This window comes from Balaenoptera borealis (genome assembly GCF_965194805.1).
Source record: "Balaenoptera borealis genome assembly, chromosome: 2".
Lineage (NCBI taxonomy): Eukaryota > Metazoa > Chordata > Mammalia > Artiodactyla > Balaenopteridae > Balaenoptera > Balaenoptera borealis.
Genome location: NC_138867.1, coordinates 118,793,961 through 118,902,130, shown reverse-complemented (window position 1 = coordinate 118,902,130; position 108,170 = coordinate 118,793,961). Strand labels below are relative to the sequence as shown.

Genomic DNA, 108,170 nt, shown 5'->3' with positions numbered 1-108,170 from the left:
CTGGATGGTGGAAATACTGCATAGCAGTGCACTCCTGCCCTTGTCTTCCCAACTCCATGTTCAGGATATCACGTTGGTAGCTTGAAATCAGCTACGGTGGGACCTACCATTTACTCCACAGAAATCAGGTGATGCTACAAAATCTTGGCTTTTTGTTTGTTTTTAAAGAGAGAGAGCTGGTAGTTATTTATCAGCACCTGGCTGATTCAGAGGGAAAGTGGGCAGGCGAGGTTAGGCAAGGACCTGTCAACTGTGCCTCTCAGGGCTGGCCAGCTGAAGAAGGAAAATTAGACTTGCTGCTATGGTGGCTCAGCGCCACCCTGCGGCCAAAACTGAGATGGATGGCCTGGCTGACTAGTTTGTATTATGACAGCTCTCTTCTTCGTGTGTCAGTGGACGGGGGTTGGGTTCTGGGAGGGGATAGCAGGAAGAGAAAGCCTCAGGTCTGGCCCTGAGCCCCAGCTGTGGCTTCTCCTTCCAGAGCAGGCCCTGGGGCAGCCACCACAGTTACATGCCCTTTCCTAGGCTCTGGGTAAAAGCCAGTGTGGCTCCTTGGTGAGTCCATATCTCAGTGGGACTAGGGAGAGAATGCTAGCTCGGTGAGGACTCCTTGACCTGGCTGAAGGAACCTGGCCTTGGACCCTGCCTCCCTAGTAGCAGCCAGAATGAAAAGGTAGATCGGCTCCTCATCATATACTGGACAGTGGCTGAGAAACCCAGGGCTTAGATTGTATCTGGAATAACTGAGACAGTTGAGGTTTAGACAAATTTATTGAAACATACAGGGTGTCAGCAGAGAAATCATTCAGTGGTATGTTACATCATGCCACTACCTTGAATGTATAATTTTAAAATTATATATATTTTGTCACTAAGCCTTTGGCCAAAAAAATGAAAGTCATTTAGCACATTTGTGAAGGACCAATAAGAAATGGATTTGAACATTAAAAAGATCAAGTCACTGAATTAAACAGCAGCAGCCCCTGCTAATCTAGAATCCCACTGCGTTGAAGGTAGACGTGTCTGTGCAGAGCTAGTCATTGATTTCAGCAATCAGAAGAGATGGGGGCAGGCACACTTGTTGGCGGTGGCGGCAGAGCTGGCAGGACAGGAGAGCCGGGGTGGTCAGGTGAGCATATCCCAGAGACAGCAGCAACAGAGGGCAGTCCAGCAGGCTGTGAGGCAGGTAGATGGGCCCAGGTCATCCCTTCTTTGGTCTTCCACCACATACACTGGATGGGGAAGGGGAGAGAGGGTGAGAATGAACCGGCACAAACCCCAGGCTCTACAGGGCCAACACCTCAGACCAAGGGAGAGCTACGTACAGCAGCTGAAAGCCACTGAGCAGACTTTGTGCAGCCTTTCCACTTATGCAGTCTTGGGTGATGAATGGAGGAAGGGTGGCTCAACTACTTTCCCTCCTCCTCTTAAGGACATTCATCCCTGCAGGAGGGCAAGCACTAGGGAACCTACCCAATGGACTCACACCAAGGCAGCCAGTTAAGTAAGAAATGTCCATTGCTCTCTGGCCAGAGTTGGCTAACCCTACTTGGTTTATAACCAGGCAGCACTCTGTCCCGAATCCTACAGGGGAACTGGGGGGCATTTCTTCAGATACAGCTAAGCCATCTCCCAAGAGCAAGAGAGTAACTAAAATCTCCTAAAAAGGGGCTTTAGGCTTTAAAAGATTAACCAAGAATCTTGGTTTTCATACCTGGCCAATGCAGAATGTGCTCCAGCCTCTAAACTTTTGCACAAAGCAATGGTAGGCAGGATGAAAACCTAGGCAAGTGGGAGGCTATGGCTGGAGCCTGGAACTCTTGCGTTTCCTCAGAATGGAGTAGGAAATCTGAGCCCTGTCAGGGCTAAGCGCTGTATTAAGAGATCTGAGTGCCAAACAAATCCCCAGATCAAGAAGGACCCCCAATCACCCTTTACTCGTGAGCTCTGGCTCACGTCAGCCTCGCTTCCCATTAGAATGTCTGACGGTTGACCTTGGCCTCGGAGGATCTGCAGCCACTTTTAAGAAAATCTCAAAACAACCATCATCAAACTCAGTAATAAGCAGTAAGGATCTTAAACTTTTTGAAAGTTCATGAATACATGAATCTTATAAATTAAACCAGTCCTTTGGCAATCATCTTTTAGTTCTATTTTTGTGTATCTATTTTTATACCTCCTCTCTCGGCAACTCTTCTCTCTGGAGCCTGGTATAGTAGCTAGAACACGCTGGGTTAGTGTGAGCTTGTCCAGGTTCTGTTGTATCAGCCGCCCTCCACAGAGACATCCCTTTCCCTTCTCTCACAGCACGGGTCTAATCTCAGCCTGTTTTCATTTGGCCCCTCTCAACACAGACAAAGTTGTTCAGGGTCTGGGAGACAGGACCCACCACCAGGCAAACCTAGTCAAAGAGGAGGCGACAACCCATTTATTTTTCTGAGGTCTGGTAAGGCACATGACCTGATTTAGTCTTAAGAGTAACTTTGAGATAGATGTTACCATCATTCCCATTTCACAGGTAAGGAACTCAAGACTTAAGAGAGGTCAAGTCTCTTGTTCAGCACAGGACCAGCCAGAGGCAGGATGTGAATTCAGGCCCCAACTGGGATAGCACAGGGACCAGGAGGAGCACAGGAGTGAATGGGCTCCAGGACAGTCCTCTCTCACTCCAGCCAGAGCCCACCCCACCCACTGAAGGCCCGGGCACTCCAAACTCTGGGGTCACCACAGCAGGGTGTCACCTGCCCAAGTTCCCAGCCTCCCCTGATCCTGCATGGGTAGTGTTGGACAGGGAAACTGAGAACACATTTGGCTGTGGACCCCCTTGAATAATCTCTTGCTGTATTCTCCTTGCCACTCTGCTGCCCCTGGGACATAAAGTCCCCCTCCTCTGCCAGCTCTGGAAACAGCCTGTTTAACCCAGGCCTGAGACCCAGCCCGAGGTTGGGTTGCTATGTGCCAGATCCTGCAGGCTCTCTTAAACTGGCGTTTACAGAGGTGCTCACGATGTGCCTGGACCTGTGCTGAGGGCACCACTTGATCTTCACAACCCTGCGGGACACCTGTCTCCTCACTGCTTCCCCTGCTCCCAGCCCTTCTTCCTCTCAAAACCACTGAACCTCAGGTAGCTTAGTCAGGGAAACAAAAATGTCCCAGTCTTGCTTCCTCTATCACCTTTCTCCATTAGTCAAGTTTGTCCTTGCCAGGGCTTATTTCACCTGCCATACTCCACAACCTGGGGCAGTAGAGACTGAGCTGATTACTCCCAGACAGTGCTTACACAGAGGTTAGAAATAATCAGTCTGGCTACAAAACAGAGGACTTCAAGCCAGAGGGCTGCATCAACCTTGATAGGGGTAGTTAGTGCTGTACATACCTTAGAAACCCGAGTCACTTATTTCCTGGAGCACCGAGTCTTCCAAAGCCCTTATGACTTTTTTCCTTGCATTAGCTGAGGACAGGACCTATGCTTCCAGACTGTTGAGAAGATGGGAGTGGAAGAGTGCGTGTGTGGGAGGGTAGGTGCGGAGGTAGGAGTGACTTGTGTTTTCCTTGCTTTTCTTTCCATCACCAAAAGCAGGGATGATTGGCCCAGGAGGAAGGCCTCACGGTTCCTCACAGCACCCGCGGTGGGACCCAGAAATTGCATATCTTACAACTGTATCTGCCTAGATGCCCTGCTTAACCTGCAGAGTCTGAGGTACTGCACCTTTAGAGGGTGCCCGCTGCACTAAGCTGCAGGCCTAGTCTGCCCCAGGACACCACCCAGCCCTGGGGCTTCTGCTCCTCACACCTTCTAATCTGCCACGTGTCCCCATCCCTGCCACCCAGTGGGTGAATCTGCCTGAGAGCTCCCATACTGCCCTGGCTGAGCCATTAGGATGCAGCCCATGCTACCTGAGTCCTGGGCCATGACAGCCTCCCTGGGTACTTGAAGCCAGGGGACTGTGTACACCACAGCTTTTCTGGTGGTACTGGTTACCCAGTAGGAGCTGGGGCAGAGATGATTCTAATACAGGTGTTTCCACACCCAGGCCACATGGGCCTTCCTGGCAACTGGCCTATACTGGCAAGCTGGGCATAAAAAGGGGGGGCAGGACCATGGTTATGTAAGATGTTAATCATTAAGGGAAGCTGGATCAAGAGTATACAGAAATGGTACTACCTGACTTTTCTGTAAATCTAGAATTACTCCAAAATAAAAAATTTTTTTTTCTTTTAAAGGAGGAAAAAATCGAGAGGGATCAGAAGTGCAATGGGTGGAGTTGGGAGCAGTCAGTGCCCAGTGGGGAGCAGAGGGTCTGGTGTCTGCAGAGGCTACTCACATTGAGTGCCTACTTAGGGATTAAGTGCCCCCTTGTGGCCAGCCTGGGGACAGGCTGGGCTCCAGCTCCTCCTGACGCAGGCAGGGCTTTACAGATTGGCTCACACACATATCAGCCAAAAGGCTAACCATCCCATTTCCTATCTAGTGTCTCAGGAGCCAAGACCACCCTATTCAAACCAGTGCTGGGAGCCTGTGCCCTGGTCCCAGGCAAGGGACTGAAGGGACTCTCCATTTCCAGAAAACTGGTTGAGTTGGAGATCAGGTCCAGGGGTTCCTTCACCAGCTTGTCTTTCTTGCCTCACACAGTCCTTTGGTACCAACCTTCAATGTTCTCAGCCCCAGCCCAGGGGTGGGGCCTGCAGAGGGCCAGGTACTCAGAGCTTTGCCATGTGAATGCAAGTGCAAAGGTGGTGGTGGTGGTGAAGGGGGTTGGGGGAATGTGCAGGGAGGGGTGTATGAGCATATAGGTGTAACTCAGATGCCCAGACTAGGTCATAAAGACCCAGGTAAGTCTTGGGTGCAGAACCTGTGGGGAGCTGAGCAGATTCTGGAAGAGGCTCCCCATCTGCCTTCTTGCCTCTCTGCTGGAAGCAGAGAAGACAGATGCAAGATGCTTGGAGGCATGCATCCCCCTGTGCCCAACTGCCCACCAAGCCCTGGGGTCTTCTCCAGGGCCACCAGCCACACCAACCAGCAGTCCCAAATTCTAGGACAACCATATTGTACAACCTCAGGGGGGCCATTCACATGAGCTACTGGTTCTGGGCAGGCAGTGGGCAAGTGGGGCTCCAGACCACACAGGGACCTGGGCAGGAACGTGAGCAGAGGCTTACTCTGCTAAAGGCTCCAGTTCCTCAGTCAGCCCCATCCTGGAATCTGAAACCTTTTCTTGCTCAGCTCAGACATTTTAAATGATTAATCAAGGGCTTTGAAGTGGTAATTGAGCCTTATTAGGCCATTCTTACTTGTCTCTGCATCTGTGCACAGTCCCAACCCAGAGAGCTAGTAAGGAGAAGCAAACAAAAAGACGGGCTTCCCAGAGAGTTCTGACGTCTGGGGCCTTCTTGCTCCGGGAGCTAATTAAGGAAGCTATACCTTGGCCTCTTGTGACTAAGACCAGTGATGGGCACCCAAGCTGCTTTTCTACTAAGACTACCACAGCCAGAGCACCTCCCCGGAAGTGCCCCCAGTGGAGATGACAGCTTTGCCAGAGGCAGGAGGCCTGTAGTCACCCCACCTTCTAAACCAGCATCCAAACCAACAGAAGAAGGCCAGCCTTCCAGGAGGTATCAGAGGATGCCGAACAGCCCTCCTACTGCTCGGACCAGAGGTAGAAGAGAGGGAAAAATCTTTCCACATCTTAAGAGTAAGTAAAATCTCAGGACAGCCATAGGATGGTTCCTGCCCCTTCCATGCAGGGGCAGAGAGGAGAACACACAGCTCGCTGAGGATGCACTTCAGCTTTCCTTGGGTGTGCACGTGCAGTGGGATCATTTATTACTCAAGCACAAGGGGGTTGCACTGGTGAGAAAAGGTGCCCTAAAGGCAGTGCCACTGTGCCACCTGCTCTGAAGGCCATGAGCACCAGGTAAATATACAGAGGGGGGGACAGTGAGGGGGTGACGGTTGGCCGGGAATAGTAGAGGCAATCAAGGGCGTGTAGTTTTCACGAGTCTAGAGGTTAAGAGCAGGAGAGGTGAGGAATATCTTCCACTTTCCTGTTCCTCCACAGGTAGAGGAGGGATACGGGGCTGGCAGCACTGGCACAGCCTTGGCCCAGGCTCTGTGACAGCAGCTGCCTAAGGCCTGCTCAGTTCGGGACCTTCCCCAGGCCACCTGGGCCTCACTGCCCTCACTACCACCTCCTCCTGCAGCTTCAGCCATGTCTCCCAAGTCTCTGTCCCTCTCCCTGCTTCCGTGTCCCAAGATACCCACTGTGAGGCAGAACAGTCAGGGAGCTGGCCAGCCAATTCATTCACCCATCCATGTATCTACTGCCTGCCACCCGACTGAGCAATCATTCAGCCCACCGTCACTGTCCAGACACAATGCCAAGTGTTGTTGTGGATTGGTCTGGAAAGGGTGAGAGTTTGCTGACCTCTGTGTGGGTCACTGTTCCGAGATCTCCAGAAATACAGCTACCGCCATCCTCTGAGGAGGCAGCTGCTGGACAAAACCAAGCGGCCATCTTGGCCAAAGCCCAGCCTTTTCAGGGGTTGTTGAGGGTCTAGGGAACCCTGGCATATCGCACCCAGAGCATCCAGAGGAGAGTGGGCCCAAGCCTCTCCCTTCCCAGGCTCAGTCTCAGGCCAGCTTGTACCTTAGCCCTCTCCAACCCTATCAGTTTTATGAACAGTAGACCTGATAGTAAAATTGTTTCATAAACAACAAAAACAGTTAAGTGCGTTTGGACATGTCATACCCGTCTGGTAAGTATGACTGGACTGCCACCACCTCCTGTGGCCCTATCCTTGGGCTAGACCTGCTGGGGCCACTGGGACAGAGTTGGTTGTAGATGCTGGGACAATTGAGAACATCCTAGATGCTAGAACTGCAAATGAAACTGCCTTGGAGATCATGTGGCCCGTCATTTTTTGGTAAGAAAAGAATGCTGAGCCCAAAGAAGGGAGGTGGTAACTGAGGTCGCATAGTGAATTAAAGGTATGTCCTGACCTATCACCCAGCCCTCTTGCCTCCTGGCCCAGTGCTCTCTGCACATCAAGATCAGGCTCACTAGTAAGTCAGAAAGAGAAAAACAAACACTGTATGCTAACACATATATATGGAATCTAAAAGAAAAAAAAAATGGTTCTGAAGAACCTAGGGGCAGGACAGGAATAAAGATGCAGACGTAGAGAGTGGACTTGAGGACACGGGGAGGGGGAAGGGTAAGCTGGGACGAAGTGAGAGAGATGCACTGACTTACGTACACTACCAAACGTAAAATAGATAGCTAGTGGGAAGCAGCCACATAGCACAGGGAGATCAGCTCCGTGTGACCACCTAGAGGGGTGGGATAGGGAGGGAGATGCAAGAGGAAGGGGATATGGGCATATAAGTATAGGTATAGCTGATTTCACTTTGTTATACTGCAGAAACTAACACACCATTGTAAAGCAATTATACTCCAATAAAGATGTTAAAAAAGATTAGGCTCACTTCAAATCAGCAGCCTGGCTGCAAGTGACCTGAAATGTGGATGTGTGTGGACAGGTGAAAGGCCTCGCCTCTGTTGCCTGGTTCTCCCTTAAAATCCACTGTCTTTGTGGGAGAGCAAGATCCAGTCCTCACCCTACTCCACAGTGTGTCCGAAAGAGAGGGCAGAATGGACCTGGTCCAGCAGTCAACTGGGAGACGGAGTGAATTTCAGGGTCCCTCCTGGCAACCACCCGGTGGGTGTGTTGGCCCAGAACAAGGCACCTCCTGGGGGTGGGGTGTAGCTGGACCGTCCCCCTCAAGAAATCTACTTCAGACTTTCCTTGGGCACCCCACCGCTTGAATTGCTCTCTAAGGACAAGAGCTATGTACATGGGCTCTGGAGGGGCACTGCCCAAGTGACGGTCACAGCTTCCCCATGCCCCAGCCTTCACACTTGTGAAGCGGTGGGCGGAAGTAGTGCCTAAGAGCCTATGTTTTGTGACAAAAACATAAGAATGTAAAGTGCTTGGCCCAGGGCCTGGCATGGAGTGAAGGAGGGAAGACTTAATGGGAACCACAATGTGATGACATCCTACAGAAAAAAAATCACCAGAAATCTGTTTTCTTATTCTGAGTCTGTGCGGGGAGGGGCTCCTCCAACCAATCCATATTCGGATTGGTATTCATATGTGTGGCGCCAACTCATCACAGGATGACAGAAGCAGAGGAACTGGCAGTCCACATGAAGCACAGCTGCTCAGAAATGGGAAAGGAGACAACCCAGGGGAGAAGCAAGGGGCTGTGTGTGTGTGTACTGGGGGCTAGGAAGGCGGAATACAAACAACTTTGGCTGTTGAGGCCCCTCAAGAGAATAGGGTGAAATATTTGGAAACATCCCATTTCCTTAGGTAAGGGAGTAAAGAAACCCTCACACATACACACGTGAGCATTTGCTTGGACGTGATGAGTCTATGGCTAGCATTAAGACAATGCAGACACTAAGGCCAGTAGAAGAACATAATATGAAAGAGAACAGTCAACAAGGGATGTACACATTAAAAAGACTTAAAACTGAAGAAGTAGGGTGTTTCTCCTTACACCTTAAAATTAAAGCCAGTCAAATGTGATCAGTTCACAACTCAAAACCTCGAAAATTCCAGCAGGACGGGTGGCCTTGTTCATTGAATCTCAGGAAAAGGACTAAATTCTCTGGGGATAAAAGAGTGTCTTTCGAGAAACAGTTCCCTCCAATGTGTTTTTTAGTCTAGGAAATGTGCAGAAATGGGGTAAAGGAGCTGATAGCGTTTTCTGTCCACTGTCACAAAACATTAAAGTGAAAGGACCATCCTCCCACCTCCCAAATGGAGATGCCGCAGAAGCCAAGAAGGTTGCTGAGGAGCTTGAACAGGGCGTGTGACAGCACACGAGTGCTGCCTCTTCGTCACGCGGAACTCAATGCAATGCTGGAAGTTGCCAGTTTGGTTGTGCGTGGCTGGAGATCCAGCAGTGCTTGGTACTTTCCAGTAAAGGCCATGCTGTTTCTACAAGCGGGAGACTGGAACTCACTCACCCCACTTACATAACACAAAAAATAAAGGCTTGCTTTTTTACCCTGTACTGACAGAAGAGGTCAAGACCAGGGCCTGCAGACCTGAGCTGAGAGGTCCTGGCTCTATTCTGCCATAGCTGGGTGACTTCGGGTTAAGTCACTTGACTTCTTAGAGCCCCTGTGTCCTCCTCCATAGGAAGGAAAGACAGTTTTGGAAGCTACTGCCTTAGATGACATGGGAAAATGGGATGAGGACAAAGGTGAATATCATTATTAAGATGGGACAAAAAAAAAAATCTCAATTTACAAACAGCCAAGTTTCACCATGGGGTGAGATCATATAGTACATTTCAAACATTATCTTTCATAATTTGATAGACATTCCACTGTTAATGTTCATAGAGCTAAAGACCTAAGAGGTGCCAGGCATTCCAGTGCAGCCTCTACAACCGTGTTTGCTGGCCCAGCAGCACGCACAGAGCTTGGTCTTGACCACACAGCCACAGGGAGCAGCCCAGGCCCAGGAGCGGGCAGGGCCGGCACATCCACAGAAATGCCACAGGCTGACACGAGGGCCCAGCAGCTTGGGGGTGGGGTGCTCTATCCAGATGAGCTTACACAACGAAAAACTTAGATAATTTTAGGTTTTGTGGGTTTTTTTGGTAAATCTGAGGAGATAACCAAGAACTGCTGCTTCCGCTGATGAGAGAAGAAAGTAAGTGACCAAAAGGGAAACTCAAATGTTTGGCTAGGGTGACGGCAGAAGACTCAGCAAGTAATCTCATATACCCTGAGGCGAAGAGACAGAACAGCCGGTGTTAGTTTGGAGAATAGAAAGCAGTTTTTCTTTTATCCTTAAGTCAGCCAAGAGACTGGGGAGGGGACTGAAGAACAATGACGGGAGGACACAGGGTGAGGACGTGTGCAGCGCTCCCTCAGCACCCACTCTTCCTCTCCAAGTCTGCCTGTGCCATTGCCTCAGACCACAGGAACCATGGGTGTGAGCTGGGGAAGGTCAAACAGATGAGCATGGGAAGCCCTGATGTCATGGGTAGTGTTACTACAGCAGAAAGGAGGAAGCAGTTCATTATCTCATGACATATCATGAATATACTTCTAATGTGTCTGTCTGTTTGAGAAATAAATACGAGTGAGGCTGTTATGCCAGGCAGAAGAAATTAAGGAAAATCTAGAGAAAAAATCAGATCATGCACAGTACAGGACAGTTCTATGACCCTGTGGCAGAGGTGTAAATAGCCCGAGGCAGGGAGATTCCTCTAATGACTGGCAAGTCTTGCTCTACCTGCTCAGGAGGGAGACAGATGGAGACCAAGGTTGTGAATGATGGTGGCTGACCTGCCCTAGAGCATGACCTGGCCCACAAGCCCCTCAACATACTGGTCATCCTTTCATGGCTGTTCCTGCCCAATCCGATGTAGACATACCTCATTACCGCCAAACTTCAAAAGATACCAGTATAATCAATCATAAGCTGGAATAATCACAACACAGCAAATGAAGGAGCAGGCTGCCTTTCTTCTTTAGAGGTTATGGCACATAAGAGGGAGCAAGTCATGCCATTTAGATACCCACCAGCCCTTCTAATCATAACCCCAGCAGTATTTTTTGTAGATAAGCTGATTCTGAAATTTATGGAAAGGCAAGAGAACTAGAATAACAAATAATTTTGAAAAAGAATAAAGTTGGAGGACTCATACTACCTTATTTTAAGGTTAATATAAGCTACAATAGTCAAGACGGTTATGGTATTGGTGAAGGAACTGACAGATCAAAGGAGCGGAATAGAGAGGACGGTAATAAACCCACATAAACATGGCCAACTGACGTTTGACAAACATGCAAAAGCAATTCTATGGAGAAATGATAGTCTTTTCAAACAAATGTTGAAAAAATTGGCACACAAAAACCCAAAAACCTCAACCATTTTATGCCTCACATTTTATGTAAAAAGTTACCCAAAATGGATCATAGATCTAAATGTAAAACACAAAACTGTAAAGCTTTCAGAAGAAGACATGGAAGAGAATCTTCATGACCTGGAATTAGGCAGAGAGTTCTGAGACCTAACAACAAAAGCATGATAATTTGGACTTAATCAAAATTTAAAACTTTTGCTCCATAGAAGAATCTGTTAAGGAGATGAAAAGACAAGCTACAGACGGGGAGACAATATATGCAAATAATATCCAACACAGGCCTTTATCTAGAACATATAAAGACTCTCAAAACTCCACAATAAGAAAACAACTCAACTTATAAGTGGGTAAAAGACTCGAACAGACTCTTCACCAAATAGGATAGTATAAGAAGGGCAAATACGTACACGACAACATCGTTAGCCATTTTAAAAATGCAAATTAAAACTACAAGGATTAAAATGTAGATAATGGGGCTTCCCTGGTGGCGCAGTGGTTGAGAATCTGCCTGCCAATGCAGGGGACACGGGTTTGAGCCCTGGTCTGGGAAGATCCCACATGCCGCGGAGCAACTAGGCCCGTGAGCCACAACTACTGAGCCTGCGCGTCTGGAGCCTGTGCTCCGCAACAAGAGAGGCCGCGATAGTGAGAGGCCCACGGCACCGTGATGAAGAGTGGCCCCCGCTTGCCACAACTAGAGAAAGCCCTTGCATAGAAACGAAGACCCAACACAGCCAAAAAAAAAAAAAAAAAAATGTAGGTAATGGAAAATTAAATTACATTTGAGGGCAGCTTGAGTATGATATGTAATTTTAAAATAAATACAATCCTTGTTTAATTAAGAAAAAAAAACCTACAAGGAGATACCACTCCACACCTATCAGAATGGCTAAAATTAAAATCAGTGACAATATGTGCTGGCAAGGATACAGAGCAACTGGAACCCTCATTCATTGCTGATGGGGATGCATAATGGTACAGCCACTCTGAAAAACAGTAGCAGTTTCTTAAAGTTAAATATACACTTAATCATTTAAGCCAGAAATTTCACTCCTTAGAGAAATGAAAACTTACGTTCAAAAACCTGTACATAAATTTATAATCACCAAAAAGTGAAAACAACCCAAATGTCCTTCAACAGGTGAATGAATAAACTGTTACCTCCAGACAATGGACTACTACTCAGCAATAAAGTACCCCCCAGATCTTCAGAAAATACACCAGCAGTTACACTCTGATAATTCTGCTTATAAGGCAGTATCCCAGAGGCAAAACCCATCCAGCCTAAATCTCCCTTGGCCAAATGTACTGGAAAATCCAGAACGACCTAAGGCTTTCAGATGCATTCCTCAGGTCCCTGGGATTCTATAAAAAGGTAGGGGATGGCCCGTCCTTGCCTCAACTGCAATTCCGTAGTATCTATTCCACACTGGAGTTGCATGGAGAGTTTCTTATAGAACAATTTATATTAGAAAAATCTGAAAACTATCAGAAAGGCTGAAATGGTGGTCATGACGGATCTATACTTGCTGCTGTTCAGAAGGGCCTCCCCAGCAAGGATAGTCACATGCTTGATAATCTACGTGCTGGACCCTCCAACAGCCACCCCAGGGGACACAGTCTGCTTGAGGAGCAGTGTCTTCTCTGCCCAGGCTCAAAGCTGAGTGACAATAACCTGACTCCCTTACTTGGTGTCTGATCCTTCTGGAACTTGTTTTTTTGCATGGTTCTCTCCAGTTTAGCAGAGGCTTTGAGCCTTCATGGTGCCCAGCTGGTTCTTTGCACTCTGAGCTTGTCTCTTCCACGCCTACACAAATGCCTGCCTTCCTCCAATCCTGTATTCTGGTCCTAGCAATCCTGTCTTTCCCTCTGTTGGTGTCCTTCACAGAATAGGAACTGGAGGGAAGTCCACCCCTCAGTGACAATAGTGTGGCTAAGTCCAATGCACATTTTTGAGTTCTGACCTCCCAGCAATATTTGATGCTACTGATCACTCCCTTAATACAAATTCTCCTACTTTCAGGACATCCCATTCTCCTGGTTTTCCATCTCTGACTTCTTTGCAGGTTCATCATCTACAGGTCCAAGTCAGTTTTCCTTAAAGCTCAGCCCTACACTGCCACCTTCTCTTTTCCCTCCACATTTCTACCTAATGTGATCTCATTCACTCCCACAGTTCTAGTTACTACCAATATGCCAGTGCCTTCCACATTTAAATCTCCAGCCCAACCTCTCCTCCAAGCTCCAGGTGTATATACAACTGCTTACCTGACATCTCTACTTGAATGTCTCATAAACACCTCAATCTAACCCAACACATTCAGAGCCCAACATGATTTTCTTCCTCCTGAGCAAATATACTCCTTTACTTTGTTTCCAACCTCCACAAACACCACCACTAGGCATCTAGTTCCAGTCAGAATCTCAGGAGTCATCCCCACTCCCCGTTTCTTCAATCCCCATATCCAATCCATCTACAAGTCCTGTGATTTTACTTCCAAATTTCTCAAGTACGTTCATGTCTTTCCATCATCACCATGTGAACTTGTGCCTCAAACCATTCTCTACATGGAAGCCAAAGGGGGCTCTTAAAAATGCAAATGTGATCATGTCATCCCTTTGCTTAAAATCCTTCAATGGCTTCCCACTGCTCACAGGACAAAAACCAAAATCCCTAAGTGGGGCTGTGAGCCCCCCATCTTGCTTCTGCCTGCTCTTCATCTGTTCCCAACATCCCATTGTTCTTTGCCACATCAGTTTCCTCTTCTAGTTTCTCAAATGAGGCATGTTCTCTCCTGCCATTGGGCCTATGCACCTGCTTTTCCTACAATTGTTTTGCCTATTAACAGCTATTCGTCTTTCAGCACCCTTCCAGACTGTGCAGACTGTCCCCTTTTCATATGTTTTCATAGCAATACATATCTTCTTTTCATAGGAAAGCAGAATGTCAATAATACCTGTGGGATTATTTAATGTCTTGTTCCCTCCCTAGAGTGTAAGCCCCATGGTGGCAGGGATGGGGTCTGTTCTCTGTGGTCCATCGCCTACCACACTGGAGATATTCAGCAGCTACTGAATGTCGGTCGGAGGGTGATTCCCTGGGAGTACACTTGGGGCAGATTGAAGAACTGCTCCTCCGACAGTTTAAAGTGTCCCAAGGCAATGTTGTGATAAAACTGGGTTAAAAATCTAATCTGTGACCCCACTGGAATGAAGAAATTATTTTCACGAAAAAATGTAATATTAAAAAAAAAAAAGAGTCCATTTACAATAGCATTAAGACTGCAAGGTACCTGAGAAGACATCCAATTTTAAAGACCAACAAAGGATATGTGAAAGCTACGTGAAGAAATTATAAGATTTTATCTAAGGACATAAAAGAAGTCCAAAAAAATGAAGGGACACCATGTTCCAGATAGGAAGACAACACTCTTAAATACATCAACTCTTCCCCCCAATTACTCTATGAATTACATGCTGTTCCGATTAAAGCCAAACATCGTAGTTTTCCATAGAAACTGACAGACTCATCCTAAAATCCAGATTACAGTAAAAGGCCAAGAATATCCAAGAAAATTCTAAAGAAGAGAAAGGAGTATGTGTGTATGCATGTCCTGGGGGCAGGGAAGATGCCTGTCACACCAGACTTCTGATTCTAGCCCATTTATATGTAGGAACTTGTTATATGACAAATCTCATTTCAAATCAGTGGGGAAAGGGTGACCTAATCAATAAATGGTGCTGGAACTATCAAAATGGAAAAAGAAAACCAGAACCCTATCCTACACCATGATCAAACACAAATTTAGGTGGACTAAAGACTATGTGAAAGGGCTTCCCTGGTGGCGCAGTGGTTAAGAATCCGCCTGCCAATGCAGGGGACATGGGTTCGGGCCCTGGTCCGGGAAGATCCCACATGCCGCGGAGCAACTAAACCTGCACTCTAGAGCCCGCAAGCCACAACTACTGAAGCCCGCGTGCCTAGAGCCTGCGCTCTGCAACAAGAGAAGCCACCACAATGAGAAGCCCGCGCACTGCAATGAAGAGTAGCCCCTGCTCGCCACAACTAGAGAAAGCCCGTGTGCAGCAATGGAGACCAAATGCAGCCAAAAAAAAAAAAAAAAAAAGACTGTGAAAAAGTTTTAGAAGAAAATATAGGCTTATCTTTGCAATCTTGGAATAGAAAATGATTTTTCAAAGATTAAAACACACAAAGCATGAGGGAAAGATTGATAAACATGACATTTAGAAACTTTCGGGACTTCCCTGGTGGCACAGTGGTTAACATCCTCCTGCTAATGTGGGGCACACTAGTTCGATCCCTGGTCCGGGAAGATCCCACATGCCATGGAGCAGCTAAGCCTGTGCGCCACAACTACTGAGCCTGTGCTCTAGAGCCCGTGCAGCCTAGAACCCACACACAGCAATTACTGAAGCCCATGCGCTGCAACTACTGAGTCCACGTGCTGCAACTACTGAAGACCGTGCACCGCAACAAGAGAAGCCACCACAATGAGAAGCCTGCGCACCGCAACGAAGAGTAGACCCTGCTCGCCACAACTAGAGAAAGCCCACGTGCAGCAACGAAGACGCAACGAAGACCCAACGCAGCCAAAAATAATAAAATAGAAAATAAACAAACAAAACTTTCATACTAGAAAATACACTATAAAAAGGTTAAGAGACAGACAAGAAGAAGGTATTTCCAAGCCTATAAAAGTGACAAATATTAGTGTGTGGAATATTTAAAGATTCCCTACAAATCAGTAAGAGAAGACAAACGAATAGAAAAAACGAGCTAAGGATATGTAACAAGCAATTCACAAGATTTGTAAAGGCAAATCAAAAACATCTGTTTATGTTCAAGGTTACTAGTAAGCAGGAAGGTAGTTAAAACAGTGAGATACCATTTCACACCTATCATAGATGCTAAAATTTTGAAGTCTGTAGATTAGTTAATTTTTAAAGAAAGAAAAAATGTAAACTGTGCAGCACTAGTTGTTTATTCCAGTAACAGAAGGTAGCAGGCCTGCAGGGAGCACTTGGGTCTCGGCTACTCAGTCCAAGTTGTCCAGGAGGCAGCAGCAGCAGAGAGCAGCCCAGCACGCGGCCAGGGCCGCCTGACACCCGGTGTCGTCAGTCTTCCTTTCCCGCTCCATCACGTACACTGGGGGGCAGGGGAGGGGCGGGGGTGGGGAGAGAGAGACCCAATCAGAGGGGACTGAGCAGCGGTGTCCTATGCTGCTCGAGCACTTAGCACAACCTGTGGAGACCTGTTCGAGGTCTCCCTCTCTCCCCAGACTGTCAGCTCCGTGAAGGCGGAGCCACGCTACCTGGTTCCCTGCTCCATCCCCGCTCCAGTGTCTGGCCCACATCAGGTAGTTTCCTGGATGTGTGAATGAAGGTGACATCTGCTCAGCAGCTGTCAGAGCACTGTTTCCTGCCACCTCCCCTTCCCCAAGCTGACTATGAAACCCAACCCAGCACTTTACTTGACTCATCAAAGTGATCCAGTTTGCAGTGAGGCCTGCCCTACAGCCTGATGTGGCAGGGACTGGCTGAAAGCTTTACACATTATCTCATTTAATCCTCACAACAGCTCTGTTACTATCATTTGTAACTCTCAAACTCTGTTTGCAGGAGTGTGAATTGGTAGAAACCCCTTTGGGGGAGCGGTGGCAGGGAGGGGCGGTGCATAGAACTTTGACCCAGAAAATCTGTATCTAGGGTTTTTCTACAGAAATAATTGTCCCGTTGTTCAAAAATGTGTGTACATTGTGACTGCTGCTGTATCAAAATAACCCCAAACTAGCAACAACCTTGATGTCTGTCACCTGCAGACTGATTAGGCAAGCTAATGCATACCATAGGATGGAATACTAAATGGCCATTAAAAAGAACGAGATGGTTCTTCCATGTTGCCAGTGAATTAAGCAAGGGATAAAAGGTATATTGTACATTGTGCATTGTTATTTTTGTACAATTAAAAGGATATATATACACACACATACACATACAGATTTCTGAAAGAATGCAAGAAACAAAGGTCAGAGTGTGGGAGGGGTGGGGGCTTTTACTCTGCTCTGCATTTTATATTTTTCTCAAATCCAGGCTTGTCCGGTTCCAAAGCCACACTCAAAGCCACTCCTCCACTGTCACTGCCAGGGTCCTGTAGGCAGGAGGGAGGGCTGTCCAGTTTCAGCAGAGCTCAGACCTCTTCTAGCCTCTGCCACAGTGCTAGCTCCAGGGGCTTTCTTTGGGGGCAGCTGGCAACCACTGATCTGGGCTCCCTGGCGGCACTGGCCTCAGTCCTGGATGCCTTCCCCAATGTCACAGTTACCTACTGACCCCCCTCGGCCCAGCTTCCCTAACCTGTGCTCCCAGTTATGTCGCTCCCTTCACGGCCTGGCCTGGCCCCTGTGACCTTCAGTTTCACCCATCAGATTTGCCTTCAATGCAGTTCTGACTCCCCTCAGGCCTTGCTGACTCAGCCCTGGGCACACGCTGGGATTCCTACTGGGCAAACCTGGCAAGCAGTAGCTGTATCAAATCACCACTCCTCCCCGCAAGGAGCTCGGAGACCAGAGGGTCCTCGCGCTGGTGCAATTCCTAAGACTGAGCCCCATGAGCCAGAAACACTCCCACGCCAGGTCCCCAACAGCCCCACTTGCCAGGGTTCCTTCTGCACTCCTTCCCTCTCCAGCGACACGAGCTGGTGGCATTTCCCAAACCAACCCCAGCCTCTTCTCTTCCTCCCCTTTGGGTTTGAGCAGGTAGTCAGAAGCCCAACGGAGCCTGGTCCTGCAGAAAGAGGGCACCAAGGAGCAGGTACAGTGAGTCTAGCCTTTGCAAACCCCTGGGGAGTCCATGGTCCGCCAGGGGCCACCTTCAGGTCCCTCACCACCCCCCACCCCGGCTCCCCTCTCTCCCTCACCTGTGTGAGCGCCAGCATCATGCCCTTCTTTCTCCTCCCACTTCCTCAGCAGAGCCCCACGCCGCTGCCGTCCGCCCTACCAGCCTGTTCCCTCAGCAGTGCTGTCGGCAACTTCAGTGCCTTCGCACCTGACCCTGAAAGCAGCGCCCGCCCCAGCCCTTGGCTTTCTCTTGACCCCAGCAACACAGTCACTGGGCTCATCCTCCACTCCTTCGTCCTGGAAGTATCCCCTCCACATTTCTGCTCTGCCTCTGGGGCCCTCCAGCAGCACCCCAGAGTGCTGGGACGTGGGATAGATGCCTTCTCACCAAGGCACCTGCCTGCTGCTCCCAGACTCAGCCCTCATCACCCTTTTCCTCACCATCATTGGACTGAAGTCTATAGATATCCCTGCACATTCACAGGCAGAGAACACACTATGGTCCCATTTCATAGAAGAGGCAACTGCATGAGGGAAGGCTACGTGGTCCGTCCAGAATCAACTAGAAGGTAGCACCGACACGTCAGTTTCCTGGCTCCTCACGCGGCACACTCCCACTGTTCTACACCTACCTGCCCATCGAGTCACTCCTTTGCTCAAAGACATCCAGGCTCCTCCTTCCTACAGCGCTTTCTCCGTGGCCACCTAGACTGTTCAGCCACGCTGCACGGATCCCATGGGTCTGTATCCGGCCACGTTCAGCAACCCCGCTACCGAGCCCTACCTATAAGGGCCTCGGGCACCTCACAGCCAAATTCCCTTGCTTTTGCAAGACTCAGAGCGGATCTACCTGCCCCCACGAGGAAGGCTGCTTGTCAGCAGGCACAGCCCAGCCATGGCTCAGCGAGCGTCATACCGCACTAGAGCACCGGAAGGTCTCCTGAAAGGGAGTGGGGCCAATGCCTCCCCTTCACGAGTCAGGAAACCCAATTCCAGGCACGTGCACAGTGTGAAGGCTGGTACTTGGCTAACTAATAATCCAAAGAAAAGTATTCATTCTATGGGCTGAAATTCCTCTGGGCTTCAAACACGGAGGCCTGTATTTGGTGGCCACAGAACTCTGGTCTCTGTGGAAAGCAGGGTGAGGACAGCTTTGCCGTGAGGAGGCAGGAGCCCACTTAGGGCCGTATTCACGGAGCAGAGAGACAACCGCCTTGAACCCCAGCGATGCTGACGGCTGCAGCGGGCAAGGTGTGCACCAGCACATCCCTCCCGCAGGCAGAGACCGCCTAGCACAGACCCAGCCCGCGCCCTGCGCCCTACCCGACGGCACACAAAAAGACAACCCAGGGCTTCCCTGGTGGCGCAGCGGTTGAGAATCTGCCTGCCAATGCAGGGGACATGGGTTCGAGCCCTGGTCTCGGAAGATCCCACATGCCGCAGAGCAACTAGGCCCGTGAGCCACAATTACTGAGCCTGCGCGTCTGTAGCCTGTGCTCCGCAACAAGAGAGGCCGCGATAGTGAGAGGCCCGTGCACCGCGATGAAGAGTGGCCCCCGCTTGCCGCAACTAGAGAAAGCCCTTGCACAGAAACGAAGACCCAACACAGCCAAAAATAAATATAAATAAATAAAAATTAAAAAAAAAAAAAGACAACCCAGTGCAGGGGGCACTGGCTGTGTTCTCAGAAAAGCTCGTCCCCATCTCCCCAGCCCTCCCTCCTCCTTGCTAAAGCGGCCCCAGAGGCTCCAACAACTCTTCCCAGGAACCCAAGATTCAACAGGAGGGGCGGTGGGATGGGTAGGCAGTGGGTTGTCAGCAGAGTCTGGAGATGGGAAGTTCGGAGAGAAGCAGGGAAGAAACCCTTCCCTACCTGATACTGCTGCCCCAATCCAGGTCACAATTCCCAAAGACACACTGCTCCAATCTAGTGGGAGGCACCATAATTAGAATTTAGGAACAGAGATTTTAATAAGCCATACCAAATTGGATTTAAATATAGGCTCATCTAACTCATTGGCCATGTAACCTTGGGCAGGTAACAACCTCTCTTAGCCTCAGCTTCCTGTGCTGTAAAATACGAGTAACGTCAGTAATCTGTACCCCACAGGCTTGCTGGGAAAATGAAGAGATCAGGCATGCAAAACGCTAACAGCACAGTGTCTAGCACATTGTCAAGCGTTCAATAAATGCTCACTGGTGTTATTACTGTTATTCAAATGAGTGACTCTCAGGCAGACCCCTCCCAGGACTGACTAAAGAGCTGGCCTAAACCGGCAGAGAGAAGGGGTGGGGGGCTCACCCGGACTCAGGGGAGAAGCCTCAGAAATAAACAAGAGGCCAGGAGGCAGAGTCATAGGCTGTTCTGGAAGCAAAGGACCTGCAAGGTCATCTAGCCCTTCACTGGGCAGAGGCTAACAGGTCCAGCGCAAGGGAGGGGTGTGCCCAAAGCCACTATGAGGGGAGGGGGCAGATGAAGAGAGCCAGGCCACCTCCAGTAGCGCCACAGCAGGAGGACGGACGACTGCTGGAGGGAGAACTGCCAGCAACTCCGGGCCGTGCTCTCACCCCAACTGCCCATGCACACGCGTGTGCGTACACACATACACACACACACAGTCCCTGTCAATTTTCCTTTGGCCTCAACCAACCACATGGTATCAGAGCCCAGGTTCAGGGTCGGGGAGACATGGTTACGTCTTTGGGAAGTGTGACTCTGGAAACCTCAGGCAGAGCCCAGGACAGGGGACGGGGAGCTGATATACTGAGCCTGGGACAGAAGAGGGAGCCGGTTAGCATGGGAACAAACAGGACAACAGCACAAGGGCTATAACCCGAGGACCAGAGACAGACCTGCATCCTGACTGCCAGGCCCATGCCTAGTGACAACCCACCCACCCGCTAAAGACCTGAAGGCTCTGTGGCACCGACCCCAGCAGGAAAGCCCAACGTGGGTTTCACAGTCCCTCCCAGACCACCTGCTAGTCCTCAGCCTTCCCATGCAGAATGTGACACGTGAGCGGAGATGCCTGCCTGCCTCCCAGATCCGGCTGTGCACCCTTAACAGCCTCTTTCTTCTCTCCCTGCCAGAGAAATGGCTCACCTGCCCCAGGGCAGAGAAGTGTGCCCTCTCCTCCAGGTCAGCTCCAGAAATAGCTGCCTGATTCATTAGCTCCCAGGGTTTAGGCCAGAGATCTTGCTCCAGGTTGGGTTACTATGTGAAAGGCTCTTCTTCCACACCTCACACAGATCTTTCAGATCCTCTGAGAAGCATCTAATCCGCTGTCTGGCAAACTCCTCCCTTCATCCTCCAGCATCTAAAACCAAGCCCAATAAGGCGACCATCAGGGGACTAAAACGGAGGCACAGTACTAAGCGTGTACTAATGCCACGTGCCAGAGCAGGAGAAAGCAACAGTCAGCCCCGAGAACAGCAGAAGAGAAAAGCAGCAGAGGCCGCCCTCCTCCTCCTCTGCATCGCTGACAGGACAGGACCCACCACCTGGGGCTCAGCGCATCTCCTCTGAGAAGCCTTCCTGACCTGGCCCAGCCCATCAAGGATCTTTCTGACTCTGAATTGCTGCTATCACACTATCATTACAATCATTCAAAACCCTTAGTCTTAGAAATACCAAGCAGTCCTTAAGAAGAATGCAGCACCGAGACAGAGATGGGCCCGAGGGAAGTCCTTAGATGAAAAGGGGAGGCTACGTGTACAGTACATGTGGTACAGGGCCCAAAACAGAGCCTGGGGGTAAGAGCAGGAGCCTTTGCCTTTGTAGGCCGGCAATGCTTTCTTTTTACTTGCGGCATTGGAAAAGATAAGACAACAGGACTGCCTCAGAAATGGCTAGTTTATCCTCAGGGTTTCTAAATGCTGTAACTAGACTATGAGGTCCTCAAGTGCAGGGTGCAGGTCTTCTCCCTGTACTCCCATCTCTACTTCCTAACTCGTCTGACAAATACAGACGGGTGCTGGCCAAAGGAAGTCTCGTCCAGAGGTAGAGAGACCCATGCATGACAGGACAGGTGAATCCATCGAAAGCCCATCGTCCCCCAGATGTGTCCACCTCACCAACTACCGAGGGCCCTAGGGCTGGTTCTAAGCTGGTGCAGGGAACACCAGTTCTTGCAGCAACTCCAAATGCCAAGGTATTTCAGAAAAGTATTTTACTTTCCTAGGAAAGAAATGATGTATAATTCTAATAACGTTAAATGTTGTGTAAGAACTGGATGAAACGAAAACAGATGACAAGAATCAGCAGACCTGGGGGGGTAACACCACACCTGACCAAAGCTGCTGCAAGTAGAAGACAAGTGACCTCAACATCCTCAGTTGTCAGTGGGCTCAGGGTTTCGGGTCCCAGGACGGAGCCAGGTCTGGGGACGAGACCAAAAGACCAGCCCAACTTGGGTTAGGAGGGGCAAAGTCATCAAGAGCCTGCACCCCTGGGAGCAAGCCGGGTGTAATGAGGTGCACTGCCTAGTGGCAGTGCCCACCACCGAGTGACAAGGGTGCCTCCACAATCACAAGGAAGTGGCCAGCTAAGTGTAGTCAGTGACAGGTAATACATAAAACTGGAATTTTAACATGCTGTGAAAGCCTATCAAATATCAAAATGAAGCCTGATGTTACGAGTGACCAGTGGTGGTTATGTTGGAGTCTAAAATTAGGCGGTGAGTAAAGCTACCTTTTGGCCTGTGAGTCTAGCCCTCAGTGGAGAAGGGTGAGTCATCAGAAACTGACCTTCAAAAGACATCCTGCTCCTGTGCTTTACAACTCGTACCCAAAAGAATTGAAAGCAGGTGCTTGAACAGGTATTTGCACACCCATGTTCACAGCAGCATATTCACAACAGCCAAAAGGTGGAAGCCACCAAGTGGATGAAAGGATAAATAAAACACGGTTTATACATACGATGGAATATTCTTCAGCCTAAGAAAGAAATTTTGACATTTGCTACAACATGGGTGTACCTTAAAGACATTTTGCTAAGTGAAGTAAGCCAGTCACACAAGGACAAATACCGTATGACTCCTGTTACATGAAGTACCCAGAGCTGCCAAATTCATAGAGACAGAAAGTAGAAAGGTGGTTGCCAGGGACTGGAGAGTGGATTTATTTTTTAGTGGGTAAGGAGTTCTAGTTTGGGATGATGAACAACGTTGTGGAGATGGATGGTGGTGATGGTTGCACAGCAATGTGAATGGACTTAATGCCACCAAACTGTACACTTAAAAGTGGTTAAGGGCTTCCCCTGGTGGCGCAGTGGTTGAGAATCTGCCTGCCAGTGCAGGGGACACGGGTTCGAGCCCTGGTCTGGGAAGATCCCACATGCCGCGGAGCAACTGGGCCCGTGAGCCACAATTGCTGAGCCTGCGCGTCTGAAGCCTGTGCTCCGCAACAAGAGAGGCCGCGATAGTGAGAGGCCCGAGCACCGCGATGAAGAGTGGCCCCCACTCGCTGCAACTAGAGAAAGCCCTCGCACAGAAACGAAGACCCAACACAGCCAAAAATAAATAAATAAATTAATTAAAAAAAAAAAAAAGCCAAGAAGTTTACAGTGAAAATATGAAAGATGCCCAGGGGACAGGACATGAAGTAGAAAGACTCAGACAAATTTGAGCTGTATGATAATATATAATAAAAGTTAAAAAAAAAAAAAGTGGTTAAAATGATAAACCCTACGTTCTTTCATCCTCCGCTTATTCATGAGGATTCCAGACATATCAACACCCTGCGGGGAAAGAGATATGGGAGCTTTGCAGGAGGCAAAGCTCCATAGGCTGGTGGCTCAGGGACGTTCTGTCCCAGCAGCTGTTTCAGTTCTCCTGGGTTGGTGATGCGATTGATCCCACCGTCCCCGGGTCCCCCGGGCTGCCCTGGAGGCCAGACAGCTAGACGCCCATCACAGCCATCCAAAAAAGGAGGTCCGCTCTGTCTGCCAGGTGCCCATCTGCCCTCCAGTCCGAAGACCCCTCCAGACCTCTCCAGCCAGACCTCACAGAGGATGTGCTGGAGGAGAGAGAAGCTGCTGTGGTGGCGGGTACTCTGCTCAGGCTCCATCCCACCCCACATGCTCACTTCTCATTTCCCTGACACAGCCAGCCCCGCAGGGGAGTCCGGGATGAAAGACACGGTCCCTGACTCAGGCAGCTCACAAGACACCTTGGAAAGAAGAGCCAACGACATATCTGAGGAAGTGCATGGTGACATGCCATACTGGGGGGCGGGGGGACCAATATTCAACAACTAGAATTCAGAATCAGGACAGGGCCTTTCAGAATGAGCTAAGGAGAGAGGAATGTCAATCCTACTACTGCCCTGTCCTTGTTTTCCTTCCTTTATAAGAAAATTTAAAGAAACGCTGGCTAGTGAGCAGCTCACCCAGAAACAGGCAGCATTTTAGGTTGGCCCAGGCTGTGCTACAGCCCTGGCTTCTCCTGACTGACAGAGTCATCATGGCCTGACTCCCCCTGCCCCAAGGAGGGAGCGGTGGTGATGGTGATGAACTGCACGATCTATTATTTCATACCCTGCTAAGCAGCAGGAAAGACGCTTGGAACCAGGGAATCACGGAAACAAAGCAAGGAGAGAAAAGGTAGGAGTAGAACAGAAATAGACTCAGAAGCCTCAAACTCCCACTGTCAGCGGCCCCTGGATATAAGACAACAACTGCTATGATTTTGGATGCTAAACAGACACCAGGAAAATTATTTTTCTGGTTTCAGGCACTGGGTTACAGAAAAAGGTGGAGAGGCTCCTTTGAGGGGAGCTGGCTCTTTGGAATGGGCCCAGATGGGCAGAGATCACCACGGAAGTGGCTGCTGGGTTCTTACAATTAGTGCCCCGGCACAGACAGGCACAGGCTGCCCTGCCATCGGCAATATGAGCCTGACTCACATTGAGTGCGGGCCTCAGGAGCCTCATCCAAATAGGTCTTGCTGCATTTTCTAACAAGGCAAACACCACCATATCGCTTTTATTGAACACAAAATGTGTCTTTATCTTAGGTATACAGACCACAACTGGCTTCTTTCTGCACGTACCAGGTTCCTGAGTTACTGATTAACAGTCCTAGCAGACACATTTATGTAAAACGCCTGAGGTTGTTTTCTTCCTCCTTGGTCAAGCTTAATTTGGCAGACAGTAAAAATAGCTGTATTTTCACCTGAAGGCACCCCAGTTTAGAGCCCTGGTACACGGTGAGAGTGTACACGGGACGGGACAGGAGAGCCACTCTCAGTGAGCGTGGTGGGCAGGTGATTCGAGCAAGGCACACCTGACTTGTAACGAGTGCGCCCCACCCCACCCTCTGCCCCCTGAAGCACACCACCCACCACTTCACTGCGCCAAAGGTCATCCTTGTAGATCTGGAAAGACCTGTGGTGGGGGCGGGGGGGGCCTGGGCTCCGCCAAGCAGTCCCCAACAGTCCCTGCTGTTCTGTAACACCGCCGCAAGCCACCCAAAAGTCAACCACCAAGGGTCCTGAAAACTACCACCACATCCACTGAGAATGGCCATTGGCAAACGTGAGGCCAGAGACTTCCCCAGGGGAGAAGGGGAGGCAGGGGCCTGGCCTGCAGGGCTGTGACTAGAGCTCTGTTAGGCAGGCAGGGCTGGAGTTCAGGAAGACAACCTCCTTCCATGGTCAACTCTACTAGTTCCAGCCAGCTTGTCACTGAAGCTGAATCCAAAAACAAGTCTCCAACAGCAGGACCAACCACCTTTCCAGTGAAACAGGAAGAGACAGGCTAATCCTTGCTATGAAAGGCTGAGGTGGGAAACTAGGTGAGATTAGCCTTGGAGGTGGAAAGGGTACACAGGGAGCCTCCAACATGTCAGGAAGGACGGAAGGCAGCTGATTGCTCCCCATCCACTGAGCAGGGTTCAGCTGCCCAAAGCGGTGGGTTTATTTACAGCCCCGCCAGTTTGGAGAACGGAAGGGCTCTCAGCAAACTCTGAAAGCCCGGCACACTTGGCCTAGGGCTCACTCCTGCCTCCCTGCTGTTGTCCTCCATCAGGAGCGCCCCTGAGATCACAGCACAAACAGACCCCAGCCTCCTAGCAGCTCGCCAAGGAACACCGTGGAGATGAGGAGAGGTGGCTGTAGGGTCGTATCCCCCGGGGTCCACTCTCAGTGCCGCTTTGAAGGGTGACAACCTCTCCTAGCTTCAGTTTCCTCACTTGTAAGATGGGGATAATAATAGCACCTCTTCCGTCATTGGATTTTTGGGGACTTAATGAGTTAAGCCACATAGGCCAGTGCCCAGTATACAGCAGGCTCTTGGTTTTTGTTAGCTGCCGTTGTTACTCCCAAGACAGAGACCTGAAGGGCAGAAGGCAGGACTCCCTAACTGCTGAGACACCTGGAAGCAACATGGGCATTATGTAAGGCTGCTAGCAGAGTCTATAGACAGTTTTTCCTTCTACACAATGAACTGAGGTCTTTTTGAAGAACCAACAAGTGACAGGGAAATAGGGTAGAAGAAGTGTCTGTTTCCCTTAGGTACTGCCGGGCCGCCTCCTGTGGACGCCAGGCTGCTGGGCGATGACCCAGGAGGGCCGGGGGCACTGCCTCCTAATGAGGCACAACCTCACAGCCATCCCAGTGACCCGCCCCACCACGACAGCAGCTGGAGCTGGCGACCACCAAGAATCCTTCTGCCAACCCCTCACCCTCCCTACCCTTCTCCCAGGCCTGCACAGGGGAAAGGTCTTGCTCAGGAATTCCTTTTGCTCTCCAAGATGAATTCTGGTGACCCTTAGCTCCTGATTCTACCTGGATAAAAATGCTGAACACGCCAGCGTCACTCACCACGCCATGCCCCTAGTCTGGCACAGGGCACTTGGTAGGCCTGGCATATAAGGGACATGGAATGAATGAGTGAATGAATGAATGAGTGAATGAACGATTTGTCTTGCACCTTTTACCTCAGTTGGAAAAGCTGTTTCCAGCCTACCTTGTGAGCAAGCTGCAGATACAGGCTTAGCTGGCTATTCTCTGAAGCAATGGCAAAGCACTATTAAGAAAAAATAAGAAGACCCTGTCAGTCTTAAGTTCTTAAGGAAGGTGTCACTCCCACTTCTGTCAGTTTAAGTCCTTCAAGAGATCTTGGCTCATCCAGAACTTTCCTGAAATGGTTGAGGGCAGTCCCTGGTATCAGGGCCATCACTCTATCCCAGAAGGGATCCATGTGACTAGGAGATCATCTTGGGAAAGAGTGAAGCAAGCAAAAGCTCAGGGGCCCGAGCCTGGCTGGGCCAGGGAGAGTCGGCCCCGCAGCCCCAGAAGATACTTTCTCCAGAGGGCCCTCCTGAGAGCTCTTCCTTCAGATCTGTAGGCCTAGGGTACTGTGCCCGCAGCCTTGAGGAACTCATGGTTACCCATGGCTGCCCAAGGGTACTTGGACAGGGCTTTTTTGGGGGGAGGGGGCGGGGCCGGAGAATATTGATCCTTTATGAACTACCCATGATACACCTATTCTCAGAAGCGAAAGTCCATTTTTACCCATTAAGAACAACTCGAAAAGAATCTTGCATGCTCCAAAATCCTCCAGGCCGACAAGGTATCCCAGGCTACCAAATGGACTCATTTCAGGGTTAAATGGAAAAGTTCAGAGGGAACCAAGACACTACCAAAAAGTAAGGCTAATGGAAATTTTTTTTTCCCCTAAGGAAAATGCAATTGAAAAGCACTGAAATCTTTCCTAGGCTATTCTCAATTTATGGTCTTTAAGCCGGTTGTGTCCCTGGGAAAAGGTTCTGATGCCTGGGACACCAAGAACAAAGCTCTCCATATCACCACACACACCCAGGTGCAAGCTCTAGGGGAAACGTGTGTGCATGTGCATGCACTTGCGCGTGTGTGGGGCGGCGGTGGGGATGCCCTTCTCCAGCTTCAGAAAGCCTCTAAGGTCTAGGAGGCTGAGGATGCGTAAGGGCACCCTAGGGAGTGAGCCACCTTTTCCAACCAGGATCCTAGCTTGGACACGCAGCACGCCACTGATATAATGAGAAAAAAGCCACTGAGGCCAGCAGGGGAACAAGGAGGGAAGCAGTACTGGCCTCTCAAAACTAAGAGTTACAGCCCTGACGGCACACAGCAGCAAGCTTCCTGGCTGCGAGCTGATAAGGCTTTCCAGAAGAGTGGGTAGGAAAGTCGGTATTTCCTGGAGGAGGAAGCCACTCCCTCAGGGAGCCAAGGCAAGTGTCCAACAGCAGAAGGGCAGGGCAGGCTACAAATACTGTCATGGTCCACTCACTGGCCAGTCCCAGTGGGTCTCTCAGCCCCTGCCAGAGCAGCTCTCAGGGCAGAAGCTGGGTCCTCTTCATCCCTGTAGCCCCCAAGGTCCAGCCGCTGCGGATGCAGGTTCACTGGGCTCGGGGGCTGAGCTTGCTACACCTGGCATAGTCCACTTCGGTAAAATACATTTCCCTCAAGCTGTCTGTGGCTCGGCTTCCTCACCTGAAAAACGGAGACATAACACCACCGACCTCTTGGGATTGTTATAAAGATTAGATGATTTAACGCCTTGAAAAGCAGCACAGTGCCAGGCACAAAGTAAACAGATAATACATTATAAGTATTATTGCTGCTGTAAAAAAAAATAAATGGCTAGAAGAAAAGCACTGTGTATTGTAGAGCGGGGGGGAGGGGGTGGGGGGGGGGTGCTGGGGGCGCCCAGCATGAAGTCAGCTGCGTGAGACTGACATCTGCAATGGAGACTTCACCGGAAACCACTGATTGCCACTCGCAAGACTCACATTCTACGGGACCAAGATGCAGCTGAGGGTACACAGATTGATGAATTTAAGATGAAGAAAAAAACCCCAAACACCCAACAACACTTTTATGTAGCATTTATATTAGCTGCAAATATATCTCCTGGACAGAGATGAACATACTAGTCAAATTTCAAAAAGGGCTGCATCATAAAAAACTAAACACAGACCAAAAGATTTATACAAAAATGTTAACTACTGTCTCTGGATAGCAAAAGAATGGGTATTATTTACTTTCTATAAAGAGATATTCCTGTAATTTAAAAAGTAACTCCTGTAATTTAGAATGAAGCCATGTTTTTCTGTGTGAGAACCCGGTTGTACCCCAGGACTAGTGGCCTGGGGTACAGCAGAGCTGCACTAAATCAGGGTTTGGAGAAAGCCACTCTTCTGGCCCCTGACCATGCTGGGCGTGGTCCCCACACTAGTGTCAGTGAACGCTGGGCTAAGCCCTCATCTACAGACACCAGCCCTCGCCATCTTCATTGTCAGCATTTTAGTTATGATCGTCCTGTGTTGCGTCCCGCTTTTTGGAGCGTCTCAGCTCTGGGGAGCCACAATGTAAGCGGAATATAGATTTTTCCCCTGCGGCTAACCACACTGACCACGGGGAAGTGGGTGCCCATGGGAGCTGGGCCACAACGGCTGGGGTTGCAGGCAGAGCCACACGGACTGTGCTCGGGCCCCGGGCTGGCCTCTCGGCACAGCTAATGCCTCACTGCTATTTGGAAGGACGCATCCTAGGGAAAGGCCCCCGCAACCCTAGGTGACCTCACACTCACAGGGCGGTCCCAACACCACGGTCCTGGCTCCAGTCCTAGAGATGACCTGATCTATCCCACCTGCACCTTCCAGTTTCCCTGGATTCCTTTTACCCAAAGCAGCCTTCCTTTCCTTGCCCACCAAACCAATTTCCTCATTGTTTACATCAACCTAACTTTAAAAAGCTTATGCGAGATGTGAATGAAAGGCATTATGTCAAGTTTCAAGACTGGGTAAACGCAGTACTAGAGCAGAAAACCTGGGCTGCACCTGGGGGCGAGTGGTCTGGGAGCAGGGTAGGACTTCAAACACCCCTGTTTCCTGGGCCAGCCCGGTCCAGCCCGGTCCAGCCAACTGAGCACACTTCCTTGGCCAGCTGAGTAAACTGGATCTGCAAAGAGCAGCTGCCCTTTCATACTCCATTACCCCTGAGCGCTGGGCAGGCCAAAGCTTTTGAAAAGGCAAAAGAGAGTGTTTTACATGAAGCGTTTGACCAAAACAGGTTGTGTCTCTATATCCAAGAAGATGGAAAAACCCAAGGCCATCTTTAGGAGCCTATGGTCCCCCAGTGTCCTCGTGACCAGACTGTCTTCATGTGACGCCAGTTCCCAGACCTAGTGCAGTCACAGGGCGGGGGCCGGGGGACAGACGAACGGGACTTCATCTAAGCGCGGGCCTAGCTAAGCAGATCTGTCAAGTTAAAGCCTGAGGTCACAAATACGGGGAATGAGAATCAAAACTGGTGCCAAGAGCCCAGTTCACTCACTAAAGGCCAATCGAATCTGCTTTTGTGAAAAGAAAGGAAAAGAGTTGCAACTGAGTGTCCCAGAGAGCACACGTCATACTCAGAGAGCCCACCTCTTCACCGCTGTTAACAATGCACATTATTATTAATATTATATATAATATAAAATATTATATATAAATATTATTAATATTTTGAAGTATTTCAAGGATATTTCCTAATGGAATGCAAATGAGCATGAAAGTTAAGAATACAATTTGAACCAGACAGACCTGGGTTCAATTCATGGCTCAGCGAGTTACTCTTTGACTTTAGGCCAGTTAGTTCACCTCTCTGAACCTGTGTCCTCATCTCTGAAACAGGAAACCACCAAGACCACTGTATGGATTAAAAAAGATCATGTACACAAAGCACCTGAACAAGATCTAATTAGAAACAGTAACATTTATTTAGTGCTTGGCACTAAATTACACAAGGCATTTCACAATTGTTGAACGAGTGAGTGGTGAGATTCCAAGGAAGAAAGGAAGACAAAGTTAAAAAAAAAACAAAAACAAAAACTTCTACTCATTCATGGGAGGCCCCATGACACATGGAAGCATGTCAGGCTCTGGGTCAGACACCTGGGGACCCATGGGCAAGACATTACAGCCTCTCTAAGACTCAGGTTCCACATGTGTAAGATCTGGGATAACACCACTTACCTGGAAGGACTATTGCAAGAATTGAAGCCATGTCCATAAAGCTCTCAGCCCAGAGCTGGGCACCTCACTAGGTGCTCAATAAATGGTAGTCACTGAGGAGCACAGGCTTTGGCGTTAGATTGGTGGGTTTGAATCTCAGCTCTACCACTTCCTAGCTGTGAGACCATGAACAAGTTTCACGCTTTCTCTGCTTCAGTTCCTTCATCTATACGACGGGGATGAGAAAAGATCTACCTCAGAGGGTTGTTCTCAGGACTAAATGAGTTAACACATAAAAATGCCTGACACACCATAACCACTTGATAATTATTAGCTCTTTTATTTAACTATTATTTATTAACTATTTGACAATTAATAATTAATATTAAATGTTCAAAAACTTAGACCACTGGCTAAAAACTCTTCTTGTCCTCCTGGTTTTAATCTAGGAATTGGTATCAAACACCCACATTCTCCCGTCCCACCTGCAGAGAGGCTCAGAAACAAAGCCTCTTAACTGTCTGTCCAGTAAGAGGTCAAGAGGGAATTCTTTATAGCTCCAAGTTCCCGGAGCCTTCTTCCTGGGCAGGCCACCAGAAAAAGTCATGAATTTTTCAGCTGCTAGTGAAGCTGATTAGGAAGGCCTCTTCCTCCACTGGGCTCAAAAGCCAACGTACAGTTTTCATTATGAAGACTCTATCGCAGTGGTTCTCAAAGGCAGGTTCTGGGCCCCTAGGGAACATCTGGTAATGTCTGGGCAACATTTTTGGTTGTCATAACTGAGCAGATACCACTGGCATTTAGTGGGAAGAGGCCAGAGATGCTGCTAAGCATTGTACAAGGCACAGGACAGCGCCCCACTCCCCCCGCCAAAATTACCCGGCCCAAACGTCGACGTGCTGAGGTTGAGAAGCCCTGCCTTATAGGAAATTTGCTTATGACAAAGTAAGTGGGGGGGGAAACAGAATACACAATGGAATCTACACTACAATGGCAGCCAGGTGCAAATGACACGTGCACATAAGCAAGAACTGCCTAGGAAATAAGAACACAAAAAAGATTTGAGTTGATGGGGTATCTGGACTATGAATGGGAAAACATTTTTTTTCTCTGAGAGTTGTTACTATGTTTAGGGACCAGACCATTCAGTGGAGGCAAAAATGACCCAAAGCTGCATCTCTCAGTTCTGATAATTCACATACCTGTGACTGCCAGTATTGCAACAGTGCTCCACACTGAATATTCTGCTCAGAACCCAGACCAAAAAATGAGTAACGTGAGGGAGTGAAAAGTAGTGCAAAACAGTCTTTTCTGCAAACTCAAACCCAGAGTTTAACACTTGAAAAAGCTTATTCCAGAAACTCACCCTGTCTTCTCTCCTGCATATCTTTATTTTTTTAAACTTTTTATTTTATATTGGAGTACAGTTGGTTAACAATGTTGTGTTAGTTTCAGGTGTACAACAAAGTGATTCAGTTATACATATACATGTATCTATTCTTTTTCAAATTCTTTTCCCAATCAGGTTGTTACAGAATATTGAGCAGAGTTCCCTGTGCTATCTTTAAACTTCTCATCTTCAATCACTCAACAAGTAGTTACTGGGGAATCAAGTGGTCAGTCAAATCAGACAAGGTCTCTACTATCAGAACGCTTTCAGACCGTGGTGGAGACCGTAATTCTCTAACTAGAGCCAAGGCTGTAAAATTACAAACCCAGAGAGTACTATGAAGGACAGAAGCTGACCCAGACCGGGCTGGGGGTAAGGTATCACTCAGCATCGCTGAAGTGACACAGGAGTGAAATGGGAAGGATTAATAGGTTACTTGTACTGAGTCAAGAGAGGTGTGAATTTTCCAAGCCATATAGAGGAAACACCATTTGCAAAAGCCATATGGGAGGAGAGGCCTGGTGAGGCTGAGGAACTGAAACAGAATCTGCTGGCAAGGCTACACCATGAAGGACCTCTCAAGACCTTTTGGAATGTTGGTCTTTATTCTAAGAATAATAGAAAACCATTAAGGAGGGCAAAAGAAATGTTTGAGCCCTTAACTTGTATAGGTTCTACTCTGGCACACCCAAGCGTTAGGTGAGGAACTGCTTCCACCAAAACCTTTTCATCCTCAGGTAAATCAAAACCTCTGGCCTATCACATAGAAACCCAGGCTGGTAGCAAAGCCTCCACTAAATGGAAGCCAGTAGACCATGACAAAAAGTAAGAAGGAGCAGTTTCCCCTCCAAAGCAAGAATCAGCAAGCTCTAAGCCTGATGGGCCATGAAGGTCCCTGCCCTCCCTGAGATAGGGAAAGGGGGGCCCCGCAGTGCTGAGAGAAACAGCTGGGGTCAGAGCCCTTATCAAGAGCCACGCATCCCAGGAGGACCCCATAAGCAGCCCGCCTTCTCCTAGTTGAGGGGCCAAGTTCAGGCTGGATCAGACCACAGGCAACCGTCCCATTTGCCCCCAGTTTCTGCGCCTTCATCTAGATAGGCCCTGAGGTTTCATGCTTTCTGTAGATCTTTCTGGAAGCACTACTAACTACCAGCTACTGTGCTAGGTCTGGGAACCATACTGTCTCCCTCTCATATCCCTTCCTTGCTCATCTTTCTCTTCTTCCTCCCTTTCTAGAGACCTTCCTCCTTGTGGCCACTGGGTCTGTCTCTCTTCTCATAGCAAAGAGTCTACGTGACCAGACCTACTTGTTGAGTCAGAAACCACAAGTTTCCCGATTCTGACAGGGCTGGCCGAAGTTTTAAAGATGCTGGCCCAAGCCCATGTGAGACATAAGGGCACTTTTCCAAGGAATTCCATGAAAATGCCCTTTGGGCACTAGAAGATTCAACTGAACGTCCCAGAATGTGTGCTAAGAGATGCAAGAGGAAGGACGAAGGTTAAATGAATTAACTGAACAAAGATCAAGTGAGGATAAGATATAAAGAAGTATTTCGCAAGACAGTCAACTCTTGCCATGAAGAAGGCAGAGATCAGGATAAACCAGGAGACCAAGAAGGAAGCAGCACAAGGTAGGCCAAGTGCGGACCTCGGCCAGAGTGGAAGGCAGCAACGGGGCAGAGCCCTCGGGCGCTGGCACCTATCCGGGTGGTGGAGCCTCTGGGGCACTGTCATAGAGAACAGGCTCTCAGGTCACACATGGTGTTAGAATGTTTGCTTGCCACTTACTAGCTCTGACCTTGGGCAAACTCTTCTTTTGAAGAGTAAGTCCCACCTCATAGAGCTGTCACGCTAATTAAATGCTGATGGAAATACAGTGTTCAGCACCAGGCATGACACAGCAAAAACTCAGTTAGTAGCAGCTCCTTAGAGCCACTCCCAGGATTCTGTACAGAGGACATGAGGAGGAACAGGAACCCAAGGTAAGGCTGGAAGTAGACTGCTGCAAAGACACCTGTGCAGGCAGAGGACATTGGGGGAGGGGACACTCAGCCAGTCAGCACATACTTGGAATTGAGTAGTGAACATGACATACAAAAGTCCCTGCCTTCAAGGAGCTTACGTTCCAGCAGGAGGAGAAAGGCAGCCAAGGGACATGTGAACAATGTGTTGGGAAGAGAAAAGAGGTGGGCATAGCGGGGAGAGTGTGCCAGGCTGGGGTGCTTGGTTAAATGGGGCAGAGGGAGAGGGGAGGTGGTTGGAAGGCCTCTCTGACTAGGTGACAGCTGAGCAAGAACCACGAGAGGACACAAGCCCAGTCAATTTCGGAGGAGAGGGAAAGGGAATGGCAAATACCAAGGCCGGGGTAGGAATGGGGCGGCCTGTGAAGGTGGAGCAGTGCATGGGGGCAGCCCGCTCATGGAGGGCCTGGCTGGTCCCCCTAAGGACTGGCTTTTACTCTGCGTGATAAGGGAAGCCTCTCGAGGGTCTGGGGAGAAAACAGACAGCAGGGGGCAAGAGCAGGAGGAGGGAGACCAGTTATACGGCTACAAACTGCAGATGACATGACTTTGGAGTTGTCAGTCCCCACGGTTGCCTCAGACGTGTGGGGATTCTCAGGGTAGATCAGGAATGACCCTCAGCAACTGGCTTCCCCACCTTTCCCCTGAGGGCTTCCTGTCTTCACCACCCCCATCCAACCACAAGCAAAAATTCAGAAAAGTGGTGTGGGCCAAGGGAGGGTGCTAAGTCCCTCGTTGCCCATACGCTCTACGTGGTATATGACTTTGTTTTCGCTTCGCCACAGTCCTATAATACCAATTTTACAGATAAGGAAACAGAAGCTCAGGGAACTGGAGAAACTCCACCTAGATTCCTAAGCCAATGCGGCTTTAGGTGGCACCAGGCAGTGTCCTTGCTGAGACATTCTGTCATCTGATGCCTGGCAGAGAAAGAAGGTACTGAGCTGGACTTTATCTACGCTGAAAGTCTTCCCAGGGCAATGACGATGCCTGATCGGAGTTTCTGATGAAAAAAAAGCATAAAAGGCTCAAACAAGCCAAGCTGTAATTCCAGACCTCAAGCCAATTAGCCAGAAATGCCAGACCGTTAAACTCCTTTCTCGTTTATCCCTGTGCTGAGCGATGAGAGCAGTGTCAGACACCAAAGGGCGTGTGCAGGGGCACCATGCCATGTTACCAGCCGGCACTCTGACTGTGGACTGAGGAAAGGCCGCTCACAGCATCTTGCTGGTTGGCCAGTGACCCGGCAGGGCTCTCCTGGAACAGGTGCTCCCCTTTTGCTCCTTCAAATTACAAAGAGCAAGAACAGGGGCACTTTTTTACAGGCTGAGAAATCCGGTTCAAAGGCCAATCAGGCTTCTGAACTCCATGGGGGCATCCCAAGGACTCTGCTGAAGCAGAATTCATTTTATTTTACATCAATACATTGTCAGATATCAGTCCTAACCCAGAAAAATATGAATAAAACCGCAGTATCTGGACTCCCAAGAGTTAAATAGCAAGGGAAGGGGCTCAAAGGGAAAGGGGACCAGACATGGAGCATGAATTCACAACCACCTTTCAAACTGGTGATATTTCCATCCATCCAGCAAATATTTACTGAGCGTGTACCACGTGTCAGCACTGTTCTAGGTTCTGTGGAAGCAGAGATGAAGGAGAGAAAAAATCACCTTCAGGAAGCTTACAAGGGGAGGCAGGCACACGCAAAGATCGGGGAGGTTAAACAATCTGCCCAGGTCCTCGTGTTAATAAGGGGATTTGAACCCAGCTTTTATCACACTCCACTTACCTGTCTACTAGGAAAGTGGTACCCTGTTATAACTACCAGGTTTTTGTGTTTGTTTCGGTGGCTGGGGGGCAGGGCGGAGGGAGGAGGCAGAGGGAAGGCGTCTGGGAATTGCTGTGGAATCAGTGCTGGATCGCAGCAGCAGGCCATAAAGAAGAAATGCATTTAGCTTGGAATCAGGACTTACATCCTAGTCAAAACTCGTGGACCCTGGGCAAGTCACTAAACCTCACTGTACTTCAGTTTTAGTATCTCTAAAAAGAGGGATTCGGCCTAGCAAGGAATGGTAAAATGGCCTCATCTTACCTAACAATTCAAGCCTCACTCATAGCGGCTGCCTAGGATCCTTCGGTAAGGAGGATTCTGAAGCCAAATTTGGGGCTGAGCAGCTAGAGCCAGAATTGATGAGTGATGTCTGCCATGAGCTCGGAAGGGTGATCAGCTGAGAACTCTTAACATTTCCAATGATTTGAGGTATCTGAGTGGGAGCCATTTCAATTTTGGTGAGAGAATTTACTTCTTTTTTTTTTTCTTTTTCTTTTTTAAAACATCTTTATTGGAGTATAATTGCTTTACAATAGTGTGTTAGTCTCTGCTTTATAACAAAGTGAATCAGCTATACATATACATATATCCCCATATCCCCTCCCTCTTGCGTCTCCCTCCCTCCCACCCTTCCTATTCCACCCCTCTAGGTGGTCACAAAGCACTGAGCTGATCTCCCTGTGCTATGCGGCTGCTTCCCACTAGCTATCTATTTTACATTTGGTAGTGTATATAAGTCCATACCACTTGGTGAGAGAATTTAAAAACCTCGGACTTCATGACTTTCTAACCAATTCACAGAACTTTCCTTAAAAAGACAGATGGCCTATCTTCTCACCTAAGACTGGAGATACTGTTGTGTTTAATTTTCACTTTAAACAGTTTTGTTACTATGGCATATTCATAAGAACCTAGAAAGAGTTTTGTTATTTAGAATGCTTCACTGAACATGATGAGCTCACCCATCACCACTGGGACTTGGGGGTAGAGTTTCCGTGCCATTTTGCACTGTGGCTTTGTCACCCACCCATCAAGAGTAAAGTCCATTTCCCCTCCCCTTGAATCTCTGCTAGCTAGACCTGTGGCTGCTTTGACAGAGAGTGTGGTGGAAGTGATGTGCTGAGACTTCTGAGCCTGGGCAGTAAAAAAAGCCAGGGAGATCATTACCTTGTAGTTGCAGAAGATTTGGGGAAATCTGGGTGAAAGGTATACAGAATTGTTTGTACTATTTCTGCAAAGCTTTTGTAAGTCTGGAATTTTTTCAAAATTAGAAGTTAAATGGGGCTTCCCTGGTGGTGCAGTGGTTAAGAATCCGCCTGCCAATGCAGGCGACATGGGTTCGAGCTCTGGTCCGGGAAGATCCCACATGCCGCAGAGCAACTAAGCCCGTGCGCCACAACTACTGAGCCTGTGCTCTAGAGCCTGCGAGCCACAACTACTGAGCCCGCGTGCCACAACTACTGAAGCTTGCGCGCCTAGAGCCTGTGCTCTGCAACAAGAGAAGCCGCCACAACGAGAAGCTCGCGCACCGCAACGAAGAGTAGCACCCGCTCGCCGCAACTAGAGAAAGCCTGTGCACAGCAACGAAGACCCAATGCAGCCAAAGATAAATAAAATAAATAAATTTATTAAAAAAAAAAAAAAAGAAGTTAAATGAAAAGTTTTTTGTTTGTTTGTTTGTTTTTTAAAGGAAAGCCTGGCAGCTGCCACTTTTGTACCCTAACGCCTAAGGAGCCCAGACCTCCTGAGGCTGTCACACTGTGAGGCCCAAGTCAGCCACACTGAGAGGCCACGTGGAAGGAGGGAGAGGGGGAAAAGGGATACTGGATGGGGGATTTTTTTTTTTGCATTCAAAAGAACAATTTCTTGTTATGATGAACCAGAAGTACAAGATTTCACTGAAACTGAAACAGTTGACAGAATACGACTGAACTTAAATTAACTTCATGGGAAACAAGAGGGCCAAACCAAGCCAGTAAGAGTGGAAAAGCCCAAGCCTGGACGGGACACGCGTAAGCGTAGTAGCTTCTCAGCGTGGGCATCGCGTGACCCCTCCCAGCAGTGAGACAGCCAGCAGCCATGCTCCCATCCCTCTCTCCCTTCCAAAGCATCTGCCAAACCAAACAGCTTCTTCCTCTGTATTATTGGTGTAAGCCAACCCAATAGTGCCCCTTTAGACAGCTATAAATATGAAAGCCAAGAAGGAAAGTTTGTAAATCCCATTCAAGGGTAGAAAGTACACACACTCAACTCAGCACACTGGTTATCTCCTATGTTCCAGGCCCAGGGAGCAGAGATGAATCTTTCCTGCCAAGTCCTGCCCAAATTATAGAATCTCTAACACCAAGATTTGGGGTGATTTACTACATAGCAATAGATAACCAAAACATATGTCAAGCTTCCACCTGTGGCAAAAAGCCTTACGTTCTGGTTTGGCAAGACCTGGCTATCCAAATGGGTCTTTGAACCCAATCCTTGGGCTGACACATGCTCCTTGCCTAAGTGCTTTTGTACCCTGAGTTGCTTTTTATACAGCATCCCTACTCTTATTTCAGTAAGAAATCTCCCTGCATATCTAAGAATATTAGGAGACTCCCCCCCTTTTTTGTAGTAGGGTTTTTGCTCCTTGTGTTGCCTCTGTTCCCTCAGTGTCCCTTTTTCCTGTCTGTTTTCGTCACCATCTATCATCTGGGGCCTTCACTCAGGTCTCTGATGATCCTCTGTTGTTGGTTAATATTTAAGGCTGAGATTCTGTCACTTGCAATCTTAAGAGTCTTGACCAACACAAATGGTGGAAGCCTAAACTAAAATAGTATGAGCAAGGTTGACTGGAGTCAGACACTAAAGAGGTAAATCAGAGAGAACATGAAACCTAACTGAATTTGGAGAGAGGAGGTGCTTTGAAAGAAGTCTGTACGGGGTGCAGCTGAAGCACCTAGGAGTGGTAAATTCTATGGGAGGTGTGGGATACAGGAGGGAAAGCTTCACAGAAGTGCTGATATTCTGTTTGATCTCTCTGTACAGTTGGGCAGAACGGGAATGAGGAGTAGGGAGCGAAGGGAGCGGCATGGCTGGTTAGAGGCCATCCTCGATGGTGACATCCTTAACTCCAAGCTGAGGTAGTTACTGGATGAGACATCTGGTGGTCTTAGAAGGGGATGGGTATAATTTGCACATGGGAGAGAGGTGAATTGTTAAAAGGAAAGATCGGAGCATGGTGAACTGTCTGCCAAGATGGCCACCAACGATTCCTCTCACTCTGTATTCACATGCTGTTCCTCCTAGTGAGATGGAATCTATTTTACACCAATGTTTATAACAGCCATTATTTATTATTCAAAATAGCTCAAAAGCAGATACCCAAATGTCCATCAACTAATGAACAGATGAATAAAGTATGAACAGATGAATAAAATATGGTATATCCATACAATAAAATATTATTTGGCAAAGGAATGGAGCACTGATAGTTGCTACAACGTGGATGAACCTTGAAAACATTACACTAAGTGAAAGAAGCCGGTCATAAAAGAGCGCACATTACATGATTCCACTTATAAGAAAAGTTCAACACAAGCAAATCAATAGAGACAGAAAAGTAGATTCATGTAGGAGGAGAGTTAAGGAAATCGGAAATGACTGCCAAAGGGTTTCTTTTCGGGGTGATGAAAATCTTCTGGAATTAGACAGTGGTGATGGTCACACAACTCTGTGAATACACCAAAACCCACTGGATTGGACACTTTAAATGGGAGAATTGTATGGTATGTGAATTGTATCTCAATAAAGCTGTTGCCAAAAAAGCAGGAGTGGGGGGAGATGGCATCTATTTCCCCTCCTGCAGAATCTGGCCAGCCTTTGAGCAATAGAATACAGGGTAAGTGAGGCGGTGCCAGCTCTGGGCCTAGCCGTTAAAAGCCTGGCAGCTGCTACTTTCACACTCTTGGAAGCTAGTTGCCGTGGAAAGGGAGACGTGTAGAGAGAGGCCTCATGGAGCTAAACCCAGGCCTTCGTCATGTGAGCGAGGCAGTCTTGGACATTTCAGCTCCAGCCAAGCTGACAGCTGGATTAAGTCACACAAGTGACCCCAGGAGAGATCCCCTAAAGCCAACTCACACAATCATGAGAAATAATAAATCACTGTTGTTTTAAGCCACTGAGTTTCAGGGTGGTAATGTTATACAATAAATAACTGAATCACAACCTCTCTGAGCCTCAGATTCCACCTCTATAACATGGGACTAATGCTTCAGGGTCATTATGAAGACTATGTGAAGCTAATGCCAGTGCAAGAAATACTAGTTGGTATAGTTGTTATTATTATTAAAAATCTCCCCAGGAGACCCTTGACATATTGCAGGTGTGCTCCCTGGGAAGCCTCAATCCCACAAGCACCTGCTGCTTCCAATCACATGGTTTCCAAAAAGCTGGTTTCCTGAGAAAAACAAAGGCTTAAAAAAAAAATACAGGGGCTTCCCTGGTGGGGCAGCAGTTGAGAGTCCGCCTGCCAATGCAGGGGACACAGGTTCGAGCCCTGGTCCGGGAGGATCCCATGGGCCGCGAAGCAACTAAGCCTGTGCACCACAGCTGCTGAGCCTGCGCTCTGGAGCCCGCGAGCCACAAGTGCTGAGCCTGCGTGCCACAACTACTGAGGCCCGTGCTCCTGGAGCCCGTGCTCCGCAGTGGGAGAAGCCACTGCAATGAGAAGCCTGCGCACCGCAATGAAGAGTAGCCCCTGCTCGCCACAACTAGAGAAAGCCCGTGCACAGCAACGAAGACCCAATGCAGCCAAAAATAAATAAATAAATTAAAAAAAATACAATATCTGAAAAAATGAAATTTGAACTAAAAATAGACTACTAAAGAAGGTTCTGCTTAGATTAGCCATCTACCCACCGACCTGTCCATTCAACACTTTATTAAACCCTTACTAATTACCAGACACCAATTAAGAGTAGCTAAGACCCTAAAACAATTTCCACCTAGGTAGCTGTTAACAGAAGGGACTACACACATGAACTTCAGCTGAGAGATGGCATATGCAGTAGTAGATACATCTAAAATCATCCTGCTAGAGAAAAAATCCCTTAAATTTCTGCAGAGAGCTCAAAGACACATGCTTAGAATACAGGCCCCAAGAATGATTCTGATTGGGGATCCCAGGAGCAATACAAAGAGAAAGAAACGAAAGGGGTCCCCAAAAAGCACATCCCTTAGTGAGAGGGGGGTCAGAGGGTCCCATTCACAGAACCTGGACCCCAGGTTGAGAGAAGAGCTTGACCACCTGGTATCCCCTGCCATACCTGGTACAGAACAGGTCTGGGCAATTAACAATGCACAGGCTGATGACAGAGAGAGAAATCCTGTAGAAAAGGATGTTAAACAGCTTTCAACTGCATTTATGAAATCATTGATAAATTGATAAAGCCTTTTAATCCTAAGAAGAATTAAGATATTATTTTTTTTCCTCAAAAACGCTGATGTAATACTTACATTACACCAAAGGTAAGAAAGAGGGCCAAACCTGTGAGTATTTTCTGCATGAGGGGATAAGGTCCACCGAGTCCAGGAAGCACTTATTCTAGACAAGCTCTATAATGTTTCAAATCCACTGAATGGTAGTTACAGTCAGTATAAACAATACAGGCCCAGAAATGGCCTACAAACCATAGACCAGGAGGGCTATGGGTGAAAGACACGACCTAGGGAGGCACTGGGCTGAATCTATTGTTTAATACAAATGCTGGGCTGACTTTTTTTTCATTGACATATAACATATACTAAAGTGCACAAATATTAAGTGTGTGGCTTGAAAATGTTTATACCCAGATTAAGATAAAAGAATACTCCTAGGGCTTCCCTGGTGGCACAGTGGTTAAGAATCCGCCTGCCAATGTAGGGGACACGGATTCGAGCCCTGGTCCGGGAAGATCCCTCATGCTGCGGAGCAACTAAGCCCGTGCACCACAACTACTGAGCCTGCGCTCTAGGGCCCGCGAGCCACAACTACTGAGCCCACATGCCTACAGCCCATGCTCCGCAACAAGAGAAGCCACCTCAGTGAGAAGCCCGCACACTGCAACGAAGAGTAGCCCCCGCTCGCCACAACTAGAGGAAGCCTGCACACAGTAATGAAGACCCAACGCAGCCAAAAACAAAAAACAAAAAAACTCCTAATACCCCAGAAGTCTCCCTGTGTCCTTCCTAGTCAATAACAAACCCTACCCTATCCTCCGACACCACAGCCAGGAGTAACCACTATTATGATCTCCATCACCATAGATTAGTTTGGCTTAATCTTGAATTGCACATAAATGAATCATATATTATGTGGTCTTTTCAGTTGGCCTTCTTTCATTCATCACAGGGTTACCTTGTTTTGAAGCAGAAACCCCAGAAACTGAGATTTATTTTCAGGAAATCCCCCTCTGATGTCATAGACCTGGATGCCAACTGCTCTGATTTATACTGGTTGTACTTCCTGCAGTCCTCCAAGCACGCGTTACAATTTACAACAAAACAGAACCTTGGATTGTAAAAGTTTTCCTTCAAGATAAACTAAATCTTTTAAAGGTATTCAAATCTATTCAATCTCAATATAGCCCCTGACGTGACACCATAAAAGTAAAATCTTTCCCATATTGAGCGCACAATTCCTCTTAAACTTATTTTTCTTCCTTGGCATCCACCCATTCTAAAGAACCCTCAAATTCTGAAATAAAATGAACTGTCAGCTCTGTTACTACTTTTGATTAGTAAGGGGTTAAACTATAGGAAAATCTCTGAGGCAGCCTAAGGCCCTAAATTCAGACAAATGTGTCAGGTCAGAAAAGACGGGAAAGGGACAACAGAACAGCAATAAGATACAGGTACAGATTCCACAGTCAAACTTTCAGGATTCAAATCTGGGGGTCTGCCATTTCTAGCTGGGTGGCCTTGGGCAAGTCGTTACTCCACTCTGTGTCTCAATTACTTCACTGTAAAATGGGAATAACCTCATAAGACTGTTGCAAGGATTAAATGTGAATGTATGTAAAGCTCTTAGGAGAGCACCTGGCACATAATAAGCACTCGGTAAGAATGAGCTATATTCAAAAGCTGAAAGCTCTAAGAGCGCAACTATTCTGCAAACCGAAAGGTTATAATACAGTCATAACAGTCACCAAGACAGGTAGTACAGTGCTTCTCAAGATGTTTCCTTCCTAACCCTTCACAGACTGCTACTTTTTGTAAAATGCAAGATTCCATGCTCGAATGTCACAGCAATGTCAAATGGCTCTCAAAGTTTTAAAATTTTTACTCTCACTTTCTGTATTTATCTCATTGCAGCCTGATAGCCGCCCATGGACTGGCACTTGTCTGCCCAGTAAACTTTGAGTAGCACTGTTCCAGCACACAAGAAGGACTCATAAGCTGCTGACAACTCAGCTAGCAGGTTAAATAGAATTATGAAACATATTAGTAAAGAAAACCAACCCCAATAGCAGGGGCAAGAGGATGACTTGAGGGTCAACAAGTTGAGAGATAAAACAATCCCAACAGGCTAAACCTGAAAAGCAAAACTGGCTGCCAGAGCAAGAATCCAACTGGTACTCTGCCCCCTCTCACTGCTCGAGGAGATGCCTTCAGAAAACATGTCGGCCAGGAAGTCATCAGCCCCACAGGGGACAAGAGAAAGGAGGCAGAATTGATTCAGCCCTCCCAAGAAAGAAGTCCTTCTCAGGAGTTGGAAGCCACCCGAAGCAGTCACCAAGCTTTGGAAATGTCAACCATGGCAAACAAAGGCCAGAGTTTCTTCTCTGCCAAAGAAAACGTGCAAACATTTCCGTTGGTGACGTTGGACTGCACACATGCACACCCACGTAATACACATACAGTCGTCCCTCGGTATCCACGGAGGATTGGTTTCAGGACCCACGATACCAAAATCTGCGGTGGCGCAAGTCCCTTATGTATAAATACCTTATAATGAAAGGTATTTGCATATAACCTACGCACATCCTCCTATATACTTTAAATCATTTCTAGATTATTTATAATAAAAACACAATGTAAATGTCATTTAAATAGTTGTAAATACAACATGAATGTTATGTAAGTAGTTTCTGGAGCGCAGTAAATTCAAGTTTTGCTTTTTAGAACTTCCTGGAATTTTTTTTCCCCAAATATTTTCAATCTTGTGGTTGGTTGAATCCGTGGGTGCGGAACCTGCAGATATGGAGGACCAACTGTATACATGCCCCATTCACATCACAGTACCTGTGGTTTTAGGAGGCTCCTGAGGTCCGCCCTGCCAGCCGTACTGTGGGTATCCTTGGTAGGGGTACCCCTGAGGAGGTGGGTAGGGTCCGCCCACAGGTCCTGGAGGGTAGACCTCAGGCCCCATCGGTTGCTGTGGATAAGGTGGGTATGGAGCCGTCGGACCGGGGCCTGGATACGGTGGAGGGTTCCCTTGGTTCATCAGGGACCTGCCGAGTACACCTAAGAGACAGACATTGAAAGTTATTTGCATTTAATCTGGGGAAATCGTTAGGATAAAAACTGTAATCATGAGATCATTTACAAATTGCCTTAAAGATGTCTTAAACCTCTTGCACATCTTCAGCTCTGCCCATTTTGTTTCCTTCTCACCATCACAATTGGCAAATATCTTATGTATCTGTTTGCCTTTTGTCTGCCTCCCCCACTAGACTACAGGCTGTGACAGCAGGAATCACGTCAGTTTTGGGTCATCACCATGACCCTGGAGCTTAGCATAGTGACTGGCACAAGGCAGGCCCCTCAGTAAATGTGCTGAATGAAGAACAGATTATTATTTTGTTTTTTAATTCTCTAAAATATCCATAAATGTGATTGGATAGCTCTAAGAAGGAGGCAGAAAGTCTAACAGCATTAATTATGAATCAGATCAGCAGAGGCTGACCCGGTGACAGAAATCCTCCAACAAACAGGGCTGGGCCACAGTGGGGTTTTCTAACAAGCAGCAACGCCAGCAGTGAGTGACCAGTGAGGGTAAGGGTTGCCCCCACCCCGGGCACTGGGTGATCTGCTTGCTCTCCCGAGACCCACGGCTCTGAGCAGCTGAGCAGTGTGCTCGGTTGTCGCTACACAGAGGGCAGAGCTGTCCACAGAGCATGCCAAGCACCTCCTCTGACCATCCAGGCTCCCAGGACGCTGGAGCACTCCCCAGGAGCCCCCACTTTGTTTTACAGGTTCCTGTTCTGGGTGGTTTGCTTCTATGAGGGAGGCCATTTCTGCCCAGTCCCCAAAGCCTTTTATCCATTCTCTTGATTGGGCCTGAAGTCTGGAGGGGGCCAGCATCTCCTTTCTATCATCTCTGTAGCCCCCGAAGTGCCTGACACAATGACTTCCTGATTAAAAGCATTACTGGGGAATGCAAAGTACATATATTCTGGATGAACATGATTGCTGTCATCTTGCTGCCTTGTACTGTCACCCCTCTCCTGTACTGATATTTAACGTTTTACCTATCGGAGTAAGTTAATAGAGGGAAGAGTCTCATACTCAAAATTTAATAATTTCACCATTAATTCTTTTTCATAATATGCAATCAATAAATTCATAAATGACTCTATAAGAAGAACAGAGTAGCCATAAAGAAAGGTTCCCGGGGCTTCCCTGGTGGCTCAGTGGTTGAGAATCTGCCTGCCAATGCAGGGGACACGGGTTCGAGCCCTGGTCTGGGAAGATCCCACATGCCGCGGAGCAACTGGGCCCGTGAGCCGCAACTACTGAGCCTGGGCGTCTGGAGCCTGTGCTCCGCAACAAGAGAGGCCGCGATAGTGAGAGGCCCGCGCACCGCGATGAAGAGTGGCCCCGCTTGCCACAACTGGAGAAAGCCCTCACACAGAAACGAAGACCCAACACAGCCATAAATAAATAAAATTAAAAAAAAAAAAAAAAAAAAGAAAGGTTCCCTAGAAAATCTGCCTTAAAATAGTGGACTTTGCTGGCTGCCCACACAACAACCACATCCCCCTTCATAATAAGTAAGATTTCCAGTTAAGTATCCATTCTTTCTTCCTGTAGTTCATGTGCTTTGGGGAAGCTCATTCCTTACCATTTCCAGGGTGAGCCCAATCTAACCTAAGCCAATCCAGGTCACTCTTTCTTCTTTTCCATCAAGACTGATTCAAGGACTCCAGGACTAAGCCAATCACAAATGGCACCCCTTGGCCACTCAGATTAGTTCGAAAGTGGTTTGATCAGTTAAAATCTTGGGGCTTGGGCTTCCCTGGTGGCAAAGTGGTTAAGAATCCGCCTGCCAATGCAGAGGACAAGGGTTCAAGCCCTGGTCCGGGAAGTTCCCACATCCCGCGGAGCAATGAAGCCCGCGAGCCACAACTACGCAAGCCCGCGTGACTAGAGCCCATGCTCCGCAACAAGAGAAGCCAACACAATGAGAAGCCCACGCACCACAACAAAGAGTAGCCCCCGCTCGCCGCAACTAGAGAAAGCACGCACGCAGCAAGGAAGAGCCAATGCAGCCAAAAATAAATAAATAAATAAATTTAACAACAACAACAAAAATCTTGGGGCTCTCCTGACACACTCCCAACCTTCCCTTCCCCTTAACACAGTCAAATACACGGTCTAGCAAGGACACGGCCTACAAAACTGCTGACTGCCAATCTGCAGCCGTGAGGGAGCCACCAGCCTTAAGATGAAGTAGCTACTTCAGAAAGGTAGAGCAGAAAGAAGGAAAGAAATGGGATTCCAGGGACTTCCCTAGTGGTCCAGTGGTTAAGACTCTGCACTCCCAATGCAGGGGGCCTGGGTTCAATCCCTAGTCAGGGGACTACATCCCACATGCCGCAACTAAAAAAAAAAAAAAAAAAAAAAAAGATCCCACATGCTGCAATGAAGATCCCGTGTGCAGCAACTAAGACCCAACGCAGCCACATACATACATACATACATAACTAAATAATTAAAAAAAAAAAAGAAAGAAATGGGATTCCAGATGACTTTATAATAGCTCATAAATCAGATTAAAACCCAACTTAACCTAAGCTACCTCTGTAGAATTTCCACTACTAGGAACCAATAGTAAGGTAAGCTAATGAACCCCTCTGATTGATGTTCAAGCAAGCAGACATTTATGCAGTGCTGACTGTGCCTGGCACTGTGCCAAGTAGCGGGGTACAAAAATGGATATGCTTCAAATCCTTTCCCTGGACAACAGGTTAAAAAGACAAACATAAGGATGGTGGTTTTTAGAAAAAGGGGTAAACAGACTGCTGGGTAGCAGTAGGGGCTTAAACCCAGTGAGAGGAGGTGGGAGTCAGGAGAGTGTCACTTGAAGGAGGGGATAATAAACTGAAACTTTGTAAGATGAAATCGGAATGGCTGGAAGATCTCTCTTTTGACCTCATCTGCATTCTGTCTCTCATTCTTCTTTCTTCAGGGGCCTGGCAGGGATTCAGAAAAGAACTAGAGTTCTTTCCCTTCTTTGCTCTCTGGTCTATGCCAACGTGGCATTACACTCTGACCTGGAAATGGCCTTTCCCTTTACCCTAAACCAAAGGCTCACGGTGACAAACACTGCATTCATCACGTGAACCTGGGCACCTAACTGCTGACTACTTCTGCATTTCCTCTCTCCTACCTGGAAGGCTGTGGTAAACCTAGTGAGCCCTGGTTAACACAGAAATCAGTCTCATTAACCCCCCTACAGCTATTCCATTAGTTATTTTTTAAGTCACAGAAGTAGAACACAGCCATCATAACTACTCTTTCCTGAAGTTCAGTGTGTGTGTGTGTGTGTGTGTGTGTGTGTGTGTGTGTGTGTGTGTGTGTGTGTGTGTGTCCCCTCTGTACTGACCTAATTCCATCAAAACTGTAGTTTAACTTCATTAATCCAACAAGACCCTGTAATAATGATCATTCTCCCTCTAGCAAAGTCTATACCTATATGTCTCTGAAGACACTGCCCTTCTAAAAACAATGAGCAGTGAGAAGGAACAGAGAACAAAGTGTTTAGAACTATCACAACCTCACACCTCAATGTTTCATGACTTTTCTTGATCGATCTATGTGTATCTATTCCTCATTATTCCTGGGACCCTCAAAACTCTCCCAAATGTATGTGTCCTCCCCCTTCTCCCTCAATCATGTTTCCCCCTCATTTTTAGTATGTAACTTTCTCCCTCTGCCTGAGAAATTGCTTTATGTCTGGGGTCAGGGGAACCCCATATACTACTCAGGGGCACTTATAAAGAGCATAAGCCATACAGATGCTCTACTGTCATGACCCACCCCCACCCCACACTCTGTCCTGTGTTCCCAGAACACAGTCACCTTAGAGGAATAAAATCTGGAACTATTTTCAGTTTCCTCTAAGCAGGAAAAAATTCCCAGTAAGAGAACAGCAAAAGTCATAGAAATAGCATCTGTGTCAAGATCAAAGATTCCAGAGCTGGCATCCGAAAAGCAGGAGTTCACCCAGTGGGAATCAACTGTTCCCATGCTTGTACAGAAGCAAACCCAAGTAAAGAAAGATTCCTTCACATTGACACAGTCTAGTACAAACCACTTAACATAACCAGAATATAAATGAGCTTTAAATTTAAGGTATGATACAAAACTTTAAAACATGAATGTTTTCCCTTATAAATTTGGTCGGGTGAAATGTAAGCTCTACTATAGCAGAGTGTGTTACACTGAGGGTCAAATGTAAACAGTGGAAATTGTAGCATTAAAGACAAATCACAGCTCCAAAAGAGACAGCTCAAATCAAGCAGCAGCTAAGATCCATTAAAACTGCATTGAATCTGGGCTTCCCTGGTGGCGCAGTGGTTGAGAATCCACCTGCCAGTGCAGGGGACACGGGTTCGAGCCCTGGTCCGGGAAGATCCTGCATGCCGTGGAGCAGCTGGGCCCGTGAGCCACAATTACTGAGCCTGCACTCTAGAGCGCACGAGCCACAACTACTGAGCCCACGTGCCACAACTACTGAGGCCTGTGTGCCTGGAGTCTGTGCTCAGCAACAAGAGAAGCCACCACAACGAGAAGCACACGAATCGCAACAAAGAGTAGCCCCCACTCGCCGCAACCAGAGAAAAGCCTGTGCGCAGTGACGAAGACACAACACAGCCAGAAACAATAAATAAATAAAATAAAATAATAATAAAATAAATTTTTTAAAAAAACCACTGCATTGAATCTATTTGCAAAAGAATTCAGAGTAATGATAGTAAAGATGATCCAAGATCTCAGGAAAAGAATGGAGGCACAGACCGAGAAGATACAAGAAATGTTTAACAAAGAGCTAGAAGATCTAAAGAACAAACAAATGGAGATGAACAATACAGCAACCGAAGTGAAAAATACACTAGAAAAAATCAATAGCAGAATAAATGAGGCAGAAGAACAGGTGAGCTGGAAGACAGAATGGTGGGAATCACTGCCATGGAACAAAATAAAGAAAAAAGTATGAAAAGAAATGAAGACAGTCTCAGAGACCTCTGGGACAACATGAAACACACTAACATTTGCATTATAGGGGTCCCAGAAGGAGAAGAAAGAGAGAAAGGACTTGAGAAAATATTTGAAGAGATAATAGCTGAAAACTTCCCTAGCATGGGAAAGGAAACAGTCACCCAAGTCCAGGAAGCACAGAGATAAACCCAAGGAGGAACACGCTGAGACACACAGTCAAATTGACAAAAAATTAAAGACAAAGAGAAAATATTAAAAGCAACAAGGAAAGGGACTTCCCTGGTGGCACAGTGGTTAAGAATCTGCCTTCCAGTGCAGGGGATGTGGGTTCAATCCCTGGTCAGGGAACTAGATCCCACATGCATGCCACAACTAAGGAGCCTGCTGGCAGCAACTAAGGAGCACATAGGCTGCAACTAAGGAGCCGGTGAGCCGCAACTAAGGAGCCAGTGAGCCGCAACTAAGGAGCCCACCTGCTGCAGCTAAGACCCAGCACAACCAAAATAAATAAATAAAATAAAAATTTTAAAAAAGCAACAAGGGAAAAGCAACAAATAACATACAAGGGGGGAGTTCCCTGGCAGTCCAGTGGTTAGGACTCGGCACTTTCACTGCTGGGTGAAAGCCCTGGGTTCAATCCCTGTTGGGAAACTAACATCCCACAAGCTGCTTGGTGGAAAAACAAAAACAAAAAAACATACATGGGAATTCCCATAAAGTTATCAGCTGATTTTTCAGCAGAAACTGCAGGCCAGAGAGGAGTGGCATGATGTATTTAAAGTGATGAAAGGGAAGCACCTACAACCAAGAATACTCTACCCAGCAAGGCTCTCATTCAGATTTGACAGAGAAACCAAAAGCTTTACAGACAAGCAAAAGCTAAGAGAATTCAGCACCACCAGACCAGCTTCGCAACAAATGCTAAAGGAACTTCTCTACGTGGAAAAGAAAAGGCCACAACTAGAAATAAGAAAATTATAAATGGAAAAGCTCACCAGTAAAGGCAAATATACAGTAAAGGTAGGAAATCATCCGCACACAAATATGATATGAAAACCAGCAATCATGAAAAGAGGAGAGCACAAATGTAGGATATTAGAAATGAAATTGAAATTAAAAGACCAGCAACTTAAGACAATCATGTTTATATAGCTAGTGGGAAGCAGCTGCATAGCATAGGGAGATCAGCTCGGTGCTTTGTTACCCCTAGAGGGGTGGGATAGGGAGGGTGGGAGGGAGGGAGACACAAGAGGGAAGAGATATGGGGATATATGTATATGTATAACTGATTCACTTTGTTATAAAGCAGAAACTAACACACCTTTGTAAAGCAATTATACTCCAATAAAGATGTAAAAACATTAAAAAAATAATAATACAGTAAGATTCCACAGAGGGGGAAAAAAAACCAAAAAAACTTCATGGGAACCGCAAACCGAAAATCTACAATAGATAAAAAACGCACAAAAAAGAAAAAGCAATCCAAACACAACACTAAAGTTAGTCATCAAATCACAAGAGAAGAGAACGAAAGAGGAAGGGGAGAAAAAAGACCTACAAAAACAAATCCAAAATAATTAACAAAATGGCAATAGAAACATACATACCGATAATTACCTTAAATGTAAATGGATTAAATGCTCCAACCAAAAGATACAGAGTGGCTGAATGGATACAAAAACAAGACCTGTATATATGCTGTCTACAAGAGACCCAATTCAAATCTAGGGACACATAGAGACTGAAAGTGAAGGGATGGAAAAAGGTATTCCATGCAAATGGAAATCAAAAGAAAGCTGGAGTGGCAATACTCATATCAGACAAAGTAGACTTTAAAATAAAGACTGTTACAAGAGACAAAGAAGGACACTACATAATGATCAAGGGATCAATCCAAGAAGATATAACAATTGTAAATATATATGCACCCAACATAGGAGCACCTCAATATATAAGACAAATACTAACAGCCATAAAAGGAGGAATCGACAGTAACACAATAATAGTGAGGGACTTTAACACCCCACTTTGATCCATGGACAGATCATCCAGACAGAAAATCAATAAAGAAACACAGGCCTTAAATGACACATTAGACTACATGGACTTAATTTATATTTATAGAGCACTCCATCCAAAAACAGCAAAATACACATTCTTTTCAAGTGCACATGGAACATACTCCAGGACTGATCACACGCTGGGCCACAAAGCAAGCTTCGGTAAATTTAAGAAAACTGAAATCATGTGAAACATCTTTTCCAACCACAACACTGAGATTAGAAGTCAATTACCAGAAAAAAAAAAAACTGTAAAAAAACACAAACATGTGGAGGCTAAACAATATATTACTAAACAACCAATGCATCACCAAAGAAATCAAAGAGGAAATCAAAAAATACCTACAGACAAATGACAATGAAAACACAATGACCCAAAACCTATGGGACACAACAAAAGCAGTTCTAAGAGGGAAGTTTATAGCAATACAATCTTACCTCAGGAAACAAGAAAAATCTCAAACAACCTAACCTTACACCTAATGCAACCAGAGAAAGAACAAACAAAACCCAGAGTTAGTAGAAGGTAAGTAATAAAGATCAGAGCAGAAATAAATGAAATAGAGACAAAGAAAACAATAGAAAAGATCAATGAAACTAAAAGCTGGTTCTCTGAAAAGATAAACAAAATCAATAAATCTTTAGCCAGACTCACCAGAAAAAAAAGGGAGAAGGCTCAAATCAATAAAATTAGAAATGAAAAAGGAGATGTTACAACTGACACCACAAAAATACAGAGGATCATAACAGACTACTACAAACAGCTATATGCCAAAAAAATGGACAACCTAGAAGAAATGGACAAATTCTTAGAAAGGTACAACCTTCCAGGGCGGAACCAGGAAGAAATAGAAAATATGAACAGACCAATCACAAGTACTGAAATTGAAACTGTGATTTAAAAACTCCCAACAAACAAAAGTCCAGGACCAGATGGTTTCATAGGTGAATTCTATCAAACATTTAGAGAAAAGTTTACATCTATCCTTGTGAAACTATTCCAAAAAATTGCAAAGAAAGGAACACTCCCTAACTCATTCTATGAGGCCACCATCACCCTGATACCAAAACCAGACAAAGGTACCACAAAAAAAGAAAATTACAGGCCAATATCACTGATGAACATACACGCAAAAAGACTCGACAAAATACTAGCAAACCGAATCCAACAATACATTAAAAGGATCATACACCATGATCAAGTGGGATTCATCCCAGGAATGCAAGGAGTTTTCAGTATCTGCAAATCAATCAGTGTGATACACCACAATAACAAATTGAAGAATAGAAACCGTATGATCATCTCAATAGATGCATAAAAAGCTTTCAACAAAATTCAACACCCATTATGATAAAAACTCTCCAGAAAGTGGGCACAGAGGAAACATACCTCAACAAAATAAAGGCCATATATGACAAACCCACAGCTAACATCATACTCAATGGTGAAAAGCTGAAAGCGTTTTCTCTGAGATCAGGAACAAGACAAGGATGTCCACTCTTGCCACTTTTATTCAACATAGTTTTGGAAGTCCTAGCCATGGCAATTAGAGAAGAAAAACAAATAAAAGGAATACAAATTGGAAAAGAAAAAGTAAAGCTGTCACTGTTTGCAGATGACATGATACTATGCATAGATAATCCTAAAGAGGCCACTGGAAAACTACTAGAGCTAATCAATGAATTTGGTAAAGTTGCAGGATACAAAATTAATACACAGAAATCTGTTGCATTTTTATACACTAACAACAAAAGAGAAAGAAACAATCCCATTTGCCATCACATCAAAAAGAATAAAATACCTAGGAATAAACCTACCTAGGGAGACAAAAGACCTGTACTCTGAAAACTATAAGACGCTGATGAAAGAAATTGAAGATGACACAAACAGATGGAGAGATATACCATGTTCTTGGATTGGAAGAATCAATATTGTCAAAATGACTATACTACCCAACGCAATCTACAGATTCAATGCAATCCCTATCAAATTACCAATGGCATTTTTCACAGAACTAGAACAAAAAAAAATTTTTTTTTTCTCATGAACCATGTGCATGGCTAAAATTTTTTAAAATTTGTATGGAGACACAAAAGACCCTGAACAGCCAAAGCAATCTTGAGAAAGAAAAATGGAACTGGAGGAATCAGGCTCCCTGACTTCAGGCTATACCACAAAGCTACAGTCATCAAAACAGTATGGTACTGGCACAAAAACAGAAATATAGATCAATGGAACAGGATAGAAAGCCCAGAAATAAATCCAAGTACCTATGGTCAATTAATCTATGAGAAAGGAGGCAAGACTATACAGAAACGACAGTCTCTTCAAAACTGGTGCTGGGAAGACTGGACAGCTAACATGTAAAAGAATGGAATAGAATATTTTTTAACACCATGCACAAAAATAAACTCAAAATGGATTAAAGACCTATATGTAAGACCAGATACTGTAAAACTCTTAGAGGAAAACAGGCAGAATGCTCTATGACATAAAACACAGCAATATCTTTTTCGATCTGTCTCCTAGAGTAATGGAAATAAAAACAAAAATAAACAAATGGGACCTAACTAAACTCAAAAGCTTTTGCATAGCAAGGGAAACCATAAACAAAGTGAAAAGACAACCCACAGAGTGGGAGAAAATATTTGCAAACGATGTGACCAACAAGGGATTAATCTCCAAAATATACAAACAGCTCATGCAGCTCAATATAAAAAAACAAAACAAAACAAAAAAACAAAAAAAACCAACCCAATCAAAAAATGGGCAGAAGACCTAAACAGACTTTTCTCCAAAGAAGACATACAGATGGCCAACAGGCACATGAAAAGATGCTCAACACTGCTAATTGTTAGAGAAATGCAAATCAAAGCTATAATGAGATATCACCTCACCCCACTCAGAATGGCCATCATCAAAAAGCCTATGAACAACAGATGCTGGAGAGGGTACGGAGAAAAAAGGGAACCGTCCTACACTGTTGGTGGGAATGTAAATTGGTACAGCCACTATGGAGAACAGTATGGAGGTTCCTTAAAAAACTAAAAACAGAGCTATAGTACGATCCAGCAATCCCACTCCTAGGCATATATCCAGAGAAAACCATGGTTTGAAAGGATACATGCACCCCAGTGTTCACTGCAGCACTGTTTACAATAGCCAAGACATGGAAGCATGTCCATCAGCAGATGAATGTCCATCAGCAGATGAATGGATAAAGAAGATGTGGTACATATATACAATGGCATATTACTCAGCCATAAAAAAGAATGAAATAATGCCATTTGCAGCAATATGGACGTGGAGACTATCATACTAAGTGAAGTAAGTCAGGCAGAGAAGGACAAATATCATATGATACTGCTTATATGTGGAATCTAAAAAAAAATGATACAAACGAATTTATTTACAAAACAGAAACAGACTTACAGACTTAGAGAACAAACTTATGGTTACCAAACGGGAAACATGGGGGCGGGGAGATAAGTTGGGAGTTTGGGATTGACGTGTACACACTCTATATTTAAAAGAGATAACCAGCAAGGGCCTACTGTACAGCACAAGGAACTCTACTCAATATTCTGTAATAACCTAAATGGGAAAAGAATCTGAAAACAAAGATACATGTATATGTACAACTGAATCACTTTGCCGTTCACCTGAAACTAGCACAACATTGTAAATCAACTATACTCCAATATAAAACAAAAATTAAAAAAAAAAAAAAGGCTGCACTGAACACTCTTATCTGAGGATCCCACTCAAGACATGCTCAGAGTCATAGGATTTTCAGTCATTCAGCCATACAATGAGAAGAGCAGAAACTATTCTTTCGGAAAGTGGCCCATGGAGGTAAGATCACAATAAAAGACCTCATCAAAGTAGAGACGAAGGAAAGAATAATAATTTTCAAAGTTATTTTTTAAATGACAAGACACCTGGTAGCGTGGCACTGACCCTGCAGGCAGTAGGGTGGAGAATGTTCCTCTGGAAAAACTGAGCAGCCCTAAGGGGAAAAAATTATTGATAATAATACTCGAGGAGACTTCAGTGACTCACCCAGTCACTCCACAGAAAAGCCCATGCACGCAGAACTTCTAATCAGCTTTTTATTGCCTCATAAATAAATGAATGAACAAGGATTATCAAGACATTTGAGGAAAGCCTGCAACATAAAAGAACAAAACAAAACAGAAAAAAGAAAAAACAACCCAAACGTCCAAAAAAAAAGAATAAATTATGGTACATCTATATAATAGTTCCTTTGCAATTATTCTTAATTTGAAGCATGATATAATAGTAAGTGTAGAAAAATGTAAAAGCATGATCCCATTTTCTTTAAAATAAATATTAATAAATGGATCAGTGTTACAGAATGAAGAATTCTACAAGAGACCCACACAGTAGTCACCTAATTTAATAGAAAGGCACCACTGCAACTCAGAAAGTAAAAATTAATCTTTCCAATAAATAGTGCTGGCTATTCTAATGGGAGAAAATAAAAAAATGAACCTTGATCTCCATCCTTATAAACCAAGAATAATTCACACTATACCCTGGACACAATCACACTTTTAGAACAAAGTTTATAATATATTCATGACTTTGGAAATATTTATCTTACGACCCAGCAACTCTACTCTTAGATATATACTGAAGTAAAATGAGTGCGTTAAGTCCACCAAAGACATATGTAAGAATAGTCAGTGACTTCCCTGGTGGTCCAGCGGTTAAGACTCCGTGCTTCCAGTGCAGAGGGCGCGGGTTCGATATCTGGTCAGAGAACTAAGATCCCACATTCCCACATGCAGCACGGCATGGCCAAAAAAAAAAAAAAAAAGGAATGGTCAAAGCAGCTTGATTTATTATAGCCCCAAACCGGAAACTATCCAAATGTTCATCAACAGCAGAACAGAAAGATTACGGTATAGTTATACAATAGAAACTGCCCAGCAATAAGGAAAGAACAATTACTACATGCAGCAACGTGGATGAGTCCCAAAGACAATGATGAACAAAAGAAGCCAGACTCAACAGACTTCACACTGTAAGATTCCATTTATATGAGGTTCAAACAGCCAAAACGAATCTACGGATATTGACTGGAAGAGGCACAAGAGGAGACTTCTGGGATGATGGAGATGTTCCACATCTTGAGCTGAGTCATGATTACATGGAACAGTTTTGGAGTTGTACATTAAGATTTCCATGCTTTGAGCCGCATAGCACAGGAAGATCAGCTCGGTGCTTTGTGACCACCTAGAGGGGTGGGATGGGGAGGGTGGGAGGGAGGGAGATGCAAGAGGGAAGAGAAATGGGAACATATTGTATATGTATAACTGATTCACTTTGTTATAAAGCAGAAGCTAACACACCATTGTAAGGCAATTATACTTCAATAAAGATGTTTAAAAAAAAAAAAAAAAAAGATTTCCATGCTTTGGCAGACAAGCCTGGGAAGGACTGAGGGGACAGTCCTGAGGAGCCTTGATTAAAATGGGAAAAAAAGAAAAAAAAAAGATTTTCATGCTTTAAGTGTACAGTAACAGTAGACAGACAAAATTTGGCTAGAAGGAAAAAACATTTATAGTGGTTTTCCCTGGGTGCTGGAATTATTGGCAATTGTTATTTATTCTGTATGTTTGAAAATTTCAATAAGGAACCTACATAGTCAGAAAAAAAATAAGTTTTCTTAGTGCTTTTTGGTATTTTCATATTACCCACCTCTTTTTTTTTTTTTAATGGCTAGAATGCCTCTGTAGACCTCCTGTCCCCTTCTAGTGCCCCAATTTCCCTTCCTATTATTAATTTTCCCTTGTGGATAAACTATTTTATATATGTTCTTCACTGCTTTTTACAGTGATTTTTGTAATTGTGATTCTTTTTTTGGGGGGGGGGGCGGGCATGCCATGCAGAATGTGGTATCTTAGTTCCCCGACCAGGGATCGAACCCGTGCCCCCTGCAGTGGACGTGCAGAGTCTTAACCACTGGACTGCCAGGGAAGTCCCATGATTCTTTTTTTCACAAGACACTTCAGCTTCTTAAGTTCTTTAAATGTTTTTTCTCTGCTTCAAACTGAGAAGTCACTTGGCTAAGTACCAAACATGGGGTTAAAAAAAAAATTCTCTTGGTTACTTGCAGACTTCCCTACCTTGGAACTAGTCTTATCTTCAAAGCCAGAAGTCATGCTTATCCCTCCATCTTTACATATCCTTCTTGGGAATTTATAAAATTGTAAAGTTTTTTTAAAAAAGGGCTGATTTTACTCTAAAGACCTCCTCTGTGTCTTTTCTGAACTCCCTAATTAGCTGGCCTTTTAATAGGATCTTCATAAATAGATTATTTTATATACTAGGTCCCTCAGTTTTTCTTGATTCTCATACCCATAATTTTGGTTATGGTTTGTTGGGCTAAAAAAAGCTTTAGAATTACTGGTTTTGTGCTGCTCTATCATCTCAGGTTTACAGTTTTTGTTAAATTTTGGCATTGATGTGTTTGTTTATTCCATTCACACAGTCATTTGTTCCTTCTATAAAAAGTAGAGACAGTAGGTCAGGGAAGCCAGAGAAGGCTTCTAACGGGAAGCAATGATCACACCCGAGAGTTAGGCAGAAAGGGAAATGCAGATTACTCAACCTTCACACTCCGGTCAGAGATAACGCTCACAAACAGCCTTGCTAAGAGCAGACTTTCAGGATCACTGCAGCTTCTTTTTCTATAGTTATCCTTTATTTCTTTTAATAGGAGTCATGTAATTTTATTCGTTTGCTTGTCAGATACTATTGGCAGACCTAATCATTTGTTTATTCAACATTATTAAGTACTTACTACATGACAAGCCCAGTACTGAGGATATGAGAGAAAGAACTCTAGCTCCCTTCCTCTTCCCCTTCAGTATCACTGATAATAAAAATAAAATTATTGGGACTTCCCTGGTGGCACAGTGGATAAGAATCCACCTGCCAACGCAGGAGACACAGGTTCGATCCTTGGTCTGGGAAGATCCCACATGCCATGGAACAACTAAGCCCATGCGCCACAACTACTGAGCCTGTACTCTAGAGTCTGCGAGCCACAACTACTGAAGCCCACACGCCTAGAGCCCGTACTCCGCGACAAGAGAAGCTACCGCAATGAGAGGCCTGCCCACCGCAACAAAGAGTAGCCCCTACTCAACACAACTAGAGACAGCCTGCACGCTGCAAGGAAGACCCAACACAGCCATAAATAAATAAATTTATTTTAAAAAGTAATTAGAAAAAAGGTTGTAGCTTCCACATCAACTATTGGAATCCTTTAAAATAAATTAATAAAATTAAAATTAAAATTAAATTATCTTTTCCATTCGTCTGTTATTGCATCAGATGGAAAATGCTGGAAGTTCTCCAAATTTCAAGGGTATGGTGAGGGGGGTTTGGCTATACAGACTAGACACTTGGGCTGGTTCAGAGGGCGGTCACCTCAAAGAGTCATGCAAGTTTAATGAAACTCAGGTACAAGTAGAGCCCGAGTGACCCCGCCAACAGGGGAAGTGGGTCCACATATAGTGTGAGCCTGCGGTGAGCCGAGAAAAGAAGCAATGGCATCAAATCTGAACCCCAAAGCCAAAGCCACAAGAAGAGGCATTCCACAACTGCAGGCCTTCACCTAGGAAAAACCTACTCCTGACATGTACAGCTCTACAGTGGGGCCCTGGGGAATAGTAACAGCAGGGATTCACTTCTACTGATTTTTTTTTTGGCCGCACGGCATGCAGGATCTTAGTTCCCCGACCAGGGATTGAACCTGCGCCCTCCACAGTGAAAGCATGGAGCCTTAACAACTGGACGGCCAGGGAAGTCCTGGGATTCACTTCTAAAAGGTGGTAGTGATGTTCCCAATAACAGAGCAACACCAGGAGAACTCTGATAGTTGACAGTTATCCTAACATGGACAAGATCTTTGTTTTAATGACTTGCTCACTATTTCTAACACATTTGGCTGTGTTACCATTTCCTAAGTTGCTTTTCTTTGGGGGACAGGCTGGAAGGAGACAACCTGCTGTTTTACTTCATTATTGTCTAAATACTGATGCTGGTGTCAACCTCTCAAATATTATTAGCCATCCCCTACCTCATCCATGATCTTTTGTTTGCCAGAGAGTTAACCAGGCCCAGAGCTGTCCTCATATAATCAGCGAATGAATAAACCAGAGCAGGTCTTCTGTATCAGCATTTTGGCTTGTGGCTTTAGAATAGCCTCTCAGTGGAATGCACATTGACACAGAGCTCAGAAATGGGACCCTTCACTGAACAAGGGCATCAAAATGCACATAGGAGGCAAAAAATAATAGTGGATCATCCACCTCTGGAGGCCCTGTCCTAGAGTAATGAGGAGGTTCACTGTCTTATTTTCCTTTCTCACAAAGGCTATAAAAACTACATATTGCTTGTATAACTGAGTTACACACAAAACTAAAAAAATCTACAAACTATTTGGTTTGCTAAAGCCATTCAGGTAATTGCTTTAAGCCACTGTCCCCAACATTAAGCTAACACAAAAATGTAAGTATTCTCCATTTGTCCTGATATATTAGATGAATAGTAAAGACTGAAAAGTCATACCCACACTAATAATCCACAGTAGTTCAACATTATTTGAAAATATGGCTATAGCCAATCTCATCTCCCTTCAACAATAAACTTGGTATGTTCATTTTAGTATGTTCCAGCCTTGGAGAGTTTGAGGGAATCCAGAGAAGTTCCCCTCGACAGAGGAAAACACATCATCTGCTAAAATCTTGTTGCATAAAGCTTTCTGTACAGAACCTCTGGCTGGATCCTGGATCCTGGCCTATTGCTCTCTAGGGGATAAGATCTATAACATTTACTAAACAGCCCTTTAAAAAAAAAATCGCTACCTGAATTACTCAACCATCAAAAAGAATGAAATAATTCCATTTGTAGCAACATGGATGGACCTAGAGATTATCATCCTAAGCGAAGTAAATAAGAAAGGGAAAGACAAACACCATATGATATCACTTATATGTGGAATCTAAAATACAACACAAATCAACATATCTATGAAACAGAGACTCACAGAAATAGAAAACAGACTTGTGGTTGCCAAGGGGGAGGGGGAGTGGGGGAGGGAAGGATTGGGAGTTTGGGATTAGCAGAGGCAAACTTTTATGTATGCCATGGATGAACAACAAGGTCCTATTGTATAGCACAGGGAACTATATTCAATATCCTACAACAAACCATGATGGAAAAGAATATGAAATAGAATATATATGTATGACTGAGCCACTTTGCTATACAGCAGAAATTAACACAACATTGTAAATCAACTATACTTCAATAAAATTTTAAAAAAAGAGAGAGAAATGCAAATGCAAAACAACAACAAAAATCGCTATCTGAAAACATCTACCAACAACTAAGATAGCCTATCCTGAGCCACCCAGGTATCATCGGTATCCTATTCCTCCCTAATGTTTGGAGGAAACACCCTTTCTGTTTTACAGTGGGTCCATTCTATTTTCTTATAAATTCTTCAATAAAGACTCATTTTTAAGTGAAACCTCAAATAATAAAAAACACCTTATTCCTTGAACCAGTAATTCCACCTTTAGGAATTTATCCTACAGGTATATACTAGTGCCAGTACACCAAAAAACCAATTATATACACAATTTTATACCACAAACACAAATATTTATTATAACATTTGCTTATAATAACTATATAACATATATATAAAATACATACACATACATATATGATATGTAACATCCCAAAGGCCCATCAGTATGGGGATGATTAAATAAACCATGGAATTTCCAAACCATGGAACTGCTATTTGACCCTTAAGAAGAATGAGGTAGAATTACATGTGCTGATAATGGAAAAGTGCCAACATAGTGAAAAAAGCAAATTATAACACAGAGCATTCTACTATCCAATTTGGGCTTAAAAATAAAGTGCTATTTCTAGACCTGAATAGATTACAGTTGTATTAATGAATATAATTATTCATGAAACTGTACTTTTTTGTTATACACACTTTTCTACACAGTTGGCCCTCTGTATCTGCGGGTTCCACAACCTTGGATTCAACCAACAGCAAATCGAAAATATTTGGAAAAAAAATTCCAGAGAGTTCCAAAAAGCAAAGCTTGAATGGCAACCATTTACACAGCATTTACGTGTTAGGTTTTATAAGTAATCTACGTGTGCCACAACTACTGAGCCTGTACTCTAGAGCTCGTGAGCCACAACTACTGAGCCCGTCTGCCACAACTACTGAAGCCCACGCGCCTAGAGCCCATGCTCCGCAACAAGAGAAGCTACAGCAATGAGAAGCCCATGCACCACAACGAAGAGTAGCCCCCGCTCTCCACAACTAGAGAAAGGCCGCACGAAGCAACGAAGACCCAACACAGCCAAAAATAAATAAAATAAATAAATTTATAAAAAATAATAATAATAATAAGTAATCTAGAGATGATTTAAAGTATTCAGAGGATGTGCGTAGGTTATATGCAAATACTATGCCATTTTATCTAAGGGACTTGAGCATCCACATTATTTTGGTACAAGGGGGTCCTGGAACTACTGAGAGATGACTACACACAGTAAAAAATGAAAGTTATCTTTGGGTAATGTCTGCCCCATGGCTTTTAGGAGAAAATAACCTATTTCTTAACTCGTTGAGCAGGAAAGCCACACTTCTAGATGCTTCCAACAACCATCCAGCTACCACTGAGAACATGTTTTGTTCCAGCTCCAGGGCAGGATCCACAGCTGCGAATAGTCCCATGGGTTCCAGGCCAACCTCACCAAGGGCCCCTTCTCCAGCCTTTATTAGTCCTGGATGGTCCTCTGCAGAAGCCAGAGGACTACCTGAATGTAGGACAGCCTTCTGCCTTCAGCTTCTGGAAGGACTCCCCAAAGGTGGCCCTCACTCAGCCCCTTGTCCGACAGCTCCCATAATGCCAGCAAGCCCACCCCCCCACTGCCCACTCCCCCCTTGGGAACTCCAACCACCAGCTGCATCCCACCCCTCAGCTCAGGAACTCCGGTCAGCACCCCACTGATGCTGCTATCTTAAAGCCATGGGGAAGTGAAGGCTGGCTCCTGCTCAGAAAAAAAGGCTGGGGACCTCTGAATTACATCTAGTCATGGGATGTACAGGAGAGCATTGTAACTCTGGAACTTCAAACAGCCAGCCCTCAAAGTGACAATGGAGGGAAAATGAGCCCAGCAAGAGGGAGGGTAGGAAGCAAAAGCAGCAGTGAACAGAAGGGAAAGAAAAAGGGAAGAAAGCTGTTAACAGAGAAAGTGAGTTGAGGAGATTAAAGAATAGGTTAGAGCAGGGAAAGAGAGAAAAGGGAGGAACTCTGCCCCCTGCCAACTTGACAGGACACACTAGAAAGGGACAGTCTATCCCTCCCAACAAGCCTGACAAGGCCACTTCCCAGGCCAGGTCCCTCACCAGCACAGCCCCTGAAAGACAGGCTCTGCCTGCCCCCTCCCAGAGCATTAGACTAGGCTTTGTGGGAAAATTGAAATCTTGACGGCTTAGAAAAAGGCCCCTACAGCTTCATGTGCTGGCAATTTAACTAAGCACCCCTGGTTCCTGCCGGCTACCAGACCAGCCCTGGCTTTGCTCCACCATTAAGTGCGCTCTCCTGACCCTGTGCGGGAGCGGCAGCTCAGTCAGCGCCGCAGGGCGGCTTTAAAGGACAAGAGTGAATTTCACTGAACACCAGCAAGTACCAGTCACACCTGTCATGTGAGCACCCTAAGGACCAGACATCCCAGGGCAGCTCACTGCCCCCCCCTTTCATTTTCACAGAATTTTTTAAAGGAATAGGCATTATGGACAAAAAGGTTAGAAAAAAACACATGCTAGATGATAACTTCAGAGTTCTGTCATTAGTAACATCCACCAAGGGCAACCGTATATATGGTAGACAAGGGGCCCAAAGTAGTATGGAGTATTGATGAATTAAAAACAAAAACAAGAAAACAAACTGCATCCACCCTGAACAAAAACCTGAGTTTTCCAAGAGCACACCTGCACAGAAAGAACAACAGAACACAGCATCAATAAAGTCACATCCCTGGTGGAGGGCCTAGAATTTAATGTAGTATACAGGCTCACCACCACTTGGGCCTCCTTTTGGCAAACCTCATATCAAAACACCAGTGGTTTCAACTGACTGCATGTATTTCTTTTTAGTTCCTAGATTTTTCACTCTGCTGTCTTCCTGGTGTCATATAGCCATGCAGAGTTTCAGGAGATGGGACTCAAGGGGTCCTCTCTGAAGGCCTGCCTACCCCCAAACCATTCCTACCACCTGTTTACTGCCACCTGAAAACATTAACAGAGTGAGTCATATCTTTGGATGAAGGCAGTATTTTTCCAACTGGAGTATGTGGAACAATTTGGGGAATGTGGACAGACAACTTAATTTTAATAGTTATGCTTTTTAATATTTGCTTTCTATTTGTGGCAGGTGATAGTGGTTTCCAATTTAAGCCAATCATAGTTTCCCTTTCAAATAACTTTTAGAGTTTTTTTAAAATGGCATAATTTAAAGAAAAATGTTAAATAATAGTACTGATGGCAAAGAGATAAGACAAAAATCATGCAGGTGGAACACAAATTAAGTGTGAGAAACAGATAAAGTATCCACCTCCAAGCCCTTAGAATGCAACTACCCCTCGCTGGAGTTCTGCCACCATCACACATCGACTATCACCAAGATTTAGTTCAGCAAAGTCAGCAGAACCAGAGGACGCAGAAATTGGATCAGAGATTGACGAATCACACCAGCCTTTTGAGAGGGTGTTGCCAAAGAAAGGCTGGGGGTGGGGGAAGGGGGAACACGGGGTCTGGGGTCTCTGGGAAGCTAGCGGGCAGCAGGAAAGCAGTAAGTATAGGCTTAAAAGACAAGGACTCATGAGATAGGCACGTTCCTACAGAAGTCCCCCTCTTCACACATACTGTCCCAAATGATCCTGCCCGAGGTCCCAATACTGAAAGCTGACCGGTGAAGTACTGAGAGCAGAAGTCTAGCACCACTTCCCAGGTCATCCTCTTCCCAAATACCTTTGCAATTCAATTGTTCCCCACCCCTACCTTTCTTTGAACACTGGCCACGAGGCCAGATAGATTTCAGTCGTGATTTATTTTCTGGGCCAATTCTCTTGAGACTAACTAATGACTCTTTAACACAAATCAGAGAACTGATGAAAGGCATCTGTGAATAAGGCATTACTCTCCAGTGAGTAAATTCAGGTAGATCAAACCCTCCTCTCGGGGCTTCCCTGGTGGTGCAGTGGTTAAGAATCCGCCTGCCAATGCAGGGGACACGGGTTCGAGCCCTGGTCCGGGAAGCCTGTGTGCCACAACTACTGAGCCTGCACTCTAGAGCCCGTGAGCCACAACTACTGAGCCTGCGTGCTGCAACTACTGAAGCCCGTGCGCCTAGAGCCCGTGCTCCACAACAAGAGAAAGCCACCACAGCGAGAAGCCCATGCACCGCAACAAGGAGTAGCCCCCGCTCACCGCAACTAGAGAAAGCCCATGCACAGCAACGAAGACCCAACGCATCCAAAAAAAAAAAAAAAAACCCTCCTCTCACCATGATTACCAAGACTCCCTTAAATCATTCACACACATCACCACAATAAACTGAATATCACAATAAAGAGAGTCACACAAATTTTTTGGTTTCTCAGTGCAGATGAAAGTTATGTTTTCACTATACCGTAGTCTACTGTCTAAAAAAATAATGTACACACCGTAATTTTAAAATACTTCACCGCTGTGGGACTTCCCTGGTGGTCCAATGGTTAAGACTCCACGCTCCCAACGCAGGGGGCACGGGTTGGATCCCTGGTCAGGGAACTAGATCCCACATGCATGCTGTAGCTAAGAACCGGTGCAGCCAAATAAATAAATAAAATAAATATTTAAAAAAAAATACTTTATCACTGAAAAATGCTAACAAACTTCTGAGCCTTCAGTGAGTTGTAATCATTTTTGCTGGTGGAGGTTTGAAGTATTGCAAGAATTACCAAAATGTGACACAGAGAAACAAAGTGAACAAATGCTGTCGGAAAAATGACACCGATAGACACAAGGTTGCCACAAACCTTCTATCTGTAAAAATCACAGTATCTGCTAGGCCCAATAGATCAAAGTACAATAAAATGAGGTATGCCTTTAATCAAAAGGTTCAGAAAAATATAAACCATCCTTTGTTTTTGGCAAAGCCTGATACCAGACTTGCTACCCACAGACACTGGATTCAAACCATTTATCTCCCTTGCTTTTTTTTTTTGTTTGTTTGGCTGCGTTGGGTCTTCATTGCTGCGTGCAGGCTTTCTCTAGTTACAGCGACTGGGGGGCTTCTCTTCGTTGCGGTGCGCAGACTTCTCATTGTGGTGGCTTCTCTTGTTGCAGAGCACAGGACTAGGCACGCGGGCTCAGTAGTTGTGGTGCACGGGCTTAGTTGTTCCGCAGCATGTGGGATCTTCCCGGCCCAAGGATCGAACCCATGTCCCCTGCATCAGCAGGCGGATTCTTAACCACTGCGCCACCAGGGAACTCCCTCCCTTGCTTTAGAAGTGAGGGCCCATCCAGTTTCCTAGCTCTGGTTTTGAGGCCTAAATCAGTACTAATATTCCACATATGTCTCCTAAAAACTACAAAAGAAGTCATTCTAAGCTCACTGCCTTTTGAAGAGCCCTTTGTATATAGTGCCCAAAATGGTGTGAACCTTTTTGGCCAGAGCCTGGAGGGTCAACTCATGCCCAATCCCCTTGCTTCTAAACTGCTGTGTTTTAATTGCTGACTCCCATTTTACAGCCAAGCCAATTAGTAGGGCTGGTCAAGCGTGAGGAGCTTGGAGGCCTAGAACACAGCACTCAATTCAGCCTGAGAAAAACAGGAAGCCTCTCCTGTCAGAACTTCCCTGTGAGAACTATGCCTAGACAACAAATGTCACAAGTCCGAGAGTGGATGTTGTAGTTCTGTAGTTCCCTGGGCACGTCAGCAAGCACCTGAATCTCTATCTGATGGAGGACTGGCAGAGTGACTCAGGAGAATTGAATTTTAAAAGATGACTATTTCACTCCTCATTCAATTTAGTGAGCATTATTGCCCACTTCAGTCTCTGAAGTGCTTAGTAAATAACTCCTTTAGGGTTGAAAGGATGTTGGGTTGAAAGGATGTTGGGTCCAAAGCCCAAGAAGCTGCAAGGTTTACTCCAGGCACTCTAAACCAGCTGGATAAAGTGTGAAACAGTCTGAACTTAGTTACATATGAAATGCAAACATGCACTTACCCTCAGGCCTCCAGATCTGATTATTGGCTTATTGGTAACCAAGCCCAAATACACCCAGAAACAAAAACAAAAAAGCCTTAGGGTGCTGAATGAGGCTTTTACAAAAAAATTTAGAATGTCCACCTCTTTTTTTATTTCACTGCATCTCAAAAAAATACCAATCATCCAAAAATTAAAATATTCTGCTTTGAAAGAGCTCAAATTTCATAAAAGCCTCCCATTAATATTCCTTCAGAACCTCTGTGAAGGACTTCCCTGGTGGTGCAGTGGTTAAGAATCTGCCTGCCAATGCAGGGGACACGGGTTCGAGCCCTGGGCCGGGAAAATCCCACATGCCGCGGAGCAACTAAGCCCACACGCCACAACTACTGAGCTTGTGCTCTAGAACCCGCAAGCCACAACTACTGAAGCCCGCGCACCTAAAGCCCATGCTCCGCAACAAGAGAAGCCACCACAATGAGAAGCCCGCACACCACAACGAAGAGTAACCCCCCCACCCCGCCCCGCTCTCCACAACTAGAGGAAGCCCACGCGCAGCAACGAAGACCCAACAGAGCCAAAAATAAATAAATAAGTAAATTTATGAATAAACAAAACAAAAAAAACCTTGGTGAAGCCTTTCCTTTCGGCGGGGCGCGGCGGCAAGATGGCCGTGCAGATTTCCAAGAAGAGAAGTTTGACACTGACGGCATATTCAAAGCTGAACTGAACGAGTTTCTCACTCGGGAGCTGGCTGAAGATGGGTACTCTGGAGTTGAGGTCCGAGTTACACCAACCAGGACAGAAATCATTATCTTGGCCACCAGGACACAGAATGTTCTTGGTGAGGAAGGGCCGACGGATCCAGGAATTGACTGCTGTGTTTCAGAAGAGATTTGGCTTCCCTGAGGGCAGTGTAGAGCTTTATGCTGAAAAGTTGGCCATAAGCGGTCTGTGCGCCATTGCCCAGGCAGAGTCTCTGCATTACAAGCCCCTAGGAGGCCTTGCTATGCGGAGGACCTGCTATGGTGTGCTGTGGTTTATCATGGAGAGTGGGGCCGAAGGCTGCGAGGTCATGGTGCCTGGGAAACTCCGAGGACAGAGGGCTAAATCCATGAAGTTTGTGGATGGCCTAATGATCCACAGTGGGGACCTTGTTAACTACTATGTTGATACCACCATGCGCCACATGCTGCTCAGACAGGGTGTATTGGGCATCAAGGTAAAGATCATGCTGCCTTGGGACCCACCTGGTAAGACTGGCCCTAAGAAGCCCCTGCCTGATCACGTGAGCATTGTGGAACCCAAAGATGAAATACTGCCCACCACCCCCATCTCCGAGCAGAAGGGTGGGAAGCCAGAGCCACCTGCCGTGCCCCAGCCGGTACCCACAGCATAATAGGGTCTCCTTGGCCGCTGGATCTGGAGTCTGGATGTTGCTCTATAAAGACCTTTAATAAAATCTTTTTAAAAGAAAAGGAAAAAAAAAGAACCTCTGTGAAGGGGGCACTGCCCATTACCCCATTTCAAGGTTGAGGACTGTTTCCGGCCAAGAAAGGAGGGCCTGCCCTTGGGTAACAAAGGTGCAGGCCTAGAACGCTCCGTGGGGGTCCCTGGCTCATACCCTAGCCCTGCCTCTCACCTGGGCCCAGTTCCCCTTAAGGGAGGGTATTTCTGTTCTTCAGCAGAACAGCCAGGTGTTTATCATCGCTTGTGTTGAGGGAAACACTATCCTTTTTTCCTAACATTGACGTCTTAAATTCTCTACCAATGGGAACATTTGTGGGGGCGGCCGGGGTGAATGAAAGCAGAAAATTTCCCAAAACTCTCGGCCTACTTAACTGCCCTGACAGCACATAGTTACAGTGTCTGGGGGAGGGGGAGCGGACTGTTTCCAAAGGAAGCATGATTAGTTGGCCCTTCCAAATAATTCCAAAGACCATTTAGAAAATGGTTAACAGTTTTTTAAAAACGTGGCCCAGAAATCTAATTTCCAGCAGTTCTTAATATTATGGGGCTCCTGGAGAGCCCCATAAAAAACTCTATCATAACAAGCCTGGCCAATGAATAGGTACACGGGAGGAAAAACTCTTTGGGTAAGTGGAAGTATGTGGTAAACACACTTGCTCAATGCTCAAATGACCTGTCTTAAGACATCTTTTACAGAGAATGATGTTGCTGATCTGACTGGGAAGCTCGCTCTCCCCAGCTGCCAGCACTCTGGATTTGTCCTCCCTTGAGTGCTGTACTGGTTTCTCCGTTTAATGCACAAACCAGCTGCAGCCACCTTGCCAAGTTCTCAGCAATTCCCTCAACTGCCTTTTACTGTACAGGATTCCTGGAGTCCAATTCTGTTTTCTGGAGTCAAACAAATACAAAACAAATTGGTGAGAAGTTTCAGCTATTTCACTTCCTCCCAGAAAACAGAAGTTTGTGAAAGGTTCAATCTAAAAAGGACAACTGTGCTTTTTTTGGTCATAGGATCAGTAAATTTCAGAGCTGGAAAAAAACCCATATATCACCAAATCATTCCTCTTCAAAAATCAAAATATCTTCTTCCTATTTCTCAAGAATTTAAGACAAAATGGCCAATTAACACTTAAGCAGCCTTACCTAAGAAGCCCACAAACTGAGGGTAGCAGGTAGGAAAGGGGAACTCTGTTCTACAATTAACGAAGAGAAGGGGGGGTCCTCTCAGCTTCCCCAATGCCCCCATTCATGTTTGGGGCACTGATTACCCTTCAATAACTTCCCTGCCATTAAATCTCCTACCACTCGCTCAGGGTTGGGTTTCACCCTGGGGATAAGAGGTGTTTGTAGAACACTCTGAAATTTCTAAAGGGTAAGTGCTGTGGACAATACAACCTCAGTGCATATCAAGGGAAGCAAAGCCCTCAGAGAGTCATTAACTCACCCGGCCAAATGAGAAGAGAAAATGAGCCGCAGCTGCGTGCTTCCTTTCCCGCAAGAGAAGGAATTTTTTTTAAATCTGCTAACAGTGGCCGGGGTAATTGGCACCTGGCTGCCTGCTCCCACATCCTTGTCCGCTACAAAGATTTCAGAAGCAGGGTTCACAGAATCCCAACGGACCAGAGTTCTAGGCGTTGTCACCTCTTTTCCAAGCTATTACAACAGCCTCCTCGGTGTCTCTCCATCCCAGTGTTCCCCTACCCCAACCCAGCCGACGCTTCAGTGGCTCCCCACGGTACACAAACCCTCAGCTGAGCGCTCAAAGAGTTCTTCCCAACCGGCCCTAAATCTCCAAACTTCCCCTCCGCCCCCAAAACCGCCCTAGCACTCGGTCCAGTAAGTCACCGAATCGTCTTTCCCTTACCTCCAGCGCAAGGCTCAAGGTCTCCTTCTCCAGAGGTCCCCTTTCCCTCCCTCTACTCGTCCAACGCCCACAGCTGCCGGAGATTAGCCGCCCCCCTCAGGGCTCCGCTCAGATTTCACTTCCTCCAACAGGTCTATTCAGATCCCTATACACCGTTCTCAACAGTCAGGATTCCTTTCCCCCCGCAACACCTTTCCTGAACACACCCGGCCCCTGCTCCCACCCGCGGGGCTCCCGAGCGCTCTCCCGCCCCCAGCAGGCCCGGCTCAGAGCACGGAGTGGATCCCCGGCAGCGCCCTAGAAATCGCAGCCCAAGGCGAAGAGATGCAGAAGCCTCCCGCAGACGTCCCGCGAGACCGGGTGTGGCGAGCCCAGCTCTCAGCCGACTCCTCGCAACGCGGAGCCCCTTAGTCCACTGCCCAGAGGCCGGGCGGGCGGCGCTGGCTCTTCCCAGTCTCCGCCAGCGGCGCTGCGACGGGACCCGGAGGAGCAGCCGCGATGAGCCGGGGTGGGCATCGGGCCGGCTGCAACCGCTCCCCAGCTCCCGGCCTCTCTCCCAGCCCGTGCGCGCTCCTCGGCCGGAGCCGGCCCATCCCGCCCCGGGGCCCTTCGCTCTTCCGGCGTCCTCTGGGGAGCTCGGGGGTGCGCAAAACCCCGGAAGGGCCCTGCCCGCGCCTCACCCCCTCCCTGGTCCCAGCTTGGCCGGGTCCGGCTCCGCCGCACCTTACCTCTCTTCTCTTCGAACCTGCTAGGCACTGGTTCGGCCCGGACCCGCTGGGATCAGACGAGACTGCACAAGTGGCGCCGTACCTGCCAAGGAGCGAGTGAGGAGCCTGGGCGCGTCTGACGTCACAACCGGCCCGAGCGCCGCGAGCTCGGAGTCACCTGATCACCTTGGCAACCCGCAAGGGGCGGGGCGGGGCGAGGCGGTGGGCGGTGTCACAACAAGAGCCCAGTCCCCTGCAGCTGGGCCTGGAAGCGCCTCCTGGAGCGCTGCCGGGCTGTTAGCGACGCGGAGACTCGAGGTCCGTCTCTGGCCTGGCTGCTCAGGCCTCCGAGTTGGGATGGATACCTGAGACTCCAACAGGCACTCCCCTCAAGTTCGATCAGTGCTCCGAGACTCCAGACGTTATCCCCTCGCCGCCAGTGCAAGTGCCTGGCTGGCAGAGCCTGTGTCCCCACCGTACCCTGTTCAGTGCGTGGCACGCAGGGTTCGCTTGTGGGCTGCTCCTCTCCGTGTTTTCTGGGTCTAGACCCAAGTAGGTTCGAGGGTTTGCTCCGCGAACTGTACCTGAGAGGACTGGGGCTGAGGCTGATAACTGGATTGCTCTCTGGCAACTTTCCCCATAAGCCTCTCAACAAGTAGTGCAGCCTTTGCTGGAGAAAGTAATAAGACTTCATTCATTCAGGAGAGGGGACGAGACGGGCTGTAGCCCAGGCCCAGACCTCCTGCCCTGAAGGCCTCCTTCTATTCCAACAGAAAGAGAAAGCACTGAAACACTCCCAGAGCAAAGCCTAGAACAAGCCTGAAAGTCCTACTTGAAAAGCTTTTTTGTTTTGCAGATTAGATATCGATTTTCTCTTCAATTTCCTCCCCTTGCTCACTATAATCATATGCCTGCACCTCTATGACTTTCCATTTGCTAGACATAGACCATCTGCTTCAAAATGAAAATCTAACACTCCATGGAGGTCCTGGTTTGAAAGCCACTGCTTATTTCATCCCGTCACTTTCTGAGTTCCATTTAAGTTTTACTCTTCTAGTCCCTGCACCACTATGGAGGTTTCATGTATGTCGTCCTTCCCTCTCAGCCTGTGGGATTTTAAACCAAAAAGTTATTTTATAAATAACTTCTAGTGAGCACATTTTGGTGCCTGGCAATGAGCAATGCCAGGCTGCTTGAGGCATGATCCTTGAAGATCAGGAGTTTATCGGTGGTGCACCTCATATCCAAGTACCACCTGTACTGTTTACTTAATAGTTTCATTTTAAGTGACACTTCTTTATTTTTATACATTTACTTAAAAAAGAAACTAGCGGGACTTCTCTGGCAGTCCAGTGGTTGAGACTTCGCCTTCCAATGCAGGGGATGCGGGTTTGAGCCCCGGTCGGGGAGCAATGATCCCACAGGCCTCGTGGCCAAAAAACCAAAACAGAAAACAGAAGCAATATTGTAACAAATTCAATAAAGACCTTAAAAATGGTCCACATCAAAAAAAAAAATCTTAAAAAAAAAAAAGAAACTAGCATACAAACGGGAATAAAAGACAGTTGTGAAAGATAGTCATGACTCCAGTCAGAGTTACACTAATAGGAGAGAAGAGATTTAAAACATGAGCCCGGGTCCCAAAGGTCAGAGATTAGGAGGCAGGAAGATGGTGGGAGCAGGGCAGGGGCAGTCACACCTGGGGTGGCAGATCTGAGGAGGGGAACTCCAACTGCAGGTTAGGGACAGGTTGGGGAAGAGTTGGGCTAGAATGAGGTTTGAGGGAGGCAGTGGAGGGGAGAAGTGCTAGGAGCAGAGAGACTGGAGAAGGGGTCTAGAGAAAGGAGAAGGAGCAGTGGTTTGGGGAGAGGCTGCTGAAAGGAAACGTGTACTAACAGCATTAAGGGAGGGGAGGCTGAGAGGCTGCAAACGTGAGGATTGCAGAGAAGGAGGAGCAGGTGAGAAGAACCTGATGGAGGCCTGAGGGGAAAGCACAGGGCCTCTGAGGCTCTAATGCGGTCAGGGCAAGGTGAGGGTGAGGGAGAAGGCGGAGATAACTGCCCCGGCAAGGGAGCGAGGCTGGAGAGGGCAGCTGGGACATATGGGGTCATGCTGGGGGAGAAGAGATGAAAGAACAGTGTTTTCAGTAAGGTCCTTGGCCACTCCTCTTTTACTGAGCTGCTTGGGTGTGACAGGGCATAACCACCAAAGGAAAAATAGAACGTTCCCCACCCCCATCCCCACCACCCCCTTGAGGAAGGAGCACTATCATATGAGTACAAACTCAAGGAATGTTACTTGGCAGCATCCAAGAACCAGAGACATGGCCAGGGAGCACATCCCACATGACTCTTTTCTAGGATTTGACCTCAAGTCCCAGGAGTAAGCAGCCAGCCAGATGTAGAAGTCACTGGAGTTTCTTCACAAGTTTCCATTCCCAGAAATAAAGAAAAATGTCTGTGTGGAAGGTCCTGACAAAGCATATTTTTTGTGAAAGTCCATTAGCCACTGGAACTGCAATGGATTTTCAACATTTGTGAACTCAGGAGAACCATCCAAGGATTGTGGAGGCAGCATGATGCAGGGGTTGGGAATTTGTGCTCTGAGGTTTGTTCATTTTGTGAAATCAGACAAGTTACCCACCTTCCTTGAGCCTCAGTTTTATCTGTAAAATGGGTATAATACCTAACTCAGGAGACTGTCATCAACTTGAGGTGAATTCTAGGTCAAAGGAAGAACCCAGATTCACAGTTTTTCAGAAGACCATTTAAAAAATCATTGTAGGGCTTCCCTGGTGGCACAGTGGTTAAGAATCTGCCTGCCAATGCAGGGAACATGGGTTCAAGGATCCCATGTTCAAGCAGCCTGGCATTGCCTCATTGCCAGGCACCAGGAAGATCCCACATGCCGCAGAGCAGCTAATCCCATGTGCCACAACTACTGAGCCTGTGCTCTAGAGCTCGCGAGCCACAACTACTGAGCCCAAGTGCCACGCTACTGAAGCCCACGCGCCTAGAGCCCATGCTCCACAACAAGAGAAGCCACTTCAAGGAGAAGCCCGCGCACTGCAACGAAGAGGAGCCCCAGCTCACCACAAATAGAGAAAGCCTGAGCGCAGCAATGAAGACCCAACGCAGCCAAAAATATAAATAAATTAATTTTTTAAAAAATCGTTGTATTTTCATTGGACCCCATTTGTTCACTCACCAATTGGGTGAAAGAATGTTTCTTGGATGCCTAATGTACACTCCACACTGTGATGGATATGAAAGGAGCAAGTTCTCTGACTCGGTCCTCCAGACATCACACTCCTGATAGGACAGTGAGACAGCATGAGAGCTCACAAAGCCTCTGTGAAATTGAGTGCTAAACTATGTCATGCCCTACTCTGCCCTCAGCATTCAGGGAGAGGGATGCCATGCCAGCTGCATTGGCTGAAGTGGGATGTATAAAAGAAAGGGTCTGGAACAAAGCCTGAAATTTGGAGGATTTGGAGAACTGGTGAGAGAAGAGAGCATTCTTGGTTATATCATCTGGACTACATGAGCACCTGGGGCAGGGGCTCAGTAAATATTTGCTGAATGAATATATGAATGAATGAATGAATGATTGAACAAATAAGCAAAGGCAATAACACTAGAGAATGGTGGGCATAGCCATAAGATCAGCCTAAGTGAACTGTGGAAATTGGACAGTTGTGAGAAATAAGGTAGAGAAAGACACAGCAGATTGTAGAGGAGCTTTTGAGACAGCAAAACATTCTGATAGGAACATGGGGTCTGGAGCCAGAGTGACAGGGTCGAACTCCATCACTTATTGGTCACATGACCTTGAGTAAGTTATTTAACTTCTCTGTGCGTTAGCTTCCTTATCTGGAAAAAAATAGGGATAACATTGTTATCTACTTTACAGTGTTTTTATTTCCCACCCTCATCCCCACCCCCAGTGTAGCTATAGTGTTATTTTGAGGATTAACTAAGATAATGCATATGAAACCTAAATGTGGTGCTTGGCACATAGTAAGTGCTCCAAACTATTCACTTTTTTTTATTATTAGTGTTAGTTTTATTAAGGCCTGAGAAGAGTATAGATTTAATACAAAAAGTATAGGAAACCACTGAAGCTCCTCAGAATGGGAAATGGGAATGGGATGCAGTGTTTTGTAAAGAATCATTTAGCAGCAGATTTCAACCTGGTCAGAGGGGAGAGTAGGGGCAAAGGTGCGGCCCCAAAGGGTAAGGAAGGGCTGACCAAGGACTAGAAACCACCCCTCCTGAAAAAGAGAAAGACTGCGCCCCCTTGCTCACACGTGTGTGGCGGTCAGAGCCTGGCAGGCAGAGGCGCTCAGTAACCCTGTTAAATGAACATCTCTACATGCTGCACAAGTCAAACAATGACTTTTTGGAGCTCTCAGGCTCAATGGCAAACACTGTGGAATTCTCCTAAGAACAGAGTTTTAAAGCACTGGAGAAATCCACTAAGACTTGGCCTCTGGCTTATTTCAATGTCTTCCCCCCATGGAAGCAGTTAAATGAACACATGTGAAAGGAAAGCCAGTGAGTGTGGCCAGCACATGTACAAAACCCAGAAAAGAAGGACCAGATTCTTTTTTTGTGTGAGGGTATTAAAGAAAGGAGGAAAAAATTTCACTTCTACTGTGCACTAGCTCACTGCTCTGCCTGGTTCTAATGGAATTTGAGGTTCATGTGAAGGAGAAAGAGGCATGAGTTTGCTTCTGGTCATGGTTCAAGGTTTGGGTTTCACCTGAGCAATGAGTCTCACAGTTTTATGCCTCTTTTTCTGATTTACATTTTCGAATTCCAATTTGCTAGTCAGGAGTGTCTCCATCTCCACTGCAAGTGACTAAAATGCTGTTCAAATCAGTTTAAGAAAGAGGGAGAGAGAATTTATTGGCTCTTGAAACCAGGAGTCCAGAGGCAAATCTGAACTTCAGGCATAGCTGGATCCAGGCACTCAAACAGTATCACCAGGAGTCTCCTCTCTTGCTCTCTCAGCTCTCTTTTCTCTGCATTCTCAGGCAGTCCCTCTGAGAGTGTCAGAATTACATTCTCATAGCAAAAAGTTCCCAGCAGACAAAAGGCTTTCTCTTTCCCAACAGTACTAAGAAAAGCTCCAGACTGGAGTCTGTTTGCATCGGCTTTGGGTAACGTGCTTTTCTCTGAATGTGTGGTTGCAGCCAGGGGATGTGACATCTTGGCTAGTTCCATGCTGTCCTCTGGAGCCTGGGAGTAAGGTTAGGCCCCCAAACCCCACAGTTTAAAATTTGGAAGGAACAGCTTCCCCAGGAAAATAGAAGCTTAGTTACCAGCACTAGGAAGAACGGATGCCTAGCAAACAAAAAACACAGCTGACCCCTACAGGCCACCGATACCAAAACCACAAGCTTATTGAAGAGTCCTGTAGGCACATGTAACATAATATTCCAATATTATTCCAGTAGGATAGCTTTGAATCCACTTGGGGGCCAACTCACCTTCCGTATTTCCAGGAAAGTTGCATCCACTGGGGTGCAAACTCCAGCACTCAGAGGTTGTCTTGCTGAGATCATGGCATAGAACCCACCATTGGTTTTACCTAAGTGCACTCTCCTCTCTGGAAGTATTACTTCTGAAGAAAGTGCTTCAGGGAGCACTTCATGCTTTAAATGTGTTTGTACAGCACCTTGAGTTCTCAAGAGGCATCACATAAAGCCGTGCAATTTTAATTGTGACTTTTTGAAGCACTGATTCCTGAAGTGGCCTGGCATTCGGATAATGATCTTAGAAACCCAGCCCTGGAGGAAAACACATTTTTCTCCTAGGCTGTGACTCAACTGAGTATGAAGTTCCCATCAACTCTTAAGAATCTCCCTACTTTTTGATATTTTGAAAATAAGAAAAAAAATCAGCACATATAAATTTGAAATACTCAGCCCATATGTCCATTTGCATTTATATTTATACAATGGACTAATGATGATTTAGTACATGACATATGAAGAATAAGAACTCAGGGAAACATTAAATCCACATATTCAGTCAGCACATTTACTAAGTGCCAACCGCCAACCATGTGCCAGGGACTGTACTAAGCTCTAGAGATGTAGGAATAAGCAAAACAGATTTTCAAAATCCTTGCTTATATCAAACTTACATTTCAGTAGGTGTGTCCATTTGTATACAGTGTTGGGTCTGCCCTGCGTCATTGACAGGAATTAGTCATAATCACCAATAAACATACAGGGCAAATTCTCAGTGAGTGCTTCCTCTAAGGCAAGGCTTCTGGCCAGTGCTCTGCATGCATTATCTCATTATTCTCTTCTTCCTAGGGATTAAAAACAGGCTTCAGAGAGATGTAGACACCTGTTCAAGGGGCCCTAGGAGGTAAGGGGTGGGCCAAGACTGAAACTCGTTTCTCCGTATCTGCCTTTTAACTTGTACCCTTTCTTAGGGTGTGGAAGGAGGAGGATGGGGAGTGGTGGGGTTATGGCAAACTGGAGAGCAAACTCTGTGCAAAGGGAGCCACTATCTGGCCACTTGGCCCAGGGGAATGTGGCCCAGTGCGGCCAAGTTTTCTGATTTTTTTCAAGAGAAGATGGCAAACAGGATTTTGATGTGAAAACCAATTTTAAAAACACTGTGAAAGCCAATCAAAATCTGTCTGAGCATCATTCAGGCCACAGGTCTGCCCCTCCATGAAATAGCACTCCCCAAAACTAAATGTGGGTAGAAAAATGCAAATACAACTCTGATTCTTGCACAAAGTAGTTGTCAGGTTGATTTGATAAGGCTAAGGCAAACAGGTGCCCCTGTTTACCAATAAGGCAAAGTCCTTAATGAAAGGTAACTGAGGGAGCAGCTGGAGCATTTCAACCCCCCTACCGTGGAGGAGGTTGCATTGAGCCATCTTAGGCTGGGTTGACAGGCCACGCTTATCGGAAAGGGAAAATTTAACTTCAGGGCGGGCTTCGTGTTGCATCTGAGGTCCTAATAATGATCATTATGCTGTCAGCACACAAGATGTAGTTCAAAATAATTCTCCTCCTAAAAGTCACATTCTGCTCACTTCCTGGCCCTTCCTTGCCTCTTCCCCTCCGCCCCAGGCCTCCCACGCTCAGCAAGCCTTTCCTCTTACCCACCCTGTTTGCCAGGGGATGGCAGCCACAGGACAGACGGTGGTCTCATCACTGGGGTGGTCTGAGACTGGAACAGAGTTGGTTGCCTATAGGTGGCAGTGCCTCTTCCTGTCCTGGCCTTTGGAGGGAGGGAGGGGGCACAGGAGAGCTTCTATGTTTAAAAAACATTTGCACCATCAATAGACTGAAACTCTACAAGACAATAGTTTTGCTTAAAATGTGTAAAGGAATTCCCATCTTCTGGATCTTAGCAAGATCAGAAAACCTCTGTTTACTACAAGAATTGTTTCAGAAAGGAAAGTGAAATCTGGCACATGAAAAATCCCCTTTCTATCTGCTCTCAAGATAGTAACTTTGCAGACATATGCCATGTGTATTCCATCACAGCAAAACAATGCTGTCGTGCACTGGGGACAGATTTGCTGCTGCTGCTGAGGCTGCTGCTGCCACGGCCGCCTCCACCACCTCCTTCTGTTGCTTGGATAAAGCTGAGGCATGTGGCACTGCTGTGAGATTCTTAGAAGATGGGCAATTGTTCCTGGCTGGGACCCTACAAGTCGATTTGTACCATGAGGCTCTAAATCCTAGCTCCTCGGGCCCTGGGAACCTTTTTTTTGGAAAACACACTAAGGACTCAGACACTTTCTGAAAGGGATAGGACAAGGAAAACGTGTACTCTCCCCCATCCCTTGCTTGGACGATCATTTAAGACAGCGGTCCCCAACCTTTTTGGCACCAGGGACTGGTTTCATGGAAGACAATTTTTCCACGGACTGGGGGTGGGGTGGGGTGGGGGGATGGTTTTGGGATGATTCAAGCACATTACATTTATTGTGCACTTTATTTCTATTATGATTACATTGTAATATATAATGAAATAATTATACAACTCACCATAATGCTGACAGGAGGCGGAGCTCAGGCGGTAATGTGTGTGGTGGGGAGCAGCTGTAAATACAGATGAAGCTTCGCTTGCTCGTCCACCACTCACCTCCTGTTGTGTGGCCCGGTTCCTAACAGGCCACGGACTGAAACCGGTCCATGGCCCTGGGTTTGGGGACCCCTGATTTAAGAGGTGAAGTGACTTCTCCCACTCGGGGAGGCAGGGTAATGCTATGATTAGGAGTGTCCAGAGACCTGCATTCCAGCCCCGGTTCCCCTACATCCTCATCTTGGAACCCAGAACATTTTACTAAATGTTTTTGGGCCTCAGTTTTCTCATTTGTTAAGTGGAAATAATAATAGGCCCAGGCACATAGAGATGTCGCAAGGGTAAATTGATGTGCGCAAAAGCTGCTCTCTTTGCACAGAGCACTTCTCCAGGTCACCGAAGCCTCCATGTATCCCCACCATGGCTACCCTCCATCCACACCCTCGGAGAGGGAACAAGTTAAAAGGTATCTGCTTCATCTTGGCCCTACCACTAATTTCTGTGGCTCCTTGGTCAGGTGATCAGGAGTTACACATGACGACCAGGGCCACTCTAGTGCAATTCTTTTTTTTTTTTTAATTTTATTGAAGTATAGTTGATTTATAATGTTGTGCTTAATTTCTGCTCTACAGCAAAGTGACTCAGTTATACACATATATATTCTTTTTCATATTCTTTTCCATTATGGCTTATCATAGGATATTGAATACAGTCCCCTGTGCTATACATTAGAACCTTGCTGTTTATCTCTAGTGCAACTCTTTAGCTGCAGCAGGGGAGACCTTTGCACCCACTACCCCCAGAGCCTTATTTTGGACACCACCTTTGCCTGAATTTCTGGCTGCTTTGGCCACAGTCCAGATGAGAGTGTGCCTGTCGTCCACCTCCTGCTCCAGGCCCCTCCCTGGAGAGGCCAAATTGACAGCTCTGTAGGTGTGGGGTCCACCTGCGTCAGAGTGGGAGGGGCACTGGGTACACATGCAGTTTCCTGGGCTCCATCCTAGACCCACTGCTTCCGAATCACTGGGGCCAGGGCCTAGGAATCTTCAAGTAACAAGCCCTCTGAGGGAGCAGAGCCCATAAAAGTTAGCATTTATGGCCCTCTGGTGCCTCAAACTCTGTAGATGTTTTCCTCAACCTGTCTCTCCTCATGTGTCCGGCTTAACTGGACCACCGTCCTGCAGGGAAGCCAGGCCTTCAAGCCAGAGACCTGAAGTTCCCTGAGTTCGGGATAGTCCTGATTACCTTGTAGCAGAGTTTGGCCCTTCTGCCTGCCCCATTCGTCCTTGTTCAGGCCTTCCCTGTGATTTCACACCAGAACCAGCGGTCTTGCTCTCCATGTGCCCAATCTAGAGGTCTTGATCCGAAATATAAACTTGGCCCTAATACTCTCTTACTTAAAATTCTCTAGGGGTTTCCCATCCCCTGCAGGATCAAGTCTGATGAGGCGTTTATTTATGTATTTTGGCCGCACCTCACCACATGTGGGATCTCAGTTCCCTGACCAGGGATCGAACCCTTGCCCCCTGCAGTGGAAATTCGGAGTCTTAACCAATGGACCGGCAGGGAAGTCCTTGATGAGGCATTTAAAAGCCTTTCTCTTCAACCTCAGATCTCCTGCCACTCCCCTAGAGGCAAAACTCCAACTAGACTTATGTTATGCTCAGGTCTTTGAATGTTCCATGGAGCTGCTCACCTCTGGGCTACTATAGACACAGCACCCTCCACTGGAACACCCTTTCTCCTCTGCTACTCTTCCTTCAAGTCTTGGCTGAAATGTCACCTCCTCTGGGAAGCCTTCCCAGATGTTCCCAGGTAGCGCTGACTACTCCCTCCTCTTTCCCTGTACACGTCCCCAGAATATCACCCATGACCCTGTATTGCCTTTATTTGCTTATCTGTTTCTGCTCCACTAGACCCATGAGGGATTTGCATTTTATTCATTTCAAATTCCACACCTTTATTGGGGCTGATAAGGTCATACGTGATCTGGCTTCTGCCCAACTCTCCACCCTGTCCGTACCACTCTCTGCCCTACCCACTTCACCTAGTCACACTGGCCTTCAGACTGGTCCCAAGATTATCAAACTCCTTCCTGTTCTGGGTCTTTGTTCCTGCATTGACTTTTTTCTGGAATGGCCTCCCCTAGATCTTTCCATGGCTGTCTCCCTCTTGACATTCAAATCTCTGCTCAAATGTCACCTCCTCAAGAATCACTTGGCCAACCAATCAAAAGTAATCTTCCTTCCCCCCATTCTCTCTTACATACCATATTTTCTTCCCTTCGTAGCATTTATAGTTAATTCACTTTAAAAATCAGCCTTATTGAGGTATAATTTGCATACAATAGAATGCACATGTTTAAGGTGTACAGTTATGTGAGTTTTGACAAATACCCAAGTATCCACCACTCTACGAAAGATATAGAATATTTCCATAATCTGTACAGTTTTCCTGAGTCCTCTTTCCAGTCAATATCCTCCTTCCCCATGGCCAGCCCCAGTCAATCTCAGCTCTGCTTTCTGTTCCCATAGCTTCATTTTGCTTGTTCTAGAACTTCATTTAAATGTAATCATCCAGGGATTTCCCTGGTGGTCTAGTGGTTAGAATCTAGTGCTTTCACTGCTGTGGCCTGGGTTCAATCTCTGGCCAGGGAACTGAGATCCCACAAGCCACGCAGTGTAGCCAAAAACAAAAAAACCCAGTGTAAATATAATCATCCAGTATGTACTCTCCTGTCTGGCCTCTTTCACTCAGCATAATGTTCTGGAGGTCCATTCATGTTGTAGCATTTATCAGCATTTGTTTCTTTTTATTACTGAGTAGTAAGCTATTGTATGAATATACCACAATTTATCTATTTGCTTGTTGATGGACACCTGGGCCATTTCCAGTTTTGGGCTATTATGAATAATGCTGCTTTGACTTACAGACATAGAAAACAAACTTATGGGCTTCCCTGGTGGCGCAGTGGTTAAGAATCCGCCTGCCAATGCAGGGGACAAGGGTTCAAGCCCTGGTCTGGGAAGTTCCCACATTCTGCAAAGCAACGAAGCCCGTGTGCCACAACTACTGAGCCTGCGCTCTAGAGCCTGCGAGCCACAACTATGGAAGCCCGCGTGCCTAGAGCCCGTGCTCCTCAACAAGAGAAGCCAATGTAATGAGAAGCCCACGCACCGCAGTGAAGAGTAGCCCCCGCTCGCCGCAGCTAGAGAAAGCATGCACGCAGCAAGGAAGATCCAATGCAGCCAAATATAAATAAATAAATTTAAAAAAGAAAACAAACTTATGGTTACCAAAGGGGAAAGGGGTGGCAGAGGAATAAATAAGGAGTTTGGGATTAGCAGATACAAACTACTATATATAAGAGATAAACAACAAGGTCCTACTGTATAGCACAGAGAACTATATTCAATACCTTGTAATAAACTATAATGGAAAAGAATCTGAAAAAGAATATCTCTATCTATCTATCTATCTATCTATCTATCTATCTATCTATCTCTCTATGAATCACTTTGCTATATACCAGAAACTAAGATGACACTGTAAATCAACTATACTTCAATTTAAAAAAATCTAAAATTAAATAAATAAATAAATAAATAAATAAATAAATAAACCTGCTATGACAATTCATGACAAGTCTTTGTGTGGACATACATTTTCTTTTTTCTTGTCTTTTGTGTGTCTGTGTGTATGTGTGTTGCTAGTAATTACCTTATTCACTTAATAAATATTTATTATGTACCAGGCCCCCGGGAACAGGAGTAGGGGCGTGGGGAGAGGGGGACTGGAAAGAAGGAAAGCAGGACAATGGTGTGTTATGGAGTTGGTCACCACTGTGGGCAAGTGGGGCTCAATCCGGCGGGGAGGACCTGCTGAGGAGCAACACGGAGGGCACCTCAGAACTGTCCACCAAGCATCAGAGAAGCGAGCGTATATCTGTGGGTCCAGGGTTGCCCCAGTAGGGTTAAGTTCCTCACACTTCCAGGCCACAGTGCTTGAGTCCAGACACAAGCCTGGGCAGAAGGCAAGACCTGTGGGGAGCAGCTAACCCAAGGGGCTTTAACCTGCCCCAAAACTGGTTGTCATGGCGACGGCTGAGTAAAAGGTGGGCCAGGATGGGAGGAGGGTCACAAGAGGTCTCCGATACACATTCATTCAACAAATATTTATTGAGTGTCTCCTATGTGCCAAGCACTGTGTTAAGCACTGGAAACAGTCATCAAAAAGCCAATCCCTGTCCTTATGGGGGAGACAGACAGTAAACAGTTCAGTAATTGATATAGTATTGTGTCAAGCAGAGATAAGTGCCTTGAAGAAAAATAAAACAGGGTAGAATTGTGAGCTGAGTGGAGGGATGGGGCTCATTTGGACCATCAGGGTAGGCCTCTGAGAAGCTGATATTAGACAGAGAGTAAATGGAGCGAGAAACTGAGTCACCTGGATACCGAGGGTAAGAACATTCCAGCGGACCAAGCTTAGGGTGTCAGAAACAACAGGGAGGTTGCTGCGGCTGGAGCCGAGTGAGACCCAGGGGTCAGGAGAGAGGGTCTGGCAGGCCTCAGAAATGAGCTTGAATTTTATTCTTAGTGTGATGTGAAGCGTATTTTAAGAAGGGTCGTGACACGGTCTTACTTACGGTTTAAGAGTTATGTGGGGTTGTATTACACGTGTATTAGAATGGCTGACATTTTTATAAAAAAGTGATAATACCCAGTGCTGGCAGGAATGCAGAGCAACCGTAACCCTCATACAATGCTGGTGGGAATGCAAAATGGTAGAGCCAGCTGGCAAAACAGTTTAGCCATTTCACATAAATTTACACTTACCATGCAACCCAACAATCCCACCCTTAGGTATTTACCCAAGTGAACTGAAGCTTATATTCTCACACAAACCTGTTGCACAGATGTTCACAGTAACTTGATTCATAATCACCAAACACTGGAAACAATTCAAATATCCTTCAACTGGTGAATGGCTAAACAGTGGCACATCCATGTAAGAATACTACTTAGCAATAGAAAAGAACAAACTACCAATCATACATGCAACAACCTGGAGGAACCTCAAGAGCCTTACGCTTAGTGAAAAAATTCAATCTCAAAAGGTTGCATACTGTATGATTTCATTTATACAACATTCTCAAAATGACAAAACTATGGAGATGGAGAACAGATTAGTGGTTTCCAGGGGTCAGGGAGGAGGACCAGGGAGGCATGAAGTGGGAATGGGTGTCACTACAAAGAGGTAGCACTAGAGAGTTCTTCCTAGTGATGTTAACAGTTGTGATGTAACAGTTATCAATCTCTTTTTAAATTTTAATTTTATTTATTTATTTTTATACAGCAGGTTCTTATTAATTATCCATTTTATACATATTAGTGTATATATCTCAATCCTAATCTCTCAATTCGTCCCACCACCCCCACCCCCACCACCCTGCTTTCCTCCCTTGGTGTCCATACGTATCTTCTCTACATCTCTGTCTCTATTTCTGCCCTGCAAACTGGTTCATCTGTACCATTTTTCTAGATTCCACATATATGCATTAATATATATTTGTTTTTCTCTTTCTGACTTACTTCACTCTGTATGACAGTCTCTAGATCCATCCACGTCTCTACAAATGACCCAATTTCATTCCTTTTTATGGCTGAGTAATATTCCATTGTATATATGTGCCACATCTTCTTTATCCATTCGTCTGTCAATGGACACTTAGGTTGCTTCCATGTCCTGGCTATTGTAAATAGTGCTGCAATGAACATTGGGGTGTATGTGACTTTTTGAATTATGGTTTTCTCTGGGTATATGCCCAGTAGTGGGATTGCTGGGTCATATGATAATTCTATTTTTAGTTTTTTAAGGAACCTCCATATTGTTCTCCATAGTAGCTGTATCAATTTACATTCCCACCAACAGCGCAAGAGGGTTCCCTTTTCTCCACACCCTCTCCAGCATTTGTTGTTTGTAGATTTTCGGATGATGCCCATTCTAACCAGTGTGAGGTGATACCTCACTGTAGTTTTGATTTGTATTTCTCTAATAATTAGTGATGTTGAGCAGCTTTTCATGTGCCTCTTGGCCATCTGTATGTCTTCTTTGGAGAAATGTTTATTTAGGTCTTCTGCCCATTTTTTGATTGGGTTGTTTGTTTTTTTTAATATTGAGCTGCATGAGCTGTTTATATATTTTGGAGATTAATCCTTTGTCTGTTGATTCATTTGCAAATATTTTCTCCCACTCTGAGGGTTGTCTTTTCGTCTTGTTTATAGTTTCCTTTGCTGTGCGAAAGCTGTTAAGTTTCATTGAGGCCCATTTGTTTATTTTTGTTTTTATTTCCATTACTCTAGGAGATGGATCAAAAAAGATCTTGCTGTGATTTATGTCAAAGAGTGTTCTTCCTATGTTTTCCTCTAAGAGTTTTATAGTGCCCGGTCTTACATTTAGGTCTTTAATCCATTTTGAGTTTATTTTTGTGTATGGTGTTAGGGAGTGTTCTAATTTCATTGTTTTACATGTAGCTGTCCAGTTTTCCCAGGACCATTTATTGAAGAGACTGTCTTTTCTTCATTGTATATCCTTGCCTCCTTTGTCATAGATTAGTTGACCATAGGTGTGTGGGTTTATCTCTGGGCTTTCTATCCTTTTCCATTGATCTATATTTCTATTTTTGTGCCAGTACCATATTGTCTTGATTACTGTAGCTTTGTAGTATAGTCTGAAGGCAGGGAGTCTGATTCCTCCAGCTGTTTTTTTCCTCAAGACTGCTTTGGCTATTTGGGGGCTTTTGTGTCTCCATACGAATTTTAAGATTTTTTGTTCTAGTTCTGTAAAAAATGCCACTGGTAATTTGATAGGGATTGCATTGAATCTGTAGATTGCTTTGGGTAGTATAGTCATTTTCACAATATTGATTCTTCCAATCCAAGAACATGGTATATCTCTCCATCTGTTTGTGTCATCTTTGATTTCTTCATCAGTGTCTTATAGTTTTCTGAGTACAGGTCTTATACTTCCTTAGGTAGGTTTATTCCTAGGTATTTTATTCTTTTTGTTGCAATGGTGAATGGGATTGTTTCCTTAATTTCTGTTTCTAATCTTTCGTTGTTAGTGTATAGGAATGCAAGAGATTTCTGTGCATTAATTTTGTATCCTGCAACTTTACCAAAGTCATTGATTAGCTCTAGTAGTTTTCTGGTGGCATCTTTAGGATTCTCTATGTATAGTATCATGTCATCTGCAAACAGTGACAGTTTTACTTCTTCTTTTGCAATTTGTATTCCTTTTATTTGTTTTTCTTCTCTAATTGCCATGGCTAGGACTTTCAAAACTATGTTGAATAATAGTGGTGAGAGTAGACATCCTTGTCTTGTTCCTGATCTTAGAGGAAATGCTTTCAGTTTTTCACCATTAAGAATGATGTTTGCTGTGGGTTTGTTGTATATGGCCTTTATTATGTTCAGGTAGGTTCCCTCTATGCCCACTTTCTGGAGAGTTTTTATCATAAATGGGTGTTGAATTTTGTCAAAAGCTTTTTCTGCATCTATTGAGATGATCATATGGTTTTTATTCTTCAGTTTGTTAATATGGTGTATCACATTGATTGATTTGCATATATTGAAGAATCCTTGCATCCCTGGGATAAATCCCACTTGATCATGGTGTATGATCCTTTTAGTGTGTTGTTGGATTCTGTTTGCTGTATTTTGTTGACGATTTTTGCATCTATATTCGTCAGTGATATTGGTCTGTAATTTTCTTTTTTTGTAGTATCTTTGTCTGGTTTTGGCGTCAGGGTGATGGTGGCCTCATAGAATGAGTCTGGGAGTGTTCCTTCCTCTGCAATTTTTTGGAAGAATTTGAGAAGGATGGGTGTTAGCTCTTCTCTAAATGTTTGATAGAATTCACCTGTGAAGCCATCTGGTCCTGGACTTTTGTTTGTTGGAAGATTTTTCTTTTTTAATTAATTTATTTATTTACAGCTGTGTTGGGTCTTCGTTTCTGTGCGAGGGCTCTCTCCAGTTGTGGCGAGCGGGGGCCACTCTTCATCGCGGTGCGCGGGCCTCTCACCATCGCGGCCTCTCTTGTTGCGGAGCACAGGCTCCAGACGCACAGGCTCAGCAATTGTGGCTCACGGGCCCAGTCGCTCCATGGCATGTGGGATCTTCCCAGACCAGGGCTCGAACCCATGTCCCCTGCATTGGCAGGCAGACTCCAAACCACTGCGCCACCAGGGAAGCCCTGTTGGAAGATGTTTAATCACAGTTTCAATTTCATTACTTGTGATTGGTCTGTTTATATTTTCTATTTCTTCCTGGTTCAGTCTTGGAAGCTTATACCTTTCTAAGAATTTGTCCATTTCTACCAGGTTGTTCATTTTATCGGCATAGAGTTGCTTGTAGTAGTCTCTTAGGTTGCTTTGTATTTCTGCCATGTTCGTTGTAACTTCTCCTTTTTCATTTCTAATTTTATTGATTTGAGTCCTCTCCCTCTTTTTCTTGATCAACCTGGCTAAAGGTTTATGAATTTTGTTTATCTTCTCAAAGAACCAGCTTTTAGTTTTATGGACCTTTGCTATTGTTTTGTTTCTCTTTCATTTATTTCTGCTCTGATCTTTATGAATTCTTTCCTTCTACTAACTTTGGTTTTGTTTGTTCTTCTTTCTCTAGTTCCTTTAGGTGTAAGGTTAGATTGTTTATTTGAGATTTTTCTTGTTTCTTGAGGTAGGCTTGTATTGCTATAAACTCCCCTCTTACAACTGCTTTTGCTGCATCCCATAGGTTTTGGATCATCGTGTTTTCGTTGTAATTTGTCTCTAGGTATTTTTTGATTTCCTCTTTGATTTCTTCAGTGATCTCTTGGTTATTTAGTAATGTATTGCTTAGCCTCCATGTGTTTGTGCTTTTTACATTTTTTCCCTGTAATTGATTTCTAATCTCATAGCGTTGTGGTCAGAAAACATGCTTGATATGATTTCAATTTTCTTAAATTTACCAAGGCTTGATTTGTGACCCAAGATGTGATCTATCCTGGAGAATGTTCCATGTGCACTTGAGAAGAAAGTGTATTCTGCTGTTTTCATATGGAATGTCCTATAAATATCAATTAAATCCATCTGGTCTATTGTACCATTTAAAGCTTTGTTTCCTTATTAATTTTCTGCCTGGATGATCTGTCCATTGGTGTAAGTGAGGTGTTAAAGTTCCCCACTATTATTGTGTTACTGTCGATTTCTTCTTTTATAGCTGTTAGCAATTGCCTTATGTATTGAGGTGCTCCTATATTGGGTGCATATATATTTATAATTGTTATATCTTCTTCTTGGATTGATCCCTTGATCATTATGTAGTGTCCTTCCTTGTCTCTTGTAACATTATTTTAAAGCCTATTTTATCTGATATGAGTATTGCTACTCCAGCTTTCTTTTGATTTCCATTTGCATGGAATACCTTTTTCCATCCCCTCACTTTCAGTCTGTATGTGTCCCTAGGTCTGAAGTGGGTCTCTTGTAGACAGCATATATATGGGTCTTGTTTTTTGTATCCATTCAGCGAGGCTGTGTCTTTTGGTTGGAGCATTTAATCCATTCACATTTAAGGTAATTATCGATATGTATGTTCCTATTACCATTTTCTTAATTGTTTTGGGTTTGTTTTTGTAGGTCCTTTTCTTCTCTTGTGTTTCCCACTTAGAGAAGTTCCTTTAGCATTTGTTGTAGAGCTGGTTTTGTGGTGCTGAATTCTCTTAGCTTTTGCTTGTCTGTAAAGCTTTTGATTTCTCCGTCGAATCTGAATAAGATCCTTGCGGGGTAGAGTAATCTTGGTTGTAGGCTCTTCCCTTTCATCACTTTAAATATATCATGCCACTCCCTTCTGGCTTGTAGAGTTTCTGCTGAGAAATCAGTTGTTAACCTTATGGGAGTTCCCTTGTATGTTATTTGTCGTTTCGCGTTGTTGCTTTTAATACTTTTTCTGTCTTTCATTTTTGTCAGTTTGATTACTATGTGTCTCAGCATGTTTCTCCTTGGGTTTATCCTGCCTGGGACTCTCTGTGCTTCCTGGACTTGGGTGGCTATTTCTTTTCCCATGTTAGGGAAGTTTTCGACTATAATCTCTTCAAATATTTTCTCGGGTCCTTTCTCTCTTCTCCTTCTGGGACCCCTATAATGTGAATGTTGGTGTGTTTAATGTTGTCCCAGAGGTCTCTTAGGCTGTCTTCATTTCTTTTCATTCTTTTTTCTTTATTCTGTTCCACAGCAGTGAATTCCACCATTCTGTCTTCCAGGTCACTTATCCGTTCTTCTGCCTCAGTAATTCTGCTATTGATTCCTTCTAGTGTATTTTTCATTTCAGTTACTGTATTGTTCATCTCTGTTTGTTTGTTCTTTAATTCTTGTAGGTGTTTGTTATTTAATTCTTCTAGGTCTTTGTTAAACATTTCTCTTTTTTAAAAAATAAATTTATTTATTTTTGGCTGCATTGGGTCTTTGTTGCTGCACACGGGCCTTTCTCTAGTTGCAGCAAGCAGGGGCTACTCTTTGTTGTGGTGCGCAGACTTCTTATTGCGGTGGCTTCTCTTGTTCTGGAGCATGGGCTCTAGGCGCACGGGCTTCAGTAGTTGTGGTACGTGGGCTCAGTAATTGTGGCTTACAAGCTGTAGGGCGCAGGCTCAGTAGTTGTGGTGCACGGGCTTAGTTGCTACGCAGCACGTGGGATCTTCCTGTACCAGGGCTCGAACCCGTGTCTCCTGCATTGGCAGGCAGATTCTTAACCACTGTGCCACCAGGGAAGCCCTGTTAAACATTTCTTGCATCTTCTCGATCTTTGCCTCCATTCTTTTTCTGAGGTCCTGGATCTTCACTATCATTATTCTGAATCCTTTTTCTGGAACGTTTTCTATCTCCACTTCATTTAGTTGTTTTTCTGGGGTTTTATCTTGTTCCTTCATCTGGTACATTGCCCTCTGCCTTTTCATTTTATCTATCTTTCTGTGAATGTGGTTTTCGTTCCACAGGCTGCAGGTTTGTAGTTCTTCTTGCTTCTGCTCAACAGTAACAATCCTGACTGTGGTGGTAGTTATAAGAATCTCTACTTGGGATTTAAGTGCATAGAACTAAACATACACCTCCCCCCCGACACGCACAAATGAATGCAGGTTAAAAATTCGTGAAAACTGAATAAGTTCTGTTGTCTAGTTAACAGTAATGTACCACTGCAAGTGTCCTGGTTTTGATATTTTACTACAGCTCAATGTAAGATGTCATTTTTATGGGAAGATGGTTAAAGGGTACATGAGACTCTATTATTTTTGCAACATCCTATGAGTCTATAACTATTTCAAAACTAAAAGTTTAGAAATAAAACTCTAGTTGGGAATTCCCTGGCAGTCCAGTGATTAGACTTGGCACTCTCACTGCTGGGGCCCCAGGGTTCCATCCCTGGTCGGGGAGCTAAGATCCTACAAGCTGCTGGGCTCAGGCAAAAAAAAAAAACCCAAAAAACAGACAAAAAAAAACCCTCTAGCAAGTGGATAAAAACTATAAAATCTTTTTTGAAATTGGGGAAATTTGCAAATGGATGAATAGTAGATGACACTTGGGAATTTATTGTCACCTTTCTTAGGTGTGATAACGTATGGTCATCACTCATTCTTAGATGATATGTGTTGAAGTTTTAGAGGTGAAGTGTCAGTATCTACAACTTACTTTCCAATGGTTCAGCAAATACATGCCTGTTATAGATGTTATTTTAAAGTACAGCAAAATGCAAACAATTATTGAATCTAGGTGGTAGGTTTAAAGGTATTCACTCTATTATTATTATGATTATTATTTTGGCCATGTGGCTTGTGGGATCTTAGTTCCCTGACCAGGAATTGAACCCAGGCCACAGAAGTAAAAGCACTGAGTCCTAACCACCGGACTGCTAGGGAATTCCCACACTATTATTCTTTTAAATTTATATTTGAGGGGCTTCCCTGGTGGTGCAGTGGTTGAGAATCTGCCTGCTAATGCAGGGGACACGGGTTCGAGCCCTGGTCTGGGAAGATCCCACATGCTGCGGAGCAACTGGGCCCGTGAGCCACAACTACTGAGCCTGCACGTCTGGAGCCTGTGCTCCGCAACAAGAGAGGCCACGACAGTGAGAGGCCCGCACACCATGATGAAGAGTGGCCCCCGCTCACCACAACTAGAGAAAGCCCTCGCACAGAAACGAAGACCCAACACAGTCAAAAATAAATTAATTAATTAAAAAAAATTTATATTTGAAACATTTTAGAATGAAAAGTTAAAGAGAAAAGGGACAAATTGCTGGTATGTACAACAATGTGGGTGAATCTCAAAAGCATTAAGATAAAAGAAAGAAGCAGACTCAAGGCTACATACTGTAGGATTCCATTTTGGAAAAGGCAAAACTATAAGGACAAAATCAGATCAGTGGTTTCCAGTGGCTGGGGTTGGGGGAGAGGCCTTATTTACCACTAAAGAGCAAGAGGAAAATTTGGAGGGGGGACATATTCTATATTTTGATTGTGATGGTGGTTACATGTCTGTGTTTGTTGAAACTCACAGAAGTGTACACTCAAAAAGATAAATTTTAATGTGCGTATAACACTCCCCAAAAAAGCAGAGGAAAGTAACATGTATAGAAGCACCATTAAAACACAAGCTACTAAAGACCTAAATATAAGACAAGACACCTTAAAACTCCTAGAAGAGAACATAGGCAAAATATTCTCTGACATAAATTGTACCAGTGTTTTCTTAGGTCAGTCTCCCAAGGCAATAGAAATAAAAGCAAAAATAAACAAACGGGACCTAATCAAACTTATAAGCTTTTGCACAGCAAAGGAAACCATAAAAAAAACCGAAAAGACAACCTACAGACTGGGGGAAAATATTTGCAAATGTTGCGATCAACAAGGGCTTAATTTCCAAAATATACAAACAGCTCATACAACTCAACAACAACAAAAGAACACAAACAACCCAATCAAAAAATGGTCAGAGGACCTAAATAAACATTTCTCCAAAGAAGACATACAGATGGCCAATAGGCACATGAAAAGATGCTCAACATCGCTAATTATTTGAGAAATACAAATCAAAACTACAATGAGGAACTACCTCACACCAGCAAGAATGGCCATCATTAAAGAGTCTACAAATAACAAATGCTGGAGAGGGTGTGGAGAAAAGGGAACCCTCTTACACTGTCGGTGGGAATGTAAATTGGTGCAGCCACTATGGAAAACAGTATGGAGGTTCCTCAAAAAAACTAAAAGTAGAGATGCCATATGATCCAGCAATCCCACTCCTGGGCATATACCCAGACAAAACTCTAATTCAAAAAGACACATGCATCCTTATGTTCAAAGCAGCACTCTTTACAATAGCCAATACATGGAAATAACCTAAATGTCCATCGACAGATGAATAGATAACGATGTGGTACATATATACAATGGAGTACTACTCAGCCATCAAAAAGAATGAAATAATGCCATTTGCAGCAACAAGGATGGACTCAGAGATTATCATACTAAGCAAAGTAAGTCAGAAAGAGAAAGACAAATACCATATGATATCACTTAAATGTGGAATCTAAAATATGACACAAATCAATATATCTATGAAACAAAAACAGACACAGATATAGAGAACAGATTTGTGCTTGCCAAGGGGGAGGCAGGGTAGGGGAGGGAAGGATGAGGAGTTTGGGATTAGCAGAGGCAAACTATTATATATAGGATGGGTAAACAACAAGGTCCTACTGTACAGCACAGGGAACTATATTCAATATCCTGTCACAAACCATAATGGAAAAGAACATGAAAAAGAATATATATAGGTATGTATGTATGTATAACTGAGTCACTTTGCTGTACAGAAGAAATTAACATGACATTGTAAATCAACTATACTTCAATAAAATTTTTAAAAATTACAATAAAACACAAGCTATAGGGGGACAAAGATCTTATCTAAGACTTGTTTGTTGTCCTTATAACATACTTGGCATCTAATAAGCACTGAATAAATATTAGCTCATATGTGCAGTAAGTTTCCCCCCTCCCCAATAAAACCCCTGTATTCCAGGGACCCTCAGCTGTGCAGGGCTCTGTAGTACGGGCTGGGCACAAAGCAGCTGCTCCATGACTGTTTGTGGAATGGGTGATTTGGCCTTGTCTTACTCACATGGGTTTGACGTATTTTCTGCTGCATCCTCTGGAACAGTGAGGTCCTTCGGTGTCCTGTATCCTGATGCTCTCTGTGGCTATGTTAGGGACCAGCAACAGCTCCAGGAAGTGGCACCTGGCTGCTTCAACAGAGGCCCAGGAAAATGCATTTACCTTTCTCCTGAGACTTGTAAATCCAAACCAAACTTCCTTCTCCATGCAGCAAAAACTAGTTCATATTAAAAAGAAAAAAGGAAGTTAGAAATTCTCTTTGCAAACATAAAATGCTAAATAAACATGACACTTAGTTTTCCAACATAATAACTACTATTTGGCTTTCTCAGTACCAAGTCCCTTCACAGGTTCCGTGTTATCCTCATAGCACTTGAATGTGGTGGCTATTGTTAGTAGCCCCATTGCACAGGTGAGATAACTGAGGCTCAGACAGGTGAAATGACTTGCCCTTGGCCACACCCTGGGTTGCTCTGACAGCTGACCCTACTGCTTACTTACCTGCTTTACTATGTGCTCTTTCACAGAGTGTGCCGCCCCCCACCCTGCCCCCTTTCAGCCACTAGCTCTACCCCTACCCAGCAGACAGCCGTTATGTACAAACACTGTGGGTCCAACAGCACCATATGGGCCATGAAACTCTCTTCTTCTGACACAGAATGGAATGTTCTCTCTGCGGTGGGGTGAGCAGTCACATCTAGGTCAAATATGGAAGGGAAGGGGCGGGTGGGGTGAAGGAAGGGAAGGGGAGGAGAGAACATGCAGAAAACACCAGATGCTCTTTCTAGTTTTAAAAAAACACAGGCATTAGGGAACACAGATTTTTATCACAGGCTGTTAGGAGGGAGAAGGGGGAGGGGGAAGAGCAGGCTGTGGAGGAAGACAGGGCTTCTATCCAGACCTTAGAATTGGGTCTGGGTCCCAATGATAATGATAATAATGATGGTGAATGATGACAACAATAGTCACAGATGCTGTGTGCCAGGTGCCGAGCCAAGCGCTCCACATGAATTATCTCAGGTAACATTCTCAGTAACTTTTCAAAATTAACTACTATTATTTTCATTCTCATTTTTCAGATTAGGAAACTGAGGCCCAGAGAGTACATACAAGGAATCATATATTTTCATATGTACAGACTCATGTAATTCATTGAATGAGGTCAGGAAGGACACACACCAATCTAACAGTAGCAATTACCTGAGTCGCCCTCCCCCACCCCACCCCCCACTTCGGGGGGGGTGTAAGTGTGACAAAGGTGGGGAGCTGTAACTTTTTATTGTATTGTGTAATATTTTTTACAAAGGGAATGTGTATCCCAGTATGTGCTAAGAAAGAAAGAAGGAAGGAAGGAACCAAGGGAAGAGAATGGAAAAAGAAAGGAAGAAAGAAAGAAAGAAAGAAAGAGAGAAAGAAAGAGAGAAAGAAAGAAAGAAAGAAAGAGAGAAAGAAAGAAAGAAAGAGAGAGAGAAAGAAAAGAAAGAGAGAGAGAGAAAGAAAGAAAGGAAGGAAGGAACGAAGGGAAAGAAAGAAAGAAAGAAAGAGAGAGAGAAAGAAAGGAAGGAAGGAAGGAAGGGAAGGAAAGAAAGAAAAGAAAGAAAGAGAGAGAGAGAAAGAAAGAAAGGAAAGAAGGAAGGAAGAAAGAAAAGAAGAAAGAAAGAGAGAGAAAGGAAGAAAGAAAGAAGAAAAGAAAAGGGTGGGTGGTGTTAAAGGCTGTGTCCAGGGATCCGCTAATTTGGAGCTGGGTCTCTCAGACTGCAGATCCCAGTCCCTAACCATAAGGTAGCACTGCTTTTCAAAGAAAGTCCCGAGTTCTTGCCCCCAAACTCCTGACTGTGAGTAGCAAGGAGGAAATGACTTCTGAAAGGCGTCGGCCCGTTGCCCCACCCGCCTTCCCTGGGATTCCTGGGGGGACAGGGTCACTCGCGTGTCTCAGCCCCCAGGGGAGCCCAGTGCTCGCCATCCAAGCCCGGGGCCCGCCCACTGTCACGGAACGGACTCCGGGCCAATCAGCCCCGGGTGATGCCACGCCGGGAGACGACAGTGGCAGGAAATCAAGGTCAAGGCTCCGGACACAATGGGGCCATTGTCGGTCTCCAGTCAGTTGACTTTCAAGCAGCAGTTCTCCATCCACCCTCGCTCCTTCTCCCCATCCCCGCCCCCTGCCAGGAAGTCATCCAAACCCACTGCCTCCTTTTCAGCCTCCGCCCGAAGGAAGCCGCTTTCCGTATCCTACCCCAGACCCGGGAGGCCGGGCGACCCCGTGCGTGTTCTGTTACATCCACCAGGTGGCGACAGAGCACCGCACTTCTGAGGGCGGGTGGGGAGGCAGGGGCCGGTGCCGATCTGGGCGAGGGGGGACCCAGCACTTCTTGTTTTATCCAAAAAACCAAGTCAGATTATACTTTCCCTCACTTGTACTCTGAGGTCACCGGGACCTGAAATCTCAAGGCAAATGGCAAAACGGCCGTAGACAACAGCACTTTTCCCTGATGGAGAGGAAAGCCGAATGGAAACCTCCTTACTCTGGAAATCATAGCATGTGGAACTTGACCACCTCTCTGGTCTGGGTTAATCAACTGGCTGATTGATTGGTTATGTTCGTATATAAAAGTCATCTCCAAAAGGTCTTCCTGCCCGCTGCCCCTCTCCCCCACCCCCCCAGTCTAATTTATGCCCCCGCTGTTGTTCTGCCTTAGAATCAGCTGTAGTTTTCCTTCTTGGCGTGTATCACAATTTGTAACTGGACACATATTTGTTTGATTCTTTTCCACTGGTATATATGCTCCATGAGAGCAGGCACCGGGTCCGCTTTTGTTCACCAATGCATCCTTGGTGCCTAGTATAGGATCTGGCACACAGTAGGTGTTCAATAAATAATTGTCAACCTAATAAATGAATGAGGGCCCTATTGAGTAATGAGAGTAGGAACAGGGCTTCAGGATCCTGACAGTTCAGCATGTGTGAATACAGGCAGTGCCTGGGCCCATTAACAGGCTGCCCCTGCCCCAAACTATCAAATTAGAGAGGCTGCCCCTGACAGAGAAGAGCTTGGGGTCAAGACTTCTGATTCTGGGCTCTGGCCACCTGGCTCCACAATCTTCCCTCCACCGTGCACATGATGGGCAACTTTGCACATATCACTTAATAGTTCTGAGTTTCAGTTTCCTCATCTGTTGACCCAGTGGAACCTCAGGCCCTTCCTGGACCAAGTAAGTGGTCAGATGCGAGAAGATTCAGAACAAATGCACCCCAGTACACAGGATCCTCCTGACATCTGCTGTCCTCACTTGTGTCACCCGGGGACGTGCCCACACCATAGCAGATCCCCAGCCCCAGCCCTGGGGAAGGAAGAAGAGCTTTTCAGGGAGGTGACCAGGAGAAGTCTGTCACTGGATCAAAAAGGCCTAGGAAGGGGATCCTGGGCAGCGTGCCAACCCCTGAGGTCAGCATTCCCCATTGTTACCAGGGACTCTTGCAGCCCCTCTGCAAAGTGGAATAGGAAGCAAGCCAGAGGATCTGAGGGCCCAAACACTCAAGCCAGCGGCACATCACACATGGAGGTAGCTGAGAGCACAGACTCTGGAGGCCTATCCCAGCTCTGTGGCTTGCCAGCTTTGGCAAATTACTTCCCCTAAGCCTCAGCCTCCTTGCCTATAAAATAGGGGCAATGATAATAGCACTGAACTCCTAGGGCGGTTTTGAGGATTTAGTGAGATAATACATGAAACATCCTGGCACACAGTGGGTGCTGAATAAACATTAATGTTACTACTATTAAACATTCTTTCTTTAGCTCCTTTATCACAAGGTTCTATCCGTTTGGAGTTAAGGGACCTGACACCCAGAGAGATAAAGTAACTTGCTTAGGGTCCCAGGATTCAAACCCAGGTTCCTTTGATTCCAGAGCCTGGGCTCCTGGGAGGTGAAGGAGGTGGTCCCTGGTGCCCCAGGCATGGTGGGGTCAGAGCAGGCAGCAGTGGAGAGGCGGGGAGAGAACCCCCCAGGGCAGGTGGGTGCTGAGGGCACCTATAGAGCCTGGTGTGTCAGACTGAGCCACAAATCTCCGCTCACCTGTGCCCCCAGGAGTTTATGGTCCCTGATCACCCACTCTGTCCTCTTGGGCTTGGGCCCCTCCTTCTCTCCTCTTCCCTCTCGAATGCAGTCATCTCGACTAACAAAAGTGACCATGGCTACTCTGACATGTGAGTGATGCCTGCTGGCCAGGCCAAGCCAGTCAGTGGGCCAAGCTGAGCTCAGGCCCCTTCCCACGCGCCAGGGTGCACGGGCCCTTCCACCCCAGCAGTAGAACCCTCCTGCTCCCTCCCCAGTTCTGCAAAGGTGGGCCAGGAGCTGGGGCAGAACTGAGCTTGAGGAAGAAGAGGTCAGAAGGGCTGCAGAGTGTAGAAGATGCTGCCCTGTGAGGCCTTGGGTTTGGGAGTGAGCGGGCGTGGTGGGGGAAGGGAAGAGGCAGTCCAGCTTCGTTCACCCTCTGGAGTCAGTGAGACCACGTTTGAGTCCTGACACTGTCACTTAGTAACTATACGATTTCGGGAAGTCACTTAACTTCTCTGAGCCTCAGTTGTCTCATCTGTAAAATGGGGTTATTAAACTCTCCTGAGGTTTGTGGGGACTTCAAAAGATAATGAAAAATGTGGGAGCTCAGTGCAGACACCTAGCCAACCCTCCATAGATAATCTCCTTTGCTGCTGCTGCTGCTGCTGCTGCTGCTGTGGCTGCTGCTACTGTAATTGATGACACCTCGGGGACAAGGCCATACAAAGAATTTGGCCAGCTTCTGGAAGAAGGTCAACCAGGTCAGCTGGGGGAGGTTTCCTCCTGGCCTGGTCCCCCTGATAATGACACCAGGTCCTTGGACCTGAACTAGGAAGCTCAGAGGTCCTGGAAGGGAGAGTCGCCCTCCCCCACCCCACCCCCACTCCCAGCAAGTGGTGTCCCGCCAGCCTGTGAGGTGGGATGGGGTCCCCTTACCCTGAGGCAGCCTGGTTTCTCTTCCTTTCCTCTCACTGCTTCTTTGTCTCTAACTGTTGCCAATGCCAGAGACCTGCTTCTCTGTGAGGGGGCGGGGTGGGGGGCAGGGTGGAGAGAAGACCAAGGGAGCTGGGAGATCGGAGGCAGGAAGTTCTCCAGTGTATAAAGAGGATAGGGGGTCACTTCTCTCTTAGGCTGAAATTGGTGACATCAGGTAATGTATTTAAGACTTCTGTCCCCATACCCTTCCAACCCCTTAGCTCTTTTCCTAAGCATGATGCTCTTTACATAGTAAAAGAATGGAAGCTTTAATGAAGAAATAAAAATGACTAACAGACAACAGAATCTGCAGTCCAGTTGGCCATCTGACACCCCATTTCCAGGGCTGGGGGGCTGTTGCTCCCATATCCTAGCCTGTGTCCCCCCTTAAGCCGAGAGCAGACGAAGCTGGGCCTGGTAGAGGGCAGCACAGGCTTGGGCTCAGGCTGGGACTGAAATCCTGCCCTTCAGCCCTTTTCCGAAATACCGGCCTGAGCAGGGGCCCCTTGAGAACCGGAACGGCTCTGAAGTCCTGTTCCTCAGGCAGGATCTTTCTGTCTGGCAGGTGGGCCCTCCCTCTGGCTCCATTTCCATTCCCCTCCGCTCCATCCCTACCCAGTTCCCCCCAGATTCTGGAGAGGGAAAACTTCCAGCCTTCTTAGGGTCTGAATCCTTGAGGACCCCTTAGCCCCCACTGGGGCCTGGCCTGAGGGAGCGGGCAAGCTCCCTGGGGGAGCCCGGCCCCAGCGTGTGGAGCCTCTGGAGCTCCCGATCTGAGCTTCGATTAGGCTGGAATGTTCCCGGTCCGGTTCGCAGCCGCAGGGAGATTGTGGGAGGGTGTCTGGTTGTCCCAGGTTCCTTGGGCTTTGAAACCCTGTGACTTCTGGCCTGCCCATCCACCCTCTCCCCTTGCCTCTGCTCACCTCACTCCCTCAAAGGGCTTTTTTCTCAGCAGCCCTCAAAGGGCTTAGGCTTCCCTGGGCCTTGCTCTTGTGGTCCCCTCTGCCCCTACCTCCGGTCATCCCTTCCTCTCCCTAATTTAATTTTTACACTTTCTTTAGGACTCCCCTCCAGGAAGCCTTGCTGATCCCTCCCCGTCTCAGGCTGGGCTGGCTGTCCCTCCACACCTCCACACGCTGTCTCCAGAGTACTCGCCTGGTAAAGCATCTGTCCCCTTTCACCTGCCAGAGGACAGGGACGCTGCCATCGCTGGACCTACATGTGGAAGGGGCTCAACTGGAATCAACCAATGAGTGGCGGTCACCTTTGGGCTTTAGGTCAAACACCTTATGTACACCTGAGGCTGCCTCTCCCCTCTCTAAGTCCTGGAGTTTAGGGCCCCTTTCTCTTCTGCTTACCCCCACCCCTGCCCCCCACTCCCATCACCTGATAAAGGCCATGGAGATGGTGCAGCAGAGTAGTTAACAGGGGGCTACCTGGCAGATGAGGGACCCAGCTTTCCCAGCTGGGAAAGACCTTGATCCCGGTTTCCTCTTCTGTAAAATGAATAATTTATAGCACCTTCTTAGGGTGGTTTAAGGACTGAATGTAATAATCCCCATAATGAACCCCTTCCCTCCCCCTGGCTACTCTGGGCAAGTGGTGACTCTCTTTCCCGAAGGTCTGTGGTTTCCTCTGGAGAGGGGAGGGCAGCTCTGGGTTCTGGCACCACATCCTGTCTGCAGAAGTTCTGCACCCCTTGCCCCCGCCGCATTCCCTCCCTAGGTCCACACCTTTCCAAAACACAGAAGCCAGGGCTGCTCTGGGACGAAGGGATGTGGTAGAGCTTCCAGGGGAAGCTCTGGGCACACGGGATAAATGAGTGGCTTCAGTGGCAGGTTCTCTGCCCATGTGTTCGTGTTTGGCTTTGAGCTCAGAAGGCGCCTCTGGCTCCAAGTGTGTGTCCTCGATCCTATGACCGCCTGCCTGCCAGGTGCCAGGCTCTGGGAAGTCACCACCTAGGCCCAAGGTGGGGAGCAGATCAGGAAGCCCAGGTATCTGGGGAGCTCAGCCCTCAGAGACATGGGTGAGCAGCCACCTTCCTGCCCTGGCATCTGGAGGCCTCACTGCCCATCCTCAGGCCACCATCCCCAAGGCCACAGGAAGACAGTCTGTGTGGAGGCAGGATGAACTTGACCAAGGGCGGAGGCCAGCATGGCACCCACTCCTTCTCTCCAGTGCTCTTCCCTCTCCCAGCTCTGGGCTCTGGGGGATGGTCTGTAGGAGGGAAGGAAGGTGTGAACCCTGGAGGCACACAGACCTCAGTTTTAATCCTAATTAGCTGTGTGTGAATTTGGCCAAATGACTTCATTTCTCTGAGCCTCAGTTTCCTAAGCTATAAAATGGGGATGACAACGGCAGTTCTCTCTGAGAAAGTCGTAAGGATTAAATAATAAAATTCATGCAGTGCATGGAGCTCAGAGTGCACATATTAAGTGCACAATACATGGTAGTGTTACTGTTATTATTACGTGTCCCTTGCTGTGTTCCCAGCATCTACCCAGGATACCTTAATGCCGTCCAACCTAACAGAGTCAGAATTCATTGAACATTTATAATACCTTAAAGAGGAGCTCAGTCAACCTAATGAGAGGAGAAAGGTGCCCACCAGGTTCTAAGGAATGGAATGTTCTCCTTTTCTGCCCCTACCCCTGCCTGGAGCCCCAGGTGGTCCTGCTGCTAGCCTTAGCTCTTCCACATCTAAAAGCTCAAGGTGGTCTTGTTTCACCTTCCTCCTGTGAGAAACTCAGGCAGGCGGGCAGCCCTGCCATTTGAGGCCCAAGTGCCCTGGCTGGGATGTGTGTCTGGCTAGAAAGTGCTAACAAGGATCATGCCTTTGCTCAGTGCTTGCTTCTGGCTTTCCAGTGAGGATTTTCAAACTTTCCTCTCCACAGAGACGATGATACCAGCAGGGCAAGTGGCCTCTTTCTCTGTGCTTGGGTCTCAGGGGCAACCAAATCCAGCCACCAAGCTTTGTAGCCACCGTGAATGTGGAGTGGCTGGCAGAGGAGAGAGGGAGAGGCCAAGAGACCCACATCCCCAAAGGCCTGGGCCACAGAGGGAAGCAGGTGTGTAAAGCACTCCCCTGGATCCCAGGCTCTGGCCTCACTATGTGGAGCACACAGGAGGTAACATCCACCACATCTGTAAAGACAAAAGGAAGCAAATGCAGAGGCACAGCCGCCTGTGGGTCTAGGCCACTTTATCCACCATAGGCTGCTGCTGGCTAACCCGTGGCAGCCGCATAGGCACCTGTGTGTCAGCTGAGGGAGCCTGGCATTATTCCCAGTCAGGCCACCCTGGAGGTCCCTTTTGGTGACACCAAGAGGCGCAAGAGAGAGGCTCTGCCCAAGGACTGAGGCTAGTTGGTGGAGCTCAGGAGGCTGGGACACAGCGGCTCCACAGCCTGAAACCCCACCCCTCCACGGTCCTGGAAACTTCAGTCAGTGGCCACAAGGGGCGCTGTGGCCTCCTGCCACCAACGGGCGGCAAGGAAAAGCGACTGGCATCCTCAGAGAGAGAGGCTGGCAGAATTCCTGAGTGTGGGGGTGAGGGATAGGGTACAGGGAGGGGCCTTCTCGAAGCTCTGGGGTCATGTTTCAGGAGGAAGATAAGCACCGTACCAGGTTCTGCCAGGTCTGGGTCCCGGTCAGTCCCCTCCTACTGCCCCTCCCCCTCAGCCGGTCTTCCCCCCCCCTCCTCACACACACACAGGCACACACACCCCGCCCCGGCCCTTTACACGTGCTCACAAGCATCCTGTGATTCTCTTTATCATGCCTTATAATTCTCTATTTGCCAGATGGCTTGATTAATGTCTGTCTCCCCTACGGACTGTGGGTCTACAAGGTGGTATTATTAGGATGGCTGGGGCTGTGCTTGTCTTCTTCGCTGTCTCCCTAGCAGTTGGCAAAGGGACTCATTCATTTGGTGAAAGAATGAGTTAAAGAATAAACTCCTCCATCAGACACCATGGGCTCTCTAAGGGCAGGAATGGCTTCATTTATTTGTGTATTCCCCGACCTCTGCCACCGTGCCTGGCACAAAGTCGTAACCAATAAATAGTGTGGGATGGAAGACTCACTGGGATTAAAGGGGGGCCAAGAAGAGCCTTTGCAGATGTGTTCATGTCTATCCCTTCCCACCTGTGAGGCAGTGAGGACATGGCCTTCTCCTCCGGGTAGCTCTCCTGGGAATAGAGGGCTCCCCAGCAGAGCTGAGAAGGGGGAAGTGTAGTGCTGACTCAAGAAGAGGATGGGAGTTGAGGTCTTGGGTGGGCTGAACTAAGAGTGCTCTTCCAGGCACGTGGCTGCATTCCGGTGAATGGGGAAACCCTGTGGGAGCCATACCTGGTGAGCGCTGGACTCTGGGAAAGCTCAAAGAAGACAGGGTGGCAGCAGGGTTGGTGTCTGGGCCAAGGTCAGAGGCTGCAGTCATGCAGGCTGTTCACCTGACCCCATCCATCTCCAGAGCCTCCTGAGGTTGGGGACTGGGGCCAGGGCTCCCACAAGTGCCACTCTTTAGATGTGAGGCTCTGGACTTTGGGCTACTCCTTGCCTTCACAGAGCCAGGAAGTCTCAGACACACGGGGAACTGAAGGACAGAAGGAGCAGGGGTGGGATCTTGCCTTGGGCTTGGGGTGGATCCCTGCCCTGTCAGCAGAGCCTTAGTGCTGTATGGGGGTGGGGGGTGGGGCGGAACGGGTGAGGCTCCCTCAGGGCTGCAGAATCACCCAGGCTCTCTGACCATCGGTTGATTTGTTGATTTCTGAGCCCACCTTTCATGTCCAGATGAATTGAGGAGAAGGTAGAGAGTCTCCTGGGACCCAGGTCCTGGATGCTAAACAGATTTAGAGTCCAGAGTTTGCAGCCCAATCCCACATCCCAGAGCCTGAAAGCAACTTAAGACATATAGCGCTGGCCCCTCTTAGCCGACAAACTCATCTTGTCTTGCGGATTCCTGACTCCTTCCTGGTGGGCAGAGGAGTGCACTCATTCAGGATCCCCTCTCCCAGGGGTTTGTCTGAGCATCTATCTGACCAGCATGAATCAGAATACAGCCGGACACAGATGTCAACCCTGGCACTCCCGCTGTGAAAGCCTGTGCTAAATGTTAGGATTTGAAACCAGCGCTCATGTGCACCTTGAGACATAATTTAACCTAAATTCTTGCTTCCAGTGTCGCAAAACCCCCTAAAGCTAACCAAATCAAAGCAAAATAAAGTGTGGGTAATTGACTAGCCACAAGTAGAGAGATACTTGTTCAAAGACTCCCTTTGAAACGAAACAAACTTGACTTCCTTTTGTTCAATGGTAGAAATATTTACCTAGAATGGATGCAGGCTAGTGTGTGGGCACAAAAAGGATTTAAACACACACACACGTTTATCACCAATTCTGTCAGGCCCGACATGTTTTGATAAAAGCTGATTTGGATTCCAAAGAACAGACTGTTTTTCAACGGAAACAGCATCTCATCAAGTCAAAAGATCCTCAGCAGTGCCAAGGCCAGGGGGCAGGTCCTAAGCCGTCGGGGTCTCAGGCTGCAGTCTGAGACTTAACGAAATATGGTCCTAACCAGCTGACCCAGAGAGGAGCCGACATACGCATATATCCATTCTAGATAAATATTTCGTTTTGTTTTCCTAAAGCCAACTGTGGCCCTTCAGTACACGCCCGGGTACCGGGTACCGTGGCGGCCGGCTCGGGTCCGAGCGCGTAGAGGCCCGCTCCAACAGGTGCAGCGCGGTTGCGCCCGGCCAACCTCGCGCGGGGTCTCTCCCTGGCACGCGTACCGGCACCGGCGCCGGGCCAGACCAGAGCCCCAGGGCGCAGAGACCGGCCTGCGCGTCGCCCGCGGCCGCTTCGCAGTAGTGGGGAGAAGGCAGGGGACTGAGATGCGTCCTCCCTCGCCCCCTCCTTAAATTCCAGCGTCCTCCATTTGCTACGCCCGGGGTGCGGCCTATTCAATCGCCGGCCCCAAAATCGGGGCGGCTGCGAGAGCAGAGCCGGGGCTGCCAAGAGGGCGAAGGAGGGGCGGGATGCGAGCGAGGCGAGTCCGCCGGGCAGTGCCCTGTGCGCGTGGAGCTGGGCGCGCTGGCGGCCCGTCACCTGTGCGGGCGCGCAGCGGCTGCGCCCCCGCCCAGGCCTGGGGCGCCCAGAGCGACCGAGACGGCCCGAAGGCGGGGCTGGAAGTAGCGGCCCGGCCCGGCTGCGGCGGCGGGAAGCCTAGGAGGTTCTGGCGGGCGCGTCTTCCCTGGCCGGGACTCTCCGGAGCTCAGCGCCGGCGCCCCGGGCGTCCCAAGAGCCGGCGGGCACCCTATTCGCCCCCTGGCGGCTCTGGGGACACGCCGGGCGCCGCCGCCGCCACCGCCGCGGAATGAGCTGTCCACAGCAGCACTGGGCGCCGCCCGAGGTCACGCAAGGATCTGTCCCAGGGCTGCGAACCGGGAGGCAGATCGCCCTTGGGAGGAATGGAGTGGTGGTAGGACGAGGCAACTATGAGGTGTGGGGGTTTTCCTGGGATCCACGTCCTCTACATCGCGCGTGGGCTTCTCCACCAGCGTGATAACTGACACCCAGGGACCTCACTCCCGACTGGTCCTCCCTCCCTTCACCCTGGAAATAAAAGCCTCCCTGTCATTCTCATCCATTCTGGGAAATGGCCCCCATCTTCCCTCCTTCTGCAGTGACCTGACAATGGTAGCCTTGAAGGCACAGCCGCACCGGACCTGCCACTCCCCGGACCTTGCGCAGGCAGAGAGCTCTGAGGCAGTGCTGGGAGGTTAGTAGGAGAGGATCAGCGTTCAACGGGGTCCCAAGTGCCCACTGGGAGCCTAGCACTGCCCTTGGCTTTGTAGGAGGTTAAAAGTCCTTGCCCTCTGGGTGCTTCCAATCTCAGAAGACAAACACACCTAAGAGACTGTTGTCACAGCAAGTAGCCTGGCAGCAGGAGGTTCAGGAGAGGACATAGTGGAGATGGGCTGGAGTGTGAACACTGGAGCCATTAGAACTTGCTAAGTGGACAGGATTTGGAAGGGGAGAGGGAGAGGAAGAGGGAGGGAGGGAAAGAGAGAGAGAAGATATTCCTGGTCCAGTCTGGAGTGGTGTGGAGGGCTGGTCTGGGAGAGCTAGAGGGGCCACCCCTAGAGGCTCTGTAAGGGTGGGCTTCTGCAGTGGGAGAGACAGAGGGAGAAGGAAGAGCTGGAGGCTGGATGCCCTCTGGGAAGCAGCAGAAGAGCCTGCTCTGAGGTGCTGGCTGAGGCAGGCTGCCACTTGCACGGTTCTGAGGGTCTTCTTCAAGAGGCTAGGTCATACACTACAAAAACCAAAACAACCCCCCTCCCCCCACAAACAAAAAAAACCTTGGGTCACACTCAGAGGTTTTTGTCCAGAAGGAGGAAGCCCAGGTTATGGAAGGAAGAGGGAGCAGCTGTAGGCTAGGTCCAAAGGTGAAAAGATTAAAAGAGTGAGGCGGGAGGGAGCAGATGAAGTAGCGCTGGGTTGAGAAGGAAGCACCAGGCTGCTTCCTGGGGAGGAGGAAGCCAAAGGGCAGGAGCCTGTCTGAGGGGCCAGCAGGGGGCGCAGGGGCCCCAGAACCTCAGGCCCGCCAGAGCTGGCTGTAGTTGACAGTCTGGCTGTGTCAGTCTCTGCCCCATTTCACATTCCATTTTCCTTACCAAAGTCATCTCAGGTAATTGCGAAGAATGCTTCCCACCCAGCATCTGGCTTTGTACAGAAGATGTGGCAAAGCCAGGATGAAACTTCTAAGCCTCACTGTGCCCTCCTGTCCAAATCTGTCTAGGTCTTAGGGCTGTGGGTATCTTGCCTCAGTGTTTGGCTTAGAAAAGCTATCTTTCTGGCAGCGGAGACAGCCACTGGGTCTTGCCTCAGTAGTGTGTCTTCCTACTTGGCCTTAGCATCCAGAAAGGACTATCCATGCCTGGGGTTGGGCTGCGTCATGGTAACCTCTCATCCAGACTCTGGGGCAGGCTCTGAATAGGATCATGGGGTCAAGCCTGGCGGACAAAGAGTGAAGAGCCCACACACCCAGGCACGGGCTATGCCAGCACTCCCACGAGAAGGACTGAAGCTGCCCAGATATTGAGCTGGGAGAGTTAGGGCAGGCCGTCCCAAGCCACCAACCACAAAGAGGGCTTTGGGCAACGGGACTCCCCTGCAGCCAAGCTGTCGGACGGGGCGGACTGTGAGATGCTCGTCAAGCATGGCAGCCCTGGAGGAGGCAGAGGGAGAGGGCAAGCACCGTCACCAAATCCCGCCCTAGCGATGGCTCTGTCAGGGCACTCCACAGGAGACGGCCCAAGGAAGCACCATTTGAAAGAAAAGCCAGGGTCAAAAGTCTTCTGAGATAAGAGTGGAGTGGGGTTCCGGTGTGTGCAGAGACGGGGTGATGGAAGGAGGGGAAGGGCCCTGGCCTGGCAGGAATCGCATAGGCCAGCAGCACTCCTTTGCCCAGGCCAGATTTCCTTCCCTTTGCAATCAGATCGCAATTAAAGGAGAGCCTCCACTTACTCATGCTCTGCTTGAATTCCTCCAGGGTCAACCACCTGCACTTTCCCCATCTTCTTGTTTTTCAATCCTTTCATGTTCAACTTTTTTGTGTCTTTTTTTTTTTAATTCATTTTTTATTTTTGGCTGCATTGGGTCTTTGTTGCGGTGCGCGGGCTTCTCATTGCGGTGGCTTCTCTTGTTGCGGAGCACGGGCTCTAGGCGTGCAGACTTCAGTAGTTGTGGCTCGTGGGCTCTAGAGCGCAGGCTCAGTAGTTGTGGCGCACGGGCTTAGTTGCTCCGCGGCATGTGGGATCTTCCCGTGTCCCCTGCATTGGCAGGCGGATTCTTAACCACTGTGCCACCAGGGAAGTCCTTCCCCATCTTCTAAAGGAGCCTGGTGAAAATAGGGAGAAGCATGCTGCGTTTCTTCGTGGACAATGCTTGTGGGAGTGTGCCTGAGGGTTTGTGTTCCCTGTGGTATTTGCTACCATTACCCCTCTCCCCCTTGGAACATGCCCCAGAGGGGAACATGGTCTCTCGGCCACCTTTCCCTGCCACTTGTTTTTAAAATTTACAAACACAGTATCAATATCTAAGTCCCTACTATGTGCCAGGCACTGTGGCAAACATGTTAGGTGCATGGCCTCATTTGCTCCTCACAATAGCTCAGGGCCCCATCATCCCTACTCTTTAACTGGTTCCAGTTCCCAATCCCAGCCAGGCAAAAGGGGTTGAAGTCTGTTCCCTAAGCTGATATAGAGGACACAGTCCAATCTTGGCATCACTCACAGTGTGGTGGCTCAGTAAGTATTAATTAACTCTGAGGACAAGCTGCACTTTGACTCCCCTCTGGCTAATTAAATAAACCTGCCATGTAAATCAGCAGAGGGGACAGAGAGACATTAGGCTATATTGAAAAGAAACTGGGCTGAGGGACAGTACGACTGTTGGCCTTCAAGTAGAAATTGATCTTGGCCTGCTCTGGCTCTCTTTGCGTTCTTTGAAGCTAGGGCCAGAGTGGTGGGGATGAGGAATAACCCCTCTTGGAGAAAGCCTCCCCTGTGAAGTCCTGGAGAACTGGGAGGAGGTAGGCAGGGCTCACATGCGTACTGGGCCCCCGCCCCCGCCCCCCCACCCCCCGTTGCCCACAACGACATGAGAGTTCTCTAAGGAACAAGACAGAACTGGCTGGGCCTCACCCTCCCCTCCTACTCCATCCTCATCCTTGAGTCATCATGTCCCTGTGGTCCTGGGTCGGCTGTAGGTGACCCGGGACCCAGGTAAGACATGCTGTGAAAGCCCCTTCCCACCATTGCTGGCAGTGTTAGATTGTTGGGGCCAGCAGGCACCTTGCTGGGCTCTGCTTCCTTCTGCTTCTTCCAGAAGAAAATGAGCCATGGCACTGGCTCAGGCCCTCTGGAGGCCCAGTTCCCCCTCTGACCAACT

At 46.8% G+C, this 108,170-nt stretch overlaps 1 protein-coding gene, 1 long non-coding RNA gene and 1 pseudogene across 7 annotated transcripts; 1 reads left to right on the top strand and 2 right to left on the bottom strand.

Moving 5' to 3' along the window:
* Window positions 1-752: 752 nt before the first annotated feature.
* On the bottom strand, window positions 753-71,093 carry CYSTM1 (cysteine rich transmembrane module containing 1). 4 transcript variants are annotated; one of them, XM_082378727.1, is made up of 3 exons: window positions 70,937-71,092; window positions 44,283-44,504; window positions 753-1,232 (listed from the first exon to the last, which is right to left on the bottom strand). In XM_082378727.1, exons 2-3 carry the CDS (start codon window positions 44,482-44,484, stop codon window positions 1,126-1,128), a joined length of 309 nt encoding a protein of 102 aa, XP_082234853.1. In that variant the 5' UTR covers window positions 44,485-44,504; window positions 70,937-71,092; the 3' UTR covers window positions 753-1,125. The 4 variants fall into 4 exon arrangements, with proteins under 4 accessions (XP_082234853.1, XP_082234850.1, XP_082234852.1 ...); XM_082378724.1 differs by lacking the exon at window positions 753-1,232 and adding an exon at window positions 15,934-16,118 and having other exon boundaries at window positions 70,937-71,093; XM_082378726.1 differs by lacking the exons at window positions 753-1,232; window positions 70,937-71,092 and adding exons at window positions 15,934-16,118; window positions 70,543-70,769.
* On the top strand, window positions 67,527-68,366 carry LOC309622673 (small ribosomal subunit protein uS3 pseudogene; annotated as a pseudogene). Its single transcript has one exon. The product of its transcript is annotated as a small ribosomal subunit protein uS3 pseudogene (transcript).
* Window positions 71,094-73,810: 2,717 nt separating the features above from the next.
* Window positions 73,811-107,835, bottom strand: LOC309622691. 2 transcript variants are annotated; one of them, XR_014241058.1, is made up of 3 exons: window positions 106,746-107,835; window positions 93,191-93,400; window positions 73,811-78,168 (listed from the first exon to the last, which is right to left on the bottom strand). It is a non-coding gene; the product is annotated as an uncharacterized lncRNA (long non-coding RNA). The 2 variants fall into 2 exon arrangements; XR_014241059.1 differs by having other exon boundaries at window positions 73,811-77,239.
* Between the last annotated feature and the right edge of the window lie 335 nt (window positions 107,836-108,170).

Bases quoted from the DNA above. Each gene is read 5' to 3' on its own strand.
- CYSTM1 (XM_082378724.1), bottom strand. From the start codon at position 44,484: ATGAACCAAGGGAACCCTCCACCGTATCCAGGCCCCGGTCCGACGGCT. The intron at 16,119-44,282 runs GTACTGTGATGT...CCTGCCCCCCAG, and splicing joins GGAGCCTCCTAAAACCACAG to TGTACGTGATGGAGCGGGAA.